Source organism: Heterocephalus glaber, unplaced genomic scaffold, assembly GCF_053883595.1.
Source record: "Heterocephalus glaber isolate CG9 unplaced genomic scaffold, H.glaber_assembly_v1.0 deba00001582, whole genome shotgun sequence".
Taxonomy (NCBI): domain Eukaryota; kingdom Metazoa; phylum Chordata; class Mammalia; order Rodentia; family Bathyergidae; genus Heterocephalus; species Heterocephalus glaber.
Window position 1 is genome coordinate 8,880 of NW_028258362.1, and position 144,179 is coordinate 153,058.

Genomic DNA, 144,179 nt, shown 5'->3' on the forward strand with positions numbered 1-144,179 from the left:
TACCTGTAGGCACCTGAGGTTCACATTCTATGAATGATTCCCAATAAACAGATATTAAAATACTGCAGACCTATTGCTTTTACAGTAGTGATATATGTTTATGTCCTCCAGATAAAGAGTTCCTATAATATGTGCATTTTGGAAAAATGGTTTAAAATTTTTCAAATATCTATGATTACCTTTTTATCAGAGGATTTTTTACATGCAGATGTGACTCTGGGTGGAGCTCATGAGATTTATAGCCTGCTTCCAAGTCCTTAAATTCTTTTCCAAGCCTGGGGTTGGAGATGGGGAAGGGGGGGGGGGGGCGGGAAACAAAATTATTGAAATGATCATATATGTTTATTTCACTTATACTTACATAAAGTTTTCCATAAACATGTAATTCTCACCCAATTAAAAAACAAAAAATGAATTCTTCAAGATTTAACTGAAAATAATACCACTTTTTTGAACCCAACTCATTTTGCAAGATTAATGGTTCTCAGTTTATCTCACTCGAGGCTGTCAGAACAGTGCTACTAACCCTACTGGGTCACACAAAACTATGTAAACATTTCCCCATAGTTAGGGAGGAATTTATCTGATTAACTAAAAACAGTCAGACAGACACTTTAGTGAGAGTGTTATGATAGGAAAATCCTGCATTTGAAAATAGATGGCTTGGGTGAAGTTTGGATTTACTACTTATGAGCTGGTAACTTTAAGCAAGGCCCTTAACTACTCCCAATCTGTTCCCTCATTTATGTAATGGGGTAGTCCATTTTGCTTACCTTACAGCAATGTGGAGAACATCAATTAAATTAAAATGAATGAGCATGTATCATGACAGCATGGAAGAAATACAACTATTATTTAGCTACCATTTATTACTGCTTACTCGAGTTGTAAATAGTCAATAAAATATTTCAACCATATAAAGAAATTATCATCTTCATTTTACAGATGAGGAATTAAGAGGCTTAGAAAGGTTAAACAAGTTATTCAAGATTATATAATTAGCAAATGCAGAACTAGACCTGCAAAATTCAAAGGTCAGTGCTCTTCTGTTTTTATTTGTACATGTTTGAAGTACATGGTGTTTACATTCATCTTAGGGAGTAGGTACATGTATTGAACATATCTTCATTCTTTTTATTCCCCTTTTTAACCTCACCCACCTTCCTGCCTCCATCTCCAGATCCCCTTTCCCCATTTTCATTATTATTATTAGTTCATGTTTAGAACATACAATGGTTACATTCACTGAGAGTGGTTGGTACATATATATGATGCATCTTAAATCTTTTTATGTTTTTTTTTTCTCCCTCCCCTACCTTGACACTGTTCCCTTCCCATTTGCAAAAGGTCGACCTGTTTCTTATCAGTTTTTATTTTGCTCTTTATTTGTACTTTGGATTAAATGTCTTGAATTCTTCCTTCTTTATAGCTGACTAATATTCTATTATATATAGATAAAACATTTTCTTTATCCATTTGTCTGTTGATGGACATGCAGGCTGTTTCCAGGATTTAGCTACTATAAATTGTGCTGTTATAAACATTGGTATACATATATCTCTATAATGATATCTTTAGCTCTTTCAGGAAGATACCTAGAGGTGAAATAGCTGGATCAAATGGAATTTCTAGCTTTAGTATTTTGAGGAGTCTTCATATGGGTTTCCGTAACGGTTTTACTAGTTTACATTCCAATTAACAATGTAGAAGAGTTACTTTTTTTCAACTCAGCCATGTCAGCATTTATTATTTGATTTCCTGAAGATTGTCTTTTTTCATTTAGTGTAAAATGAAATCTAAGTATTATTCTAATTTGCATTTCTCTAATGATCAGGGATAGTGAACATTTTTTTCATATGTTTATCAGCTATTTGTAATACTTCTTCTGAGAAGTGTCTGTTCATTTCACTTGCCTATTTCTTGATTTGCTCTTTTATTTTAGGAGGTGTCTAATTTTTTTTTTAGTTTTTTGTATATTTTAGCTATTAGTCCTCTATCTGAGGAATAGCTGGCAATGCTTTTTTCCCCCTCCATTCTGTGGCTTGTCTCTTCACTCTGTTGGTTATTTTCTTTGCTATGTAGAAGCTTTTTAATTTGACGTGATCCCATTTGTTGATTCTTTGTTATTTCTTGTGCAAATGGGGTTCCATTCAGAAAGTCCTTGCCGACCTCAATGACTTCGAGTTTTATCTATTTTTATCTTCCAGGAGGTTCAGTGTTTTTGCTTTAATATTTAGATCTTTGATCCATTATTTTAATTTATATGGTGAGGATATGGGTCCAGCTTCAACCTTCTATAGATAGCCAGTTTTCCCAGCACAATTTGCCAAAGAGGCTATCTTTCCTTCAGCATATTTTTGTGACTCCTTTATCAAAGATGTAATAGTTAAATATGTATGGGATTGTTTCTGCATCCTCTGTTCATTCCATTGATTCACGTCTGTTTTTGTGCTAATACTGTTTTTGTTACGGTAGCTTTGTAGTGTAACTTGAAGTCAGATATTCTGAGGCCTCCTGCTCTACTCGTGTTGCCCAGAACTGCTTTTGCTATTCAGGGTCTCTTCTGGTTCCATATGAATTTTAGGGTTTTCTCTAGTTCTGTGAAGAACACCATGGGTGTTTTGATTGGAATTGAAACAAATCTACACACCAATTTTGGAAGAATAGCTATTTTGATATTAGTTCTCCTGGTTAGGAACAGGGGATAGTTTTCTACATCCTGATGTCTCTTTGAGCTCCTTTTTCAAAGTACCATAGTTTTCTTTGTAGAGTTCTTCACTTCCTTGGTTAATTCTTAGGTATTTAATTTTTTTATGCTATTGTGAATGGTAGTGTTTCTTAATTTCTTTTTCAGTGAATACATTATTGGTGTACAGGAACACTATGGATTTTTGTGTGATGATTTTGTAACCTGATACATTGCTGAATTTGCTTACTGACAGGACATTTATTTATTGGTCTTGTAAGTGGAGAATCATACCATCTGCAAATAATGATAATCTGACATATATATCCTTTTTATTTTTTTCTATTACCTGGTTACTCTGGCTAATGTTTTGAGGACTATGTTGAACTAAAGTGGTGGCAATGAGCATTTTTGTCTCGTTCCTGATTTCAGAGGGAAAGCTTTCAGTTTCTCCCCTTTTAATATTATGTTTGTAGGTTTGTCATAAATGGCTTTTATCAGACTCGGGTAAAGTCCTTCTACATCTGTTGGGTTATCATGAACAGGTGTTGAACTCTGTCAAATGCTTTTTTCTGCATCTATTGGTATAACCATGTTGTTTTTTATCCGTACTTTTGTTTATGTGGTGTATTACATTTATTGATTTTCATATGTTAAAATATTCTTGCAACCCCAAGACAAAACCTACATGGTCAGGATGTATGATCCTTTTGATGATTTGTTGCATTATTTGCCAGTACCTTATTAAGGATTTTTGGATTATTAGGGTATTAAGGATTTTTTTATTAAGGATTATGTTCATTAAGGAGATTGGTCTGTAGTTTTCATTTTTGGTTGGGTCTTCCTCTGCTTTTGGGATGAGAGTGATACTGACTTCCAGAAATGAGTTTGGAAGCACTCCATCCCTTTCAATTTTATTGACGACTTTGAGGAAGACTAGTATTTTAATGTCTTTTTAAGAATTGAAGAATTCAGCAGGGAATCCATCAGGTCCTAGGCTTTTCTTAATTGGTAGGTTTTTTATTACTGCTTTAATTTCAATGCTTGTTATTTGATTGTTCAGAACTTTTACATCTTCATGATTTAGTTCTGGTAATTTGTATGAGTCTAAGAATCTGCTCATTTCTTCAAAATTTACCAACTTGTTGGCATACAACATCTCCTAGTAGCTATCTTCTGAGTTTCACAATGGTGTCCATTGTGATTTTGCCTTTTTTTATTTCCAATTGCATTAATATGAGTCATTTCCCTTGCTAAGTTTGGCTAATGGTTTATCTATTTCCCCTCTTTTTTCCTTGAACTAAAAACCTAACTCAATCTCAAGAGTTCTCCCCTCCACTCAGCAGGTAGAATCTGACACTGTCCCTGCGCTTGGCTTAAGAGACTCTTACCCTTTCAGGGTGTAATGGTGGAATCACTGGCAATGTTTGCTTGCGGGCAGGGGTCTGTGGAAGTTGATGAGCGCCTTGGGTTTCGCTGGGAGTCCACAGGATGGGCAAGCTTGTTTACAAGCTGGGGTCCCTGTAGTGGGCGGGTGTTGTTGTGCCCCTGGAGATGTCTGTGAGTCGGTGGATGTATGGGTGTATTTATTAGTAGATGGGTGTTCAGAGTCCGTCGGAGTCCAGGGTCCGCCAGAGTCCAGAGGTGTGGTGCCCATCAGCTGAGATCTCAGAGTTTGTTTGCTGGTTCATCCTCTCTCTGCTCAGAGGGGGGCGTCTTTCCTTGCCTGAGATGATCACTGGTGAGAATGCCTCTGGACGGCAGCATTCTCCAGTGTTTGGAGGAGAGGTGATGGGAAGAAGGGGTCAGTATATGAAGAGTCTGTCCCAGAACGAGGCCTCTGCAGAGCTCTTTGTCCTCTCAGACTATTTGGGATGCTCCTGGGAGGGATGGTCAGTCCAGATATTTGGTTTCATGTATATTTGTCAGCTTTCTGATTTGTTTCAGGGTGTCATCCTTCTTCCCCTACAAAGTACCTATAGCTTCAGTGTATCCTCTGAGAGCCCCTCTGACAGGATTCCTCCTCTAATCTGCCATGTTGGATCACACAGGTGCTCATCAGGAAACGATATTACCGCCTTGTAACTGGTACTTAACCCATCCCCCATTCTGACATATAAATAGGCACCAAATAGCTTTTGAATTTAATTTTAATAAAGTCTTACAAAAAATTATACTAATTTACAATCTGATTCTTGTTATTTCCAAGCTTAGTACATTATAAGATTTCAGATTCAAATTAATCACTTCACCACTTTTTCAAACTATGACTAGCTAGGATTAGGGCCTTGATAAAAGATAGCGTATCTGTTATTACCTTCTAAAAAATGATTGAGTTAATTGGAGGGCTTTAAACAATATTAATGTTCAGAGTAAAACACTACCTGCATTTTGATATATCTGTACAAAGTTTTACTTTAAGATAGCTCAAATAAAAATCACTATCACTCTCTAATTATAATATTTTAAAATAAATTCATTAAGGTAAAGATGAAGAAAAGGAAACTAAGATGTTTGGATTTTTACATTTTTCCTAAGAACACCTAGTTTTAGATATTCCCTTATGGGAGAGAAATGTTTTGTATCTAAGAACCTGAAAATCCAAGGGAGCTGAGGTTATAGTACACTGATCAGAAAAATCACAGGCACCAAGGTATAAACAAAGTCACAGAAGTAAATGTGGAGTAACAAATTACTTTGTAAACACTGTATCACCCACTTATCCTAGAAATTAAAACTAGAAAAATATGTAGAGCTATTTTTGTCATTCTTCATAATATTATATTTAGTGTTATGTTATTCTAGTTTAGCAGTTCTCAAGCTGTGGCCATTGACTCCTAGAAGTCTCCAAGCTTCTTTCTGGGTCAATGAAGTCAAACTATCTTCCTAATTCTAAATATTATCTGCCTTTTTGAGTGTGTTGATATTTATTCCAATGGATCAAAAATTATGATAGATTTTTTTGCTAGCATAAATCAAACCAGTGAAACCAAACTCTACTACTAGTAACTGTATTCTTCATTGTTATACATCTGTGGTTCCAAAAAAGCCAGTTTCTTAAGAATGTTTAATGCAGTAAAAATAATCGACTTCATTAATTTAGTTTATGCAATTTTTTATTATATTGGTGTGAGCAAATGGAAAGTGTATGTAAAATACTCGCACTGAATATCCAAGTATGATATAGTATTTATGGGATTGTTTGAATTGTGAGCTCACTACAGCAGGTTTTGGTCATGGAACACCATGTTTACCGGGTGACAGACAAATTGTGGGTATTCATTCTTAGATATTGGCAGAAACTCTGAGAATAAAAAGAGTAAGCCAGTCACTTCAAGAAAAAAAACTGGAAATATGTATTGCCAATGATACAATCAAACCTTTAAGTCAATGTAAGAACGGGGTGGGGCAGAGGATAAAAACAGGAATTAAGATGTGATATGTTCATGTACCAACTCCACAAAAGGACTCTGTGAACTCTGCATACTGCAAACATGTACTAATAAGGAAAATGAACTTACTTTAAACAAAAAAGGAATTCTGGAAAATTTGTACCCAACAACAGGAGTTTTGCGACTTCCCAATACTTAAAAAGACCTGTTGATATCTGTGATGATATTGACAAATGTTTTAAAAGACATTATATAATGAAATGTATTAACATTTGGACATGTTACTTTTCAAATAACTATGCATGGATGTTACAAAATAATGCATGGGTAAAATGTCCACCCAAAATGTAAGAGAGATCAATTTAATGTAATGAAATATGAAAAGCTACCTACGGTGGTTTTAGATTTCACACTGCTTTAACCTTAAAAACTATCACTTCTTGGAGTTAATGTTGAAGACAAGAACGTTGGTAGTTTTTAGGAAAGCCTACAAAATAGTCTTCCATTTTCCAACTGCATATCTGTATTGAGGACAGATTTTCTTCATACATGAAGAAAACATTATCACTACAGTTGGAATACAACACTAGGTATAAGAAAGCAGCCATCTACTAAACCAGGCATTAGAGGACTTAAAAGTGTAAATCAACACCATTCATCTAATTGTTTTTTATTGTTGTTGTTTTGGAAATAGTTATTTTTCATTAAAATATCTTTATGCTATCACATAATAGGCATACTATTCTCTACATGAACACACACACATATAGTGGGGGGGAGGGTAAGTCAGTGGCGATTGTATCCAGACCCCAGAAACTTGCACATGCTAGGCAAGTGCTCTAACGCTGGAAGACATTTTCACTTAAAAAAAATTTTTTTTTAAATCCTGATACAAGATCTACCTATGCTGCCCAGTCTGGTGTCAAACTTGCCATCCTTCTGCCTCAGCTTCCAGACTAGCTGAGATTACAAGCATGCATAAGAATTTAAAATTTTTCAGTTTCAATAACTCATAATGGCAAATAAGACAGTTATTATCCATAGAAATAAAAGCTCTGAACTCTTCCATTCTCTTACAAGCATATAAAGATATCCTGAGGCCAAATTTGCATTGTAGTTGACTGATAATCATTATTTCTTTTAAGCCTCAGTTAAAACTCTTCCATGAAACAATTTCTGTTTTTACACTTGAGGAAATTGAGGCTCAGAGGAATTAAATGACCCAACCAGTGCTACATAGCTAGTAAGCAGCTGCACACAAATGAATCCAAGGCTAACTGCATAGCTAGTGTTTCTGCCACTAGGTGCAAGCTCTTTCCATATCCCATTAATATACAAAGTCATTATACTGCATCTAATTCTGAAGAAAACTAGACTATTGTTAACATCAAATAACATATTCTTTAACAAGGCTACACCCACAGAGGACACTGAAATGTATAGCATTAGCATGAATTGATAATCTACATTTCTGTACATTTTTAGTTAATTTTTCTGTATTCTCCCATACTTTCAGTTGACCTTTTTATCATGCTCACTTATCTGTTTCCTTTTTTCTCTTGCTTTTAATGTACTATACAGCAAATCTATGAATCGAAGACTACAAAGAAAACAAAATGAAAACTAAGATTTTTAAAGCAGTGACTTATTTTTTAAATGGTAAGAGAGAATTTTATCTTAGATGCTCTTCTAATCCCTAAACTGAAATTTTTGGTACATTAAAAACATGGTTACTCAAACTTAAACTGGAATCTATAGTTTATTAAAATATGTATAATTTTATGAAAAAAATCAATATTTGATTACCATCAGGCTGTGTTTTGCAAGGAATTACAAAAAGGTAAGGAATTTTTAAAAAGTAAATTACTAAATTAAGAAATTTACAAGAAGTAAATTACTAAATTAAGTTTTAGAAGGAATTTACAGAAAGGAAAGAATTTAATTATATTGGTTTAATATTCCACATTGTATTAAAAAATCATACTAGCTCTTTTTACCTAATAAATATACACAACTATAATATGTCAACATATAATAAAATTTTTAAAAGAGAAAGAAAAAAGTTTAATTTAAAAAAAAATACTCTTATTAAAGTATTAACACAATGGACAGCAGGAGGCAGCAGAGGTTTTATAAACATGTTTGAAATCTTAATATTACCATGGCAGGCATTCAACCAAGTGGTTTGACTTCAGAATTCCAATTTAAAAATAGATGTGTTATTTTTCTTTGCTGCTGACATAGACATCCATGTGTTTTCATGGGGAATTTTGGCTCCAGGTTCTTTGCAAATCTAAGATAGCCCAATTTTAACACTTGGCACAGAAGAAACCTCAATGTCATGACAAAAAAGTTTTAATTAATTTTGAAGTTGCATGAAAAAAATTTATAGTAAAATATTCAAGAAATCAAAGTATATGTTTTATCTGAAAAGTTGACCCTAAGTTTAAATCAGACTCATAAAACAATAAAACCCAACTTCAGTGTAGACAATGTAATCTTCACTCTTATGTAAGATTTTGCGATATACTGGTAATTACAATTTTTAATTCCATAATTAAAAATCCTAAGCATTAAAGACCAGTAATTTAGCCACTGACTCAATTGACAAAATAATACACTTTATTAAATTTGATGCTTTAGAAAAATGATGAAACTTTTAACTGGTTAAAAAATCAATATTTCTGGCTAAATTTACCATATAACAAAAAGAGTAGAGAGATAATTTAATGTGTAATAATCTATCTGACACATACAATTTGGAATTTTACAAAATAAAAGGCAGGAATCGTAACTTCTTCCAGTGGGATTATAATTTAAAGGAGAAGCAAATATTGCTATCTTGCTATAAATTAAATTTCAATATTGCAAGTTTATAGTTAAAAGAATACACAGCTACCTGCTGGCACTGGGTTACAGTGACAGAGAAGAAATTATGCATTAATAACTGCCTTTCAATAGTTTATGAAACTCTTACAGAAAAACATTTAAAATGCACCAAAACAAAATCAACTGATCAAGTATCTCTTCCTAATGTATTTATTTTAAATGAAAGTAATCTGTAGTTTACAAAAAACATTTTAGAGAAAATTATCAAACAGGCACATAGGTAAACTCTTCTAAAAAATGTGTTAATTTTAGGATTTAACAACATAAAGATAGTATATTTTATTTAAGAAAGTAGAAGATATAGAATTTTTAAATAAGAAATAAGAAAACTGACAAATTTTTTTCACTGCTTTTATTTTTGTCATTTCCAAGAGGAGGATTCTCAACATGATTTAATCCTGGTTTTTAGCGTCAAGTGTGATTAGGCCAACTATTGTAGACGCTACAAGCAAATGGCAAAGACCTCACAGTTCCTTCGTGATTTGTTATTCATAACCTGTAAATATCCTCATATTTCATCTCAGTAGATAACCTTACCTCATAGTGAAAAAAGAGTCCACTAGGTATGAACTACTTCAACTAAAGCAGCTAATACAAATAACTAACCAAAACCTGCCAGTCTATGTTCTTTGTTTCTTTCCAATACTATTTCAAGGATCTTAATCCATCAATTATTATTCTGTTCTGCTCTTCACATCTCTTCTGTACTTCATCAGTTCTTTGCCTTCTGCAATATAAATGTCCAAGACAGTCCATTTAAGAAAAAATAATAAAATCAAAACTAAGCACATTTTATTTTTCCTTTAGGCACTGCCTCTTTGTTATTCAGAATAATGATTTTTAAAAACTTCACTTTTTCCTTTTTATTTCCTTTAAATTCTACTGTAATCTTTTTTTCCAATTTTGTTTGGAAATAACTGTGCAGAAGTGTACAAAGAATACCTAAACTTCCTTTATCTAGAAGCACCTAATATTTGCATTTTAGCTTTCTTTTTCCTGAACCATTTACAAGTTACAACATTCTAAATTCCGCAATTCTACTTCCATTTTGTTTCTACTTCTAATTTTCTTTCGACACTGCTTTCACTATATCACCAGTGAATCAAACTGGCACTTTTTAATCCTCATTCTGCTTCATGTGTGCTCATACTTCCCCTTATATTCTCCACTTCTGATTTTCCTGGGTAACTTCTTCTCTGGTATTCTTTCATGTCTTTCTGCAGTTACTCCTTCTCTTTAGCTCTGACTCACCTTTCTTCCTTAGCAAAGCCTGTTTTACCTACTTCATCTCTTTTTTTCTCTGTAATCTACAGTTTTTCTGAATGGTCTTGTCCACGTATGTGGCTTTCAATTCCCAGATATGGTGATGGATACCAAATAAACATTTTTCCTGACCCCTAGATTTATGTTCCCACCTGCTTAATAAAATTTATTTACTAAATGGTGAAGTCAACAAATCCTAAAGTAAATATGGCATCCTTCCATCCCCTAAACCTGTCCCTTCTCTCTATATCCATTTTGGTAAGTGGTGTATCTAGTTAGTTTTACAAGACTCAAATATGGCTACTGCAGCTTTCTTTACCTCATTCTGTATGCCTTTCATAAAAGGCAACTCATTCTCCTGCTCATATATGCTTGTCACCACTCAAATAATCTTTCTGGATGTTGGGACTGCCTCATGCCCTTACTTTTTCTTTCTTAGGCTATGATAATAGTCATCTAATTTTTCTTCCTTTGCTCAGACTTTACGCTCTACACTGCTACCAGAGAGTCTTCTAAGATGCAAATTACAATATGCCACTCTCCTTGTCCTTTTGTAGCTCTCCACTTTCTGTAGGATTAAATGTTATCCTTCTTGCCATTCACTACTACATGATTTCTGTTTGCACTCTAGCCTTGGATATGCCAACTCACTTATGTTATACAAATATGTCACACTTTCTTCTGACCACATGCTTTTGAATGTATCATCAGTCATATCCTTTTATCTATCTTCTTATGAATTTAAGGCATTTGACATCCCTTCACTAGAAATTCATTTTAAAAGAGGCACTAAAACATTGCAAATGGCACTGTGGCACTTTTGGCAAATAATAGCTCCCAAATAATAGCTCTATACAGTGTAGGGATAGTTTTTGCAGCAGAACCCAAAATGCCACAAGCAGGAAAGGCTATGTAATACCTCTCTGTGTTAATGAAAACAACAACAAAACAATCACAATGATATTAGTATGGATTCTGGGTCTTTAATATCAATACTTGTACAGATTAATATTAAAAACAGTTAAGTATCAGGCAAAAAATGAAAACAATTCTAAGGCTCCTTAAGTTTTAAAATCTTCCAGCCTCTGATAGAAAATCATTCTACAGGCCAGTAATGTTAGTGTGCTTCAGTTTGTAAATAAGAAAAAGGAGAGAACCAAGAAAATCATACCATGACAAAGAATTAAATTTTTCCTATGGAAGAAAAAAAACCATACATGGCTGGGGATTTAGCGCAGTGGTTCCATCGCCTGCCCCACAAGTGCAAGGACCTGAGTTCAATCCCTGGTAAAAAAAAAAAAAAAAAAAACCACACAGGGAAAATTTTTAGCCACAAACTTATAAAGTACTTCAAAAAATTAGAAAATAAGTGTTGGGAAAGATATGGGGAAATTGGAACCCTTGTGTATTGCTGGTGGGAATGCAACATGGTGCTAAGACTGTGGAAAACATTATAATGATTCCTTAAAACATTAATTATAGAAATACCACTGGATCCAACTGCACTTGTGGGTATCCAAAAAACTTAAACAGGTATTTGCAAACCAACAGTCATAGCAGCACTACTCACAATAGCCAAAACAACTCAAATGTCTATCAACAGATAAACACTGAACAAAATGTAGTATATCATACAATAGATTGTCACTGAGCCTTAAAAGAAATGAAGTTCTGATATGTTAAAAACACAGTTAGTAAGCTGAGTGCAATAGAAGCCAGATACAAAAGGACAAATACCATATAATTCTCACTATATGAGGCATCTAGAGGAGACAAATTCAGGGACAGAAAAAGAATGGTGGTTGTCAGGGGCTGGGGGAAAGGGAAAAATGAAAATGAGTTGTTAATGGGGAGACAGTGCCAGTATGAGAACATAAAGTGTGAGAGGTGGACAGTGGTGACAGGTGCAACAATGTAAAAGTACTTAATGTCCCTCAACTATACCCTTAAAAATAATCAGAATGGCAAATTTTGTTATGTATATTTTACTACAATAAAACAAATTTTAAACTGGTGCTTTATATACATACTCTTTCATATTCATAGGGAAAACCACTGCAGAACTCTTAGAGCAATGCACTCCTGACCACTAAAATCTCAATGACCTTGTGTGTTTTGTAACTATCAGGAAACAAGCATCATTTACTTAACTTGCAGTTATTGTTCTAACTCACTGACTTTTGCTATGATTTCTAGCCAAGCCTTTACTGTTTCCTGTAATATTTGGTTTCTGACTTTTATCAGATTTTTAAAACAGGTGAGGCATTTTAACATGGGAAAGGAAAGTTATTTCCTTAATATAAGTGTTTCCTTCTGATATTATACATTTGATGAAAACAAAATAATTGGATAATTAATCATATTAATAATGTCTAACTTTAAAAATAATCTAAAAACTTTAAAGTTTGTTGTACATGGCTGTTTTTTTCTCAGAAAATTATATCCTTTTCCCTCTGAATTTTAAAACTTGAAAACATTGTCTTTGATTACATCAATAACCTTCTTGCTATTATTTTCCTCTCCCCCAAATTCCTCAGGTATATCTTACCAATAACAATCCTGTATCCTGTATACATTCAAACTTACTCTTTGCTTACAAGACGCTATTGTTGCTAACAAATCACGTATAATAATGCTACGTGATCATATATTTATTATTTCTCAACCGAATTTTTCCAGAATGTTACTAATCAATCTTTCTTTACTGTATTCTTAACCCCTATGGCAATCATCAGAGCTGTACACATCCTTCTATTCACCGACAAGACTGCACTTTTCTACCCTTCTTGAAATTAGGCCTGGTTAAAAGATATGCCTTGGCCAGTAGGTTTTAAGTACAAGTCCACTGTATCATTTCTGGTTTGAAGTGTTAAAGAGTTTACAAATGATTCTGTTTTGTATCCTCCTTCTAACCCATTATTAGTCTAGGGCCCAGTGATGCCTAGAAGATACTCCATGCTGACTTCCACTAGACATGCATCATAAGCAAGAAACAAACTTGGAACAACAAGACAGATCCTGAAGTTACTGCTACTCCGTGACCTAGAACCTAGACCACCTTGGGCCAGTCCCCCTTTGCTCACTGTCTGAAATAGTCATTCCCATCCATGAAAACCCTTCAAGGACAAACTCTACTACTACTTTCCTTCTTTCTCTGTTACTCATAAACTTATCAACAACATGACTATCCTTATCTTCTTTGTTTTTTGGTTTTTTTTCCATACTGGGGATTGAACTCAGGGCCTTGCACTTGCAAGGCAGGTGCAGCACAACTGAGCTATTCCCATTATCTTTATTCTTATCTAAGGGAAAAATGGACCACTCTTTGTGTGCCTATCTCACATGTCTGTTATTTTAAAAATGGAGAGGGGAAATAAAGTAAAAAAGATCAATAGTCTATAAACCTTTTTCTTTGCAAACATAGAAACATGCCACCTCTTAAGTAAAAATAAAATGTTTAAGAAACTGCCAAAGATAGATACTCCTGCCTATTTGAGTCCCAAATCACTGTTGTCAAGATATGTATCAAAAGCAATGTATTGAAAAGTCTCTCCTATGGAAACTTAAAATGCAAGCTGCTACTGTGGTTCAGGGAATTCAAAGATTTCATTATGTAGAAAAAGCAAGCATTCTATGTTTGTTTGGGTTTTTTGGGTACCAGGAATCGAACTCGGGTCCTTGTGCTTGCACGGCAGACGGTGAAACCACTGAGCTAAATCTCCAGCCCAAAAGCAAGCATTCTAATACTTTAATGCTGTAACATTAAAGACATATCTAAAAAGTACATCTGAAGAGGCTATAAACTTCAAAAGCATATTTAACTAATCAACGATGTCAAAACTACAGCATGAATAGAAAATATACACATATAACAGTTTGATTTCTTCCTTTTTATATTTTATTACAATATGATACATATATTGTCTTAATAAAAAATTCATTTTTTGATATTTAAAGTTATTTAAAAATAATTTTATAGCTATATAGTCTTTTAGGTACATCATAACAAGAAAAAATAAATTACTATAATTTATTCTTTACTGCAACTAATACAGTATAGTAAAGTAAAACGTTTACCTTCCAAGTGGTTTTTGTTCTGATGGGAGGTATAGTCCACATGTTCTATATTTACGCTGGCTGTCTTAATTTGGTCACTAGAAAAACAGAACAACACACCAAACACATCAATTATTATGGATTAGTTTGCTTTAAGAAAAAGAAAAGAAAAACCTTTTAAAAATTATATGTCACACAATATCCTATAGGTTTAATGTACCTTATTTAATTTACATCCCACAGCATTTAAAAGTAGTTATAATCCTGTTACAATAGAAGATGAGGCCATGAAAATCAAATTAATTTGCCCAATAATTAAAATGCAAGTCCATTTGGTTACAATGGCCTGTCCTGGCTACTACTTCTGGCTACTTCTTACCAAAAATGACATAAAATTACCCTGCCTGGGAAAAAATGTCCTTAATTTTGTACAGAAACAATTACTTTATTAAAACATGACTAATTTTTAAAATCTAGCTTTTTACTTATGAATGTGGTCAAACACAAGCTAATGTGTTTTAAAAGGATTAAAAGTACAAAAAGTGCTAAGTAATCAGCCACTAACCGAGAAGCATGTTTTAGAAGTTACAAAAAGAAGTTCAAATATACATTACAATAGTAATGAATTTACATATTCAAAATTAATTAACTGAATACAAATGTAGTTATTTGGCTAAATTTATTTAAATATTTGCTAAAGGGAAAATATCTCTTCCAGGGCACTGGATTGTAACAGCAGAAAACAGCTCCAGTTCAGAGTTAAAATGATAGCAATGAGATAATGAGGTTCATACAGATTGAAGAATTAAACAATCAGCTTATTAACAGAGGTGAAGCCAATTTAAGTCTATACTTTAAAAACCTGTAGTAGAAATCAATAATTGACAGTGACAGAAACAATGGCCATGGACTTCTTACTTTCCAAATTTCCTAAAAATAAATAGATGTTATTTTTGAAGTCAGGAAATAACTAAAAACTGTGATAGCTTAGGTTTCTTTAATAATCTTTTCTATGGTTGACCCCAAACTTTGAAAATTCAAATAGAGAGGAATGTGAGGAGAAAATCATTCATTCAATTTGTGTATTACCTGAAAGATACCAGTTCTTTATCACCACAGACATCCGTTACTGTATCATTTCCATCAATAACAGGTGAGTCCAAACTGGCAGATCCATTACTGATGTGATCACTGCTTTCATATCCAGATTCGGTCCTCTGCATCTGCCAGTTTTCACCCTGAACTTTACTCTCTATGACGCCTTTATTTTTCTCTGCTCCTTTTCCATTAGATTCAAGGGAACTTCTGCTTCCTATTTCCTGTTTCATTTCATCTTCATATATGGTTATTAAACCTTTCTGCCTTGGATTCTCTTTTGGCCAGTTACTAAAACTCTGATCCTTCCTTCCTTTAGGTTTGTTACTGCCATTTGACTTATGTCTTGGACTATGTTGCCTTTTTTCACTTTCACTAAAAACACTATCGACATTTAATGTTTCTCTCATAGGTTTCCAACCTCGGTTCCGGCTTTTACTGTTGCTGTTACAGCCACTTCCTTTATCCCTAGAATCTTGGCTACTGTCTGTATCATATCCAGTGCCAATGTCATTCTTAACTTTGCCTGTTATTTTCTCTCCTGGAACAAGAATCTGAGATTTGCCTGAAGTTGTTACTTGTCCAGAAGCTTGACTCTGATGGGAAATTCGGTCATATTTATAGGGTCCTCTTCCTTGACTGTGATATAGATGTGGATTCTCATATTGTCTAAAGCTATTTGGGGCAGGAGGTGATCCAGACTTGAAATGTGGGAGGTTTTCGTCAACTAAATCTAAAGAACAACAACAACGATGATGATGACGACGACGACGATGATGATGAAGATTAAAGACACAAATGAATTAATTATCCCTTAGAGCAATGTTATAATCATAAACTAAACTTGAGAAGCCAGCCATCACAGCTAAATAAAATTAAATTATATTCTACTGCTTTGCGATTTGAAAAGTGCTTTACCAGTTCCTATTTATACTTAATAGGAGACACTATAGAAGAAATGGACTTTTAAAAAAAGGTAGATCATAAGATAAGATTCTAAGGTAGATTCTAAGATAAAAGAAATTTTTAAACTAAGCATTCTTAGTCATAATGAACAATCATCACAAAATATTTTCCATCTCTTCTATTGGTAAATATTTAAAACTTTATAGAACTAATTGCTGCTGAGTGAAGAGATATGCTATCACCATTTGTGGGAGTGCAGACTAGTTTAATCTTTCAGGATGGCAACTAAGTCCTATTGGTCAAAATGAGAACTATATGTTCCCTGACCCAGCAATTCCTCTGAAAGAATTTTACCCTATGGCTATTCACAAAAATATACAAAAGCACAGGTGAAAGGATGCCACCAGCTAATCAAATTAAAGTCTATCAGTATCAATTAAATTATGCTGTGTCAATAAAAAGACTTTTACAATTTTATTATTTGAATGCAACATATGAGTGAATTGCATTTATAAATAAAAGTAAAGTTAAAACATCAAAATACAAACACTACTGTCCAGTTAGAATAAGAGCAAGGAAAAGTTTGCACTTTAAGATCTGGTGTAGGTACATTAAAGAAATCTGAAAAACATATAAAATATACTAAGTATATAATATATAAAATATAAGTAAATATACAGACACTATATTAAAGTATATTAAAGTTATAAAGCTCTTTTTTAAAATAAGCTTTCTAGCAATCACTTTAAAATGAATGCTATAAGCTCTTACCTTTATGTCGGCCTACATCTTTCCTTTGTCCCTTTTCTAAATCTCTTCTTTGTAAAGAAAGTAAGTTTTTCTGTTCAATGGCTTTCAGAGCACATTCTCGGGAAATGTCTTTCATCTTTTCCCTTTGATCATTGTGGCTTAATTTAACTGTAAAAGAAATCATTCTTAAAATCATATAGATCAGTTTTCAAATTTTTCAACAAAAGTAAAAATTAAACTAAAAATGTTAAGATTCTATTTTTTTTTTTTTGAAGTATACAATAAACTCATCTCTATGCTTAACTAAAAATTCAAATGACTTTCCCTGACACTGGAGACACATGCTATCTTTTAAAAAACAAAACACATCAAAACATCTTGTGTAGTCCCTAAAGCAAGTGAGGAGAAAAAAAGAAGCCTGCCATTAAGATAATGAGAGGTCAAACTAACACAGTGGTCACTGGACAGTATGTTAAGTGTCTTACTGATGTAATTCTATAAGGTAGCTACAATTGCTATTTCTACTTCAGGTAAGGAAACTGAGGCCAAGTTCATGTAGTTTGTAGATGTAGAACTGGGAGTATGAACCCAAGCTGTCTTGTCAAAGGGCATACACATTATTTCTAGGCTTAAAGTAGGTTTCTACTGAAAAAAAATAAAATGTTTACTCTAAGAGTATCAACAAAATATAAGAAAAAGATACAGTTTTACTAAGAATTTTTTTTCTTGGCAATGTTAGGGACTGAACTTTGAGCAAGTTAGGCAAGTGCTCCACAACTAAGGCCATACTCCAGCCTTCATTAAAATTTTTTCAGTCTTTATTGTATTTCTTTGTTGATAATTATTATTCTGCCTAATAATACTCTTAACTGAGTTACATTTATAGACATTATTTCATTAACATATTTAAAAGCTGCTAGTAAAATCATCCTGAATACCCAATTAAAAATTTTATGTACTTTTATTTTAAAATTTTTATTTTTTTAAAGAATTATATGTATTTTTAAACCATAACTACACGCAGTACTGTGATGTCACATTTGAGAACCAAGTCATGCAACTTGGCTTGTGAAAATTAAAGTCATGAGAGGATAATAACAAGAGAGTTGAATAAAAATGAGGGTAAGAACAAACTACAGTTAGAGTAACTTTGAACTACAGTTGCATTCACTAAAGATAATTTTAATTTTGGCATGTAACCCACATTATTAACTGATGTTTTTATTTTTCAAGTTGATTATTATCTCCTCGAAGGAAAGGCCACATTATAGCCTTCTTTGGCAATCATTCAGATTACCTCAGGCCTACTGCAGCTCTGAGAGCATGGAGAAACTCAACAGCTTGTCAAGTCAAATTGCTCTCATAAAACTACAGCTCTCAGAGAAATACAGGCATCAAAAGACATAAATCTACTTCTTATTTTCTTTTTGTGGTCAAGGAAAGCTAATTGAGCACCCTCCTTCTGTACAGCTATAAATAGGAATTATAGATTCAGTAACTGAGGAAAAGAAAAAACTTAAACCCTATTGGACAATGTAAAAACGACAATTTAAACATGCACCTGGTCCTCTACCACCGCTTGTCTGAATGTGGCTCCGACTAAATGATGAAATATTAGTGGTCTGAAGTTTGTGATTATCTCTCTGTTTTGCTTGATCACTAAAACCATTTTCTTTAGAATTATCAGAATTATAAATTGCAGGCTTTTCACATCCTTAAAAAGATAAACAAAACTATATTATTCCCTTCCTTCCCTCACCTTAGAAAAGGTGTTTGAATCATCTTTTTAGATATTCTTTTTTTTTTTAATTTCATGAACAAATTTTATTTGGGATAACTTCTGATTTAGAGAGAGGATTTTACTGGTCTCTGCAGCCACTTTTGGTTCCCGAGGCAGAAGCTAAGATTGCTCAAGGGCACCTTAATTTTAATGTATGTCTCCAGCTGATGTCCCAGCCAATTTGATCCATCACTACCTTGGTGATGTATACTGTAAGATCATCTACTCCTCCACTATTATACAGAAGAACTAAAACCCAGGGAAGTCAGGTGATGAGTCAGTGCTATACTCAGTGAAGTTGAAGCACATGTCAATGCAATTACTTTCTTTCCAGTTACTAGTTACTGTACTTGGCAGATTCTATATTTTATTTATTTTTATGTTCCTCTAGTGTGTCTAGGATAGCACAACAAGTACTAAGTAATTGTAATAAAAAAATTCCTTTCTTCTCTATCAGTAAGAAGATATACTAGTAGATTATCACTATTGATTACAATATTAAAGCCAAAAAGAGTACTAAGAACTTTTTCCTGTTACGTTATATCTAAACCATATTTGTGCAGATGTAGGAAAAAATAGATTTCCAAATATTTAACAGAATTATTCAACTTGTTTAGATATTCTTAATAATGTCAACAAAATTACTTAAAACTTAGTGGACTGATATGCCTTAAGGATTTGTAGAAGCTTTATAATATATCAAAAAATGGCCTAGCTGCTTTGGACTGTTCCAGTTTACTGAATCATTTTAAATCTCAATATTTGCTGCTACGAAGAGCTATCAGCCTCTCTCTTGCCTATGTGACCATGACAGTGGGTAACTCCTAAAGGTGCTTCCGAGGCATTGACAGGGATAGGTTCCTCTCAAAAGATTAACAAAGAGCATCAAATTTTCCTGAACCCCACTTTACTGAAACTCAATTTGGAAATTACTCTCAGGATTCACTTTACACTAATGTAAGTATTCCTCGGTGATTTTTATCTAGAAAGACACCAAAAATATTTTTTAAAAGAATTACCCATATTTTCTGCAGCAGGTTTGTAATGTGACCAGTTGACAACCTGCCTGAGTGCACCTTCAGTAGAAACTGCTGTGCCATCTGGGTTTGCGTAGAACAAAAGCAGTGGCTGGAAGTGGCACCGAATGCACTTGGAGACCACATCTTTCCATCGACTACCAACCTTTTTAAAAACCACAATGAATACAAAACTTTAAAATCAATGTGTTGCACAAAAAGGCAGGGAATTTCTATTTTATTTTGTATTTTAAAAATTTTAAAGATATTCAGATGTTGGCAATTTAAACATTATATAATTAATTTGATTTAATAATTAGTCTAAATAAAAATATTTTTAAGATTCTCATTTTAAAAAATGATGAGCAAAAATGATAGACTTTTTCTATTAAGATTTAGTGGAAGGGCAGGGGATGTAGCTTAGTAGCAGAAGTTTGTCTAGCATGTACAATGTCCTGGGGTTCAACACACAGTATTAAACAAAACAAGTTTATATCAAAATATAAAAAGCTTTCCACATACGAATTTGACTGACTTTTCAAAGATTCCAAGGAAATTCAATGGAGAAATATAAAAGAGTCCATTCAACAAATGATGCTGGAAAAACTGGATGCCCATATGAGAAAAAGAACTTTCACCCCATTACCCATAAAACATAAAAAATAACAGAATGGATCAAGTCAAAACTACAAAACTAAAAGAATAATCTTTACAACCTCAGGAAGTCAAAGATTTCTTAAAATAAAAAACTGTAGGAGGAAAAAAATTATAAAATGGTCTCAATCAAAATTAATAACTTTCTTCTTGGAAGGATAAACCATAAGAAATTGAAATAATAAACATCATACATTTAATAAAGGACTAGTGTACAAAATAAAGAATTCCCTTCAAGTTTGATCCCCGGTACCAAAACAAAAACAAAAACAAAAAAACCAAAAAAACAAACAAACAAAAGAATTCCCAAAACATACTAATGGCAATACAATTTGAAAAACTGGCAAAACATTTGAAAAGACTTTACTAAAAAGACCTTAAGTATGGCCAATAAACACTTGAAAAAATGCTCAAAACTATCATTCACAAGGGAAATGCTATTTAATCGATGGTGAGATTAATCCATAGTACACATCCACTAAAATGGCAAAAATTAAAAAGACTACCAAGAGGGAATGCTACTGAGGACTCGGCAATTCTCATGTATTACTAACAGGAATACAAATTGATACAACCACTTTGGAAATCAACTGGGCAGTTTCTAATAAAGTTTAATAAACACTACAAAAAAAAAAAAGCAACCTAGATTATCTATAAGCAATGGGGAAAAATACACTAAAAGACTGCTTATTCTTCAACAAGTGAATAGAAAAACTGTTCTAACAGCCGTTAAATAAAACACAGCAATAAAAATGAAGAACTGATACAAACAACATGAATGAATCTTAAGGACACTATGCTAAGGGAAGGAAGCCAGACTTAGTATATATAGAGTCCACCAAAAACATGTATATATCAGGGGGAAAAAACTTGTATAAATATTTTAATATTAAATTTATTGAGACATCATGAGATTAGTGCAAGTTAATTTTGGCCTCTACAATTACAAGAGGTGCTCAAGAGGTAGGCATTCGCTTCCAGACATTCATTAGTATGGCAAACTGCTGAAGTGTGTGTACAATTTTTGGTGGACTCTGTACAGAAAAGATCCTTTACATGAAATTGCGTAACTGGCAAAAGTAATCTATGGTGAGAACAGTGATTTTCTGGGCCTGACATGAGGTGGGGGTATTGACAGCGAAGATTCATGACAGATTTTATGAAAATGGTCTGTGTGAGACCAGCCGCCTGTGGAGCCACGCGGACGCCTACAACAACAGTGCCAGCCAGCCCCCCCACCCCACCCCGGCCCCGCCTCTGGCCTCTTGGCTGTGCGGCTACTTGGTTCCACACTACAGAGGCACAGGGGGACATAAAGGCCATTGTCCTGAACTGCAGAAGTGAACAAGAGAGAGAGGGCCTCTCTCAGGCTCCCTGATGATAACTGAAGCCCACTGGAAAAATGAAGAGAATCTCTGCAGTACAGGCACACCAGACCACCGTACTTGGTAAGTTAGAAGGATCATCACCTCCCATCGGGACCTGGACTATCTCCAGGGGAAAGGCAGCTGGAACCTGCAATAGAACCTTGCAGAGTTCAACCCTACAGGAGGACAGGGAGCTCACCTTGGGACTTGCAGCCAGAAATCTGCCTGAATCTCACAGGTCTGTGACTGGCTGAGACTCATTGACTTATAACTGCACACTTCTGCCCAAGTTGTCTATTGTGACAGAAGAGACATACCCTGAAGGAGTCCCTTCATTTTTATCTTTTATTTGTTATTTTCAAAATTACCACTATTTTTTTTTTGCTGTTATTTTTAACTTTTTTCCTTTCTTAGCTACTCTTTTAAATTTTATTTTTCTCTTTTTTCTTTCTTTTTTCTTCTCTCTCTCTCCCCTCCCTCTCCCTCTCCCTCTCTCTCTCCCTCCCTCCCTCACTCCCTTGCTGTCCCACAGTGTTCTTCATCTCACTTCATGTTCCTACTCTGGCCCTAATTCATATTTCTTCTTTATTCTTCTTTTTTTCTCTTTCCTTCTCTCACCTGTGTCCTCTGGCCTCACTGCTAACCTTCCCCTATCCTTATACCTACCTATCCCTCCGTCCCCAACTCCTTCTAACTCCCCATTCTGAAGGGTAAAGTTGCCATATTGAAGGGTTTATTCACTATAAACATAAGTTGGGTTGGTCCTTGATTTTGATTTAATTCTCACAGTCAAAGGTGATAGATTAATAACTACCACAAATTGTCATTTTCTAAGAGGTACTTGATGCTATTGTGTTGCTAATTGTATCACTTGGGCTAAGGTATTGCGATGGATCTAATCAGTTGTCCTTCCTGGTACAATGAAAATGAGACAGCCTCAGTGCCATCAGAGACTCAAAACCTAAAGACCAGCTATATCTGGAAGACACCTCTGAGAAGCAATCATTCCACAAGGGATCTAAATACATCAACAAAGATACTTACAATAAGAAACTTCAAAGTATTAACCCAGGAACTAAACCAAGGATAGTACCATAAACAAAAATGAGAAGACATTTAAGTAAGGCAACTTCCACCACACAAAAGGCAAATTGAGGTGGAAAAGTCCGATAATCAACTACGTGGAAACCCTGAACTGATAGCACAGGAGGTAACAAAACAGATGAATGAAGCTCTAGAAAAATTCAAAACAGAAATAATCTCCCAGGTAACTACAGAGATGGTGAGCAGAGTGAAAGACATGATTAGAGGCTCTAGAACAGAAACAGATAAAAAAAAAATAGATGAGCTCAGAAATATGCTGGAAGCCATGAATGCCCAGCATAAGAAAGAAATGGAAACCATGATCGCCCAACATAAGAAAGAAGTGGAATCCATGAAACAGATTCAAACAGATATTCAGGAAATTAAAAACTCCACTGAAAACATACAGAACAGATTAAGGGAATCTGAAGATAGAATATCAGATATACAAGACAGGATTGCAGTGAAGGACCATGAAAACAGAGTTTTCTTCAACATAGCAAGGGACCATCAGAAATCAATCCAGCAGCTGCTAGATGATGCAAAGAAGAACAACGTAAGACTGATAGGAGTCCACGAAAAAACAGGAGAAAGTACAACTGACATAAAAAAACTGTTCACAGAAGTAATAATAGAAAACTTCCCAAACAGAGGTGGAGAAATGGACATACAGATAAGTGAGGCATATAGAACTCCAACTAGCCATGATCAAAAAAAATCTACACCTAGACATATAATAGTCAAGATCCCAGAAACCCAACAGAAGAACAAAATCCTACACGCAGTTAGAGAAAAGAAACAAATCACCTACAAAGGAAAGCCCATTCAGAATCACAGCAGACTTCTTAACACAAACCCTCAAATCAAGGAGAGCCTGGAGTGAAGTATTTCAAGCCCTAAAAAAAAATAACTTCGACCTAGACTGTTGTATCCTGCAAAATTATCGTTCAAAATCAATGGGGAAATTAGATACTTCCATCACAAAGAACACCTGAGAAATTTCATGAACACCAAACCAGCACTACAAACAATTCTAAGCAATATGCTAGAAAAAGACAATAAAGGTTACAACTCCATGAGGCCCAACAGAGAGAAGACGCCATGCAAGGTAAGACACTAAAGGGAAAAGGGGAAAACAAGAAATAAAAGAGCCAACAACAGTAAAACATCATGACAAGGATGAGTCAATATCTATCAATTATAACCATCAATATTAATGGCCTCAATTCACCAATCAAAAGAAATAGAATGGATTAAGAAGCAAAATCCAGCAATATGCTGTATACAAGAAACACACCTAACTCAAAAGGAAATTCATAGACTGAAAGTAAAAGGATGGAAAACAGTTGTCCACACGACAGGAACCCAGACAAAAGCAGGTGTAGCAATCTTATTTGCAGACAAAGTAGATTTCAAACCAAAACTAATTAAGAAAGACAAAGATGGTCACTATATCCTTGTGAAGGGAACAATCCAAGTGGAAGAGATGACAATCCTAAATATATATGCACCAAAAACGAATGCCCTCAACTATACAAAACAAATATTAATGGACATGAAAAACCAAATAAGCACTAATACAATTGTAGTGGGGGACCTCAATACCCCACTATCACAAACAGACAAATCATCTAGACAAAAAATTAACAACGAAATTCTAGAACTGAACCAAGCTATTGAACAAATGGACTTAACAGATGTTTACAGAGTGTTCCACCCCATAAAATCAGAATATACGTTCTTTTCGGCTGCACATGGGTCATTCTCCAGAATAGACCACATGCTAGCTCACAGGACAAGTCTAAGTAAATGTAAAAGAACTGATGTTATCCCCTGTATATGATCAGACCATAGTACAATAAAATTGGAGGTCAATAACATAAGAAACCACAAAACTCCAACAAACACATGGAAATTGAATAACACCCTCCTGAACAACCAATGGGTCACAGAGGAAATTAAAGAAGAAATTAGACAGTTTCTACACGTAAATGATAATGCCAGTACAACAAACAGGAATCTATGAGACACAATGAAAGCAGTTCTATGTGGGAGATTCATAGCAGTGAATGCCCATATTAGGACAACAGAGAGAACTCAATTAAATAGCCTAAAGCAAAACCTTGAACTCCTAGAAAAAGAAGACTATAACAAACCAAAGCTTGTACAAGGAAGGAAATTATAAAGATCCAAGAAGAAATCAATGAAATGGAGACTAAGAGAACAATACAACAAATTAATGAATCAAAGAATTTTTTGAAGGAATAAATAAAATCAATAAAACTTTAGCCAGCCTTATCAAAAAAAGGAAAGAAAAGGCTCAAATCCATGCAATTAAGAACGAAAAAGGTGAAGTCATATCAGACCCAGCAGAAATCCAGAGGATCAATACCTACTTTGAGAACCTGTACTCTAATAAAATGGAAAACACAGAAGAAATGGACAGATTCCTAGATACATACAAATTACCAAAGTTAAATGAAGACGATATAGAAATTCTAAACACCCCAATTAAAATGAGTGAAATTGAAAATGTAATAAAAAATTTACCAACAAAGAAAAGCCCAGGTCCTGATGGCTTAACTGCTGAATTGTACAAGACATTTAAACAAGAACTATCACCATTACTCTTTAAACTCATCAAGGAAATTGAAAGGGAAGCAAGGCTTCCAAATTCATTCTTGGAAGCAAGTGTTACTTTGATTCCAAAACCAGGGAAAGACCCAACACAAAAAGAGAACTACAGACCTATCTCTCTAATGAACACAGATGCAAAACTCCTCAACAAGATACTGGCAAACAGAATACAAAGGGTCATCATGAAGATCATACACCCTGACCAAGTCGGATTTATCCCAGGGATGCAAGGATGGTTCAACATCCATAAATCAATAAATGTAATACATTATATTAACAGAGTCAAGGACAAAAACCATATGATCATCTCAATAGATGCAGAAAAGGCATTTGAAAAAATCCAACACCCATTCATGATAAAAATGCTACAGAAAATTGGAATAGAAGGTCTTTATCTCAACCTGATTAAGGCTATTTATGAAAAACCAACAGCCAACATCATACTAAGTGGTCAAAAACTTAAAACTTTCAAGCTAAAATCAGGAACAAGACTAGGATGCCCACTATCACTACTCCTGTTCAATATAGTTCTGGAAACATTAGCCACAGCAATTAGAAAAGAGAAAGAAATAAAAGGAATAAACATAGGAAAGTAAGAAGTTAAACTGTCATTATTTGCTGATGATATGATACTTTACATAGAAGACCCAAAAAACTCAGTCAAAAGTCTTCTCAGATCTAATTGACAGATTCAGTAGAGTAGCTGGATATAAGGTCAACACTCAAAAAACAATAGCCTTCTTATACACAAATAGCAGACTCATTGAGAGAAATTCGGGAAACAATTCCTTTTACAATAACATCCAAAAAAACGAAATATCTAGGAATCAACCTAACAGAGGAAGCAAGAGACCTCTATACTGAAAACTACAGCCCTCTGAAAAGGGAGATCAAGAAGGATATAAGAAAATGGAAAGACATCCCTTGTTTCTGGGTAGGAAGAACCAATATAGTGCAAATGGCCATACTTCCAACACTATTATATAGATTTAATGCAATGCCAATTGAAATTCCAACAATATATTTCACAGAACTAGAGAAAACAATCCAAAAATTCATTTGGAACCAGAAGAGACCTAGAATAGCAAAAGCAATTCTAGGCAACAGAGACATGGCCCTGGGTATCACAATTCCCAACTTGAAACTATACTACAAAGCTACTGTGATTAAAAACAGCATGTTACTGGCAAAGAAACAGACCCGAGGATCAGTGGAAGAGATCAGAAGATGCAGAAACAACTCCAGAATACTCAGCCACCTCATCTTTGACAAAAGAGCCAACCACCCTCATTGGAGGAAAGATAGCCTATTTAATAAATGGTGCTGGATAAACTGGATTTCAACCTGCCAAAGATTAAAACTAGACCCATACCAGGGCTGGAGATTTAGCTCAGTGGTTCTGTCGCCTTCCTCGCAAGCACAAGGACCCAAGTTCGATCTCCTGTACCAAAAAAAAAACAAAAAAACAAAAAAAACCGAGACCCATACCTATCACCATGCCCTAAACTAAGATTGAAATGGATTAAAGATCTAAATATTATGACAGAAACACTAAACTTGCTGGAAGATAAGTTAGGTAGAACTCTTGAAGACACTGGCATAGGAAAAGACTTTATGACCAAAACCTCAGTAACATGGGAACTAGCACAAAGAATTAACAAGTGGGATCTCATCTTATTAAAAATCTTCTGCACTGCAAGAGAAACCACCAACAGAGCTAAAAGACAACCTACAATGTGGGAAAAAATATTTAGCAGCTGTACCTCAGACAAAGGACTAATATCTAGAATATATAAAGAACCGAAAAAAATCAGATGCCCCAAATTCTAAGACCCAATTCAAAAATGGGCATCTGAACTGAACAGACATTTCTCAGACAAAGAAAAGCAGCAAATAAATAAATGAAAAAATGTTCATCATCACTGGTCATTTGAGAGATGCAGGTGAAAACAACACTGATATTTCACCTCACCCCAGAAAGAATGGCTGCTATCGTGAAATCAACCAATAACAAATGCTGGCGGGGGGTGTGGGGAAAGAGGAACACTGCTCCTCTAAGTGCAGACTGGTGCAACCACTGTGGAAATCAGTATGGAGATACCTCAAAGAACTAGGGTTAGAGGTCCCATTTGACCCAGGTATTCCCCTGCTGGGTATCTTCCCAAAAGAATTACAAGAACCATACAACAGCGATATATGTGCACCCATGTTTATAGCGGCACAGTTTGTAATAGCTAAAGCTTGGAAACAGCCCAAGTGCCCATCAACTGAAAACTGAATAAAGAAGCTGTGGTGTTTTTATAAAATGGAGTACTACTCAGCCATAAAGAAAGAAACGAGAGACATTTATAGCTAAATGGATGCATATTGAGGCCATCCCCTAAAGTGAAATAAATAAGACACACATGTGTAAATACCAAATAGTTTCTCTAGTGTGAGAAACTGAAAGTGTAAATAAGGATTAAAATGAATAATTCATAATTTGAAATAGGAAAAGGTCCAAAGGTGTAGGGGTGGTGGGAGGGGAAGGGGAAAGGGAAGAGGGAAAGGAAAAATTATGAGAAAAGAAAAAAAAACGGAAATGAAATTTATGTAAATAGGGAAGAGTGGAGGGGGGTAAGGGCGCACAGGCAATGGGGAAAAAAAGTAAGAACCAAGTTACATCATGTACAGGTGCAAGCACCCAATGATAAATGTAAACGTATTGTATACCTAAAATGTACCAATAAAAAAAAAAAATGGTCTGTGTCAGTGATGGTGAACCTTTTAGAGGCTGAGTGACCAAACTGCAACCTCAAACCCACTTATTTATCACAAAATCCAAACAATGCAATTAAACCTGAATACTGAGGTTTTAGTTTAGAAAAACCAAGTCATAAGTTAACATCTTTTGTCTTAAAAGAAAAACACAGTAACATGTGTGGATAGGTTTGCCACCACTGTTCTTTACACTGTGGTGGTTACAGAGGTATATACCTCTACTGAAACTCAAACTGCTTAGTTAAAATTGGTGTATTTTAAAGTCTGTAAATTATACTTCTATAATATTGATTTAAAAATTAAAGACAAGAAAACAAAAACAAAAACAAAACAAAACAAGGGATTCTACCATACTGGTTCTTGCAGGGAACAAATCCTCAAGAGCTTTTTCATACTACACATACTAATTGTACACCTCATCTCCTTGTCTGGGACACTAATAAATTTGAAGAGCCAATTTGAAAACAAAACAATGAAAACCCTCACAGGGTGATTCACACACCCAGTTCTTCCTCTAAATCCTGACAATTTAAACTATGTAGATACAAAGTATGACCGCTGAAACACTTCTACAAAAGCACTCAAGATGGAACTTCTTAATAAACTCCTACACAAAAGCACTAGGCAATGTAAAGTGTTGATTTTCTAATATAAACAATTAAATTTTGTCATCAGCTTTACTGAGATATAATTTACAGAAAATAATTGAGTTTAGTGTACAAGCCTTTTTTTTTTGGTACCAGTGATCGAACTTGGGACCTTATGCTTGCGAGGCAGGTGGTGGAACCACTGAGCTAAATCCCTGGCCCCATAGTGTACAAGTCAGTGTGTTTTGAAAAATGTATATGATCACGAAATCTCCACCCCCAAATCTTCCCTTGTACCCTCTCTCTTCGTAGTTCCTGAAACCACTGATCTACTTTCCAACTTTATTTCCTTTTTAAAAATTTCATATAAATGGATTCATAGTAGTCATTTATGATTTGCTTCTTTCAAAATGCTTTTGAAATTTATCCAAATCACTGCATTTATTAGTAGTTCATTTCTTTTTATTATGAGTTATATCCCACTGTATAACTGTTCAATTTGTTTACCCATTCACCTGTTGTTGGACATTTGAGTTTGTTTCTAACTTTTTCTATTATGAAGAAAACTACCATGAACACTAAAGTACAAGTTCTGTGTGAACGTATGAGTGGAATTTCTAGGTTATGTAGTAATTATGTACTTAAATTTATGAGAAACTGACAGACTGTTTTCTCAAGTGACTGTTCAATTTTGCAGTCCCAGCAGCATCAGGTAACAGATCTGTTCCACATCCTTGCCAGTTTATGATATGGTTAGTCACTTTAAGTGACTATAACTGGGTAAATACTGCAATCTCTTTAGTTACTATAACTGGGTAAATACTGCAATCTCATTGTGAATTATTTGCATTTCTCTGGTAGCTAACAATGTGTTGAATATAGTTTCAAGAGTCATGTGTTTTCTTTGATGTGCTGTCAAAAATCTTTTGTCCATTTTTTAAAAATTGAACTGTTTGCTTTTTACTAATGAGTGGTAAGATTTTTAAATATATTCTGGGCACAGTCTTTAATGGATATGTGTTTGACAAATTTTTTTTTCTAGTCTATACTTGTTTCATTCTCCTAACAATATCATACTAAAGAGCAAGTTTTATGTGTCATGTTTTGATAAAGTCCAATTTCTCAGGGATTTTTATGGTTCACACTTAATGAATGCTAAGAAATCTCTCCACATAAATAATTATAGTGCTGACAAATGCTCTTTACTATATGTTAAAATTAAAGTAAATAAAGTTTCATACCATTTGCTTATAATATACCAAGGAACTTCTATTTTTATATCACTTTACTGCTTAATAATAGGGTTGTCAAAGCCAATAAGCCTAAGAATACTTTTACGATCAATAGTTTTCGATTATGTTCAATCTGAATCTCCTGTACAACTTAAAAAATTTTAGTTATTTGCCTCTATATCAATTAATTCAGAATTCAAGATTCCAGACACATTGTGTATATTAAAAAGTTCCACAGGTGCTTTTCCCCCTAAAGAACTATTACTCAGCCTGGTGTGGTGGCAGCATATACTTGTAAATCAAGCTACTAAGGAGGCTATATCAGGATAACATGTTCAGTGCCAGGTTGGGCAACTCAGTAAGTCCCTGCCTCAAAATAAAAGCAATTTTAAAAGCTGGCGATATAGCTCAGTAGTTCAGTGGTAGAGTGCTTGCCTAGCATGCATGAGGTCCTGGATTCAAATCCCCAGTAGCACTAAAATAAATAAATAAGAATTTCACTAATTTTCTTGACAATATTATAATGTTTACATACATAATTTATCAAAAGATATAAATTATAAACAATATATGTATCTAACTCCCCAGTGCATGCAAAATTTGAAAATGTGTCAATAGAAAGGAAGTACATTTTCATTACAAGTTATATACAAAGCAACTATGAATCATCTACACAGAAACACATATAGCAACTATATATCAGGCAACAGAAGCATCACTGACATAAAGATCACTGGTAGTTACATACATGTATATTAACATTTAGTAGTCAAATTTTCATTATTCTAGAAATTGGCTTAAAAGTTGGCTTCAGAATAAGTCAACTTTCAAGAATAAAAGTTTGAGTTTAATGCTAACATTATTATATTCATTCATTACATTACATGGTAAGTGTATCCTCATTTTGTATATTATTATATTATTTATTCCTAAAATGTGGAAAGAAACAATAATTCCAGGAAGTGAAAATCTTACCTCTTTTACATTTGCATCATCAAAAAATACCCACTTGGAGCTCTTGGTATGAAAGGCAAAGGCACAATAATGTCTGCTGGTATAGCAGATCATACCAACAAGGTGAAGTTCACTTTTTTTGGCATTTTCATCAGTAACCCTATTAAAAAGCTGTTTAGCAAATTAATAAGGTACATTTAATATTATATCTTATAAAACAAAGAATATTTGATCAATCATGTATTTCACTTATGAAAAAAATTTGAATACATATTACCCTAATCCAATACAGTATTATGATATTATTACAAAGGCATCACTGATACTACATCATTGAATCACTACTTTTAAGTAGTCCATAGAAGTTTTAAGTGCCATAAAATGATTTCACAAATTAGCTCAGTAACACAGCATTTCCAGTAACACAAGACTGATGCATATACTTAAAATATGAGATAAATTACATATTCTTGATAATTCTTGAGTCACACATTTGAACATCCATAAAAAGGATCTAAATTTTAATTGTCTGAAATCTGAATTATAACGTAAACCAAAATATATTAAGAAAATAATAATAAAGCATATTGAGATCAATGCTATAGGTGAATATTAAATCTTAAATCTCTTTCTAGATTAATATTTATCATATAAATATGATATTATTATCATCATTCCAGATTGACAGTGCCTAAGAGAGTTTAGTTTGTAATCAAAAGCCATTACTTTATGTGAGAAAGGTATTCCCGTTAACTTGATTTGATTAAATTTGTGTTTATCATAGTACATGTGAATATTATTACTGCCTTTAAAAAAGTTTAGGTTTTGAAAACCAAAGTTAAATGTATCATGATATATAAAGATATTTTAGAGGAACTTAAAATAAAAGGAGAAAGAATGAAAACAGTACGATACCCCAGGAAGATAAAGATGTGTTGCAAGATTCCTAACAACATCTTCAGTTAAGTCAGAATGCTCGGAATCCCAGACTAAGCCAATTGTAACAATCTCTGGGCAGTTCATTAAAACACGGCGAATTTTTATTTTTTGGCCACAATTACTCTACAGGAAGACAGAAAAGGTAAGCTTTGAAAGATCAAAACAGACATGGCACAGACAAAATTTATAGTTTGTTATGTAATGATAGTCTTAGCATCTCTGAAATCTTTCAGTTTGTTAAAATTTACTTCTAACTAGCTGTTTGTCTTAATTATTGATTAAACAAGAAGTTTATTTTAAATCAAAGAATCTTGGATATTTCTGTTGATCTGTTAGAATAAGTATTCATCCAAGCAAAACAGAAAGCCCTTGAAGTCATTTACACTAGAAAAGAATTCAGTTTATTGTGTCTATTCAAAGAAAAAAAGAGAAACTTTAAATGATTCATTTTAGAACTTCAAAAATTTTAGTTATCATATGCTACCTTACATCTTTCACATACCCAAGAGATTTTAAAGAAATGTTGCTAAGATAAATAGCTCACATGGCATAAAGCTACCTAAAATAACTTTAAATAATAAATTCTTAAAATTAACTTTATATAGAATATTTACATGATAATTTTTAATACCTAGTCTTAACTTTACAAACAGAAGCATACTGACATTCTCCAAATTATACTTACAGGACATTTCCTATAATCATCTGTTGTATTTGCTGCTTGGAGTAATTCTGCAAACATTTCAGGTTTCAAGCGTTCATGTCTTTCCATCATTCTTTCAACTTCATTGCTACAAAAGAAAGAAGTAGCCTCAAATTCAGTGTCTGAACTTAAAACAGATCTAATAAATTACATATGAAAGATATTAAGTTGTCAATATAGGTGAGAATTACTTCTGTCTAAAAATATGATTTGTCAGAAAAACTGACCGTAAAGTTTCTATAAAGTGAAAAAATACTAAATTTGGCAGATATACAGTAAAAAGAAAATTAGGATAAGTATGGTATAAAATAGCATGAAATTTTATACTTTTGTCTGATACTATATGAATGAAGGCAAGATGCTCTATCTGGAGGTAATTCTAAGGCAATGGTTCCTTTATTTTTTTACTTAGTAAGTATGGACTTTCATTTCAACTCTGTCCTAACGTGAACAACAAAATTATATAAAGCTTCTGTCTCTGGCCCAAGGAAGCAAAGTTATCGATTTCACCTACAACATGGCCTTGTGTTGGCTAAACACAGAAGAAATAGCCAAACTTAAACCAAATATGTGCCTTTGTTCCTAGCATGGTTTCTAGTTATTTTATTAGAGACTATACAGTTCTAATATATGGGATAAGTGTGTCACTCTTTAGTCATCCTCCCTAAGTCATGTTTTCACATATCAAGGTATTAAATACAGTGCCTTCAAGCAACTATTTAAAAATTTTAAAAAGGAAATGTCAAAGCTGTAACATTCCTGCTAATTTCCATTTTGGATGTTCTGGTTCTGTTTAATAGTAAACTTTCCCAGATATAGTTGATAGTTGGCTTAAATAATTTACAAGTACTCAATAACCAAAACTAAGCCCTTCTAAAACTCTTCACAAGTATACTAGAATATAATAAATCTGATAAATTCATTTAAACTGCATATAATGGTTTTATAAAACCCACAATATGATAGTAGCTACCTAGACAAATTCTGAAGACAGATAAATCTGAATTTTAATTGTAATCCATCCACTTAACAGATTAACCTCATTAAACCCATTTCTTCTTCAATAAAAGAGTGTTTTTCTTAAGGTTAAAGCCAACAACTTACCTATAACCTGGAGTATAGTAAGCATTCAATAATTGATATTCAATTAATATTCTGATTGATATTCAATACCAATTACCAGTAAGAGAGTTAAAATTTTATAGTTTTCAATTGGTGGTCTGTCCTTGTTCAAATACCATCCTTCTTTACAACTATTATTTGACAGGAACTTAAGAGAAAATGTTTCTATAAACCAGTATTTCCCAATTTCATTTGTATGTGTAAGAAAAATACTAAACACACTCAAATAACCAGATAAACATTAAGAAACAGTATTATATTCAAGAAATTCAGGATTTAAATAATAGGAAATGGATGAACACGACATTCACTTTATGCACTGACAGAAATATTAATAGCATGTCACCTAAGTTTTGTACTGATACATTCTGATAATTATCAATCTATATTGTATCTTTCATATGAACATTTCTGGTAACATTTACAATCTTCATTTTTTATCATCTATCAAATCTTTATACTCTCAAATACCAGGAAAGTGTTGGAAAATATTCCATCTGTATTACATAACATCCAGGGATCGGTTTTGAATCCTTAACTAGCTAATGTCTCACGAACGGAGAGCTGATAAAGGGAAAGGGAAAGCAGGAAACCATGGCAAATTTTAATTTAAGATAAATGTTGAAGCATCAAATACAATCATGTAAGTGAGGATTATGTTTACATTTTTCTTTTCTTTTTTTTTTTTTCTGCTTACCCTAGCTTTTATCATGAAGGGACTCAATGGAGCTGACAGGAAGCATAGCTACGACAAAGGGAGCCATTTAACAAAAAACAAAGAAATCATTTTGCAGTTCAATTTACCACTGACTGTCATTTTAATCCTTCGCAGTTCAAAAACTTATAAAAATATTTCACTAAATTGTTCATATATAGGTTGAGCATCCTTGATCTGAAAATCAAAAATTTGAAATGAAACTTTTTGAGTGCCACATAACTCCACAAATAGAAAATCACAAACCTGACCTCATTGTGATGCAATGCAATCAAAATAAATGCAGGCAAACTAAACTTAATGCGTAAAGTTACCTTCAGGCCATATGTATAAGATGTACTCATATATGAGATCTAAATGAATTTCATGATTAGACTTTGGTCCCATTCCCAAGATATCTCATTATGTATAGATGCAAATAGTCCACAATCTGAAACCTGAAATAATTCAAATTCCAAGCATTCAGGATAAGGGATACTCAACCTGTATTAAGGCTAAATCACAAATATTATCTGAGATAAACATCTCTTACTATTTCTTAATGTAGCAGACAGGGCAAGGGGTAATTCATAGATGTTACAGTTTCACAGAATAAATGTTTAATGTGCTTAAATGTGTTAACATCTTTGTTAAATATGCTTTAATAGGTCCTTACCATAGGGCTGTTGTAGATATGTACCGCACAAATTCTGTAAAAGGTAGAGGATCTGATGATGCTCCACAGCTACGACACACACACTATAGGTAAAAACATATATTTAATCTATCAATCACAAAACATAAATATAATATCTAATAAAATAAGTAAGCCACTTCACCTGTTCATACAGAGTCATAGCAAACTTCTGGTGAGTGATACAAGACTTAGAGGTGCACAAGTCTGCATCTCTGCTTGGCACTATGTGAAAATGAATCCTCTCCAATATATTTTCCTAATTTAAAAAGAAAATAGAGAAATGAGTTGCTAATGTTTCAAAGAACACTTCAAAATACAACCCTTTCCAACTGAACATTTTCCAAAGTGAAAGTGTAGAAATGGCATACATATTATTAGTCTTTCAGCTTTCTTTAATCAGCACTTCAAATATTGTTCGATTATTCACCTTTAGTAGTGTCAGCTAAAAATAAATGTTTCATGAAACATCATAATACATTACTTAAATATTTAAAAATTCTTTAAAAATCCAACCCACAGTAACTGACATCTAGAATTTAATATTAGAAAATATAGTTTTCTATGTCCTTATATTCTTATGTTAAGAAAAAGCAGGTAACTTTTCCTAGATTTCTGGACATTTTATGAATTATCATTAGCATGTATTCACACATTTCATTTAAGTGAAAGTAAAACTATAAAGCAAATACATTGTGCAAAATATATGTTTTATGCAGTGGATCAATTATAAGTAGAAAAATAAGAAAAGTGTGTTTCATTATTGTGTGCACTGTTATTGGCACATTTTAATCATGCAGCAGTATGCTTGGCACTGAATTAGTCAAGGACTTTTCTATCTACCTAAGTCAGGAAACCATAAAGATGCTCACTAACAGCAAGATAAAAACATATTTATGTCAAATGAATTCTACAATCGTAAATTCTACAGAAACTCATGAAATTTATTGGAGTGGACTCCTCATATCTTACCTGATAAGTATGGCTTAGTTTGATCCTTGACTAAGCGATAGGATAAAATAGTTCTGAGTATGTCAGAAACTTGAACAAGGGCTGTTAAACAGAAATATAACAGACGTCGAGAAACAGAATGGAACTAACTCACTAGGAAAGAAAATTCAGAGAAAGCTGAGAGATAATTTTGAGGTTACCTGAAAAGGGGTTTAAATGTCAGAAGAAAAGCCTAGATCTGAATTAAACAAACATTAATCTGAAGAAATTTATATTAATCTGGCAGTCTTGGAATAAGAAAAAGTGGTGGTAGAGAAATAACATGGATAGAAAACCTTTAAAAGGATCTGTGCAGGAAGAATTTACAGAATTTGCAGAATAGAAAATGGACCAAGAGAAAAGAAATAGTTACATCTTAAATGCAGGTGACATTACCAACACATTTACTAATCAACATACATATTTCAGAAGCTATATAAGGTCTGCCCCTAATCAAAGAAATGCTCTACTTATTAATATTGTGGTAACAGAGCTGTGATTTTAATGTGGCAAATAGGTATCAGAACTATTGTCCCTGATAGCTGCCCAGCAAGATCTCCTTCTGACCCAAGAGAATCATCCCATGCAATGAGAAATATTGCTGCTGGAAATGTGTTGTATATGTAAGCCCCACGGAGGCAGAACACTGACTTAAATGATATAATATATACTTAGCAATGTTTTTTTTAAACAATAAATTTTAATATATTGTTGTAGCCTATCACTCAGTAAAACCTGAAGCAACACAAATAATCATAACCAAAAGTACAGCACAAAGCACAGATGGATTTAAATTGACCTCTGAAGAAGGGGTAAGACATGGATGCACTGACCCAGTCTGATACTTTTGCATTTTTACAAATTTTTGTTTTGTCTCAAAATATATGTATTTAAAGAATGAAAAAAAATGTTTTAGAGACGGATTATCAGAAATACTTACAAAGCACTCTGCAGCATCATCCATAAGGCCGAGCTGAAATCGCTGCTCATCTTTGAAGCTTTCTGCAAGAGCGTGCCTTATGTTATCCGAGGGAAGCGCTTTTTCCCGACTGTGCTGAAACTGTGCAAATATTGTCTGCAAAACAAAAGTATAACAGTAAGTTTAATGCCAAAAACTTTAAGTACACTTTGCAATAATTTCATTATAACACAGAGAGGTTCAAAACACATACTTAGAAACCAATATAGAACAGTCTTTTGCTCTAAAATTCCATATAAAAATCCATTATTTGTGTCAGTAAACGTAGAAATGGTGGTAGTGGCTTCTAACTCAAATGTTAAAGTGCATGTATGTTAGACATGAATGGTTCTTAGAACCACCCTGAGAGATTCTGATCTCTCAGGATGAGGTGTCATCTATTTCTCTCACCCTGAGGTGTCATCTATTTCTAAACTGTTCTGCAGATGATTCTGATAAAAGTTGTTTAAGGAACAAAGTTTAAGATTAAAATCATGCTAACCAAAAATAAAAATACAATCACATAAAATGATAGGAATTCACTCGTCTTTTTAAAAAGAAAGTTAGTTAATCTAAATGGCCTTTTGTTTGTTTCTTCTCCTGGGAACTTATGTAAACTTCAGAAAATAAATTGGTTTAAAAAACAAAAGTTCAGAAAATATTAACAGAATGACAATTTCTCACTATGATTATACTAAAGTTGGTTTTTAAAAAATGTAAATGTACATTTTACAAGGAGAGCTGGGAGAGTTAATAATTATTTTTAATCATTTTGAGAATCCCACCCACCCCAGTTAACTACTTTTCTCATTTAGAGAGTTTTTTAACCTAAGTCAAAGAAACCATGGAAACATCATTTAAGAGCATGAGATTGTAGGTGTTAACTCAAGTTCCATTTTTCTTGCTGAATTTAAACACAAAAGAAATTGAGTTTTCTGTGATGGCACATAACTGTAATCCCAGTTTACCACACTGAGACAGGAGAATCACAAGTTTGAGGCTAGCCTGGGCAACTTCATGAGATCCTGTCTCAAAATAAAATAAAATAAAAGGACTTGGGACATAGCTCAGTGGTGCAGCACTTGCCTCACATGCAAGGGGCTCTGGGCTCAATCCCCAGTACAAAGATAAACAAAGCTTTTTATTAGGTTAGTTTTAGCAACAATCATGGAGAAGAGAATAGGGGAAAAAAGGAAAGATTTTCTACAACATACCACCTAAGAATTGTTCATGTTCTTTAGTCCAAGGGGTTGTATCATCTCAAAAAAAAAAAAAAAAGTTTTTCAAGGCCAACACATAGCGAGCTAGGAAACTATTTCAAGAATCTGTTCCTCTACTGCAAAAATTTTAATTTATAAATAAGAATTAAAAAATAAAATGCCAAGTAAAGCTGGATAGGAATGATAGGAATTCACTATCCTTTTTTTAAAGTTAAGAAAGTATAATTATTTTACCCATTACAATAGTTAAAATGATTATTATGAAAAGGTGAAAATACTACAGATTTCATCTATTTAAGTAATTAGCTTCTGCAGGCAATGTTTAAGATATTGAACCTACCCAAGACTACTCATTCAACACCTATTCCTCACTTGCCTGGTCTATGTCAGGCATTGTTCTACACTAGAAAACAGTGACCTTGCCCATTCTTCTTACATTCTAGTACAGTAATGAGAAGGCAAATAAGTGATTATATAATATGCCAGAATGTGATAAGATAAAGACAGATAAAGAATACAACATAAGAGAAAAATACAGCAGTACAATGGGGTTCTGAATGCTGGGGGAAGGTCAGAGAGACGCAGCAACTTACCTTTTACCTAGTGAGGAAAGGCCTCAGTGACACAAAAAGCAACATTTGAGAAGAAGCATAAAGGTGCTAACCCTGAGGACCTTGGGAGGAAAAGTCCTCTAGACAAAAGGAGTGACAAAGAAAAGCCTTGGAGATGGGAGCCAGTTCTGAGAAACAGAGGCCAGTTTGAAGTACAGTGCACATATGTGTGAGGTGCTGGTGGGAGTAAATGATACAGGGTTATGAAAATGTCAGGCCAAGACTAAGGAATTGAACCATACTGGTTTTTACAACTGGACAAACCACTCAAAATTTACCGTCCACAGTAAATTAAATAAAATGTGATCTTGTAATTTGACCTAGGTTCATTTTTCCGTCCTCTGACAATAACATTATTCTACCATGTTCAGAAAATTTTCCACTTTTGTTAATCCATTCAAACAGCCTTTATAGGAACATAAAGAAATTAAGGTATGTAAATTCTTAAAAATTTTCCTATATATATATGAGTATGTTCATTAACAACATTTCAGAATGTGGAAGAATAAAAACATTTATCTTTTAAATGTGCTAATCAAATCTTAACTTCTCAGGCAAAAGATTTTCAGTGACAAAAATGGGCTGTTAATATATACTACACATCCTGTTTCTGCCCTTGTCTCCCTTAGCTCAGTAACCACAAGGGTCTAGTTCAAACAGATTATATCACTCCTCCAATTTAAAAAAATCCCAGAACTTCCTAAATTACTCAGAGAAAAAGCCAAGATTGTTACGAAGGCCCATAAAGCCGTATACAATCTGAACTCCTATTCTAGTTATTTACTGTCTTGTAATACACTAGCCCAAAACTTAGTTACTAAAAAACACTCTTCACTCTTGAGTATGAATCTGGAGTTTGGACAGGATGGCTCACCTCTGTTTGACCTGAGTCATCTGAGAAGTTGTGAATGCTGGGACCTGGTCTAATAGCTGATGCTAACTACTGAATGGAACCTCTGCACTAGCTATGTCTACAATGCCAATGTGGCCTTTCCACATAGCTTCGTGGCTTTCTCACAGCCTGCTGGCTCCCTTCCAAGAACAAGCACCCCCAAGGGACAGAGCAGGCAGAGAGTTCTATTATCTTTTCTAATCTAACCTGACTTCAGATGTCTTGCAAAATCAGTTCTGTCACATTCTTGTTGATAGGAAATCAGTCACTGAGGCCCATGTTCTAAGGTAGCCCATGTTCAGGGAACTACTTTAGATAGGGAAAAAAATGCAAAATTATATGGGGACACGTTTTCAAGCTATCATGACTCCCATTATCTCTGAGTTCATCTCTTGAATAGTTTTTAGCACTCGTGTTTCTCCAGGGTTCCTTGCGATGTCTCATCTGCTCCCACCTCAAAGCCTCTGAGATTGTTTCTGTCTGCCTGGAAGCTCCCCCACCACACAGCCTTTTACTCACTCCCTCACCTCTTCCAAGTCTTGAGTAAAGTGTCACTTTCCCAGTAAGGCTTCTTTGGCCATCAACATACCCTGGTCTCTTTCTCCGACTTATTTTTCTTCTAACATGTAACATACTCCACATGCTGCTTATTTATTGTTTTCTCCCTACCAGAGTGTAAGTACTATGGAGATTTTTAGTTGTTTTGTTCACTGTAGTACCCTCAGTATCCACAGCAATACTCTGAACATAGTGGTAGCTCAAAAGCACTTGTTAAATAAAGAATTATTTCAAAATAATGAAAAGTGAGATATTCCTAACAGTTTTATACTACTTAGATGATTATTGTATAATTGCTCTAATGAAAAAGAAAAAAATAAAAACACAAGGTGAATAAATCACATATTAAGAATTTATCTACAAAACTATAAATCACTTGACAACGAACTTCAACTATAAAGAAATTAACCAAATATGTCAAGTATCAAAATTACATTTTTGAAGCAATAATAATTCTTGACAACTATGAAAAGTTTACCTTCAACGCACAAAATATGCAGGCTTCTCCCTGACAAACGTGTCCAGTCAGAACCCGCAAGCTTCGTCGGAATATATCCAATTGCCATAAAACCTTAAAAACAGATTTGAAGGAAGAAGGCAATGAGATTTTTCTCACTATAAGACATTTAGATATTTTTAAAATTGCACAAGGTTAATAAGTACTTTCTTTCAATCTCTTATACATAATCAGATATACACAATCACTAGAAACAGTAGCAAGCGTAAAACTACTATATACATGATATGTATATATAAAAGATGGGTCCAGAAGATATTCTTATTGACTCACATTAAAAACCATTACAGGCACAGAGGAAGGAAAAACAAACTCCTCAGTTAAGTATCTAACATGAAGAAGAAATATGGGATACTTGGGATAATGAAGGACTTGGCAGAGACACAAAAGAAGTGATTAGAATACTTGGACAAACTGAAATCTAGGGAGGAAATATAATTAGACTTTAAAGGTAGGCTGTACTAAATAGAGGACAGCATGTTATGGCAAGAAAAAAGGGTGACCAGATGAATGTGTGGTCCCTAGATACTGAATGAGAGTGGGTATCGGTGCAGTAATGAAGGTGCAGCACATGAAGCACCAGTAGGTAAGGAATAATCTGAAAATACACGCTGCAATTAGTCTTTAATCACCTGCTACTAAAAGACAAAGATAAATCAAACAAACAAAAAAAACTATAACTGTTGAAATCAATCAGTCCAGTACCTAAAAATCATTCTGGAAAACATGAACTCTATACAATGAGATAATAATAGTCCTGCCCAATATAATTCTTATAAAGATTAAATAATACATGGTAATATGTAAAGTGTTTAGCGCAGGACTGCCATATAATTAGGCATATAGTGAGTATCAGAGGGTATTGCAACAAACAAGTAAGATCTTTAAGTTTCCCTGTATCTTTTAGTCATTTCCTCAAATACATAACTTAAAAAATTCATTTATGAACTCTCATTTCTGCCAACTGAAAACAAGATTTTAGTGAAAGGTTAGTAAAAATAAATTGATCTTAAGATTTTCTATATTTTCAACTTCTCAATAACCAAAGGGCATTAGAGAATTTCTCTTTTAAAACTGCTTTTTCTTCAAGCATAATAGGATCTATTTATTTAGCATAAATAACTCAGTGCTTAACAAAGCAAATGTTTAGTAACTGCCTCGTACATCATCTCTTATCATACCATAAAAAATACCACACTGAAATTCATTTTTCCAGCAAAGACCAAGGTGAATGACAGCAGGACCTCAGACGCAGCGCAGAAGTGAGGCCAAAGGCGCCCCTCCAGAGGCAGGCTGCCTGGTCTAGTTCGGCTTTACTCTTCACCCATGCTTGCACGACACGGGCAAAGCGTTTCCTCAGACTACATTCTCAGTAAACTGATGATAAATCGCGCCTACTGCTGAGTTGTTGTAGGGTTCAACTAAATCTGATGTGCAATGTTCAGACAGGTGTCTAGCGCATATAACTTTGTTCTAATCCTTAGAATTCAATGCTACATTAATATGTCAAACCTACTTAACTGTACTGCTTTCCAGATACAGGTTAAAAATATTCAGCTAGCAGGCTACCTTTTATAACTTGTTTATGAAGTTAATGAAGTCTTTCAAATATAACTAATGTTTTCTGGGAACAGAAAAATTTTGAAGTTACACTAGAACAAACTACAGGAAAAATATTTTATGTGATTTTTAAAAATTTGTCTGTACATTATTCATCACAATAATGTAGCAAATCCCTATTGTAAAATAATTAATTTTAATTATGGCTAATCATTATCTTATTTCATTTTAAAAGTTTATTACATTCTACCACTTATTTAAATATTAAAATCTATGCTAGCTATTGGATTATTAGTTGATGTATACTACTTAATTTGATTATGCATACTACAAATCACTTGTGCACACATTTAATAAAGAAAAATAAATCTCTTACCACATTCTTCATTTCAAAATAATATAACTTAAAAATTAAGTAATCAAAAAGGCATATAATTTCATTGTTTCTACTTATATTATTTTAAGAAGGTCTGCTTTTACTAATTTCTTACAAGATCTATTACACAATATATTTCTTAGCAGTTTTTTTTAAAATTCATCAAATTGCATATTAACATTTGTATTCTGAATTTTAAAAAATGAAATCAGGCCTTTTCTGACATAAAGTCTATTCGAATCGTACTGTCACTGAGGATTGGCTTTACAAATCAACTTATACAGATATCATAACCCTAGAGCCCAGAAGATGCCCCTAGAGCTACTCTGCAGAAGTACTACACAGAGATAGCACCATGGATCTGCACAGTGCCTCCTTTGAATATTTGAATATTCCAGCAAGCAGCATGAGGAAACCACTGAAGGCCAGGGAAAGAAATGTCCAAAAGGATTTAGAGAAAATAATGCCCAGAGCCTCACACAGGCCTATTTCTAGCAGCAAAAGTGGAAAACTTTAAAATTCACAGAGCATGGCCTAAAAAAAGTCTCAAGAGAAATTAACCACAGAATAAATACAACTTTCTCCTCCCTAATAAACTTTAAGAGTAAAGCAATCAAACTGTTTCCAAATAAATTAACTTTATCCCAAAACAAAGTTCAAGATTGTTATTAGGAATGAAAGATCTCTCTAATGCAACAAGGTAAAATTTGCCTGACATCTAATAAAAAATTACCAGGCATTAAAGAAAAAAGTAAATATTGCAACTTTATTTCATACAATTAAGAGGCTAGAGGTAAGACGGAGACATTAGTATTAAGTAGAGACGTGTGTTAAGACTCACGTCAAAATTCTAGAGATGAAAAAAATTCTAGAGATGAAAACTACAATATCTAAAATGAAGAATACACAATGCAAAGAAAAAGATTAATGAACTTTGAAGACAGAAATAGAAGCAACCTACACAAAATGAAACAAAACAAAAGACTGAAAAAAAAGGAAGAGAGCGTTAGTGAGCAATAGGACATTAAACAGCCAACTATATATGAAACTAAAGTCTTCCAAAGGCGAAGAAAGACAAGTTACTTGGAGAAATAATAGTCAAATAATTTTGAAATTTGATTAAAATTCTAAGCTTGCAGAACCAATATGCTCAACAAACCCAAACAACAGACATGAAGAAAACTATGTCAAGACACATCATAGTTAAATTACTTTAAACCAAATTTTACTTCAGAGATAATCTTAAAAGCAGCCATAGAAAAAGAACACATTATATACAGAAAAACAAAGATCATAATGATAGATTTTTATTAGAAATAATGCCAGCTAAAACACAGAGAAGCAAAATCTTTAAAATACAAAAAAAGACAAATGTCAATTTAGGCTGTTTGAATGTTTGAAAATATCTTTCAAAATCAAAAGTGAGGGCTGGGGATATCATATAGCTCAGCAGTGTAGCAACTGCCTGGCAAGTGTGAGGCCCTGAGTTCAATTCGCGGTACAAAAAAAAAGGTGAAATACAGACTTTTTTTCAGACATACAAAAGCTGAAAGAATTCATCATTGACAGGCCAGTAGAAAGAGGAGAAAAGCAGAAGGAAAGGATGTGTGGTAGAAATGTAGATCTATAAACAGGAGTGCTTAGTATATACAGAACTATGCAGAAAAGTATAGACTTCAGAGTAAAGCTCAATGCAATGTTTATTTAAATAAAAAAGCACTATCATAGGAATATTTCTACTTTCTTTATTATGAAAGTTTCCTTACGGTGAATTTTCTCCTGTCACAATATGCTTTTTGTCTCCCTACATTATGGACAGTATTCTGAGAGCTAAAGAAAATGACAGAAACAGAGGGGAAAATGTAAAAGTGAAAAAGAGTAAGAAAAGAGCTGATACAATAGAAATCCTTTCTTACAGCCTGATTCAATCAAAGGCATTTAATTCCAGGTCTTGTGGTACTTAATATGTCCTTATATCCAGTGCCAGTAAATAAATATATTATTCTTTTTTCCTCATACTTAATAGCAGGGCAATTTTTGAGCTAGGGCAGAACACTCACTGCCATAGGAGTCTCCAAAGTAAATTAGATTCAATGCTTTCCTTATACAGTGGTGCCTCTGTGCTTTTGCGGGAAAGATGGCCACAGTCGTGTTTGTCACCCAATGCAGAGTTTGCAAACAAAAGCAACATTTTGCCATATGTTTCTGTTTGTGGAACAAATTGTTTGCAAACAAAAAATGTTCATGAACAAAGGTACCACTGTACCAATTACTTCTCTTTCCCTGAGTGAATTAAAGAACTTTCAAGTATAGCCCAAGAAGAGACCAACCGAGACATATAAGCATTTGATGTATTCTAGATGTGTTTATTTATAAAATACATTAAGCAATATTTCTCTGTTTCCTCTTGTTTTTAGAAGAAAAATTCTAGAGTTGCCAGATAAAAACCATATTACACATAAGAAAGCTACTTAGCTAAGACAGAAAAATACGTTAAACTACATTTGAAACTAAAAGAAGTTTTGCAAAAATGGAAGCAAATGGATTAACCTTCCATTTAATCAAAAGAGTGGTGCTCTAATGATGATTACAGAGGTGATTTAAGGGCCACAGTGAGAGGTGAAGGGAGTTTGGGCACCATTATTAAAAATAATGAAAAATAAGAATAATTACTATTCTAGATTCTTATTTTAACCAAGGGGCTTGCTTCTTGTTGTTCTATCTACTGAGAACTGCACCACATTTATTTTTATTTTATTCAATTTGGTTTTTGTTTTTCTTAAGGAGAGGGATTACCCAATAAAAGGTTTCCATATTTTAAAAACATTCTTAATTTACTAAATATTTAAGTAAAAAGTTCTCATATCAGAGTAATACATCATCCTGTTGATGAAAACACCATTTCCATTTATTATAAAAACTAAAATGTCCAGCCAAAATGCTTGTTACCATTAAAAGTCATATTAAAAGTCATTCCATTTAATAACTTTGTTCATAATTTAGTAATTAAAGAAGCATTAAACAAGGTATTTCCTGAAAAGTACTTTTTAAAAATGTAGTTAAATAATTATGGTCTCACCTGTATGGCACTATTAAGGAAACAGCTGTTTTGTCCTGGTTCATTCAACAAGCCTTTGGTAGGGGCTAATGATAGCATACTTCCAGGTTGGTAAGCTTTCCCAAGGTTGCCACCAGGTTTCCGTAAGAATTTTACCCAGGCCATCTTCAAACAACTTTGTTTGCATTAAAGCTAAGAACTGAATGTGTATGTTATATTTCTGATGACAAAACAGATGATGTCTTGGATTTGCCACTTAAATTCACAACAGTTTGTTATAAGCATGTAAGCTTTCAAGTCCATATCTTTCCTAATGAAATAAATTTTTGAGGACTTTGACAAGTAAAAATGGGGTAAGTAAACATTGAAGGTCTGAAAGCTAAAAAGAAATTTAAAAGAACCTTTTTTAAAAAAAAACAAGGCCTTAAAGACTTTTATATGTTAAATTTTATGAGTTGTACACATTAAAATGTAAAAGGGTTTTTTTTTTAAGTTGCAAAAAATAGCACTGATAAACAAATTTCTTTCATGTACAAGTCAGTTGTCTTGATGCATTAAAAAATACAAATGGATGATAGAAAAAGATGTAGAGTTGGCATCTGGCATGATTCCTTTAGTCATTTTCTTTATGCTTTTCTAATAAAAAAGAATTCTATTTCTTTCCCAGGTGAAGTTATCAAATGTGACTCCATATGTCATATCAATGTGACTTCAAGGCAAATCTACAAGAAAAGAAAAGAAATGTTTAAAAATAAACATTAGTTTAAAAATAAACCTAGTCAGGAAAATTTCTATTTTACAATTTGAACACAAATATTAACAATAGAACTAAAATTTATCATAAAAAGGATTAGAACTGATAACATTCTAAGATATTAAAATGAGAATATTTCATCACTTAATTCTTTTTGGATGTTAACATTACATTAATCACTTCCTATCACAAATTTCAGTGTTCAAAGGAAGGGTTAATAAGGAAAATATTGCACAAAAAAAGAAACCTAGTATTAAATTAGGTCTCGGGTGGTATCCCATATCTGTCAACCTAAACTGCTTTATTAAACAAATATGCATATGTGTATATATACTATAGACTATGTTATCTACCTTTTACACAGAATCATATTTTTTCCAAGGAAGTCAGTAGATTTCATGTAAATTAACATGTGTAACAACTCCAAAGGAACCTTTAATTGATAAGCAGATCTTAGTGAATTAAAGTAAATTTCCATCTTTTTACAAATGCATGCTCTGCCTTAATGGACTTCAAATGTTAAATTTCTGAATTTAAAATAATCAAATAATACTAACAAAGTTGTATTTTATCAACTGAATTTTGTTCCTACATTCTTTCACTCAACAAACACTTAGTAAGCATTTGCTTACTATACCCACCAGGTATTGTAAGTAACATAATGAAGACAATACCACTTACATCATACCACAATACATTGTAGAGTGTACAAGGAGGTTCTATGTGCTAAGTGCTAACAGAAAAACAATGTAAGGAAGCAGGATGGGAAGTATATACAATGTAGGATGGCCTTCACTTGTCAACAGGTTACTCAGGGAAGGCCTCACTGGGAAGGTTACATCTGCACCAAGATTTGAAGGAGGTAAAGAAACCAAGTGAGGGAAGGAACTCCAGGTAGACTGAGGAGAAACTTAAAAAATACCGAAGTTGGTGGATACATGGCATGCTGGAGGAATAGTAAGAAGCCCAATGTGGCAAGGGAAATTTAATAAGGAGCCAGGTAGATGAAGTGAAAGGACAAGAGAGAGATTACACCGGGTCTTGTAAGCCGCTTGGTTTTAAACTCTTGCTTAAAAGTTACTGAGTTCCATTTTCAAGCACAAAAAGACAAGACACAGAACAGCACAGGTCAGTTCAATATCACTGATCAAATACAAGACAGCAAAGCACTAAAGAACAAAAAAGAAAATCATCAGTCTCTAAAAAATTAAAGTCAAGAGCCTACTCTTTAGCTGCCTTGTTTAAGATATATTCTTGTCATCTCTGATGAGAACTTCTTTACCTTGCAAATGGGGACAACAATAACAACTCTGTTTAATGAAGGTTAAATATTCTGAGAATTATAAAATATTATTGGTTATTTTCTTCTCTCTATTTTAATCACCAATTCATAACTCCTCTCAGAGTGATCTAAATGATCCTGAAACCTTTCACACATATTGTTTTTAATAAATTTAGTCATGTTTTACAACATTAAGTAAACTCTATATTGGCAGTAAATTCCTATTTTTAATGAAATCATCCTCTTCCCAATGAGAAATGTAATTGTGTTGTATACCTACAATGTACCAATAAAAGAATTTAATAAAAAAAAAAATCATCCTCTTAAAATGATGCACTTTCAACACTTACTAGGCATCAAATCTGTACTATGAACCATTCTAAAATATTACAAAACAATTACTATCATTAAAGAATTTAGTTTGGTGAGTGGCATAGACACAAACAGATAACTTAAAAATATCATGGCTCCTATTCCTTTACAAACTAGTATGTGCTCCTGATTGCCTCGATCCAACCCAGTTCTGAAAATTACACAAAGGAAAAGTAGTCTGATGAGAAACCAGGAGTATACTGAGGACACCAAAGTTCACTCGCTTCTAGAGTGGGAGAGAAACAGCAGCCAAGAGATGGAGGGAGCCCAACGTTCAACTGGGAAACCTCTTCCCAGCTGTGAGCTTTTCCACTCCTTACAGAGCTCTGGGCAGAGAATTCCCGCCCTACACAATGCAATGAGACAGAAAAGCACTGCTCCCAGTACCATCTGGAGATCAGTTCTGCAGGAAAACACTAGAGCACAACCAGTTTCAGAAGTGTTGAAAGTACAGGTCATCTGTAGGCTCCTTAGTGTTCTGGCCTCACCTGTTCTACCCAGAGACAGACCTGGAAAAGACAGGAAGGGCTACAGGAAATTCTTTTCTGGAACCAACTTTCAAACCGCATCACCCCAAATCAGGCCCTTACATCCCACTTTCACACCCTGAAGTCAGATGGAGACAGACCACTTAGAGCCTCATCCTTATGTTCCTCCCAGGTAAAATATTCCTAGCTTAGAAGTTGGTTCTCCTGAGGAAAATATAACCAGGACAGTATAAGCACTTTGACAGAAAAAAAGCACTCTGATGAACCCAACAATATAAACCACAGGAAACAGGAGGAATAAAGAGAACACAAATTTAAAATAAACATAAATAGCTGAGAATATGTGTAGATTTTTAAAACACTGTTAATATTAAAAAAGAAATCCAAAGACCAGTAACTAGCAAATTGCATAGAGGGAAAGAAGATGGTACTAGCAAGTAATAAATTTAGGTCAAGAAATCATGCAAAGCACTAAAAAAAAAAGAAAGACAAAACATAAATATGTTTTAGGAGCAAAGAGGCATGGATGAAATCTAAAAGTGTCAATATCTATCTCTCAAGATATCTATAAAGACAAGAAACAAAGTAAACTGAGTAATATACAAACTGAGTAAATATAAAGTAAACTGAGTAAATAAAACTGAGTAAATATATTTACAGTGGCTGAGTGATTTGTCTGCAGCGGGGTGATTCGGCGCCTTCCGTGTGACTCAGGACCTCCGCAGGATGTGGGCAGACCTGCCTGTCTTCCCCGTGACTCAGGACCTCGGTAGGGCGTGCACAGACCTGCCTGTCTGCAGCGGGCTGATTCGGCGTCTTCCTCGTGACTCAGGACCTCGGTAGGGTGTGCACAGACCTGCCTTTTTGCAGCGGGCTGATTCGGCGTCTTCCGCGTGACTCAGGACCTCGGTAGGGCGTGCACAGATCTGCCTGTCTGCAGTGGGCTGATTCGGCGTGTGTTCCGAGCGACTGGGGACCTCGGCAATGTGTGGGCAGACCTGCCTGTCTGCGGCGGGTTGATTCGGCGATTTCCCTGTGACTCAGGACCTCGGCAGGATGTGGGCCGACTTGCCTGTCTTCCGCGTGACTCAGGACCTCGGTAGGGCGTGCACAGACCTGCCTGTCTGCAGCGGGCTGATTCGGCGTCTTCCGCGTGACTCAGGACCTCGGTAGGTCGTGCACAGACCTGCCTGTCTGCAGTGCCCTGATTTGACGTGTGTTCCACGCGACTGGGGACCTCGGCAGGGTGCGGGCAGACCTGCCTGTCTGCACCGGGGTGATTCGGCGCCTTCCGTGTGACTCAGGACCTCCGCAGGATGTGGGCAGACCTGCCTGTCTTCCCCGTGACTCAGGACCTCGGTAGGGCGTGCACAGACCTGCCTGTCTGCAGCGGGCTGATTCGGCGTCTTCCTCGTGACTCAGGACCTCGGTAGGGCGTGCACAGACCTGCCTGTCTGCAGTGGGCTGATTTCGGCGTGTATTCCGCACGACTGGGGACCTCGGCAGGGTGTGGGCAGACCTGCCTGTATGCAGCGGGGTGATTTGGAGTCTTCTGTGTGACTCAGGACCTCGGCAGGATGTGGGCAGCCCTGCCTGTCTTCCGCGTGACTCAGGACCTCGGTAGGGCGTGCACAAACCTGTCTGTCTGCAGCGGGCTGATTCGGCATGTTGCTCAGGACTGGGGACCTTGGCAGGGTGTGGGCAGACCTGCCTGTCTGCAGCGGGGTGATTCGGTGTCTTCGGTAGGGTGTGCACAAACCTGCCTGTCTGCAGCGGGATGATTCGGTGTCTTCCGTGTGACTCAGGACCTTGGCAGGATGTGGGCAGACCAGCCAGTCTTCCGTGTGACTCAGGACCTCGGTAGGGTGTGCACAGACCTGCCTTTTTGCAGTGGGCTGATTCGGCGTCTTCCGCGTGACTCAGGACCTCGGTAGGGCGTGCACAGACCTGCCTGTCTGCAGTGGGCTGATTCGGCGTGTGTTCCGAGCGACTGGGGACCTCGGCAATGTGTGGGCAGACCTGCCTGTCTGCAGCGGTTGATTCGGCGATTTCCCTGTGACTCAGGACCTCGGCAGGATGTGGGCCGACTTGCCTGTCTTCCACGTGACTCAGGACCTCGGTAGGGCGTGCACAGACCTGCATGTCTGCAGCGGGCTGATTCCCCGGGGGCCACGCGGAGGCCTCTTCTGGGCGAGGGACTGGGTCACATCTGTTTCCAGGTCAGAATTCCTTCCCACCTCACCTGGGCAAAGTGTCACTGAGGACAGGGAAGACACTGCCCACAGGCTGCGGAGTGGGAGCAGCAGGGCATCGGGAACTCAGGAGTGCATGGCGTGGGACCTTTCGGGGCCCAGAGACAAGGAGAGTGTCTTGAGGCCGGAAGAGGAGAGGAGCGCAGGATAGAAGATAGATGCAAGAGGGGGGTATGTGGAGGTGAAGACCTGGAGTTGTGGGCAGCACTGACAGGAGCTCCCTAGCCCAGGGACACAGGAGAGGAGGACAGCAGAAGGAGAAAGAGATCCCTGATAGGAAACCCAAAGCCAGCCTCAATCCCAGCCCATGCCTGCGAGCCTAAGCTCGACTCTTTGGCTCCCAGACAGTGGACCCTGCATGCCCAGTGTGCCCAGGCTGGCACTCTTGGCTGCACACCCCCAGGGAGGAACCGCGGGGCGCCTGCCCTATCCCGGTAGACTCCCACGCCCTGACTTCTGTGGCTTGGCGGGGGGGGGGGGGGGCTGCAGGTGCTGAGGGTGGAGGTGCAGGGCGGTGGTAGCTGCCACTGCAGGCCCAGGAGCGGGCAGGGTGGGGTAGAGGGCAGCGTGCAGGACAGCATGGAAGGTGAAGGGCCTGGGGTGGATGGCAGAGGCGGGGATGATGTGGATGGGGTGACCGGCGAGGAAGGTGGCCGGGTGGCCGGGGATGATAGAGTGAGTGAGGTGCGACAGGGAGCTGGGCGTCAGGTAGGGCTGGGGGATGTGGTGCACGTGGGCCGGGGGCTGTGTGTGGGCGTGGGGGTGGATGCCAATGGTGGCGGTGGCGGCCAGGTGGTGCTGCAGGATGGCCGAGGTCGCGGCGAGATGCCGCAGGTGGATGGGCTGCAGGGCAGAGGTGGCCGGGGGCAAGGGCAGCCGAGGCAGAGAAGGCCTTCACTTGCTTGGCCAGCAGCTGTTGTTGGATGTGCTGCGGCGTGGCCTGCTGGAGCTTGCCGGCCTTCTTCATCTCCTCAGGCTTGAAGGTGATGGGCTGGCAATCCAGGGGAGCCAGCAAGGCGTCCTCTGCCCCCTTGGGGACTCCATGCGGGGCTTGGAAAATCTCCCAGCGGGAGGGCCGAGGCCCGAGGCCTGGGGCCCTCAGGCTCCATTACCCGTGCAGCTGGAACACTGGACTGTATGCTTTCCTCCTGGTCAGCTGTGTGAGTAGTGTGAGGCCCATGACTGCACAGGCACCTGCCCCGGAAAGTGGGTGTCGCCATTGGCTGAGAGGGCGCGGCCTGCAGGCAGTGGGCCTGTCAGTTGGAGTCTGGCCTTGATCAGCCCAAGGTCCAGTTACCAGAACTGGATGGGGAGGGTTAGTCAGTGTGGAAGACTACAGGGCCGAGGCCCTGGGACCGAGGGGAACTGAACTGAACCGGGTTTTAGGAGTGGAAGGGCTGCACCTGCAGAGGGCCCGTGGGCCGGGGGTGTGGCCAAGTTACAGGCGACCGGGCTCGGCCCCGCCCCTTCCGCCAAATTGCCCACCCCCCACGTTTCCCTGCTCAGGCACAAGCAGTCAAATGTTTTGCAGGTCCCACCAGATGCGTCCCTCCACGTTCCAGCTATGAAGGTAAGGAGCGGTCTCCAGGCTGAGGCCCTGAGAGATGGTTTTCCAGAGGCTGGGGCCGGAGGCCTGGCTATTTTCACCCTCCTCTGTGCCCCAAGGACCTTGCCGCTGCTCCACTCTCCAACTCCCTTGGTCCGGTGGGGCCTTCCCCTCCCCCGCCCCCTCCAGTGCCCCCCCATCCCCCCCTTCTACCAGTCTTCTCCTGGGTCTCTTCTCTCCTACCCCTCCCTTCGTCTCTTCCTGTCCCCTCTTCGGCCCCCTCTCCCTGTCCTTATATCCCCACCCCGCCCGCTGCCTCTCCATCTAAGATCTCTTCTGCCTGCACAACCTTCTTTCCCTTGGGACCGGTGTTGGGTGGAGGCTGTGTGCGTTTCTGTAGTGTGCAAACCATAATGAAGTGTAATCTTTTTCTCCTGCTAAACCTCGGGAGCATCAGGTTGAAGCCTTGCCTTTGTCCTCAGAGCCAGTCCGTGGGTGGTTTGGGGCCCGAGGACTCACGCACTGCCTTCACCACTCCAGACCACCACCTTCCGGGACGCCAGACACCTAGCTGTGGAGGCCCCTACCTGGGACATCTGGTGCCACGCTGCAGGGTTCGAGCCTGCTGCCTAGCACTGCGCACGTCCACCCAGGATGCCCAGCTGACCATGCCCCTCAAGGCCTTCCTGCAACTTGACCGGCAGAACTAACGGGGCCCAGCAGGTAAGGAGGGTAAGAATGTCATGCTTGGAGTTAGAGTCTTTGTTTTTCTTAATCACATGTATTTCAGTTTTTCTGTCTTTTCATAACTTGGTTTCTGTTTGGTTTGGTTTTGTTTTTTTGGTACCGGGGATGAAACTCGGGTCCTTGCGCTTGGGCGGCAGGTGGCAAAACCACTGAGCTAAATCCCCGGCCCTCTTTTCATAATTTGATAGCTCGTTTGATTTGTTGCTGTGGTGTCGAAATTGACTGGCTAGTATTTTGTTGGCGAATTTTGCATCTGTTCCTCAGAAATACTTGCGTGTACATTTATTTTGTAATGAACTTGTCTGGCTTTGCTATCAGGGTAAGACTGAGCTCCAAAAACAGTTTGGGCATATTGTGACCTCTTCAGTATTTTGGAAGAGCTTGAGAAAGACTGTATTTGTTCTTTAAATATGGGGTGGAACTAGGCTAAAAAGGCATCATGTCCCGGATTTTCTTTGATTAGAGATTTTATTATTGATCCAATCTCCTTGGTTACTGGTCCTTTCAGATATCCCGTTTCTACATGGCTGAGCCTTGATAGATTGTATATGTTCAGGAATTAGCAATTCCTTTCAGGTTGTAAATCAATCTCTCTCTCTCTCTCTCTCTCTCTCTCTCCTCTCTTCCTCTCCTCCTCTCCTCCTCTCTTTCTGTCTTTCTCTCTTTCTTTTTCTTTCTGAAGCAGGCTCTCCCTGTGCAGTTCAGGCTGACCTTGAGTTCGCTGTGTAGCTGAAACTGGCTTTGAACTCGGGACAGTCCTCCTGCCTCGGCCTTCCCAGTGCAGGGATTACAGGTGTGTGCCACCGTGCCTGGCTCATGTTATACAATTTTCAGGCATTTATTGAGCACAGTAGTCTCTTATGATCCTAGGTATTTTGGGGGTATCAGTTGGAATGTGACCTTTCTTTTCTGATGAGATTCCAGAACTGTTTTATTCCTAGTTAGCCCAGCGAATGTTTTGTCAATTTCATCTTTTACAAAATAACTCAGCTTTGTTGATCTTTCCTATTTTTCTATTGTCTGTATCATTTATTTTCTTCTCTGATTCTTTAGTTCCTTCCTCCTCCTAACTTTGGGCTTAGTTTGTTGTTCTCTTCCTATTCTTTTGAGATATTAAATGTAGGTGGTTGGAGGTCTTGTTTCTTATGGTAAGCTTTTATTGATATAAACTTCCTTCTTTTGAGTAGTACATTGTAGTAGTCCATGAGTCTTGGTGTGTTGTGTTTCCATTGTTGTTTGTCCTAAGTTGTTGTGATAAAGAAATAATGCACAACAGGGCAGGCCTTTTTCTGTTGCCCCCCCCCCCCCCGATGGTTTTCCATAGGATGTTGTGTTCAAGCAGTGTAACTGTTTGTACTGCAGGATGCTTATACCTAAGGTTTCCAGAATGTTCTGTTAACTCTGCCCATCTGCCTCAATGAGCATGCTCGCCCAGTAGGTGGGCCCACCCCCTACCCCAGAGATGTCTATGTAAGGTTGCTTGCATTACCGTTCAGGGCTTTAGCCTTCAGAGTATGAACTCTTCTGAGTCCTCCAGCATAATAAAAAATCCCTCCATCTTTCTGAGCACCGCTTGACTTCTTCGCCACCAGAGACCTTCAGGTAACTCAGGTTGGTTGTAACACAGAGCTGTAACACTTGGATATAAGGCTGAGCTGTGGCACTTTGCTGTAACAGTTGTTTTTTTGAATATCTTTGGGATTTCTTTTTTTGGACCCATTTTCTGCTTAGGGAATGGTGTTTACTATCTACATATTTGTGCACATTTTAGTGTTTCTCCTACAACTGATTTCTTGTGTAATACCACGGTAGTCAGGAAATATTCTTACTGTGATTTCAGTCTTCTCCAATTTACTAAGAATTGTTTTGTGACCTAATATGTCCTCCATCCAGAAGAGTGCTTTGTGTGCACTTTTCCTCTTGTACTTTTCAGTGGCATGTTCTGTACATATCTTTTGCAGTATAAATTCAAGTCTTTATTGATTACTATCAGGATGCTCTATCTGTGGTTAAAAGTAGGGGATTCGGGCCAGGGATTTAGCTTAGTGGTTTCGCCACCTGCTGCGCAAGCGCAAGGACCCGAGTTTGATTCCCGGTAGCGAAAAAAGAAAAGTAGGTGATTAAAAGCTAATGTTTTTGTATTGCTGTTTATGTCTCTCTTCAGATCTATTAATATTTTTTCATGTATTTAGGTGCTCCAATCTTGAGTGTATATATGCCTTTGCATTTTTTATGTTTTGTTAATAAATTGACTCATTTACCATTATCCAGTGAATTTGACTCAGAGCAGAAAAAACTTTAAAGTTCCTTTTGCCGGATAGAAGTAGATGAAGTTGCTGACTTACAAACAAGTTCATTCTCAGAGAACGTTTGTAAGTCAGATTCATTCCTAAGTCTGACAAAGTGAGTCTTACACAATACACCTGCGATAGTTTGCGATTTGAATGTTTGTAATTTGGGGACTTACTGTATACCTAGGTCTGCTGTTTTTTGGTTTCTATTTGCATAAAATATCTACTTCCATCCATTGACTTCCCATGTCTGAGTGTCCTTAAAGCTTTCGCAATATATTTTTTTTTTTTTTGGTACCGGGGATCAAACTCGGGTCCTTGTGCTCGTGCAGCAGGCGGCGAAACCACTGTGCTAAATCCCCGGCCCCTTAAAGCTTTTCTATCTTGAAGGTTGCAGCACTTTGTTTTGTTTTGTTTTGTTTTGTTTTGCACCCAGCCTTTGTGTGTCTTAGAATTGAAGGATTTAATAAATTGACATTCCAGTTAATTATGGATATGTGTGGGTTTATTATTGTCATTCTGTTAATCGTGTTATTTATTTATTTTATTTTTTGCTGATTTATAGTTCCTTTGTTTCTGTATTGGTCATTTGCTGTGTTTGTGATTTGTTTGTTTTTGTTTTTAAAGCAATTTTTCTTGGGCCAGCCATGTAGCTCAGTGGTTCCGCCACCTGCCTCGAAAGCGCAAGGTCCTGAGCTTGATCCCCGGTACCAAAAAACAAGTTGATTGGTACAGTTTAGATATTTGTAATGATGACATTCAACATAGGGAATTTGTACCTGTACATGGTATAGCTGTCTTCTTTTTTTCCCATTCTTTTCCCCTCCCTTCCTCCCCTCTTCCCATTTTTTTTTTTTTTTTTTTGTTTTTATGGTAGCAGGGATGAAACTCTGGTTCTTGCAGTTGTGAGGCAGGCGTGGAACCACTGAACTAAATCCCCTGCCCTTCCCCTTCTTATTTACAAAAGCTTTTGTTTCCATTCTTTCTTTCTATTCTTTTTTTCTCGTCCCTTTTTTTCCTTTTCTCCTCCCTGTCCCTTGTTCCTCTTCTCACTTGAACACTTTCTTCCCATTTCCCTATATCTATTACACATTTATGTAGAGTTTTGGTTTCTCATGCCAGAGAAACAATGCAATGTTTAAACACGTGTGTCTGATGGATTTCACTGAAGAGTATGGTTTCAAGATACATCCTTTTATCTAGAAATGTCTCAAGCTCATCCTTCTTTATTGCACAGTATCATCCCATTGTATAAAAAAACCCCACATCTTTTTTTATCCACTCATCAGTTGATGGGCATGTGGGCTGTTCCCAAGATTTAGCTATTACGAAGTGTTCTGCTATAAACGTGTGCATATATCGCTGTGGTATGATGCTTTTAATTCTTTAAGGAAGATACCAGGAAGGGGGCTAGGTGGTTAAATGGAACCTCTAGTTTTCTTTTTTTGAGGGATCTCCACACTGATTTCCATAGTGGTTGTACCAGTCTGCACTCCCACCAACAGTGGATAAGGGTTCCTTTTTCCCCACAGCTCTACCAGCATTTGTTATTGGTTGATTTCTTGATAACAGCCATTTTTTCTGGAGTGAGATGGAATCTCAGTGTTGTTTTAATTTGCATCTCTTGAATGAGCAGTGATGTTGAGCATTTTTCCATATATTTATTTACCATTTCTGCTTGTTCATCTGAGAAGTGTCTATTCATTTTAGATGGTCTTTTTTGGATTGGGTCTTTAATTTAGGGGGGTCTGATTTTTTTAAGTTCTTTATACATTCTAGATATTAGTCCTTTGAGGAACAGCTGGCAAAATTTTTTTTTAATCACAGTGTGGGTTGTCTCTTGATGCTGTTGGTGGTTTCTTTTGCTGTGCCAAAGCTTTTTAATAATATGAGATCTTGGTTGTTGATTCTTTGTCATATTTCCTGTGCAATCAGGGTTTTGGTCATAAAGTTTTTGCCTACACCAATGTCTTCAAGAGTTCTACCTACTCTATCTTCCTGTAGATTTAGTGTTTCTATTTTAATATTAAGATGTTTGATCCAATTAGATTTTAGTTCAGTGATGGTGAAAGGTACAGGTCTAGTTTTAATCTTTGGCATGTGGAAAGGCAGTTTTTCTGCACCATTTATTAAAGAGGTTAGTGTTCTTCCAGTGAAAGTGTATGACTCCTTTGTCAAAGATAGGGTGGCTGAGTGTGTTTGGAGTTGTTTCTGGATCGTCTAATCTGTTCCATTGATCCTTTGGTCTGCTATTTTGGCCAGTACCATGCTGTTTTTAATCACAGTAGCTTTGTAGTATAATTTCAAGTCAGGGATTGTGATGCCCCTGCCTTGCCTTAATTGCCCAGAAATGCTTTTGCTACTCTAGGTATCTTCCGGTTCCAAGCACATTTTAGGATTGTTCCTCTAATTCTTTGAAATGTGCTATTGGTATTTTATTTTACTTTTGGTACTGGGGATCGAACGCAGGACCTTGTGCTTGCAAGACAGGTGCTGTGCCACTGAGCTAAATCCCTGGCCGGCTATTGGTATTTTGATTGGGATTGCATTATATCTGTATAACAATTGTGGAAGTATGGCTGTTTTCACTGTATTGGTTCTTCCTACCCAAAAACAAGGGATATCTTTCCATTTTCTGTTATCCTCTTTGATCTCCTTTTTCAGAGTACTGTAGTTTTCAATATAAAGGTCTTTCACTTCCTTTGTTAGATTGATTCTTATGTATTTCACTTTTCTGGATGTATTGTGAAAGGTGTGATTTCCACAATTTCTCTCTCAGTGAGTTTGTTATTTGTGTAAGGAATGGTATTGATTTTTAAGTGTTGACCTTCTATCCAGCTATGTTACTGTATTTGGTTATTAAATCTAGAAGTCTTTTGGTGGCGTTTTGGGGGTCTTCTATGTAGAGTATCATGTCATGTGCAAACAATGACAGTTTAAGTTCTTCCTTTCCTTTCTTTATTCCTTTTATTTCTCTTCTAATTGCTCTGGCTAATGTTTCCAGAAGTATATTGAATAAGAGTGGTGACATGCCAGGGATTTAGCTCAGTGGCTCTGCTGCCTGCCTTGCAGGCACAAGGACCCGAGTTTGATCCCCAGTACCACAAAAAAGAAAAGAAAAGAAAAGAAAAGAAAAAAGAGTGGTGACAGTGGACATCCTTGTCTTGTTCCTGATTTTAGAGTGAAAGTTTTCAGTTTTTGTCCATTTAGTATGATGTTGGCTGTTGGTTTGTCATAGATGGCTTTTATCAGATTGAGATAAAGACTATCTATTCCAGTTTTCTGTCGGGTGTTGGACTTTGTCAAATGCTTTTTCTGCATCTATTGAGATGATCATATGGTGTTTCTTCTTGGCTGTGTTTTATATGGGGTATTACAGTTACTGATTTGTGCATGTTGAACCATCCCTGCATCTTTGGGATGAATCCTGCTTGGTCATGTTGTCTAATTTTCTTGATGATTTGGAGCATTCTGTTTGCCTGTATCTTATTAAGGATTTTTGTGTCTATGGTCATTAGGGAGATTGGCCGGTAGTTCTCTTTTTTTTGGTTGAATCCTTCTCTGGTTTTGGAATTAAGGTAATGCTTGCTTCCAGGAATGAATTGGAAGCATTGCTTCCTTCTCAATTTCATTGAAGAGTTTCAGAAGTAGCGGCATTAGGTCTTCTCTACATTTCTTGAAGAATTCAGCAGTGACTCTTTCAGGACCTGGACTTTTCTTTGTGGGTAGATTTTAGTATATGTGCTGCCGAAGTGAGCACTGTTGGTAGATTTTAAATTATATCTTCAGTTTCATTGGCTGATATTGGATTATTTAAAATTTTTATATCATCTTGGCAATTCATACAAATCTAGGATTATGTCCATTTTTTCTGAATTTTCCATCTTCTTATTAATGAGTACAGGTTCTCAAAGTAGGTACTGATGATCCTCTGGATTTCTGTGGGATTTGTTGTGATTTCAGCCTTTTCATTTCTAGTTGCATGGATTTGAGTCTTTTTTCCTTTTGTTTTATAAGGTTGGCTAAGGGTTTGTGTATTTTGTTTTATCCTTCAAAGAACCAACTCTTTGATTCATGGATGCTTTGTATTTTTTTAGTCACAATTTCAGTAATTTCTGCTCTGATATTTATAATTTCCTACCTTTGGGCTTGGATTGCTTTTCTCGGACCTTGGGGAGCATCATTAGCTCATTTATTTGAGTTCACTCGGTTTTCCTGATGTGGCAATTCACCTCTATACACTTCCCTCTTCAGACTGCTTTCATTATGTTCCATAGGTTCCAATATGTCATACTATCGTGATTGTTCGATTATAGTAACTACTTTCTTCATTAATTTCATCTGTGACCCTTTGATCACTCAAGATCATTATTTAGTTTCCATATGTGTGCATAATTTCTATTGTTTTTTGCCATTGCTTTCTAGTTTCATTATGATCTGATAATATAGATGGGATAATTTTGATTCTTTTGCATTTATTTCTGCATGCTTTATGGGCTAGCATGTGGGCTGTTTTGGAGAAAGTCCCATGTGCTGCTGAGAAGAATGTGCATTTTGTTGGTTTTGGAAGGAATACCCTGTAGACATCTATTAAGTCTATTTGTTTGAAGGTTTGATTCAACTCTTTGACTTTTTTGTTGATTTTTTTTTGGTCTAGTTGATCTATCCATTTGGGACAGTGGGGTATTGAGGACCCCCATTACAACTACATTGGTGTTTATCTGACTTTTCTTGTCAATTTGTTTGTTTTATGAGGTTGGGTGTGCCAGTGTTTGGTATATATACTGTATGTTTATAATCATTATCTCTTCCTGTTGAATTGTTCCTTTAGCCAATATGTAGAGAAAGTGGATTTCAAACCAAAACTAACAGTAGAGGAGCATTTAGGTACAGAAACAGTCAAGAGTTTGGGTGCAGCTATGTCCTCTGAGAAAAGTGAGAGCTGGACCACTCAGAGAAGCTGAATTGCCTATGGAACCAGCTTCTTATTAACTGGGGCTTTCTATAAAGCCTGTTGACCCAGACCACCTGTAGAGTTACAAAAGCCAGAGAAGCTCCAGGCAGCACCTGAAGAATGGAAACAGGCATCCCGACCCTATGTGTGAGGGAGATGACAGCCCCAGGTGGGCCAGGGTATTTTGAATCAAATGCCTGGGTGCCAACTGGGCGGGCGGGCATGCGGACAGAACCCTGGTCGTGATTGGCTGCTGGTAACCAGGTGTTGCAGGATGCATTCTAGTTGGCAAGGGCTGACCTAGTCATTTGGTCGGAGGTGGCCGAAGGAGAAAGAAGTCTGGCTTGATCTCTGGCAGTGGCTTTGGCTCTTAGCATTTGTGGGATCTCTGGCCCCTTTAAATAAGCCAGATCACTGCCCCTCAGAAGACCAGTCAGCTTGGGGGGCTGGGGGGTGGGGGTGAGGGTAAGGCCAGCCTGCTGGCCAGAGGGTGGGTGGAAGAACCGCAGAAGAGTCTGCTCTGCATTGCTGAGCTGCTCAAGTGGGACTGAGCCAAGGTGCAGTGGTGCCCCATGGGGAACATTCTGAGGTGTTGTGTGCGCTCCAGTGCCAGCCGCGAGCCGGGCCGGCGCAAGGGGCCAGTGGAGCCAGACTGCGAGTCTGAGATTTCCGTGGGAACCAGGCATGGCCACCTCCCATGCCACATCAGTGGCCGGGAGAAGCCCCGAGGTAAGGAGGTGGTGGTGGGGACACTGTTTGGCTTAGGCGAAGCTCTCACTTTCCGAACCCTCAGGGCCCGGGGGCTTCTGGCTCCTCTGCTCCAGGGACTGGCTTTCTCAGGCCTGGTTTTGGGTGACTGTGCCTCACTTTCCCACACTTACTCCTCCCTGTCTGTGAGGCCAGTGTCTTTCCCTGTCTACCCTAACATCCAGTTCGTGGCCCCTTTGGTTCCCAAATCCCATTCTGGACCCTTCATGTTAAGAGCTCTATACCTTGTCCTGTGGGACTTTACAAGACTTGTTTGATATATTCATTCGCTCCCTTTTCTCAGAATTCCAATATGCCAGTATTGGAGCCTCCCTCCCATCTCCCCGTCCTCACCTCAGTTGGTATCTACGTGGCGGAGATAGGTCAGACCTGGTCCTTCCCTTCCTCACACCAGGTAGGGCTACTCTAGTGGTTCAGAGCCAGACACTTGAGGATTTCTTACGTAAATTCAAGTAGAGGCGTTTATGTGGTGTTCTTGTGTTACCTCTATAGGTTTAGTCTTCCCGATGTAATTTTTTTTGGTACCAGGGATTGAATTCAGGACCTTGTGCTTTCGAGGCAGGCGCGGTGCCACTGAGCTAAATCCCTGGCCCCTTCCAAGTGTAGTTTGAGCGTAGAAAGAGAGAAAATTTGGGGAGAGGGCCTTTAAATAGCTGAGAAAGATGTTAAATGTGCAGAAAAATTTCTTTTTTCCCGGAAGGGGTCTACCCCTAGAGTTCTGGTTTCTTCATGTTTCCCACTTTGACAAATATATCTCCTGCCATGCTTCGGTCACTTAAAGGACTTTATTTATCTTGCCTGTTCTAAAGGAGAGGTGAGGTAGCTCATGAGATCGTGGGATTGTTGGTCTAAAGTTTCAAAAGAGAAAATAGGAATTGAGGGTTTAACGAGGAGGTGAAGCTTTGGGAGTTGAGGTGCCAGGCCCCACCAGCCCTGGAGTGTTTGTGGCCAGCCTTCTCCTTTCCTCCCCTCCTGCCGGTAGAGTCCTGCTCAGCTGCTAAGAATGTTAGAGAGAAAGAAAGGAACCTGCTGGAGAGAAGAGACAAAATGTTTGATTCTTACCCCTAGAATTTTGGACAGGAATCAGTGTAGGTAAAGATAATTGTGGGTAACAAGTTGGTTCTTGATAAAGACTTTTTTTTTCTGTCTTTGAAGTGCTGGGGATTGTATACAAGGTCTTTGCACAAAGCTGTAGCCCTAGCCCTTTTTTGGGGGGGAGGGTACCGGGGATCGAACTGTGGACCTTGTGCTTGTGAGGCAGACGCTGGAACAACGGAGCTAAATCCCTGGCCCCTGCCTTAACCCTTTTTAAAAAAATGTATTTTGAAACAAGGTCTCTGCATCACTAAGTTTCCCAGGCTGGGCTTCAACTTGGAGCTGGGTTTACAGGGTAACGCTGAGTCCTGTGTTGAATGCGTGGCATCAGAAGATGTGTGAGTCTTGTCGACCCATTTGTTTCATTTCAGTGGCAGAGTTTGTTTCATTACTACACAGGAAATGTCTTCTAGGTCTTCATTTTAAGTTTAGCTGGGCTCTCAGTTTCTTGGATAGGCTAATTAAGCCTCTTGTCGGACATGGCTTTGTAACTTCTCAGAGTACTGAAAAAATCATTAAAGAATGAATAAGTACATGAATTATACCTTTAAACACAAAGCATGTAAGTACTTGTGAAAACTTACACTTTGCTTGATGGTGTAAAGTAGGCCCCTGATTGATTTTATAAAAAAATTAGTAGAGCTGTCATGTATTGCAAACATGTACTATTAAAGAGTGTTTTGGAAATTCCCTCTCTGATAACAGTAATTACGTTACCCTTCCTGGGGGTGGTTTGTGAGCAGTGAGTATAAAGTTGAAAGGGCACTGCTTGTTACAACAGTCCATCTGAAAAAAAGGCATATTCTGTGCCAGTCTAACAACTTGGATGGGGCTGAAGGTGAATGACCACACAGCATCACAGGGTGCATTGTGTCTGGGCAGGACACACTCAGCGTTCCTCTCCAGAAGCCAGACTGTTTCCGTTCTTCTCTGCCCCGGAGACCCTGTTGCAGCACAGAGAAGGTTCCACTCCCCCCTTCCTGTGTTGGAATGAGCTGACTAGGGTGGGGTCCCCCAGTCTACAGTGGCTCCCCAGTCTAGAAAACCAGTTTCCTGCTCTAGCCTTAGCCAGATCTAAAGTTGTTCAACAAAAGGCTGCTTTCCTTGCCCTTTGCAGCTTTCTGTGCCTACCAGCCAACTCCACTGGAAGTATGCATAGACTTAAGTGTAAGTAATGAATACAAAGGTAACAGCTAGAGAAGCAAATTGTTCATCCAATTAGGAAATAATCTGCCCATTTTTCTATGGGCAAGACCAGAGCTTAACACATTCATGGTGGGTCATAATTCGGATGTCTCTTGGTGCTGGGTGGCTTGAACCACTGGTGGTACATGCATGACTGTTCTAAGCATGACTGTACCACTCCTACCATCAGTGGTACAAGCCACCCAGGGGGATAGTCACACATGTACCACACTGGTGATTCAAGCTAGTGGGAAGATGTTAAGCATCGCCAATCTAGCTTGCTAGACTGGAGTACTCCTCCTCCACCACCAACCCCAGCCCAATCAGGGCAAAGATGAAAGGGCACTGCATGTGGCGTCAGAACTTTCTGCATTCCTCATCTCTTTCACCTCCCACTGGGAGGCAAGGCCAAACTCTTGGTTCACTCTCGGATTCTTACTAATACCTAGCCAAGACATCATTCTTGACCTTATTTTAGACTATGGGAATTAAGGATACTTTATGAAAAAGTAATTTTAAGGCAAACAAAACTTTAGACTTCTAGTGAAACAGTTTAAGGAAACCACAGCTGAGGAGCAAGCAGCCCAGTCCTTAGAGACTGAAGGCTTCCTGATATGTGACTTGGCTTAAATGCTGCCCTTTGGATTATCCAGATGACCAACTTAATTTGCTTTTGTCTGTGTCTCAGTTAGAAGATCAGGAAAGAGGCCTTTTGTGTGTGTTGGAATTCATTACTCCCCAGTAGAGGAAGAGATGAACCTACCTTGGGTTTCATGTTTCAGTCTCTCTCTAAGGCAGAACCAGAACCAAAATGGAACACTGTGCTTACTCACTCTGCTTGAATGGGGATCCTCTTTTACCTTTCAGTGGGTGGCATAGTTAAGCAATTTAAATAGGGGTCCAGGTACTCAGCACCTCCAGTTAGCCACATAGCCTGTCAGGAAATAGCCACCAGCCTGTACCCACTCTCACCTTCCATCTGTGATAAGGGGTGTGTGTCCTGGTGTGCTTTTTCCTGCTGCTGTCAAAGTGTCAGGACACAATGGATGGCCTGTCTGTACTGTTCTGTCACCTGATGCTGTACACAGGGAATGTGTCATTGCTGCTTTTGAATAAGAAAGCATTGCTCAAGTAATAGGATAAAGCATTTTGGAGAGAGTTTGGTTCTGTGTGGATAGAGAAGAGAATCCTTTAAACGTTTGTGATGAAACTGGCCAGGAAGAATGTCTCAAGGCTTCCAGTTAGATTTGAAGTTTTAGCATGAGCTGAGATGGAAAGAGGTTTTCATAGCAGAGTTCAAAATTCTATTTTAAAATTTGAAACAGTAAAGTGCTCTGGATTATGTTGTCACAGTGTCCAGAGTCAAATCCCTTTTAGCTGGGTGACCTAGAGCAAGTCAAGCTACGTGTGTTTGTCCCAATTTTATTCTCTCTAATATGTCAGTAATAATGTTCTTCCCCAAGGGTAGTTGTAAGAATCACATGAAGTAATTGTAAAGCATCTATCACCAAGTGTTAACTGCTGAGAAACGGGTATTAAGATATATGCAGTTTTATAGTGTAGTAATTAACTACCTTTGTTGTTTTGTGAGGGCATAAACTGTATTACAAGAAGGAAGGGTAATTAAGTGAAATATTAGAAATCCCTCAGGACAGGCTCTTCAGACACAAATGGAAGTGAGACCTGATCAAGCCTTTCGTGATACCGGGGAGTTCAGTGTGTGGAGTCTGATAGTCTAAGTTTCTGTCCATTCATTCCTAGTTAAAAGTGACCTTAATTCTTTGAGTACAGTTTATTGATTAGTGATATGAAGTCTATATGTGTTTTGCTGGGTTGCTGCAGAGCCGAGTAGAATGCTAATGTGTATGAAACAATGGACAGGACCTGGTCCATCACAGACAACTCAAGGGGAGAGAGCGCCCATCACTGTTAGCATTGTCATCATCATCCTCATCTCCAAGGTATCCACCTTTTCCCCCCAAATGAATAATGCAGGGTCATTGATATCACTCTCCCATTGGATAATTTTTCTTTACCTTCTCTGTGAGTTGGGACAAGGTTCCCAAACTACAAAAAATTGCAAAGAATAAAAGATAGCTCAGGGCTGGGGATTTAGCTCAGTGGCACCGAACCTGAGTTTGATCCCTGGTACCAAAAAAAAAAAAGACAGCTCATACACCCAGGCACCCTGGGTAAAGTCTGTACTTGTCACCTTCAGACTCTCAAGCTATCTTAGTTACTTTTCTCTCATTGCTGAGACAAAATACCCGACACCCAAAGTTAAAGGGGGAGAGGTTTATTTAGCTCACAGTCCGTAGAGGTTTCAATCCTTAACCGGCTGGCTCCAAGGTAGGATGGCACGTGGCAGAGGGGCAACATTTCATGGCGGACCGAAGGTAGCAAAACAACAAGGGAATTTTAACAGCCTTTCTGTCCCTTTTATCCAGACCACTTAGAGCAGGTAGCACTCACACCCTTCCTTAATCCTAGTACCCTTGAGCCTAGCATTGCACCATGAATCAGTCACACACTCTAGATTCAGCCACCTCTTAAAAAGCCCCATCTAAGACTTCATGAGGTTTTGGGCACAAACTATAATACAGGCCCTCTGTCCATCCCTACCATTGACTGACCTTCTCATTTCCCTGATGCGTGTGCTTCCTACCAAATTAAGCCAGCTCATTGCAGATGCACCCTGCCTGCTTCTGCCATCTGAGCCACACCCCTACAGGATGATTCACTACTTGCTTCTGCAAAAGCTCTTCTGGAAACCTCTCACTCAGTCTCCTTAAAACCAGGACACTCCCCTTGCTGCAGTCATCCCTGGATATTTTAAACTGGTTTATTTACTGATCTTGTGTCTGTCTCCCTTATCTTCAGATAGTAAAGTCCTTAATGCAGAGATTCTTTCCTGCTTACTACTGGGAAAAAATTATAATAGGCCTTCCATTCTCATTGGTAATTGATAAGTATTTATTGGCGTCTGTGGTTTTCAGGTTCCTTTTTATTTAAGAAGAATGTATTAAAAGAAAGATTTTAAGCAAGAATAGCCCATAGCTCCACTACCCTGACATAACTTTTATATGCATAGTCCCTTGTCTTTGTTTAAATGAATGTGTACAACTTTATATTCTGATGTTTTAAATGAAGGTATAATTTATGCATAATGGATTCTTATTCCATCAGTTATGACAAACATATATACTCACATAACCTACACCCTTAGCAAGGAATAGAACATTTCTGTGACCCCAGAAAACTCCCTTGTGCACCTTTTTATCCTTTCTATTGGTTCCTCTTTATCCCCCCCAGAAGCAAATGCTGATCTGATTTTTACTGCCATCGGTTAGTTTTGTCTATTTCAGAATTTCATATAAATTATGTTTGTTTTTGTGTTTGACTTCTTTCACCCAGTGTAGTGTGTGTGTGTGTGTGTGTGTGTGTGTGTGTTGATTTGGTTTTTTGAGACAGGGTCTCGCTATATAGCCCATGCTGACCTGGAACTTGCAGCGATCCCCTGCTTCAGTGCTGGGATTATAAGTGTGTACCACCAGGCCCAGCACAAGCATTCCAGTGTTTTTGAGAGGTGCTTATATTGCTATATGAATCCTCTGATCTTTTAAAAGTGAACAGATCAAGCCCTTTTCCTGTATTGCATCATAGCCTGCATTATGATCATGTTTAATGACTGTGGCCAAGTCCATGTAGTAGAGGTACCACAGATTCACTTAGCTCTCCAATACTTGTAATCCACTGTTTTCCCATCCATTCTCTGTACCATGGCTTCACTCTCTTATCATATAGATCAGTGGTGGCGAACCTATGGCACATGTGTTATTATATTTTTCTTTTAAGACAAAAGGTGTTAATGTAGAGTTGTTTTTTCTAAACTAAAACCTCAGTATTCAGGTTTAATTGCAGTCTTGGCACTTTGTGATAAATAAGTGGGTTTTGGGTTGCAGTTTGGGCACTTGGTCTCTGAAAGGTTTGCGGTCATGGATACAAATGATGAGGACTTCTGGGTGTGTTTTCCTAGTCCTCTCCTTTCTAAGCTGTAGGCACATTCTTCCTCCTACAGGGCTGTCTCCAGGCGAGCCATCTTGTGTGGTCAGACCTTCGTAGCTGCACAGCCCCTTGCTTCCTGAACCTTCTGCAATGTCTTCTCATTCAAACCTATTTCTCAAAATCTATCCTCAGCTTCTGTGGTGACAGTGTTAGTTCACTTACCACCCAAGCTAACAACTGAATCATACCTCTTTCCCTCCATCCTCTACTTGCATGTCAGTCTGTGTTCTGAGTATTACCCAGATCCACCTTCCTCAGCATTCTGGGCACTACTATTCTAATTTAAGCTCCATAGTTTCTCTACCTAGAAGACACTGCAGTGAACACACAACAGGTCACCTTGCCTCCAGGCCCAAATTTCTCTTCACCACATGATCCCAAGACTATACTAATAAATCTGATACATGTCCTCTACTAGACATTTTTAAGATATGTAAATGACTCTGTCTAGCTTTGGGGAAACATCTAGACATACTAAAGCACAACACTGATCAGAATGGCCATGACCTTTCAGCCTGACTTCACCCCATCCTTGTCTTCCCAAGCCCTAAGCATGGGCACATCCCTACCTCTTCCATCTCTTTTGCATGTTATCCTGTCTGCCTGGTGTGCTGTCCCTCTTTCTACTACCCTTCTCTTCTTGCCTCTCAGCTTTTCATTTTTGCTTATTTTTAAGTCTTAGCTAAACTATCTTGTCTTCAGTTGAGCTTTGACCAAATCTTTCAAGCAAATCCATTTTGCCTTTTCTTATGCCCTTCATTGTACTTTATACAAACTTGTCTTTATTGTTATATTTGTTTATAGACCTCCTCTTGCCATCCGGAACTATGAGCTTTTCAAAGGCAAGCTTTGTGTCTCCTTCACTTTTATACCTCTCCCACCTCCTGCCTGGCAGGTACCTGGGGTTTTTTTTGTTGTGTGTGTGGTACCAGGGATTGAACTCGCAACCTTGTGCTTGTGAGGCAGGCGTGATGCCACTGAGCTAAATCCCCAGCCTGGGTCCCTGGTTCTTAAGCTGTAGCCAATGAATAGATTGTCCTACTGAGGATGGAAGCAGGAGAAAGGTGATTTTTCTCCTTGTAATACATAAATACTTAATGGAACATATGTACAAATGTTTCTCTAGAAACTATTTTAATAATAAACATTTCTTTAGGAATGCGTAATAATAAAGATGTGCTAAATTCTCTTGTAACCATATGTTGGACAATCCCGGTTAATCATTAGATCATTTTGAAAGTGTCAGCCTTTGATATAGTTTACAGTCCAATTTAATGATCTACATGCACAGTCAACGTTTTGCCTCTCAGGGAGTAAGTAGGTCATTTTAGTTTAGGGTCTTGTTGAGTAAAAGCTGGTAATATAAGGGGGCATCCTTATGATCTTTGGGGTTACTATTGCTCTTTACTAACTTTAATCCTCGGAATCAGACTTTTCATCTAAATTAAGAAAGATAAAGGTGATTTTCTATTCAAAATTAGTTTTTAGCCATAAGAACTGACAGTTAACTCTCACATTATTTTATGCACTAATCCCGATTGCTTCTATTTTACGAAGAAAATAGTATTTTAACCCTTAATTTCCAAACATTCCTGGAATTCCCATAAAGTATAAAAGACTAGTTGATTTTGCCTGCTGTGCATAAACAGTGAGGTGAATATGGAAGTAACATTTATTGGGTACCTACATGTCCCGGCCCGCGGGTAAGTCAACGAAGACCCTAGAGGGGGAGCGAGGATGAGAAGGGACAGGGGACACGAGAGATGGAGACAAGACAGGTTTCTGATCAAGTCTCGTTTATTGCGGAAGCTGCTACAACATATATACCGTAGGGCTAGAGGGGAGGAGCGAGAGGAGGGTACTGGGGCTACTTCCTTGTTGCCGGGTAGATTTGCAGCAGGCCCGGATATGTCCGTAAAAGGCACTCAAGAGTTCTAGCGGGGGTCAAGGCCCCCCACAGGTCCTCCCTTTAAAATTATAATTATAAGAAAGGCGTCAGGAGAGCCAAGCCTGCGGGGGCTGAGCCTGTCTTGGGTCAGAGCAACATACGTGTCTGCACCGTGCACCTTACCCGTCATCGGTTAACCAGAGAATCAATGCTCTGGCACCTGTCTTAGGCGGCACACAAGGGCCTTTTTACAGCATGGCACGCTTGCTCAGTTGCCCGTCATTGGCTTGCCAGCCCTCTCACCAGGTACTCATCCTGATCAGCCATGGCTAACGGATTATAATGGACCTGTATGGGCGCTGTTTTTATTGCCTTGATTTGGGCTTTTAGGAAGGCCACGATTTTGTTATAAAGTATGGGCCCTAAAGAAATGAGCAAGAGTAGACCCAATAGAGGCCCCAACAAAGGGAGGAGATAGGGGAGAAAACCATTGAGGCCAGTCCAAAGGGGATTTTGAATGAGTTCTTGTCGTCTTCTGTTTAAATCTTCTTGAAGTTCGCGAATTTTTCCCTGAGGATCCCAGATTTGTTGGCATAGAAACAGCAATGTTTAAGGCTATGCAAATCCCTCCTTGTTCTGTTGTGAGGAGGTCCAGACCCCTTCTATTTTGAAGGACCACCTCAGCCAGGGAATCGATCTGATCTTGTATATCTGTAAGAGTGTTGGAGAGAGCTTGAACATCATTAATCAATTGGTTGGATAATTTGGCATAGGAGTGTAACGCCACCCCAACGCCAGCAGAGCCAGTGGCAAGGGCGCCGGACACCCCTAGCCCCACGAGCAAGGGGACCAGTGAGATGGCCCTTTTATGTCGCCCAGCGATATAGTCAAAGCTGGGCAAGGGCACTGGCTCATCTCCAGGAACAAGGGAGATGCCCGGGAGGACAGTCGCCACCACGCACAGCCCAGTCCAATTAGTGGGGAGGGAGATGAATGCCAAGCTCCCTCCACAGACGAGCACGTGACCCGGGGCAGGGCAAATGGCGGCAGGGCCATTAAGCACTACCGAGCAGAGAAAGAAATTTTGGACTCCAACACATATATCGAAGCTATTGTTGTGGCCCGAATTTAGATAACAAACTGAGGCATTGAACTGTACTGGCTGGACCCTGAAGGGCAGAGAAAAACTGCAATTGTAACTAGAACTGTTGGCATAGTCAGTTTGGTCGACAACTGGCAAGGCGAGGGGCAGGGGTGTGTCAAGAGTCAAGCATAGCCAACAATCCGCAGCAAAGGCGGGGTTGGATGTATTGATCAAATGATAAGTGGCCTCTAGGACACTCAGAGTTTGGGCGTCAGGGTCTGGGCCTCGAGGTTTGGGAAGGACCAGTGGATGATAATTTAGGGAGGGATACATCTCTTGGATGATAGTCTCAAGTAGTTTTTGTACTCGCTCTTCCCTGAGCTGATCTGAAGGCCCACCACCATCAGATATATGGATTGGGGCCTGTGGTGGCCAGGAACAGCAACAGACCATGCAACAGATTCAGGGATGTCATCTCTTTAACCTGTAAGCAAAATTTCATCCTGCGATGTAAACAAGGCTGGGCTGTAGATAAGAGAGTTAGGCTAACCTGATTAAGCTTTTGAAGATAACCAATGTGGACATACTACAATAACATATTCAGAACTTAACCAATATAAACATTTTGTAACAACATATTCAGTGCTTAAATATCAAGGACAACCAATACAATCAATTTATAACATATTTAGATAATATTCATTGTGATATGTCTCCCATAAGATTATATAATATAAAATTTACTAGGGGGTCCCTTTAATGAATTAAGACCAGAATAATCATTTTCTGGGTGGCCACTTCTATATTCATCAAAGGGAGTCCCCATCTTAAGTCATTTTGACAAACAAGAGTCTATATCTTCCTATTTTGTAACTGTCAATTGCAAATTGATTATTGCTTGTAATGCACATTACTTTCACAACATAAATTCCAATGGTACTTTGATCCATTAACAACCTGGAAAGGAAGGCATGTCTTTAATTCAGTCATATTTATCTGTAAATCAATTTAACAATAGGCGAATATCCTATGAAAGGGAAGGAACATATTGAGCTCAACTGTACGAACACAAACAACAGACAATAGACAAACATATAAGACAGTGTATAAAATTAGGGTGCACCCAAATATAACTAACCAAATTGAATTATACTATACTCTTGATGATTATTAGATTGTAATTGTAGGCGCCGTTGTTAACTGGTTAAGATTGGACAATGTCAGGTCATCGGCATCATCAGCACGCCTATCGACTTGTTTTACTAGGCATTCTGGGAGCCACCTGGCTGACTTCATTTCCTTGGAGTAAATACACACTGATCCTCGGCCCCAGATAAGTACAGGATCGGGCCCGTGCCATGAGTGGTCCAGGGGGTCTTTCCACATCACCGAGGCAAATTGTCGTTGCGTCTCTGGTTGCCAGAAACGATTGGCTGCAGATAAACCTTTGGCATCCAAATTTAAGAAGTTAAGAATAAATAGTGCATGTGATATCAGGTTTCTAGGTGACCCCTTGATAGGGTACCATTCCCCTCCTTTTATTTTATCTAATGTAAGTTTGAGTGTGAGGTTGGCTCTTTTTATAATGCCTTGTCCCTGTGGATTATATGGGATTCCCGTTATGTGTGTTATGTCTAATTGTTTGCAAAACTTTGAGAAGCCAGAACTGGCATAGCCTGGACCATTGTCTGTCTTAATTTGTTGTGGACATCTAAGTACTGAGAAGGCAACTAGAAGGTGGGCAATTACATGTTTAGTAGCCTCCCCGGATTGTAGGGTGGCAAATACAAATCCACTATATGTATTAATGTTGACATGTATATATTTAAAATTTCCAAATTTAGGGTAATGTGTGACATCCATATAGTGTATAACATACATTTGGGCCCAAGATTTACGTACGGCCTGAATAGCTGAAGCTACAAAGGACTGGCTCAATGGGCTGTACAATACCTGTAGAGTGTTTACCTAGCCCTTTGCCTGGAATGTACCCATTTTTAAACATCTGTGTAGTGACAATTTTATTAGGGCTAGAAATAATCATCTCCATTTGTGATAATAGGTCTCTCCCCCATAGATTAATGGGTAACCCTGAGATGATATAAGGTTGAATGGTGTCCTGATTACCATCTTGGTCTCTCCAGGTCAGATCTTTGGCACTTTGTTTAGGATTTTGACTCTGACCTATACCCCTGAGATGGGTGAGGGTGTCTTTTAATGGCCATGCCTGAGGCCAATTTTTTCCCTTGATGAGAGTTACATCAGCACCAGTGTCTACCAATCCAGAAAATTGTCTCCCATCCAACCACAAGGTCATGAGAGGCTTCTGGGCTGAAAGCATCTCCGACCAGTAGACATCGGATGAGCCGAATCCCTGGCTGCCTCGGGCATTGTTAAGAGCCTTATTAGAGGTAGAGAGAAGGGGAAGGAGTAACAATTGAGCAAATCTTCGGCCTGATTGAATGGTGTTAATGACTTTGGGGGAAGAAACCATAACTCTAATCTCTCCGGAATAATCACTATCAATCACCCCCGGGTAGATCAGCAGCCCATCTATAGTGCTGTTGTTTTTGTCTATTACAAGCCCAAAGGTTTCCTTAGGCAGGGGCCCAAAGACCCCTGTCGGAAGGGCCTGTATCCCCATTTCTGGAGTCAATACTGTGTGGGCAGTGGAACTGAGGTCCAGTCCGGCACTTCTCGTTGTTGCTCTGAAGAGGTCTGGAATGGATTGTTGTTTGCTGGAGCAAAATTGAGCGCCCCGTAAATTTGTTTGGGTGTGGGGGCCCGGGGCTGGCCCCCTTTCCCGTTTCCCTGGTCCGGGTTATGGACAAGCGGGAGGGGCCAGCCTTGAGCGTCAGTCATGGACTTGTATTTATTTGTCCAATGTCTCCCTTTATTGCATCGAGGGCAAGGCCCCGGAGGTGTGGCCCTAGGGGCCGACGTCCTAGGGGCCTGACATTCTTTGGCAAAATGACCCGTTGTCTCGCACCGGAAACATTTGTTACCCGGGCGGTGTGACAAAGCGACAAAAACTGTTTGACCGTGTAACCCTGCATGGCGGCAGCCCTGGCAAGTCCCTGTTGGTAGGCAGTCCCAATTTCTGAGCAAAGGCGAATGTAACCTGAGAGATCAGTTTTCTTTTTATAAGGGCGGATGGCGGCCTGGCAAGCAGCATTAGCATTTTTAAAAGCAAGCTGTTTAACAAAATCTGTCCCGGTTTTTGTGTTCCCAAAAATCTGACCCGCTGTTGTGAGCAGGCGGTGAACAAAATCCGCGAAGGGCTCATCAGGCCCCTGTCGGATATTGGTGAGAGAAGTACTCACATCCCCTTTAGAAGGGAGCTTTCTCTAGGCTCTAGTGGCTGCGGTCTGAATCTGGGCATATAACCCCACATCAAATTGCATCTGTTGATCGTTGGTAGCATAGGCCCCATCCCCTAGAAGCATATCAAGTATCCAACCATTACCCGCCTGAGCATTGTGTCTAGCAGTATCTCGGCAATTTTCAATATATTCAGATTTCCATAATAAATAATCACCTCCTGTAAGGGTGGCACGGGCCAGAGTCTGCCAATCAATTGGGGTGAGCCAATTTTCTGCCACCGATTCTAGAATAGCCATGGTGTAAGGTGCAGTGGCCCCGTATTGAGCTGCGGCCGTTTTAAGTTCTTTAATAACCTTGAAATCAAAACCACTATGGTGTCTCCACGCCTGTCCCTGTGCGTCAGCAGTCTCAGTTACAGGAAAGACTTCCACAGTTTCAAGTTTTAGGGGTACCCTTGATCCAGATGGCACCCTGGGGGTCGCCCCTCTAATGGGGGGTCGTGGCTTAAGGGTGTCTTTTCTACGGACATTTTTATGGGCTTTGCCTGTTCTTAAGCCTTCAAGCTGGGTAATAAGGTCTTGATGTTCCTTTTCTAACCTTATCTGTTTTTTTAGAAATTCTATTTTGTCCCAGAGTTCCTTTTGGGGATCAACAACAGGGCATGTCAAAGCGGGCGCAATGGGAGTGTTGGGTTCTGGAAGATAAGGAGGCGGACATTGAACTACGGGTGGCCAATCAGGATTGCGATATCTGGTTGCCTCCTCCTCAAGATTGGTCCAGTCAGCCTCCCCCGGACCGTTCTGTGGGAAGGGGGGGGTTTCTGAAGTGTCGGAGGGAAGGCTACAAGGCTGGTTCCTCCTTAACAGGCGGGGCGGGGTTAGAGGCAGGGGCTGAAAGAGCGGGGGCGGAAGCTGAGGAGCGCCGAAGCTTTTTTTTTAAAAGGCTTGGAAGAGGCAGAGCCCGCCTGTAAGCCCTCATCAATAACATTTTGTTTTTCCTTGTCTAAGTCATCGTCGCTATCAAAAGACATCAAGTCTTCTCCTTCATCCTTTGAAGGAGTCCCGTCCCGCAGGGGCTCGGGCCTCGGCGCCATCTTGGCGTCCCGCAGGGGCTCGGGCCTCGGCGCCATCTTGGCGTCCCGCAGGGTATTTACAAACTCCTCACTCCGAGGGAGAGTGATCAACCCTTCCTCCGATCGGAGAGCTATCTCCCCGACCTGGATGGCTTGAGCCACCACCGGATCTTTGGTTTTCTGAGAGATAATGTCATTAATAAGATTCCAATAAGAAAATGCAGTGATCGGGACCTTTCCTGGTCCGCAAGTAGCATAATAATCTTTAAGGGCCTCCCCTACTCTTTTCCATCACCTCTCGTCAATGGTACCCTTGGCGGGAAACCAAGGGCAGAGATCTCTAATATAATAAAAAAATTTCAGCAATTGTTTGACTGTAACCTTTACCCCTCGTGCCTGTAATGTCTCCTTGAGACCTTGCACGAACAATTCGTGCTGACTAATGCCCTGTCCCATAATCGCTGCTCAACTTACCGAGGTGCGAAAAAGACGGCAGGTTTACGTCAATTGCAAGCCTCTCCTGTGTCGAGTGTGCTCTTTGTTCCTCAATCTTAATCTTAGGGCCCCTGAGCAGCGTCCTTCACTGGATCCCCCGTTCTCTGGCCGCACGTTGGGCGCCACTTGTCCCGGCCCGCGGGTAAGTCAACGAAGACCCTAGAGGGGGAGCGAGGATGAGAAGGGACAGGGGACACGAGAGATGGAGACAAGACAGGTTTCTGATCAAGTCTCGTTTATTGCGGAAGCTGCTACAACATATATACCGTAGGGCTAGAGGGGAGGAGCGAGAGGAGGGTACTGGGGCTACTTCCTTGTTGCCGGGTAGATTTGCAGCAGGCCCGGATATGTCCGTAAAAGGCACTCAAGAGTTCTAGCGGGGGTCAAGGCCCCCCACACCTACACATTACTAACAAGCAATGTTCAGCTTTCAGTAGTTTGCACTATATAAAAAGAAAGATAGTATACCTATAGTCCCAGCACTCTGGGAGGCTGAGGCAAGAGGATCATAAATTGGAGCCCATCCTGTACAGCTTAGCAACTTAGACCATCTCAAAGTTTACAATTAAAAAATGGGCTGGAGATACAGTGCAGTGCAAAGGCCCTGGTTCAATCCCTAGTACAAAACAGAAAGTAAAGGAAAATTAAGTAACTTTCCTAAGGTTAAAAAAACCTCGAAAACAAAGATCTTGGATACGAACCCAGGATGACCAGGTTTCTCAGCAACTGTCAATGAAAACAGGGAAAGCTTCAGGTAACTTTTCTAAATGTTGGAAATCATTTGAAATATACACTAGTTTGCATTAATAACCTCTTTTGGAATCTTTTTCTTCTAATCAAGAGTTTATGAAGTACAGTATTGTTAAACAAGAATGTTTTATTATCTTCCTAAAAAGTAACTTGTCAAAAGCAGTATATAAGTCATATGATCAAAACTTACCCAGTCCCTTGAGTATCAGACTCCCTCACACCTTAAGGAATGTGTTAATTCTTTCATCAGTCCAGTGTGGGCTATAATTTTGGTTTAACAGGGCTATATATTTAAAGTAACTTTAAAAATTCTTTATACTTGGGCCGGGGATTTAGCTCAGTGGTTTCACTGCCTGCTGCGCAAGCACAAGGACCGGAGTTCAATCCCCGGTACCAAAAAAGGAAAAAAAAAAAAAAAAATCTTTATACTTAAGTCACTTTTGAGTTACAAAATTCCAGAAGTGATTTTCTTGAAGCACCTTTAATAATAATTTTTTTAAAACTATCAATACAACAAAAACAATTATACACCCAAACAGAGCTCTTTATCTTGCTGAGTTATTTGAGATGGGGTTGATAGCTACTTCAGACTTAGTTCACTGTTTTCCAACCATGTCTATCCTAAATTTGGACATTCGCTGGCTCTATTTATAAGTAAAAGGCCATTTCTTTCACCTGCAAGGATGAAAAATATTACCAGTGGTATCTGTTTTTAAAAGCATATTTTAAAAGCGTAATTTTTCTTTGTCTTAACCCCAGACTCTTGACTTTTTGATTTTCCTAACTTAATGTCATTTGTCTAGAGCAGTGGCTTTTAAGCTTTATTGTGTCATGAAATAGACTCAGTTCAAGTGCAGACTTTCAGTTCTCACACCCATCAAAAGGCATGAGAACTGAGCCATTCTGACTCAGCCAGCTCGGGAGGGAGTCCAGACATCTGCACTTTAATAATCAGCCAGGTGACTCTGACACAGGTGCTCCTGGGAGTACACTCTGACACCACACTAGCTGTCTAGAATGTTCTTTCTTTTATGCTAAAAAACATATAAAAACCAAATAAGCATAGTACTAGTAATACCAGGTAGCTCCAGCTATGGGAATTGAGTCCCATTCAGGTAAATCAGGCTTCCAGATTTTATGCATGCCAAGGACTCTTACCAGCTCTTTGGCCTTCATGCTCTAAAAATGGTTCATCAGGGAGAATGAGAGGCAGACTAGTTAGTACCTGACTCAGAACCACGTATTTGTTAACATTAAGCTTACTCTTTTGATTGAAGTGTGATTCTTTAAATTCAAACTCCTTTCTCTTGGGCCAGAATCTTGGAATACACTGTCAGTCACCCAGCCATGCTTTCATCTTTGATCTGCTGTCATTTCTAGATGCTTTCATTTTGTGTGTGTGTGTGTGTGTTTGTTTGTTTTTTTGTACCGGGGATCGAACTCGGAACCTTGCGCTTTCGAGGCAGGCGCCGGAACCACAGAGCTAAATCCCCGGCCCTAGATGGTTTCATTTTTATATGGAATGTTTGTTGTGAAAAGAAGAGCATGTGTTTTGGAGCCAGTCATTGGCCAGTGAGTGAACTGAAAATCAGCAAAGCTCTCTCAGACCTGTCTTCAGGGCTGGACGGGCATTGGCAGGGAGAATCTCACAGCACAGTGGAGGCCCTGCTGGCACCCGTGTCAGAAGACAGAAGATAGGCACACTGGGCCAGATTACCACCCTGTCGGCCAGCACAACTTTGTCAGGACTAATCAGTGTAGGAGAAGAAAAGGGACCATTTTCCACCTGCCTTCAGTAGTGCCTCCACAGGACAGTTAGGACTTGATATCCCCAGAGATCCTCTGTATGTCTGAATTAACTTCTCTCTTTTACCTCTTAAGTTGGGAAAGTAGCCCATCAGATCCTGTTTGGTAGTCTGTGCCATGGAACTGAGGGGCCCTGAGGACTTTTCCCAGGTCAAGATGATGACCTGCCTCTTTGGCAAAATGAGATTTATGATAATACCTACAGATCATATCAAAGCATTATTATATGGAGAAATAAATGCAAGAGCTCTTTGTGAAGTCTGAAGTAAGTTTGAAAGGTAGAGCAATATTTATGAGAGTTGATAGTGCAGGCATTTTATAAAAGTCAATTCCTCATAAGTTATGATTAGTGGAGGACTTTGAAATTGGTTCATGTTGATTCATGAATATAATGCCCAAGAGCAATCAGAAAGCCATTTGCAGCTAACTTTGAAAATTTAGAAAAGAGTCTTGCCTACCTTCTTGGTCATGCGAAAAAGTACCTTTTGAGAAGCAAAAGCTGGAACTCTTATGAGGAGGTGACTGTTCCCTGGTCTGTGAAGGCTTGCTAGACAAAGAATAGTGATAACTCTGTATTTCACTGCATTCTCCCCAAGCTATAAGGTTGGCAGAACAGGTGCTATTTTTCCTACATTGCTAATCAGATCACAGGGGCCCTGCAAGTTGGAAATGCCTAACTTTTCAGATACCCTGGGTCCCACCCTTTTGTTGTTTAATGAACTGCTGCTGCCTTTTCACAAACTACCAGTTTACTTTTCAACTGATAAGAACAAATACTACACTTGATCTTAGCCAAAAGGCTGAGAAGCAATCATCAGTTTACTTTTAAAAATGGTTTATTGGTTATTTTGTTCAATGATATTACTATCTCCATTTAAAACAGATTATACCCTTCTTTAAGAGAATCACTAAGATAGTCCCTTGCCCTGAATTCTTCTTCACATATTATTATGAAACAATTATACTACTATGGTAGAAGGTCATGTCTCCATTTGTGGTTCTGAAGATGGGGTCCAGGAGAAGTAAGATAAAGATGTTAATATTTACCCTGAGAAATGCATTGACTGTGTGTTAGTAAAGAAGAGTGTGCAGGAGCCCACAACTCAGTGCAGGTGGCCAGCTCCCCAGGTGACCAGAGAGGGACTGAATCCGGCAAGCAGAGTTGGACACAGGCATCTCATTTCCCTCATAGTGCAGAGAAGGGGTGCCCGCTGAATAAAGGTTGCTGCCCACAGCAGGCTTGCCAGAAGCATTAAGGGAAGTGTGTATATGTGTATACAGTTGGAAAGTGGAGTTGTCATCTTTTTCTGTTTGTTCCTTCTTTCTGCCACAATGTCTGTATGGCATCATGAAAACTTGCCTGACCTTCCTTGAAATCCTGACTCCTTTGCTTTATTTTCTCTTTTCTTTCTTTTATTTTAGGAATGATTTAGGAAAAAAAGTAAAACTCAAGAGGATTCAGTTGTGTATAATGTCAATAATAACAGTAACCATAGGTGAAGATTGAGGTAGATGTATACTCACTGTAACGTCCTACCATCTGTGTGTGTGCATGTATAATTAATTTTTCTAAGTACTAGACCAGAAATGGTTCTTTTTAACTGTTTTCTTGTGTGTGTGTGTGGTTTTCTCTATTGTTATTTGGGGGGGAATGTTTGCTTATTTGTTGTTTGGTGGTAGTGGAGCTGGAGACTGCATCCAGTAATTGTTATCTTCTCTTATGGAATCCCAAGCATGTCTCTGAGAAATCTTCACATCTGATTTGAATTGGTTAGTAATAAAAGCAGTAGCATTTATTTTACACTTACTCTGATCAGGCACAGAGCCAGGTGCTTTATAGGTCTTACCTTATTTAATCCCATAGGCAAGCCACTGGTATTATCTCCATTTAAAAATGAGGAAATGTAGACTTAGAAAGCTTAAGTAATCTGCTCAAGTCACAGAGCAGATAAATACCATGGCTGAGATTTGAACCTAAGTATTCTGACTCTACTAAGATACTTATTTATGTTCTTGAGCATTAGAATATTTTTGTTGTCGCATATGAAGCATGCTATTGTAATATAGCATATATTGTATATTATATACATATATACACATATATTATGTATATTATATACATATATTATAGCATAATATAGCATATATTATAATAAAATTCAGAAAGCTCTGTGTCATTTCAAAAGAATATTAATGTCAGGCCATGGCTGTGTAATGTTTTTCATGGTAAACAGAACATTTATCCATCAACAAAGGGAAACGTCGCTATGAGATGGAAATAATAAGTCTAACCATTCCCTCCAACGAAAGTCCATGAGGACTAATTGAGCAATGGCTACTTTTCCACTCTGCAGGGGCAGCTACTGATGGACCTGTGGAGAACCTGGTTCTGTTTTCCTGAGGTTAGATTTGGCTATGGCGTGGCACTTTTCTATGTCCTCCAAACAGTTGTTTAAAAAGCAAAACTTAAAGCACTCATCCACTTCTTATGGAATATTTTTTTCCTTGCTTAGATAGCCATGATTAACTATCAGGATGCGTCTTGCATTTTTCCTTTTCTTTCGTTGGCCTGGAATTCTCAGGGCTGGCCTGTCGCAAGGCGTAAGTATCAACTTGTGCTCTTTAGTTTTAGAGATGATTTTTTGAATGAGCTGGTAGATTGTGTTGTTTTGTTAACCCTGAAAACTGCATTTTCCACTTTAAGGTAGCTAGCTTCTGTATTTCACAACTGCGTACAAAAGTTATAATCAAACAGATCTTCTACAGGCAGTGGTCTCTTGGTGTGTTTAATCATAATGTCCTTTTAAAGACTGACTAAAGGAATGGTTAAAGCAAGGGCAAAAGGACTCCTCTGACTTTAGCAGATGGGTTGTGTATTGGTGTAGCAACTTCTTTAAACCTTGCTCCTATCACTGTGGGAAAACTCTGTGCTTACGTATTCCAGAGTCTTGATGGTTTTATATTTGGTTTTGGTATTTGATGAACTGAAGGTAAGTAGAACTCTGGAGAGTAAGCAAGAAAAGGGTGGACCGAGGGCAGGAATGGGAGCCCACACAGGTGCACTGTAAATCTCGCCTGTGCTGCGTTAAGTGCAAGGGAAAGTCCACGGCCTGAAATTGGGTGACGACCTCCCTACACACACAGTATCGCAGCAGACGAGGAGCACGCTGAGAAGCTTTAATACAGTGTTTACATGTGCATCCTTTTAAAAATAGTTCAGGACTTCTTATGCCAAATAAATGTTTCTTTAGGAAATCAAGCCAGTTTATTGAAATGAAAGCCATTTGTGCCAGTGGTAATTGCAGCCCAGCTGTTGTGTATACTGTACAGCCCAGCCCAGCAAACAGAGTAGAGGTCTCTGCACAGCTTCAGGGTGATGTCACTGTCTGGGGCTGGGTCTGCTGCTGCGGATTGTTGGAATAACAAGTGAGCCAGCCACTCTCCCACCCGACCCACTTTCTTCTCTCCCACTCCTTCCATCTGTCCTCCCATCATATTGTGCATGGTAGCCAACAAAAGTGCACACTATTTGGGGCTTTTAAACAGGAAACAGCCCTATCTGGTGGCTAATGTGAAAGAATTTCTGTATATCCTATTTGATCTTAAATAGTAAACACAGTAACGTTAGCTTCAGCCAGCTGACTTTGCAGTGTACACAGATAAAACAGTGGGACTGTAAGTATGGGATCCTTTCTCTGAAGGTTCTTTGTGTGCACCCTGTATTAGACATTGAAAGCAGGTGATGAAAAAATACTTGTAACCAATCAATGAAGGCATAGATAGCTTTTCACTCAATTCCTTGAGAATTTCAGATATCAGTTCTATAAAGGAGAAAAAAAGTTGCAAGCCTGACTGAAAGTTCATATCATAGATGTTATAGATAGCAATAGTCTAGTCTCCCACGATTGCTCCTGTTGGAGTACAATTCCACTGTTGACACCAGAATGTTATTTATATCACATGGCTCATTTAACAGTCTGTGAGCCTAAGCCAAACCACCTCACATGCATTAGGATGACTGTTAGATATATTTGGAAAAAAAAGCATGCTTTGATGAGGCTATGGAGAAACTTGTACCCACGCCTATTATTATATGGTGCAACCACGATGCAAGAGAGTATGGTGGTCCCTCAAATAAAATTAGAATTACTGTATGATCCAGGAATTCTACTACTGGATATACACACACACACACACACAGAAGAATTGGAAGGAGGGATTCAACATATATTTGTGCTGCCAGAGTCGTAGCAGCATTATTCTCAATGGCCAAATGGTGGAAGCAAACTAAACATCTATCAACAGATAAATATATTTTACAATGTGATATATTAGTACAATGAAATTATTCAGGCTTAAAAAGATGGAAATCCTGACAGATGGATGAACCTTGAAGACATTGTGCTAAATTAAATAAGCCAGGCAAAAAAAGGACAAGTACTGTGTGATTCCATTTATATGAGCTTCCCAGGAAAGTCAAACTCACAGAGGATGAAAATAAAGTAATGGTTGCTAGAGGCTGGGGAACTTGGTGGTAAAAGCTCTGGAAATGGATGGTAAAGTGATGGTTGCACAACAGTGTAAATGTACTTAATGCCACTGAATTGTACAATCAAAATTATTAAGACCAATAAATTTTAGGTAAATCAATTTTACAAAAAAATTTATTTTTAAATTAAAGATCTGGCCGGGGATTTAGCTTAGCGGTGCCGACGCCTGCCTTGCAAGCACAAGGACTGGAGTTCCATCCCCGGTACCAAAAAAAAAAAAAAAAAAAATTAAAAATCAAACCTTCTGTTCTACCCTGAGTGCCCCTCTGTGGGCCCAGTACTGCTGGTTCTCCTGTGTCTGTGTCTGCTCAGTTAGACAATGCGTCTCCAAGTGAGAGGCCCCTCATGTGCCTCATCAGCCTTGATACAAGAGGCAGCTTGGTGGGGTGCCAGGGATCCAGGCCACACACCAAGAACATTGCTTACCAAAATCCAGTCCCCTGCTGTTTACTAGCTTGGTGCCTGTGGGCAAATTGTTTACCCTCTCTCAGTGGGACCAGTGGAACAGATTAGAAGATCCAGAAACAACTCCAGACACACTCAGCCACCTCATCTTTGACAAAGGAGCCAAACACCCTCACTGGAGGAAAGATAGCCTCTTTAATACATGGTGCTGGAAAAACTGGCTTTCCACATGCTGAAGATTAAAACTAGACCCGTATCGTTCACCATGCACTAAATTCAAATCAAAATCAATAAAAAATCTAAATATTGAAACAGAAACACTAAATCTGCTGGAAGATAGAATACATAGAACTCTTGAAGACACTGGTGTAGGCAAAGACTTTATCAACAAAACCCCAATTGCACAGCAATTATCACAAAGAATCAACAACTGGGATCTCATCTTATTAAAAAACTTTTGCACAGCAAAAGAAACCACCAACAGAGTGAAGACACAACCCACAGAGTGAAGACACAACCCACAGAGTAGGAAAAAAAGTTTACCAGCTGTTCCTCAGACAAATGAATAGTATCTAGAATATATAAAGAACTGAAAAAAATTAGATCCCTCAAATTTAAAGCCCTAATCCAAAAATGGGCACCTGAAATGGACACTTCTCAAATGAATGAGTAGAAATGGCAAAGAAATATATGAAAAAATGTTCAGCATCACTGGTCATTCAAGAGATGCAAAATAACGCGGAGATTCCATCTCCAGAAAGAATAGCTGTTATCAAGAAATCAACCAGTAACAAATAATGGCAGGCCAGTGGGGAAAAAGGAATCCTTCTCCACTGTTGGTGGGAGTGTAGACTGGTGCAACCACTGTGGAAAGCAGTGTGGAGATTCCTCAAAAAGCTAAAACTAGAGATTCCATTTGACCCAACTATTCCACGTCTTGGTATTTTCCTGAAAGAATTAAAAGCGTCATACCACATTGGTATATGCACACTCATGTTTATAGCAGCACAGTTTGTAATAGCTAAATTTTGGAAACAGCCCAAATGCCCATCAACTGATGAATGGATAAAGAAGATGTGTTTTTTTAAAAACATACAATGGAGTACTACTCTGGCATGAAGAAGGATAAACTTGAGACATTTATAGCTAAATGGATGCACCTTGAGACCATGCTCTTAAGTGAAATCGAACACATGTTTAAATACCACATTGTTCCTCTGGTGTGAGAAACTGAAAGTGTAAATAAGGACCAAAAAGTATAATAGATATTGGAAAATGGGAAGAAAATGTTCAAATGGGAAGTGAAACGAGGGAAGAGGGGGAAAGGAAGGAAGGGCCAAGAAAAAAAAAGAAGGAAAAAATGGAAACAAAGCTTTTGTAAATATGGAAGGGAAGAGGGGTTGAAGGGAGGGGAGAGGAATGGGGGAAAAACCCAATATATCATGTACAGGTGTAGATTCCCCATGATGAATGTCATTATGTACATCTAAAATGTACCAATAAAATTAAATACACACATATACATACATACATTTAGGAATCCAATTTTCTCAGGCCCTCTGGAGGGCTAGGCAAGATAATGGGACTCTATTCTGTGCAAGGCATGGGGTAGTTTCATTTGTTTGCTTTATTTATTTGTTTGCTTGTTTGTTTTTCTTAAGTTCCTTTCTTGGTACATTTTAGGTATACAATTCGTTTACATTTATCATTGGGTGTTTGTACCTGTACATGATGTACCTTGGTTCTTATTTTTTCCCCATTCCCTGTGCGCCCTTCACCCCCTCCGCCCTTCCCTATTTACATAGACATCATTTCCTTTTTTAAAAAATTTTCTCATAGTTTTTCCTTTCCCTCCTTTCCTTTCCCCTTCCCCTAGCTTCACCCCTTCGTCTTTGGACCTTTTTTCCTATTTCAAGTTATCAATTATTCGTTTTAATGATGTTAACCCCTGTTTACACTATCAGTCTCTCACACTAGAGAAACTATTCGGTATTTACACATGTGTCCTATTTATTTCACTTAAGAGTATGGCCTCCATATGCATCCATTTAGCTATAAATGACTAGTTTTTTGTTCTTTATGGCTGAGTAGTACTCCATTTTATTAAAAAACCCCACATCTTCTTTATCCAGTTTCCAGTTGATGGGCACTTGGGCTGCTTCCAAGCTTTAGCTATTACAAACTGTGCCGCTATGAACATGGGTGCACATATGTCACTGTGGTAGGATTCTTTTAATTCTTTCCCAGCAGGGAAATAGCTGGGTCAAATGGGACCTGTAGTCCTAGTTCTTTGAGGTATCTCCATACTGATTTCCACAGTGGTTGCACCGGTCTACACTCCCACTAGCAGTGGAGAAGGGTTCCTTTCTCCCCACAGCCCCGCCAGCATTTGTTATTGGTTGATTTCTTGATAGCAGCCATTCTTTCTGGGATGAGGTGGAATCTCAGTGTTGTTTTCATCTGCATGTCTTGAATGACCAGTGATGTTGAACATTTTTTCATATATTTGCTGCTTTTGCTTCTTTGTCTGAGAAATGTCTGTTCATTTCAGATGTCCATTATTGAATTGGGTCTTTGAATTTCGGGGGTCTGATTTTTTTTCAGTTCTTTATGTATTCTAGATAGTAGTCCTTTGAGGTACAGCTGCTAAAAAATTTTTCTCATATTGTAGGTTGTCTCTTAGCTCTGTTGGTGGTTTCTCTTGCAGTGCAAAAGCTTTTTAATAAGTGATATCGCAGGTGTTGGTTCTTTGTGCTAGTTCCCATGCTACTGAGGTTTTGTTCATGAAGTCTTTTCCTATGCCGATGTCTTCAAGAGTTCTACCTAACTTGTCTTCAAGGGTTCTACCTAACTTATCTTCCAGCAAGTTTAGTGTTTCTGTTTTAATATTTAGATCTTTAATCCACTTTGATCTTAGTTTAGTACATGGTGATAGGTATGGGTCTAGTTTTAATCTTTGGCAGGTTGAAATCCAGTTTTTCCAACACCATTTATTAAATAGGCTATCTTTCTTCCAATGAGGGTGGTTGGCTCCTTTGTCAAAGATGAGGTGGCTGAGTATGTCTGGAGTTGTTTCTGCATCTTCTAATCTATTCCACTGATCCTTGGGTCTGTTCTTTTGCCAGTACCATGCTGTTTTTATCACAGTGTTTGCTTGTTTGTTTGATGTTAGTTCCTTTCCCTCTGAGTTAGTCAACTTTCCATTACTTTAACTAACACTCGAGGTAATTAACCTATACACAAAAAAAGGTTTACTTTGGCTCATGTGTTTAGGGGCTTTAGTCTGTGATTGGTTGCTCCCTTTACTTGAGTGAGGCAGCACTTCATGACAGGACCGCAGGGCCAAGCAAAACCCTGCTCATAGTTGGGAAGAGAATGAGAGAGAAGAGGAGCTTGGGGTCCCACAGTCCCCTTTGAGGGCACAGCCCCAGTAATCTAAAGACTTTCTGACTAGACCCCACCTCTTGAGGGCACCCCCGCCTCCCAGTGGTGCCATGCTGGGGAGCAAGGCTTTACCATCCAAACTATTGATTGCATCCCTTCATTATTTATGGATGTATCTTATTTTTAAGGCCTCTCTTTCTAGGCGTTAATCTTGTCATTATTTTAATATATCTTCATTTATAGCTGAAGGAATAATCATTTGTGACAATGTGTATTGGTTACTTCTATTGCCACTTGCCATGTTCCCAAAGAAACATAAAGCATGAGAGGAAACTCATTCCAGGAACCAACCAATTTTATATTCCTTAGAATAATTAGTGACCTGAACTGTACCTCTTAAAGGTCCTACCACTTCCCAGTAGCACTGTGGGCTGAGGATCAAGCCTTAAACACGGGGTTTGGGGAACATTTACAATCCAAATGATAACTCTGGTCCCCAAGAGCTGAGACGCTACTGTGTTTTGTTGACAGACTATTATGTGATAACTCTAAAGTTATCACAGCTATGTATTTATATTGTGAATTTAGGACATTGAACAAATTAAATGGCATTTTCCCTTTTCTTTTTCATCTCTTTTTAGTTGCTGCTTCAACCACCTGTGAGAAATTAGAAAAAGCCGGGAATGAGTTGCAAGCAGCATATGAAGCATTTGTCCAGAAGCTAAACCAGCAGCACCAGGCTGATCGAACAGAGCTAGAAAATTGGCTTAAGGAATTTTACACTGGGGAATGTGAAAAGCTTCAGAACATTTACATTGAAGAAGCCGAGAAGTATAAAGCTCAGTTGCAAGAGCAGGTCTGTGCCTTAGGAACAGGAGCGTGTTCTCAGTCATGGCTGCTTGCTTGAATTCTGATTGCTGTTCACATGTTTGTATGAGTTTTTCTTAGTCCTTTAGTAGATGGAAAAAGTTTTAGTTGAATTTTTTCTTGTGGTCAAAATGGTGTACATATGTTGAATTGAAGAGAAGAGAAAAAGAAAAGATAAAATTTAAGACAGCCCTGTCTAGAAATAATGCCTTTGGAACTATGCTGGTATTATGCTACTAAATCATTGATTTGCATTTCTTCTTCTTCTTTTTTTTTTTTTTTTTAAAAAAAGCACCTTTAAAATAACGCTTTCCTCCCACTAACTAGTATGCTGCAGACTTTTAAATTTTCTTGCTTAGTTTTTAATATAGTGGAAATTTACAGAGTGCCTGCTAGTTTGATACAGTGACATCACGCGGTGCTACATGTGATGGGGCTGAGGATATAGTGGACAGTGTGACAGGCACTGTGAAACATATCCTACTCATTATGATGAGCTCCTCCGTTGCCATTAATGAACTCTGCAGAGCGTGAGCTCTGTGTCCCCCAGGAGGACAGCGTAGAGAGTCAGCAGTGGCCACTCTACATTGGGCTGTGGTTTAGATGTGTTAGGTACCCCATAAACTCAAACATGCTTGTATATAAAGTCTCCTAATGTTGCTGCTTGTTCAACTCAGGACTTTTTGTTTCCCTGGTAAATTTTCGTGTTGCTTGTTTCTTACAGTTTGACAACTTAAATGCTGCCCATGAAACCTCTAAGTTGGAAGTTGAAGCTAGCCACTCGGAGAAAATAGACTTGCTAAAGGAAGCCTATGAAACTTCCCTTTCAGGCAAGCATCCTTTCATGCTATTTAAACATGATATAATGGAAAAGCTTGGTATTTTTTAAAGATGGAAATGATTTATAACTTTTCCCCTCAGAGAATGCCCTGTGGTATTTGTTTGGCGTGTTTTGGTTTCTTTTTGCATTGTTAATTGTTAATGGATGCCCTTTGCCACCAAGCAGTCAAATAATAGTTTGTCATAAACGCAAGATTTTAGGAAGAAAAGATTTGGAAGGCCTCTTTGGTGGTGGTGGTGAGTGGTGGTTGCTACTTCAGGTTTCTGGGAAGTTGAAGACGCTAGTGTAAATCCTGGCCGCATGGAGAATCCACACTGGGCACGCTTGCACACCAGCACTGCTGGGAAAGGCAAATGGCACTTATCGGAAGAAGAGCAAACCTTTTGTTATTATCTCACCTCTCATTACCAGAAAGGCTGAGTGGAGGGGAAAAAAACAAGAAGCCAGTCTGCCAGAACTTAGTTGCAGTGCAGCTGTAGCCTACAGTAAACCAGCTGCATCCTACACAGCAGCACATGGGCGTGTATTAGCTGGCTGTCTGACCTTTAGCAGGACTTATCAGAAAAACAGAAGCATGTGATGTCACAGGTGATGAGATATAAAAGTGACTGGTTCAAGGTAGACATTTAGTAAACATGGTTTTTTCTTCTTCCTGTTAGGAATGTGATTACATTCAGACTTCTGTTTGGAGTCTGAAGCCAGTGTCTTGAAACCCTGACCTTCACTCTGTTATCTAAGGTCTCTTGGCCTCAGCATGCCCAGTTGTAAGATGGGAACCTCTACCCTACCCACCTCATAAGCCTATTCTGAGAAGAGATTGCTCAGTTTCAATAACAGCATCAGACAGATGTAAAGGAACACAGTCATAACTTCATAATCAGCTCCTACATTATATCCTTCAGTAATTGTGGAGCACAGTGATCTCATTGAATAGTATTGCTTTAAAAAAAATCCCTTCTGGGGCTGGGGGATTTAGCTCAGTGGTTCCACCACCTGCCTCGCAAGCGGAAGGACCCGAGTTCGATCCCCGGTAGCAAAAAAAAAAAAAAAATCCCTTCTTTCCAGAAATCAAGAAAAGCCATGAAATGGAAAAGAAATCACTTGAGAATTTACTTTATGAGAAGCAGGAATCATTGGAGGTGGGTAAATCTGAATCTCCCCCCATCACCTTTCTTGATGTCTATGTGGCTTGCTTGGGTGTATGTTTCTGTGTCTCTTTATCCTGTTTCTGGCATCTTCTTATTAACTAACGTTCTACATGTCATTGTGTTTTAGAAACAAATCAGTGATCTGAAGAGTGAAAATGATGCTTTGAATGAAAAGCTGAAATCAGAAGAACAAAAAAGAGTATCAAAAGAGAAGGCAAATTTAGTGAGTTTTGTGTTAATCTGTCATTTCTCATTTTTCCTTCTGCTCAGTTGCCTTTTAGGGTCAATTATATGTTCTGCAGCCAGAGAAGTAATACAGGTTTGGAGTTTGCAGGTTTTTGTGTGTGTGTGTGTGTGTGTATGTGTGTGTGTATATGTGTTTAACTGGTTAAAACAACTTCTTTGATCACTGGTGTCTCTTTTTCATCCTAAGAATTGACTTACAGATGAAATCCAATATATTTTGATTGGTCTAAGTGAATACCTGTAGGAAAATAAGAAAACTATCAATCTTTTATGTAAAGACCTTATTTTTGTTAGTAACCACTAAACTGTGATATAATTTACATACCACAGAGTTCACCATTTTAAAATATACAATTCAAGCCAGGTGTGGTGGTACACACCTGTAATACCAGCACTCAGGTAACTAAGGCAGGAGAATTGTTATGAGTTCAAGAGTGGCCTGGACTACATTGTAAGACCCTGTCTCAAAAAAACAAACACAGTGGACTCTTGACTTACAGACTCATTTCATTCACTAGGGCTGGTTGTAACTCAAGTTGGTCAACTGAAGTCTCAGGCTCCTCTACACAATCTTCAAAGTCTCTCTCCTGTGTATAGGCAGATCTCAGTGTCCTTAGAGAGATATTGGCCCAGGATTTCACAATGAACCCCATACAGGAGAGGATGTTGTAATCTTCCTTCCAGAACTCTTTATAGGTTAAATCTTTATCTGAGACCATCTGGAAGCACAAGCACCCACCATTCAGGTCATAACTCAAGGCTTTGGCTGTAAGTTAAAACAAAATCTGATAGTAACCCAAGTTGTTCATATGTCAAGCCTGTCATAACTCGATGGTCCATTGCATGTACAATTCATTGGGTTTTAGTATATTCATAAAGTTGTACATTGGTCACCAGTACCTAATTCTAGAACATTTTTATCATCCAAAAAAGAAAACTCAATTCATTAGCATTCACTTCCCACTCTTAGTACCCCAGCAGTGAGTAGCCACCTGTCTACACTCCACCTCTGTGGATTTGCTTGTTCTGGACATTTCATGAAAATAATCACATCATGTAAGCCTTTTGTGATTGTCTCCTTCACTTGAGGCTCCGGGTTCTCAGGGTTCATCCGTGTGGTAGCACGCATTAGCACATCATTCTTCTTTATGGATAAATACTGTGTCATCTTATGGATAATTGTCTCTTTGGCAAAGTACTGATTGGTCTTGTAAACCCGGCTTTCTCTTACGACTTGTGTCCTTACTCTCACCCTTATTTATTGGGCGGGGGATATTTTTTCCTGCTTATGTCTTTAGTACCACTGTTTGCATTCTATACATTTATGCTCTGGAACTGCAGAAGCAAAGCATTTTTGACACTTAAAATCTGTTGCCAGCTTTCCAAGTACATTTGTAGAACTCTCAGTGAGATCCTCTTCCGACGATCAGCTTGGACAATCCCCTAGACATTTGATAAAATTAACTGAGATCATGTTCAAGAAAATTTCAAAATTCTTTATTCTGGAAGAATCTTAGCCAAAGTCAGTGTGTGACAGCACACGCCTGTAATCCCAACACTCGGGAGGCTGAGGCAGGAGGATGGCCTCCACAGTGAGTTCAAGGTCAGCCTGAACTACATAGTGACACCCTGTCTTTACACACAAAGTGTAGACCTCACTAATGTTTCAGGGAATAGGTTTTAAAGAGCTTCCTGGAACACAAAGAGGGTTCTTCTACTGCAGCCAGTTTTGAAAAGCAGAGGAAGAAACAGGTCTAGGGGAGCAGTAATAACCAGAACCCTGCCCACCTCAGCATCAGAGGTTGTAGAAAAAGAGCACAAAAGAGTGAGATCAGAAAGAGACAGGCTGACAGAGAAGAAGTGATACAGAAGGTACTGGCTGTAAATGCTCTTATTTAAAAATAACAGAAGAAATTATGCTGTTCCCACCAGCAAAAAGTAAGGTTTGTTATTTTCTGAAAAATCATATGTAAAAATATTACATGAAAGGTTTGTGAAGCTTGGAAATGAAGATCTGGATGTTTGCCCTGTCCTGACCCTTTCTGGCTCTGGTACCTTTCCTGACCTTTTCTGAGTAATCCGTTAACCTCCAGGACAGTTTTCATCTTTCTTTAAAGGAAGGCGTTTGGATTCTCCCAAAGAATTGGTCCAAAATGGAATCAACTGCCCCAAAGGGTGGTTTTGATATGCACAACACTGAATCTTATCTAAGAAATGCCCTCGTTAAACAGCTTACCAGTAGATCTTGTACTATTAATTTGTATCAAAATTTTGGATGGTTCAGTTTAATTTCCATTAAGCAAGGCATAAGGTAGATATCTCTCCTCACAAGAGTTCACTTTGGGAAGAATCATAGTAGAGTATGTGCTATATGCCACATAATACTATGGTTTTATATTGGGATGTCACAATATAAAATGATAGTGTTATGACTGCCCTAGTAATATGACAGGTCACATGGCACCATCATGAAAAAACTCAGACTCAAGACCTGATTACTATTTTGCTTACTTTCAAGTGAGCTCTATAAATGTAGTATTGTTCCCTTTCTGATCAGGTACTGGCTTTGCTTAGAGAGAACTATTGTTCCCTTTTGTCCCTCCAAACACCTTGTGGCTAATCTCTAGTCAGACCTCTCTTCTTGTATTGCAAACAGTGGTTTCCTTATTGTTTCTAGTAACATGTTTGATGCAACAAATATTTTTTCGATATTACTAATAAGTGATATTTTTTGTTTTCACTATTATAACCAAATTATTTGAGATTAAAATATTAGCTATTCTTTCTCACCTCTTTCTTTGAAATTACTGTTAAGAGGAAGGAAGTTCTTTGCTGCTTCTTCATCTAACATCTAAATCCAGTCAAAGATTCTTTATGGTAAGAACTTGAACTATGTGATTTTGTGAAATAAGTCAGAGCAACGTCTTCCTGTAGTCTTTCCAGAAAAACCCTGAGATCACGTATCTGGAGCAAGAAGTAGAAAGCCTGAAAGCTGTGTTAGAGATCAAGAATGAGAAACTGCATCAGCAGGATGTCAAGTTGATGAAAATGGAAAAACTGGTATGTCTCCTTCAGAACAGTGGATTGAGGATCTTACCAAATGGGGTAATACTTGTGAAATAGGAATTGAGCTTGGAGATTTAGGATTGTGGACTTGAGTTAGCTGCTACTTAAAGATATTTGAAATCATACAAAAGGTAAAAGTTCCATTTTCTTTTCCAAGCTTATTCAAGGCTGATTTATTGTGGCCTTCTCAAACATTTATTTTTCAAGGCCCATGTTAAAATAGCATTCAGTTCTTGGACAAACTATAACAAACAGATGAGCTCATGTTCAGTGGTGTGTGAATCTTTACCTGCATAAGAAAAGATTTTAAATAATATAAAATCAATATTTTAACATACCCAAACCATTGGGGCAATGTAATCTGTCTAAATCCTCATCTTTTTTTCAGTAAATTAAAATATAAAATAATTATGCTTTAATAAGATTAATCCATTTGGACAAATAGCAAGCATTGTGAAAAATATGAATAAATTTAATTCACAGCATGCAGGACAGAGAACAGAAATGTGTGCGTGCCGAGTCTACCCAGCACCATGTGTTTGAGGAGCTTGCCGAGTGTTCATTGTCAGTCTTGGCTTGGCCTTGACACAGCTGCTGCTAGCCAGCACTCTAACCAAGTTGGCAGGGCTGGCAAAGCAGCTTAAGTGATCCCAGGTGTTGCTGTGCTTTGCCCCTGACTGTGCCCATCACCTAGCACTACTTGCCTTGCTCCCCCTAGTTATGGGTGACTCATAGTTGAATAAGTTTCTCTTTCAAACCCAGAGCAGCCCTGAACAATAGGGAGCCTGGAAGTCACCCTTGTCTGTTTTTTGTTCATTTGGAGTTTGAAGATTTGATTTAGTTTGGTCTAGAGACTATGACTTGTCTGTGTGTACATATGTATATAAACTTCATATCATCAAGAAATCTTGTTTTTTGTTTTTGTTTTTGTTTTAAGAACTGAAAGGAACTCGCGGTTAATAGGCCCAACCTAGCAGGCATACCGGTTGCTGCCAAAGGTCACGCTGTTAGACCGGGTGTGTTAGCTGTGCTAATCAGGCAGGCAGTGATGACTCAGATTATCCTGTTGTTAATGTGTTGCCCATATGCCATGTATGCATCAGAACTTTCTAGATGATCATGTGCAATAAAAAACAGACCCTGTTGTAGAAGTAATAACATGCTTTAATTTTTTGTTGATCCATAGTATTTGTTTCTTGTCACACCCAAGAGGTATCCTGTTACTATCAGTTGGTGTCCAATTGTTATATGTTTGTACACAAGCATGTGTTGTTATGATGACAGCTACAGCCTGAGGTTGACTAAGGAAGAAAACTTGATATGAATGTGAAAACTAGCTCTGCCAATAATTAGCTCTGACATTTTCAGGACTAGTTTCCTTTTCTTTCTTTCTTTTTTTTTTTTTTTAAATGAAGGATTGGACCAGATAGGTTGTTTTGTTTTGCTTTGTTTTATTTTGGTACTGGGGATCAAACTCAGGTCCTTGCACTTGCGCTTGCGAGGCAGGCGGCGGAACCACTGAGCTAAATCCCTGGCCTGGACCAGATAGTATTTTAAGATCAATCACCACCCAGTCTGTAATTCCAGATTTTCCCACCTTATGTTTTTATTTTGAATTTCCATAGTTACCAAGCATTTCATAGTCCCTTTTTATTTTATTGTAGACTTGTTTTCTAGGAAGTTGTTTCACCTGAATGGCTTGCCCTGAGCATTTTCTTGATACTGGAATGTCTTCAGAATAGAGATCCAAACTAGGCACTTTAGTCAAAGTAGAGTAATCATAATGCTGCAATGACAGTACCTTAAAATTAACTCTGACCAAGCTGTGTTGTTGCCTATTAAGTAATGAAATCGTGGCTTTAGAAAGTGAGCTGGGATGGAAACAGCTCCCCATCATGTTAAGTGATTAAATGTCTTTAATCCTCTCAGCTGATCAGCTCGCTCCCCTTGAAAGTTCAGCATAGGCAGGAGAACAGGTGTATTTTGCATTGAGCCGAGGAGAGAAACCTTCTGTAGTGTTACTTCTTTCATTTGGATGCTCTACGAACTTTGCTGCATTGTACTTTTGTGTGGCCACTCAGAGATAAGTGCTGAAGAGTAACTGTAAATTTGAAATGTATTTAAGGCCTTACTAAAAGCAGCCAAGAACTATGAACTGTTGGCATACAAGTTTTCACGTGAGTTGTTTTTTGGGTTTTTTCACCCAAAACTCATGACAGGAGTAGCTGTGACAAACACAGGCTGCTCAGCTGCAGCATTTGCTATACCACCTTAAAAGAGAACAGGCCCAGTGCCCAGGTTCCCCGGGGCAGGGCACCAGCTCTCAGAGGAGATTCTAAAAATGTGACCTGGGCGTGTCAGTTTTTAAGTGGCCTGGCATATTTTTTTTAAATACATAGTATCTACATGCTCTATTTTGTTGCTTTAGAGTCTCTTTGTCGTGGGTCAGGGTATAAATACCTCAATGTGCTTTTAAATTTATCTAATTAAATCTCTCCAAAGTATATGAGCGTGTCAGGAATATATCTTAAGAAACAAAGGAATTGTATTTCTCACTACTGTATAATAGAAGTTGGAATTCTTCTTTATGCCAAGGTGGACAACAACACAACTCTGATTGACAAATTGAAGCGATCCCAGCAGGAGAACGAAGAATTAAAAGCTCGGATGGACAAGCACATGGCAATTTCAAGGTAAAAATAAACCAGTCCCATTTTTTCCTGATCGCCTTCCATCCTTGAACATGTTAGTTCATTCCACACTCCTCCATGTCCCCCCGGAAATGTATTTGAAGCAGGTGGTTACAAAAGTACTAGTTTCCAAAATATGAAAAATTAGATTGATCTGTTCATGCTTTTACCAAAATGGCCTGGACTAAACAGAGACCTGAGTGGGGAACTCTTCTCCCAGAGTCCCTGCCTTACTGACTGAGACCACATTCAGGCCTGTGGGTGTGGCTTGTCCAGAGCACTTGCCTAGCACCCACAGGGCCTTGGCTTTTTAACCCTAACCCAGCACCAACAGATAAGTAAGTCTTTTAAAAAAAGAAAACAGCTCCAAATATAAGATAGTCATAAAACATGTTGCATACCTGTGTCACGTAGCCTACTACAGACTGCCCCAAAGGTGCAGCCCTTTTTTTGTTTTTTAATCTCTTTTGCTCAGGCTTATGTTTCAGGTATTTGGGTTTAATATCTGGCTGGGTTTGGCCAGCTTTAATACCCATGACCTTCTGCAGGTTTCTATTTTCTCTCAATGCTGTAGGTTTTTGGACTTTCAAAGTTAAAATGCTGAAGTTTTTCAAGTTGGTTTTTAACTTAAATTCACATGGTTTCTGGCTCTTTTTTGTGTTCAAGGCAACTTTCCACTGAACAGGCCGTGCTGCAGGAGTCGCTGGAGAAGGAGTCAAAAGTCAACAAGCGACTCTCCATGGAGAATGAGGAACTGCTGTGGAAGCTGCACAATGGGGACCTGTGCAGGCCCAAGAGGTCCCCCACGTCCTCAGCCATCCCCTTTCAGTCACCCAGGAATTAGGGCTCCTTCCCCAGCCTTAGCGTTTCAGACTCTGAGGGCAGTTGGATGCAGGTCTGCAGGACCGGCCCTAATAACCATCATGGGAGCAAGAGCTATATTAGCTCGCATGGAATTTCTGCAGGATAACTGGAAAGCAGCTACCACCAAAATTGGCTACATAGGAGACTGGAACTCTGGAGGAAGACTTTTGACTCTGTCCAAAGATTCCTCTAAAAAAGATTTCAGCACTGACATGGAACTTGTTGCACAAAGCACTTAAGGAATGAGAGAACCTTGTTCATTGCCTTTTTCACCTAAGCTTAAGAGGAAAAACTCAGGGCCCTATCAAGATAAAGATTTATAACCTTTGTAATGTTCTTCCCCACCGACACCTTCTTGTGATTTTTATTTCGTTCTGACTGTGGGTGGGGTATATGAATGGAATGGATGTGAGAGTGTCATGTGTCTGGTGCAGCCTTCTTTACTGTGTGACAAAAGTCAAAAGCTCAATATAGTTGGGTATGTACTAAATCAGGTCGTAGTGTACACATTTCAACAAAAGCCATAGAAGACAAAGCAGTAGTTGCTTGAGTTATAATTACCTACCACCAACTGTACTCAAGCCTGTGACATAGCAGAGAGGGTATGATAAAAGCTCTGACTTGTCAGTGTCTGTGTAGTCTCCATATCTTTTTAGAGTAACTTGAGAGTTTTTCAATGTTCATCCTCATCAGTAAACTATTAGACGTTTCTGTAGGTTACATAATCCTAACACTCTACTATGATCGATTTTCTCAGGCTATGTGCAAATATAGAAGCGTAATTTTTTTAAAAATCTAAAGAAAAAATGCAGTACCAATGGATTGTTGTTCCTTATTTTTACCTTTGAGCTAAGCTATCCTTACAGATTTAAACTCTTATCTTCTCTCCCATTATCCTTATCTCTCCCTTTCCTTTTTCTACCATCCACAGCCACAAAAGCAAACCCTATACCTCCTACTTAGGCCTTTCCAGAGCCAGCTCATTTCCCATATAAACTAAGACCTGGATCTGATACACAGTTTTGGAAACTCATATAGAATGATGAGAAAGAGGCAGTTATTGCTAGAAGTAAGAAGGCTAGGATTCAGCACTCACTGGTAAGTAAAAGCACCTTGATTAAGGCAATAACACTGTGTTTAATGGAACAGAATAGCCTGGGAAGATGGTGCTAGTTTAAGGGTAACCTCGGAGCACGCCTTTCTTTAGAAAGGTAGCAGCATAGCCAGCTGACAAGTGGAAAATGTGGCTTGACAACTCTCCAAGTTACATTTGAACTTTTTAGAACTTCCCTTATCCACCCCCAGCTCAAAACTTTGTGGAAGGTGGTAGGACAACTGTGGCTTTTCCTCCCATCCCTCCCTGCATGTCAATCTTGTGATGTGTCAGTATTTACTAATCTGCATTGGATGGCTGTGCAAATAGCCCCTATAGTAAGAACAGATTAGGAAACTAGAGGTGGGTATTTGAGTCATCAGCTACATGTACAATACAATACATGGCCAATTGATATTCATCATGCATGTTTATTTTAAATAGTGATTGTGTTTGATGTCTTTAACCTCCACGAGTTTATGTATGTAACTTCCACGTTTGCTTCCGATAAGTGGGTCATAGATTCACTGCCCGCTCCTGGAATATCTCTGCTCCCACTTCTATGTTGTTCTCAATGACATTAGCCAAAGTTGGGTTTGCCATTCATCCCCTATGCATTGTAATCTCATGCTATTCCCTGCTATCCTCCATATTGTTTAGGTGTCTCGGAAATCTTACAGCAATTAACAAAAATGTTCTCAGAGGATGGGAGACAACAGGAGAGAAGATAGGAAATAAAATAGAGAATTTTTGAGATTTGTTTAAACCAAATGTTTCACACAGGATGCAAAATGTTGGCACGTCATCAAAATAGATGTGTAAACAGTGGTAGCTGTGCTGTTTGTAGGGATGGAAAATTTTTTATTTTGATCAAATAAATAATGCTGGAATATCCAATATAAGAATTGCAGCCTCTGGTCTATTTTACTTTTCAAAATGTCACTCACTGTACTTCTTATAACCAAGATTATGTCTCCTAAGCCATTTCACAGAAATTTCTAGTCCAAACCATGGAATTTGTCATGGACTAAAATTGGCTCACGGAGCTAGAGTTAGGGCTGAACTTTTTTAAATTCAAAGACATGTATTTGAGAAATTTTGCCTGGTTTTAATACACTGCAGTCTAAATACTTTTAAAGATAGGTCTAGACAAGGTTAAATATTTCTTGTCTAGCATGACTCTTCACAGTAACCCTTCTAGACCAGGGTGTACTTTTATTTTTGCTCTTTTTCTCCTTTCATTCGCTTGGCTCAAGTGTGCTCTGCAGAGCCAGTTTTTCCCTTACCCCTTCACCTTTCACTTTTCAAATAAACTTTTGACACCATTCAAAAAATTAAATATTTCTTAATCTGTGTTATCTATGTTGAAAGTTAAACCTCTAAAAACACATGTTCTAGTTCTTATTGAATAATCTAAAATTAGGACTTTAGAGTTCATCCATTTACAAAGAAGCAAGTTATGCTTGATTTTTTTGATACCTTTGTAAAATCACATTAGCTTTAAAATTGCTACTGAGGAAAAGTGGTATGTCTAAGCATTTGAAAGTTAAGTTGCTGCTTGTAGATAAGTAGCTGAACTATGTATGAGTACATTTAAAAAATCTGATGTAGTAGGATTGTTACATCAAAGAGAACCCTATATATTGACTGAAGTATTACTGTCAACAAATCTTTCTTAGTATCCTTTAAGCCAACTTAAAAAACAAGCACTTAACCCACTTTTAAATTTTTTATAAAAACTTGCTCATTTACTAGAAATGATTATATAAGGTTGTTGGTGTATATGCTTTTTTAGTATAAAAAACATGGACATAGGTAAGCAATCAAAATACATGCTTTCTGTCAGAAATACATGCTTTCTGTTAATAGATGGATGACTTCCTTTTATTTGGGATGTCTGGGTCTGACTCACAGGCAGGGATTGCCACTTGCTATTGATATCAGCCTCTGGCAAAGCACTAATAAAAAGCCCAAGATTGATTGTGTACACAAATGGGCTTTCCATCAGTTCACGATACTTCACTTTCCAAGTCAGGAAAACTCAACAGTGGTGGCTACTGTAGTCTGTCCTCGGGGATTCTGAGCAGTGCAGATGTAATAGCCTGCATCGATGGTCTCAAAGTCTTCAACTGTGAGGATACTCTGGGAGATTCTTGTGGTGTGCCCGAGTCCTCTGTGGATCAGCCTCCAAGTATCTTGAATTGTTACAGGCCTTTCATCCTGTTCAATGACACCAACACAGACTGAAGCAAGAGCGACAAGCTGCTCTAAACAGCTCCCATCCACCCAACACACTGTTCCTTTCGAAGTGCAAAACTCACACTTCTGTGTGAGCTTTTTGTATTTGGTATGCAGTGCCCATGGGTTCTGGGAGCTTTTCCACTGTGTAATCAGTCAAGACTGCATTTTTTCCAAGTGGAGTCTTAAATTTTGGGATGCTGTTTGGTGATTTCTTTCTGCCCTCTTCTTCAGTAAGCTTATACTTAATAAAACGCATATTCTTTTGGAACTCTAAATGGAACTGGTATTGAGCATAAAAATATGGACCAAATTTTTCACTGCTTCCATCTTTATATTGCTCTCTTACATCTCCCCAAGTGGTTCTTATTCACAATTTAAAATCAGAAGCCCAAAGCACTCATTGTAAATGAAGAAGAACTCCTAGTTCGGCCTTGGGAGAGAAGAGGTACGATTAGGCATAAGAGCCATGGGACTTCAGAGGGAGGAAAGTTGTACTCTGAATGGATAAAATGATGCCCTAGATTATATGACATCCCTTTCTAGACGGAAATGGTCACTTTTGAGATGTTTCAGCCAAATTTAGTGATTAAAATGTAGTGTTTTCTGAATCAATTTAATACTAATGTTACTAAGTTAATATTTTCTGCTCATAAAATAGAAATTAACAATGTAAAAAATATCAGCCCTCTGTTGGGAATCATTATTAACATCGTCCCAGTGTGGCAACATTTTTTAATAACAAGTACCTGGTACTAGGATGCTGGAAAATATTACTCTTCAGGGATAGTTATTTCCCAGTCATGACAGCTTTTAGGTCAGAAGTATATTGGCCACTGAGAAGTGAAATCTCTTCTGGCAATAAAGGGATTATTCCATGTTGGTAGCAAAGCTATTTATTTCAGTGAGCAGAACATGCACAAAGGCTAAATATGCTGTAGTTGCTTTTATGGAAAGTCTATCTTTAAATGATCTCTGGCTTCACAGCACCTTTATGACAGGCCTATATTTATATTCCCACTTGGGTGTCTGCTCAGAGCTCCCATCACAGGGCACGGCTTGGATGGAGAATATTATGACAACACCGGAAGGAGGTAAGATTAATGTTTAGTAGACCCAGCAGATCAGGCTTTTAAAGACTGAGGTCCCTCCTTCCTCTTTGAGGCCACTGTTCACTAGAGGGGTGACCCGGAAAGGTGTATTCTCCTCTTTGGCTTCCCCCTTGACTCTACTTTCTGACTGCCAAGACATGGGCAGCTTCCTCCACAGAACCCTTCCAGCACGTTCTTCCTGGCTTGGAGCCAACCGACTACGAACTGAATCCTCTAAAACCTGTGAGCCAAAATAACTGTCTCCTCCTTTAAATCGTGGGTGTGGAGTATTATATCCCAGCTACAGGAAAATATCCAGCATGCAGCCCACCTCTGGTGGACCTTCGGCTTTTCCTATGGTCTCACCCTATTATTTCTGTTTTTATTTTCTCTCTTGTATTTTTATTTTGTCCTGTGGCAAATATGTTTGCAAGACACTTCAATTCCTTTTCGAGTTGAAGAAAGACATGTTGCCCAGTAAACACTAGTATTGGCCAATTGTAATTAATTGTATAATAGCATGACAGGAATCCAGATTTATCATCCTCACAATGGATGCTCTCCCGTGGCTGACTCTCAGCTTTTGGGGATCCAAAATAAATGGCTCTAGCCAGAGGATCATCTCAAATGTCCAAATGCTTCACTTCTCTGAGCTCCACATACTTTTTGGATGTAGTCAAGATTCTCCTGTTTTATGTTACATCAATATCCACATGTTCACCACTGGAAATTTAACACACCCAAAATGTCCAGTTGGTGGCTCCTAAACAGAGCCCTGCCTGATTCACTGCTGAATAGCTTGTTGTGGTCACCAGTGCTGCCAAGAGGTGTCTCTGTACTCCCGCTCCATCAACTGCCTCCTTTACACTGGAAGGAAATCTCTCCTCCCTCACGAAGCTTCTAATTACAATAGACTGTCAGGAATCTCCCCCACTTTCTCCTCGTGAAGTAATTTGCTCCCTTGTTCTCTATCCCTGGATACCTCCGGCTTCCTGTTATTACACTAGATCGTAATAAGGGAAGGGACTGAGCCCTATTTGGTTTATATTCCCTAAGTGACAAATCTGTATAGAGTACATGTAAGGATTCCCTAAACAAGAGTGATTTGAAATTGGATTGAACCAGACAGTTGAAAATGGCAAGAACCTTGAAAAGCAGGCATCCAGCTCTCCATTGTGTAGATGCTGTAGTTTGGGTCGCTCAAAGGCTCCTGTGCTGCAGGCTTGAACCCAGCCCATGGCACCTTTAGGAAGCGGTGGAACCTTTAGAAGGGGGTGGGGGAGGTCTTCTAGTCATTGTGGGCGTAGGGGAGAGTAAGACCCTCTCTGTCTCTTCCTTTTCCTCTTTTTCTGCTCTCCACCCATGAGGAGAGGGGTTTTGTTCCACCACAAACCCCCACCATGATGTGCTAACACTGGCCCAAATCCACAAGGCCAATAAATCACAGCCTGGAACCTCCAAAGTTGTAAGTCAAAATAAACCTTTCTTCTGTATCTCACAGTAACAGGAAGGTGAGACCAGAGATGGAAAAGCTGAGTCTCAGTCACAGAAGTGACATCCTGAGACCTACAGCTGCTGACCAATTGAGCAAGTCTTCCTAAGTCACTTGAGTACATGCTGAATACCCATTCATTAGATAAGAAATGGCCTATAAACCACTTCATGCAATGTCAAGTTCAGTGTATTACCCTAATTATTTCTAATTACACATAATTAAGTAGTGATTATTGTGGATACTACCGTACTATAGCAATGACAAACAACACACTCAGCATTGGAGAGAGAACATAGCAAATAAAAACACTGAAACTTAAGGAAACCACAATCTGGCTAAGGAGTTAAAACTAATATACATGGAAATATCTGAGAATAATTAAAGGAACCCTCACATAAGAATGGAAGAAATCCTGAAAGGGATTGCACCTGTGGGCTGAAGAGACTGAAGGTAGTTTGAAGAGGAGGTGAGACGAGGTAGACATATAAAGGTAGGGGGAGGCAGAGGGGGACTGCAGGACACCAGCAGGCAGCAACCACAGCGTACTTGCTCAGGAAACTATGAGCCATGCTGGGGTTGCGGGGATCTGGTCTGCAGTGTTCACTGTTGTGGCCCTGCTATGCAGTGTGTGGAAGCAGCCTAACAGTGACTGGCGACTTCATCCATTAATTCCAGAATAAGACAGAAGCAGAGGTTGGAAGTCACAGACGTATTGTTCAGAAGAGTGAGAGGGGTGCATGGTTCACTTACCAAGCAGCCAAGGAAGGAGCACTGGGGTCTGGGCTGGGTGTAGGAGGTGGCTGGGTGTGGTTGTGGTCTCACACACACATGTATACACACACACACGCACGCACACACATTTCATTTGGCGGAATGAAAGTCTTGGGCAACTGGAAAAAGTCAATTTCCGTTTTAAGGATGGAGCTAGATTTCAGGAGATAAAAAGTGGCAAAAAGAAAGTGAAGGTGGAGGTCTCCCCTGTGGATCATGGTGCCTAGCCACATTGCTGCAGAGCTCAGAACGAGGGTACAAAGCCAGCAGTTAACGAATGAATTCACTGAGCACCTTCTCTGGCCCCGGCACTTGTTCACATTGCAGTGACAGAATGTACAAGACGCCATTCCCACTGGGAAAGTAAGTGGGGCACATAAAAGTCTAACACCTGGGAATAACCCTAGCACCATCGTGAAGTCAGCTTGCTGTACCTTTAGCAGGATTGGGGGCGGAAGGAAGGAAATGCGCTGGAAAACGTTCTGCATATTTCCACCCCCTCTTCTACGCAGACCATATAAAACAGGAAATAAATTATTTAGCAGGATTAAAGTTTAATGCCTGGATTTAAAGTGTCCATTTCTGCTAATGGTCTTCCACAGTCCAAGCAGCAAGCAGCCCAAGTGGTGGAAGACAGACTACAGTCTTGGGGGGAAGGGCTAAAACTGTCATGAAATAGAGAAAAAATTTATTTAAACTTACAGAGCCACTGTTTGTAAAGAAATGCTTCATCCAACGACTGCGCTTTCACTTGTAACCAATGAACACCTCCAAAGAGGAAAGAAATGGAGGATGTGAAATGTGAATGGAGCAATAAAAGGTGCTGTGAAAAAAGTGAAATAAAATCAGTAGAACTTACATCAACTGGAGCAGCTCTGAATATCCCAACACATCAGCTCACCTCAGGCCATTTTCTTCCAAACTAGCCTTCCAGCTCTGACCCATGGAGAGCTCAGTGATGGACAAGGCCAGGATTCAAAGAGCATTTGTTCAAAATTTCAGATTTTGCATTTGCACGTGTGCATGTGTATGCACATACATGTGAGTGTGTGTGTGTGTGTGTGTGAATGTGTCTCCAGTTGGCTCCCGTGGCCTTTATAGGTATGGAATTCTATTCCCATCAGTGGAGCTCTGAAGCTTCCTGCATTCAGCCCAGGATACTCTCTTGTGAAGGTGGTTCAGAAGTCCTAGGATAGCACAAAGGAGGAAGCTGACACCTTCCATAGTCAGGGGCCATTATGCCTCTCAACCAGGACAATGACCAGGTAACAATGATGGAGTCCTCCTCCCAGACTCAGCCAGCCCAGGGCAGGAAGCAAGCTCCTGGTTATAAGATAATTATTCATTAGCTCCATAAACACTTCACGAGTGCAAATTAAAGTGGAAGGCACTGAAGTGGAGAGGAGGAATGCAGCGATGTCTAGAGCCTTCTCTGCTCTCAAGTTCCTCTAGAGCAAATCCTGCAGCAATTCTCAGTAGGATACCCAGGAAAAGCTCCAACATCCAAAGGGTCCTGAAGGATTTCAACATGTATAAAGTGAGAACGTGCTTTCCAGGGGAAGGATATCTCCTGAGAGGAGACAGAAGGAGGTGCACAATGGAGGTGCACTGCACAACACAAGCTGGCTGGACTGCTGTGAGAGGTGGCGATACAGACTATTTCTTTCCTATGACACCAGAGGAGGCATGGTTTGGCCAACAGCTGCCACACCCTGCCTCTCATTCCCCTTCACTCCCCAATGATTGCTGGAGGGTAGATTAGGACAACTTGCCCCAATGTCCTCCTGCTGCCCTTCAGGTCACTTTGTGGCCTCTCTCCAGGCCACTCTGACAGAGGGCAGCAGAGGTGTCCCTCCCCCACTCCAGCAGCTCTAGATGCTGCTGGCTTTTAAAAAAGCTGTAAGGGAAACCACCTCTAAATTAACATGACAACCCCATGTTTATAGCAGCACAGTTTGTAATAGCTAAAACTTGGAAACAGCCCAAATGCCCATCAACTGGAGACTGGATAAAGAAGATGTGGTTTTTCTATAAAATGGAGTACTATTCAGCCATAAATAATGAGAAACTAGAGACATTTATATCTAAATGGATGCACATTGAGGCCATACTCTTAAGTGAAATAAATAGGACACACATGTGTAAATAACAAATAGTTTCTCTGGTGTGAAATACTGAAAGTGTAAATAAGCTTCAAATCATATAATTGATACTAATTGATAATGTGAAATAGGAAGAAAAGGTCTAAAGGAGTTGGGGAAGTGAGAAGGGTAGGGGAAAGGAAAGAAGGGAAAAGAAAAAAATATGAGAAATGGAAAAAAAGTCTCTGTAAATAGGGAGAGGTGGAGGGCATGAAGTGAGGGCAGGGAAATGGGGAAAAAAATAAGAATTAAGATACATCATCTAGGGCTGGGGATTTAGCTCAGTGGTCCCAGTGCCTGCCTTGCAAGTGCAAGGTCTCGAGTTTGATCCCCGGTACCAAAAAAAAAAACCATACATCGTCTAAAGGTACAAGATCCCAATGATGAGTGTAACTGTATTTTATACCTAAAATGAACCGATAAACTTAATGAAAAAAAATTAACATGGCAAAAGCCAGGGAAGGATTTGGGCCCATTATTAATATCCCCAACCTCCCCAACTCCTCATAAGCTGTGATGAACACATCCACCCTTCCGAAGATTCCCTGGTTTTAGATCCATAATTTTCAGGGAGTCACAACAGCTGTCAATCAAACAGTCACATCTCCCTATCACCAAACTGACACCATGACAGCTGTGGCTGTTTTGGACACTCCATGCTGGCTTAAGGAGAACTTTGTCCTGACCATAGTAGCTATGAATTTGGACCAAGCAGTAAAATTGAATTTGGACCAATCGGTAGACTCAGACTGGAAGGCTTGCATTTAGACCAGTTCAGGCCAATCAACAGGCCCAAATTTGGACCAATCACAGCCTGCCATGGCTATGTAAGCACCAGTCTTCTTGCACTCCTCAAACTGGTCTAGGAGAACTCCCTCTTGTGCACCGATTCCCCTTATGCTGCAGCACAGGTCCTGTTCAAGTAAAGCCTTGCTCTGGTAGTCCTATCCATCTGCTCATGATTTGTTTCTTGGGTAGTGTGGACTCAGATGGGCCTATAAATCTACTTGGGAATTATCCTGAGTAGTGTGGACTGAATGGTCACTTTGTAAAAAAGAGTTATAAGCACTAGGGGCTGTTAGAGCTGAAGGCATCTAGTGACCAACAACCAAGGAAGATCAGCAACAGAGAGCAGCAGCTGCCAGAGTCGACTGGTGCCAACTGGCACAGCTGGCATCAACTGGTGGTGGCTGGCAGCAGCAGAGACCAGCAAGAGGCAGAGCTGAGTGATGGAATCCAGCTGTTGATCAGCAGCATCAGGGCCCAGAGCTGCAACACTAAGAGCTGAGGGCCATCGGTGCCCAAAGCCATGAGGAGAGCTGCACTTTATGGGTTCAAAGCAAGAGGACTCTCCACTGATTGGTGACATTTGCTTGCCCAGATGGGACACATCTTTTGTGAAGGTCACCAAGAAAAGGACAGACAATGCTAACAATCAGCATAGACCTACTTCATGGATGACAAGTGGCCAACTGCTAAGGTCCTGCCCTGGCTGTCCCAAGCTGTGTGGCCTTTTCCAACTGAGCAGCACAAACGCCCTCTGCCTTCTGTTCTATAGCCAGCTTCTATTTCTGTCTCTGCTTTCTTTTTCTCTGTCTCGTGTTTTCTGGTTTAAAATTCTGGTACTTAAAAAGGCTCTCTTTATCAGCTGCCCAAGTGGGAAAAACTGGTTCCATAATTATGCATTCTGATGTATGCTAGACACCCACAGTAGGATGGGTTGAGGCCATAAGCCTGGTGTGTGTGTCAAAATATTGGCTGGGAGGGCAGAGTGAGACAATGAACAGATAGACACCAACAGTAGGGTGGTTGGGGCCATGATGAACTTGGCATGATCACCCAGAGTTAATCAAGTGCTAGGCAGGTTGCACCTCTTTAGTCCTTGAAGAAGTAGTTCTGTGGCTTGGTTTGGTGCACATTTATCAGAGTATTGGGCTTTATTGGTTTGTTGGTTCAAGGGATGATTCATTCTTTTCCTGCTGGAAATGGATTTTCTGCATAGGGGTTCCGAGTTCCTCAGAGTTTCTTGTATTTAATTTATGCTGTCTGCTCCGTATTGCTATTGTGCCTGTGTAAGTGATTTGTGGCTGAAACAATCTTCGGATTGTGTACTTGTCTGGGAAAGTACTGAGCCTGCGGTTTATTTGGTTTATTTTGCTGACTGTTGCTGAAGTCTAGTCTGTTACCATCTTCTCTTGTGATTCTGTTTGTTGTTGCTATGTTTCCTAGAGGTATTAAGGATATGGTGCATGAAGGAACTTTTCCTTTTGGTAGTTGGTTGCTGTAGCTCTCTCATCCTAGATAGTGGCCAAATAGGCAGCAAGTCTAGGTTTCTTGACACTCAATCTGGTAAAGGTCCTACCAAACATGGGACTTGTCACTAGGATACCTTTTAACTAATTGGTGTAAATTTAAAGCGGATGGCTTAAAGAAAAGGGGCTGACCAGTTTGGTTCAATATAAACTGGGAGATCAGGAAGACCAAGAACACTGGCCAAAGAATGGGTGTCTGAATTGTACTACCGTTTTCAGCCAGATTTGTTCTGTAAAAGGGAAAGAAGGGCAAGAAATCCCTTATATCCAGGTTACTATGAAGTTATTTGTGGGGCTGCAGTTTCTAAATCCCTCCAGACACAGACATCCTACCAGACCCACTTCCAACTGGCACCTTGCTGGGAAATGTCTGTACCTCTCTCTTACTCAGTGTGGGGCCCTACAGCATCAGATGTGAGGCCACCCTTTCTGACTCTTGAGCCAACTGATAGCTCCCTTTCCTCTATTACCACCTCTCACCAACATCTACCCTGCCAATCATATCTTTGATAGGTCTGAGATCAGGAAGCAAAGTAGTACCCCACTTTACTCAGGGGAACCTGCTCCCATTACAGGAAGTGTCAGGAGGGAATGGGGAAGTCTTCGTAGTCCATGTCCCCTTTTCAGTGATAGACAAATCTCAGTGTAAACAGAGGTTAGGCATTCTTTTTGGAGAATCTTGATGAATTTATAAATGCATTTATTAAGTTGAGAATAACTTGTTCTGGCTTGGGGGTTATTAAGTGTTAACCATTGCTGCACTTCTAATGAAAAAGAAGGTAATTGTAAAAAACTGCTAAAGTACCTGATGGGTTGACAGTAATACTTCAGACCACAATGTCAAGAGGTCTGGAGGTACACAGTTTCCATACAGTCTTCATACAGATACTAAATGGGACTCTGAAAAGCTTATTCATAGGGACAGATTGAAGCATTTTGTAACTTGCTCCTGAAGGAATAGAAAAGTAATACCTGGATAAAGCCTATCAATTATGACAGGGTTAAAGAGGTAACAAAAGAGGAGAATCCTGCTGTATTTTTCAGTCATTTCCCAGGAGCCTTCTGAAAGCATACTAATACCAGACCAGAGTTGGGAGAAGCTCTAATAGCCAGGCATTTCCTGATGCAGTCTGTTCCCAATATTAGAAGTCTCAAAAATTTGAGGCACAACCCCAAACCCCACTGTCAATTTTAGTGAAAGAGGCCCTCAAAGTTTATAATAACTGGGCCAGCCAGAAGAGGCAAAGAAAGATAAAAAAAAAATTAGAGGAAAAAGACACTGCTTTTGGTTGTTTTTATTCAACTACTGCCTAAGGGTAACTCACAAGACCCTCAAAACTAAACTCAGCGAAGATTAAGGAGAAACAAGTGTGTGTAGTGTTGGGAGAAGGGTCACTGTAAAGGATCAATCGAGAAATGGTCATACAATAACTCACTTCAAGTCCAAGATTGGACGTACTCCCCTGAAAGAGAGAACCTACCCCTGGACTGAGGAGGTCCAAGGATTTCCCAGGCTCTACCAATTATTAGAAGGCATCGCCATTACTCTAGAGGAGACTTAGGTAACCACTGGTATGGCAAGTAAAGAAAAACATATTAATTTTCTTTTGAACACTAGGGTCTTTGTTACAAAAACTCTGCCTAGGAATGTTTTGTTTAGCTTATGTAAAATGTGGGTCACTAAGTTCTATGGCTCTTACTTTGAGCCCCATTACCTGAGTTCTAGCAATCCTATCGTTAAAGGAGTTCATGAGGCACTTCAATGCCTTTCTGGGAATGGTTGTCTTCAACCACATAGGGATGCCTGGGTTTATCTGACAGGGGGATGTCTTATTGTCACCCTTTGTTACTCTGATGCACAGAGGCTAACAATAAGAGTCCTTACTGAAAGACTAGGAGATGTCCTATGGCTGGTACCCTACTGCTGTAAGTACTTACACATGGTGGCACTGCAGTTACCTGTTTGTCTAGAAGTAGTAGCTACAACTGCCTTCCTGGTGGGAACATCTACTAAGTCATCCCACAGCCAATCTTTGGGAATACAGACACCCTCACCAGGGCCAAGCTATCTTAAGGGCAAAAGGATATCAGTGGATGACCAGAGACCTTGTGAGCTAGGTGCTATCAGTATTTTTATGTTCTTGATAACAAACTGAGGCCAGAGAGGTTAGGAAACTTTCCAGAGGTTATATAGGAAGTCCCAGAGCCACAGGGGACTTGGAAGCTCAGTTTAAATAACTTTCCCAGGGCCACTCAACTAGACCCAGATTTTCTGCCTTGAACACTCTGTGTTGATCCATTAGCATAACATACAAAAAAGTAAGAGGTAAAGTAAAATAAAGTGTAATTAAATATCCTTACATATCCTTACTCAACATTGATTTCAAGAGTTAGTTGGTTGGCTTCCACCACATGCAAGGAACTGTGCCAAGAATTAAGGGAGATAAAGGCTCATGAGTATTTGCTTTTGCATTTTCAACTGTTGCTAAAGGGCCTGTGTTTACTTCAAGTCTTGATTTAAGAATGTGCCAGAAAGGAATCGCTCCACAATATTCGGGGAATGGAGCCATATGAACAGAGAACAAATTCTGGGAAACAGACATATTGAAGTTGTCACCATTTACATTTTTTAAAAGAAAGGAAAAAGACATATGCATAAGAACTCATAGAGAACCAAATATGTGAACTAAAGAACTTCAAAGTAAATATAGATCCAATATTAGAAATTAGGCTGGTATCTGTCTATCACGTATCATCTATCTGTTTATCATCTACTATCTATCAATCTATAAAGTGTGATAAAAATAGCGTATTTAAGTTAGAAAATGTATTAATCTCCCTCAGAAAACTTCCCCTCACTTAAAATACACTTATCCCATCATTCTTGCCACTTTCTGAAGCAAATCTGGAAGTCTTCTTTCATGAGTGTCTTTACTTGTTATGATAAAAAAATAGGGTAAATGCTGCTGCCTAGTGCCATGCAATGGAAAAGCAGTTTTGTACCAATATTTTTTGAAGGAATTCAGGACACTGAGGCACCTCAACAGTGAGATTAAAGACATTCATGAAAGAGGACTTCCAGAACTGCTTCAGGAAGTGGCAAGAATGATGAAAAAAGTTTGAAATGATCAGGGGTATTCTGAGGGAGATTAATAGCAATGTGTCTTTTACTGTAATACTTTTAAAATTTAAACATTCATTGTATCCTTCAATTACATCTCTTATCTATGATCTATTTAACCGTCATCTATTTATTGATCTATTATCTGTCTCTACATTTGAGTACTAGCCAAGAAACTAGTTCAAACTCTTATAATATACAATATTCCAACAACCAGTTATGCTAATGTGTGTGAAATGTGCCTCAGGTCTTTCTACTACAATGACTTATGCTGAGTCTTCTGTATTATTGAGAAAGAAGTAAGACCAGGCACTTTCACTCTCTCACATTTGTGATGTCCCTCTGGCCCAGCTAGCTTCTCTCTCATTTTTCCAGCTCCTTGGCACTGACCAGACTCTGAGCATCAGGCTAGGATATTCCCCTTCCTCCTCCTTCTACCTTTTCAGCCTGCTGACATCATTATTTTTTGCCTCTCTGTCCAGCACACCTGGCTTCTTTATCAAAGGAAATCTCTTCCTTCTCAGAGATATCTTATATTCTGAAAACATGAGGCATGGATATCCCTTTGATATCCCAAACCAAAACCAGGCCTACATACCAGAGATCGGTCTAACAGAAAGTTGATCAGGACACCTAGAATAATGTCTGAAAATGCACAGAGCTTAGGGTGCAACCCATAGGAACTGATCATTGTTACCTTGAGAGGTGTATAATGACAGTGATGGCAGAAAATGGAACAGAATCCAAGAGGACAAGAGATCCAAGACATTTAGTTAAGCCTACTATGGTATAAAAGACATAATGCAGAAAAGTATTTATGACATATAAGAGGAAATTAATCAGAATTGTCTATATATTTTGGTGCAATTTTTCCACATAAAGATAGACTCAGAAGCCGAGCACAGTGGCATACTGGTAGGGTGAGGCAGGAGGATTACATGTTTGAGCCCAACCTGGGCAATTTAAGAATTTAGAAGAACCCTGTCCCAAAAAATAAAAAAGAGCTGCTCAGGTGTTGCTTGGTGTAAAAGCCCTGGGTTCAATGTTCAGTACTACATTAAATTCTTTAAAGATCTCAAAGATTTTACACCATAGAGTTGACAGTGTATCCTGGAATTCTCAGTGGCCAGGTTTTTCTTTTTGCTTTATCTATAAAGTTTCTAAAATAAATGAGCCTGTGTTATTTTTAATAAGAAAAACTATCATAAAAGCAAAAGAAGTTTAACCACATACACAACTGCAGAACAGATGGTCTGTAAATGTGTTGTTATGGCTGGCTCATGTGTCTTTTAAATATGTGGAGGTGACTTACATCACATCACCTTTTTAGAATGTGAATTTCCAATAGGAAGGGCCAGCAGGAATTCCTTTGGAGGCTTAAAAAATCCAGGCTATCATTTTATGATGGTTCATCAAAATCATGCCCATTTGAATGTAAAAATAATTAGGAATGCAGGCTGACTTTGTTCTTGAACAGATTGCTTACATGTGTGGACCTCCCTAGGCCTTGCCATCCCTCTGCAGCTTAGCCTTGGCCTCCCGAGCGCCCAGACCCTAGTGAGCCTTGCTTCTTACTTACTGGCCATTCTACTCTTACCCTGTAAGATTAGTGCTAAGGGCATCAGTGCTACTCTGTGGGTAACATCATATAAAGATCTCCACCATGCTTAGCTGAATACTTATGGTCATGTATTCTAGGAAGAAAAGGATCAGAGGAAGAGGGAGGGACAGAATACAATGGAGCAAGCCTCTGCCACTCTTGCAAGGAGAATAAGCTGTGGATTACTAAGGAGCAAGCCAATAGCCACAGTGAGCACATTTATGGCCAAGATAGACTAGTGAATGCAGAGACTGTCTGGCCGGGGCCCATTCATGCAGGCCACTGTAGGGTGGCTGTGGAGAAAAGTCCACCAAACCTCCCTCTTACCAGCGTTTTTATGGGACCTGCTCATACTACTGGCAGTTTGTGGGCAAATCTGAACAAACATCCGAAACCTAAAGAAACAGACTGCTTTCTTGACAAGGGGGTTGGGAATTTAGCTCAAGTCTAGCTTACTTTATTAAAAGTTGTAAATTAAGGCTGCCCTGGTGGAGCATACCTGTAATTCCAGCACTCTGGGAGGCTGAGAGAGGAAGATTTCGAGTTTGAGTTTAGCCTGAGCAACTTAAGTGACTTAGCGAAGACTCTGTCTCAAAATAAAACACGACAAAAGGCCAGGGATGGAGCTCAATGCAAAGGTCTGGGTCAAGTTTCAAGTACTACAATAATAATAACAACAATAGCAAATGAAAGCTGTAAAATTAAGACAGCCTCTTACCCTCTGTGACTCTAACCTGATCATTTGTACAATGTAGAGTCCAACCCAGATGAGTGGTTCCCCAAGCTGACACAGCCCCTTCTTTTTGCCCCTACTTTCCACCTCCTCCATCTTAGCATCTGCAACTGAGGAGACGTCTATGGAAAGGATGATTAGCGTTTCTGGCTAGTTAATCTAGAAGGTTCTATACTGGGGTCTAGAATGACAGCAGTAAAAAAATCATCTAAGATGTACATGTAAAACTCCCCATCATAAATGTATTCATTATGTATTGCAAATATGTACTAATAAAAAAATTCAAAAGAACCGAGGAAATCAATCACTCAGCATTAGTCTGCCTCCAACCCTGCACACAGCTGTCTTCTTTCTTCCTTGTTAGTCTTCACGAAGTCACACCTGACCCAAGCTGTCTTATGAGGCTCTGCAATTGCATCTGGTATGGTTTTTTTTCTCACTAGTTCATAAGCTGGTTGAGGTTAGAAGCATTTCTGGCTCTCTTCTCGTATGCCTGTCTGATGTCATGAACTGTTTTTATATATAAAGTAGGCAGAAAACATGTTTGGCATGCACTCCACTCAGCTGAACAGCTCTTAATCGCAAGCTGTGACATCCTTACTGCGGTCAGCCCTCCTGCTCGTGTATGTTTAACTGCTATCATCTGCCTCTTTTCCCAAGCTGCGCACCGGCACGTGCAATGTATTGTGCCCTTCCATGAGCAACCAAGGAAAGTACAGCCATGCAGGCACATTCTCTCACATTAGTTTTGGTTGCTGCGCAGGGTCCTATGCCCCCTGCCTTGTCTCAGCTACCAATTCAAGTTCATACACAAGAATAGTATTGTCACACTTCCTGACCTCCAGGAGGCAAATGAGACACCAAATCTCATTTGGTTTAAAGGGTAGGCTGGGTGAGAAAGGCTTTGGGCAGTAAGACTGATCCAGAAGACAGAGTAGGGGGAAGTCAGGATGGAGCCCAAAAGTCAATGCAGCCAAGAGTTTGAGCAGTAAGTCACCAAGCAAGTCCAGTGACAGCATCCTAAGTCCCCAGGACAGAGTAGAGAAGTTGGGAATGCAGGGTGCAAGGGGAAATGGGAGGCTCTGGGCAGACTCCTCAGGGAAGCGACTTAGCAACTGTGCACCTGCAGCTGCTGGGTGACAGGACTGGAGGTCTCAAGGGAGCCCAGTGCAGAGCCTGGAAGAAAAACTGATTTCTTGGACTGCTGTTTTTTTTTTAATTCTCTGTCATTGTACACAGTTCTATACCAGCAGACTTAAAACTTACCAGTTTATATTTTATCCTTTATTCTATTTTCTTTTGCTCCCTCTTCTGATGTATCTTTAAAAATGGTTTTATTTAAATTTTACATATTGAAATACTTGGTAAAATTGATCATGCTAGCTGGGCACGAGGGTACATGGCTCTAATCCTAGCACTTGGGAGGCTGAGGCAGGAGGATAGAAAGTTCAAGGCCAGCTTGGGTGATACAGTGATACCCTGTCTCAAAAAGAATAAAAGAAGAAGCACATACTATGATAACACTAGTTTTCAGTTTTTCACATTAACCTCCACATCTCAACCACATATACACATATTTGTTAAAGCAGGATTTCATTAATAAAACACATGCAGTCACTCAAAGTTACACCGTAAACAACGTTCCACTGTGCAACAGTCTCGAAAATTATCATCAAAAGTAGTTTTGTGGTATTCCTATTGTGTTTTGGTTACATGCATTAAGTTGACTGTATTATATATGTTTCTTCAATGTCTGAATGCTGTACAATATATCTGGGATAATCAAACCTAGACTTACCAGAATGCTCAAAAATGAACTGTTTTACTTATTTAACATGCTCTTAAAATAAGAGTTAGCAGAAGACATTTTTTCCCTTTTAGTGACTTGACTGGGGGGGGGGCGGGGGCGGTGCTGGATCTTAGCATACCTGAGGACCATTGGGGTGAATACACAGTTACAGACTACCAGTCAGCTTTCCACCACTGTGACAAAATACCTGACATAATCAACTTTCAAGGTGGAAAGGTTTCTTTTGGCTCATAGTTCCGGAGGTTTCAGCCTATGATTGCTTAGCTCATTGCCTTTGGGCCTGTAGTGAGGCGGAACATCATGGTGGAAACACATGGCAGAGGAAGGTGCTCAACTCTCGGCAGCTGGGGAGCAAAGAGAGAGAAAGGAAAGGGCTAGTCCCCAATATCCTCTTTGAGGCATGCGCCCAATGACCTACCTGCCAGGCCTCCACCTCCTAAAGGTTCCATCACCTCCCAAAAGTGATCAAACTTTGGACACATGGGACTTCGGGAGACATTCTAGATGCAAATTATAGCATGGACAACATAGAGTTTGTAGGAAATGGAGCTATGAGTCTAAAACATTTTCTTGAAGCAAATTTTCAAAACAACTGCCTGTGTCCTTGTGATTTACCTCTTTAGGATCCAGTAGTGTGAATAAAACTAACTCATCATTATTGAGACAGCCAAGCACTTTACGTGCATGATCTCATATTCTTGACAGCACAATGAGACTGATTCATTATTACTCTCCCCCACCCACATCCTAAACAGAGCAAAGCTGTGTTTTTATACAACCTGAACACTGTCAGAACATTTTGTACACCGGGAGAAGCCTTGTCTCCTGCCACGCCCATCAGTCCATCTCTGGGGATACATGCAAGGGCCTGGTGCTGGTGCCATGAAGTCTGGGAAGAGAGAACTCCATCTTCAGGTCTGGATGGGTTACTTGTTTTTAATTTCTGGAATAAAAATCCACTTGTAGGTAAGTATCTGCGTTTGGCTACAGCATACGTGTTCTATTTGCCACTGCCACTGGAGCCCAGCTGCTGCTCTAGGTGAGGATGAAGGGCAGAGAAAGCCTCACAGTCTTCATTTGTTTTGCCCAGAAAATAAGGAAAAGCCAGCTTTGAGGGAAAGTGAGTTTGCAGTTGAAAGACAATTGCCTAACACTGCTATCTAGAATATATAAAGAACTTAAAAAGATCAGACGCCCCAAATTTAAAGACCCAGTTAAAAAATGGGCACCTGAAATGAACAGACATTTCTCAGACAAAGAAATAAAAGCAACAGATAAACATATGAAAAAATGTTCAACGTCACTGGTCATTCAAGAGATGCAGATGAAAACAATGCTGAGATTCCACCTCACCCCAGAAAGAATGGCTGCTATTATGAAATCAACCAATAACAAATGCTGGAGGGGTTGTGGGGAGAAAGGAACCCTTCTCCATTGTTGGTGGGAGTGCAGACTGGTGCAACCACTATGGAAATCAATATGGAAATACCTCAAAAAACTAGGATTAGAGGTCCCATCTGACCCAGCTATTCCCCTGCTGGGTATCTTCCCAAAAGAATTAAAAGCTTCATACCACAGTGATATATGTACACCCATGTTTATAGCAACAGAGTTTGTAATCGCTAAAACTTGGAAACAGCCCAATTGCCCATCAACTGGTGACTGGATAAAGAAGATATAAATTTTTTATAAAATGGAGTACTACTCAGCCACGAAGAACAAGAAATTAGAGCCATTTATAACTAAGTGGATGCACACTGAGGCCATAATCTTAAGTGAAATAAATAGGACACACATGTGAAAATAACAAACAGTTTCTCTGGTGTGAGAAATTGAAAGTGTAAATAAGGATCAAATTGTCTAATTGATAATTTGAAATAGGAAGAAAAGGTCTAAAGGGGAAGGGGAAGTGGGAGGGATAGGGGTGAGGAAAGGAAAGAAGAAAAAGGAAAAAATATGAGAAGGTAAAAATGGAAAAGGTCTCTGTAAATAGGGAGAAGTGGAGGGGTTGAAGGGAGGGCAGGGGAATGGGGAAAAACTAAGAACCAAGATATGTCATGTAAAGGTGCAAGTTCTCAATGATGAATGTAACTGTTTTTGTATACTAAAATGTACCAATAAACTTAATGGCAAAAAGACCCCAAAAACTTGCCTAACAATGTACATGCACTTAAATGTACTGAATCACATACATAAAAATGACTACGATGGTAATTTTCTATTATGTCTACTTTATCAAAATGAATTTGATTGAGGGGAAAAAGATACCTTCCTCTCAATTTACCACTGTGGCGTTGTCCGCAATATTTACCAAAGTCTGTACAGGCTTTCTCTAAGTAGCGGTAATCTGTTTCCAAACTCTTCTTCACATCTTTTTCTTTTAAAGCATCCTCCAGACCACTCCTTGCCCAGGCTGCAGGAGGAGACTGGAGGGGGCCATTGTCTGCTTCCCAGGCCCACCCTCCTTTATTGGTACATTTTAGGTATACACTATAATGACATTCATCATTGAAAATTTGCACCTTTACATAATCTCTCTTGGTTCTTATTTTTCCCCCTTCGCCTGCCATCCCTTCAACCCCTCCATCCTTCCCTATTTACAAAGACTTTGTTTCCATTTTTTTCATTTTCTCATATTCCATTCCCTTCTTTCCTTTCCCCTACCCCTCCAACTTCCCCTTCCCCTTTGCCCCTTTTCTTCCTATTTCACATCATCTATTATACCTTTTAGTCCTTATTTACACTTTCAGCTTCTCATACTGGAGAAACTATTTGGTATTTACACATGTGTGTCTTATTTATTTCATTTAAGAGTATTGCCTCAATGTGCATTCATTTAGCTATAAATGTCTCTAATTTCTCATTTTTTATGGCTAGTAGTACTTCATTTTATAAAACAACAACAACAACAACAAAAAACCACTTTCTTTATCCACTCTCCAGTTGATGGGCAATCGGGCTGCTTCCAAGTTTTAGCTATTACAAATTGTGCTGCTATGAACATGGGTGCACACATATCACTGTGGTAGGATTCTTTTAATTCTTTGGGAAAGATACCCAGCACGGGAACAGCTGGGTCAAATGGGACTTCCAGTCCTAGTTCTTTGAGGCATCTTCATACTGATTTCCATAGTGGTTGCACCAGTCTACACTCCCACCAGCAGTAGAGAAGGGTTCCTCTTTCCCCATAGCCCCACCAGCATTTGTTATTGGTTGATTTCATGATAGCAGCCATTCTTTCTGGAGTGAGGTGGAAACTCAGCATTGTTTTCTTTTGCATCTCTCGAATGACCAGTAATGTTGAACATTTTTTCATATGTTTATTTGCCATTTCTACTTCTAAACAAAATTGACAAACCTTGAGCCAACCTTATCAGAAAAAGGAAAGAAAATGCCCAAATCCATGCAATTAGGAATGAAAAGGGTGAAATTACAACGGACCCAGAAGAAATCCAGAGGATCATCAATACCTACTTCCAGAACCTATACGCCAATAAGATGGAAAACACAGAATAAATGGCCAGATTCCTAGATAAGTATGAATTACCAAAGTTGAACGAAGAAGACTTAAAAATTCTAAACAACCCAATATGGACCAATGAAATTGAAAACACAATTAAAAACTTAACAACTAAAAAAAACCCTAGTCCTGATGGCTTCACTGCTGAATTCTTCAAGACCTTCAGAGAGGAACTACTGCCACTACTGTTTCAACTCTTCAATGAAATTGAAAGGGAAGCAATACTCCCAAATTCATTTCTGGAAGCAAGCATCACCGTGATCTCCAAAGCAGAGAAAGACCCAACCGAAAAGAAAACTATAGGCCAATCTCACTAATGAACATAGATGCAAAAATCCTTAATAAGATACTGGCAAATGGAATGCAGAAGATCAGCAAGAAGGTCATATACCCTGACCAAGTGGGATTCATCTCAGGGATGCAGGGATGGTTCACAATATGCAAATCAATAAATGTAATACACTATATCAATAGAGCCAAGGACAAAAACCATATGATCATCTCAATTGATGCAGAAAAAGCCTTCGACAAAATCCAGCATGCATTTATGTTTACTCTTTACTTATTCTTTAACTCATTACAAACTAAGGTTTGAAATGCTTAAAGCAATGAACTCCAACAAGTTAACACAAATTGAAAAAAAGTAATTGACCACATTGGGAAAAACAATAAAGTAGATCTGGTAAACAAAAGGCCAACATAAGGCCAATTCAAAATATGCTTACCTTTAAATATGTACTTTAAAGTTACAAGACATATTTGCCACAAATTGTATCTGAGTGTCTAGAACCTAGAACAGTTTGAAACACTCCTGTTCTCCAGGCTCTTGCTGTGTTTTTCGGGTGAAAGGCCTTCACAGTAATCCCAGCCCACCACTTACAACATTCAAAACTGGGACTCACAGAATGGAGAATATGTGTGTTGGTTTTACTGTGGCAATTTTTCAGAAACCTTGATTTCAAATTATTGTAGACAACTAAGTTAATTGATATCGTGTAGACAATTAGAGGAAGTCAATATAAAAGACAATCAAGACACATTCACTGAAGGTCAGTATTATAAAAAAGGAAAAAGTGCTACACTTACATACTTCCCCTAGAGATGAAAAAGTGATAGATTTTTCTAAATAGGTATCAATTACCTTGGACTGGGACCAAAACCTTCCTAGGCCATCCCTTCCAGGGAAGCCCTTGTTCCTTCCACCAAGTTTGCTACTTGACTAGTTTCCCCATTTGATCCTCATTTAATAAATATTACCTAAGTGACTATACTTGTTATAATCTTATTGGTTGATCACAGTTTTGTCCCACCTCATGATTTCCCATTGGATTTATATTACCTAAGGGGTGATACTTGTAATCTTATTAGTTGATTGTATTTTTGTCCCATCTTCTACCCACCTCATCTAGTGGCTTTGCTTAATAAAACACCTTTGAGAGGTGGGGTGGGTGAGCAACCTACTTTCCAGCTCCTCTTCTGTCTCTCTTAGACTGAATCTTGCTCTCAATAAATTCTTCCTACTCTTAACCTCTGTTGTTCCTAGAATTCATTCTTCAATTTTAGAGAACACAAACTGGGCATTTCAGATATCTAGCGAGTTGGGAGTTATAATATTTCCCTTGTTTGGATTATTTGGTGCCCTGTATCATGACCATTTCATCCTTTCTGGTGAGAAGAGAAAATAGACATTTGACCATTGCCCATTATCTTTGCCCATTGTGCTGCTCTTACAAAATGCCATACACTGAGTGATTTATAAACAATAGAAATTTATTTCTCATAGATTTGGATGCTGGGAAGTCCAAGATCAAGGTGGTAAAAGACTTGATGTCTGGGGGATTAAGTTTCAACATGAACTATGGAGGGGGCACAAACATTTAAATCATCACACCTGTCTATTTAACCAGGGCAGCTAACGGAAACAACAACTAAGCCAAAAATCCACTTTAAATGAATTGATCTCCTGTTAGGAGCAATGGATTTCCATAAGAAAGCAAACAGTAATAAGGAGAAAGTCTCTATCTCCTGAGCATTGTATTCATTATTACAGTAATAAATTAGGAATTACATCTCATTTAAAAGTTTTTCATGCCTTACTTCACACTCTACTTCTCCACTTGCTTTACATTGGTTGTGATCACTTGCATACACCTTTAAAGTTTCAGAGAAACCAAAGTTACAAAAGGACGATTATTCAGTTCAGGAAAATAAGCGATTGGAACGTTCCCATATCATCAGTTTAATTATGTGTTTCTATGTACTGAGTAATGTCTTGCCAAGTGTATCTTGAGGGGAGTTTGTTAAAAGTATGTCAGCTAAATTACTTTTGGTATATCACTTCTAATGGTGTCATTCACGCGTTGTGCAACATACAACTCCAGATTTAATTCTTTCCAAAGAAATAGGTCATTGCAGAATGCCATATTAAAATTGCAAATTCGTGACAGGAAGACTGGGATGAGGACAAAGGAAAAGAAGAAACCAATTCTCTCTTTTTCTCTCTCAGCATGATAGGGACAAACAATATAGGGTAGGAAGTCTGAGCCCCTTTTAATGGATACTTTGGGGCATGTTAATTCCAGTTAAATAAAAATGATGAATTAATTGAGAATCGGGCTAAATGGTCGCTCTCCACTGTACCCCGGTAGCGCTGGTGCTCTCAAATTGACTTAGTTGTGCAGCAGCGAGCAATGCGCTTGATTTCTAACAGCATACGCAAAACAACCATGATTGCTTGACTTTTTCTCTTTCTGTTAAAGATGTCTGAACCAAAGAAGAACGGCACTTAACTACAATTATTGTTGCCAACGCTAACAATAAGCACGGGTGTGGATGTGTCGGAAGTTGCACACCTACACTTGTAAATCTGTCTTGGTGGCACAGACTTCAATTCCCTGACCTCCTAGGGAACCTCTCCGCACCCCCCGCCTGCAGCCACCGCTAGGGCTGAGCTCCGAGGGAAGTCGGTCTCCGTCCTCCGGGATCTGGGGTCGAACTGGGGAAGAGCGAGGTGGCGCCCTCGAGGTGCTTCCAGGCAGAGGAAAAGCGCCCACGGGGCACCGTCTCTCTCACTTTCGGGCGAAACTTTCCCTCCCGGCCGCCTTCTGGATTTGGGATGCGTGCCCCACCTTGTGACCTTTCGCTTCCTAGAGTGGGACACTGCGAACACACCCACTGTCACCTTTGCGCGCTCCCCAGCCCCCGCCTCAGCACACAGCGCGCCTCAGCACACAGCGCACCCCAGCGGCCGCCTGGCTCCCTGTCCTCGCGGCCACTGGGCTTCCGGAGAGCTCGCCAGTCGCCCCTGCGGTCGCTTCGGGGCCAGGGCACTCCGGAGGCTGCGAGAGCCGGCCTCTGCCAAACCCCAGGAAGGCGCGGGACTGCTGCGCGGCCCCGCCCGCCACACCTGGGAGCCGAGGAGCGCGCGGGGCGGCGCGGGGCGGCGCGGGGCGGGGCGGGGCGGGCGAGAGTTGGCCCTGCGCCGGCCTTTTTGGGCTACAGCCTGCCCCACTGCAGTGGGCGAAGAGAGAGGGTCTCGGGGCCGCGTCCCGCTCCGCCTAGGGAGGGAGCCTAGCTGGGTTGGAAACCAGCCGCAGCAAGCCGCAGAGACGCGCACGGCGACCATGGACCCGGCCGGCCCCAGCCCCAGGCGGACGCAGCGGGACCAGGACTCGGTCGAAGCGTGGCTGGACGATCACTGGGACTTTACCTTCTCTTACTTTGTTAGAAAGGCCACCAGGTAAGAAGAGGACCCATGGAAGACCCGGCCGGGGCATGGAGAGTGACCTGGGGCTGATCTCCCTCCCCTATTGAATTCCCCCTTCGCTCACCATTAAACAACCCCTGTCCCCCCGATTCCTGGCTTTTGAAGTAAGTCCTGGGTCCTGTTACGGGCTAGAGCGCGTCCCCGATTTTAATCGTGCGGTCAAAAACCTCAAGCGCCGGATTCGAGCCAACTTGGCTTATAAAGTTCAAATACAAAACTGAGTGCGCCCCCCCCCCGCCCCGGTCCCCGCGTCCCTGCTGTTCCTCAGGAGCAAGATCCGCGCCCTCGGGCCTCCCTCCGGCCCCCTGTCCCCTCCGGGTCCTCCTAAACCCTCTTAGCAAAACCAAAACAGTTTCGAGCCCCTTCGCCGCCGCTCCCGAAGCACCGTGGCCAACTCGGTCCCAGTGGCTCCGCTCCTCCCCCGTCCCCCCTAGCCCTGGCCCTGGCGGGGCGGGGAAGCGGGGTAGGGAGGAGACCGCGAGGGAACCCCAAGCTGCAACATGCCGGAGTCTTCCCCAAGTGAGTGCGGTCGCCTCTGCCCCCTGCCAGTCTCCGGGTCGTCCGGCGCGCTCCCTTTCTCCCGCTTTCTCGCCCGAGGCTGCGCCTCCCCATAGAGGACTCAGAGTCGGGGTTCGCCGCGCACACACAAAGGGCGCGAGGGAGGTGCCGTGGCTGGCGGATCCCGGGGGGGCTGGCGGGTCGAGCGCGGCCGCCGAGACCCCAGAGGCCGCTCCTCCTGGTCGGAAGCCAAGCTCCGGGCGGTGGCTGCGAGGGCGGGGAGGGGGGAGCCTGGCCTTTAGGAGGCGGCTGCACAGTGCAGCCCGGGCGCGCGTGGGAAACGCTCGCACAGAATTGGAGGGGAAACAGACTGGAGCGGGGAGACCAGGAGGGTGGCGCAGAGTGTGCGAGGCGCGCGGGCTCCCCGAAGCTGGAGGAGTTGGTGCGAAGCCGCGCTCTTCGGAGTAAGGGGCCCGGGCCCCGGCGCCGCCAACTTGGGGCAGCGGTTGTCGGGCAGCTGGTGCTGGCCGCCTGGGCCGGGCGGGCGACGCTTGCCGGGCGGGGATGGTGGAGACGCCGACCCGGGCTCTGCCGGGCGCACCCCGCCAGGGGGCGACGCAGCGCGGAGCCAGGGGGAGGCCGGCAGTGGCTGCGTGGCCGCGGGGGCCCTAGGGGAGCCGGCTCCCAGCCCGGGCTTCACCTGGGCGCGTGGTCGCCCCCACGGAGCCTCCTGGAGTCCAGGATCGCAGGAGTTGGGAAGCGAACTTCCCACGGTTGCTATGTTGCCCTTTGGAGACAAAACGAGGTACTTTATTCAGCACTTCCCTCTCCAATTTCCCTCGTGGCGCGCGCGAGAGGACCCGGTGCTGGGTGGTAGCACTGGAGTTGCACTGGCCGGGAGATGCCTCATTGACTGTGTGACTTTCTGTCTTTCTTTACTGTCCCGCAGATGCATTCCTTGGAGTCTTAGATTGGGCCTTTTAAATTTGGGTTTGTAATGAACATTTCAGAATTGGTGAGGATTTAATCCCTTTGAGTTTTTTCTTTCTTTCTTTCTTTTTTCTTTTTTGACTGAGGCCACGGCTCCGAGACAAATCTTACATTCTTTTGTTTAAAGACCTGGCTTTCCTTTGAAAATCCCTTTTCCCAATCTTCTCCAAAATCCTAGATCTGGAGAGTCAGAGGATAATCCTGAAAGGAACGTGGTTTCTTTTAAACAGCACTTTTTGCGAGTTTGGAGTGAGGTACTAGGGCCCTATGGGTCTAGAATTATTGATTGCTGCTGCGAGTCAACAATTTTCAGGGTCACCTGCTACTCCAGGCAATAGGTACCTAGAGCTTTCACTTCTGCGCACTCCCCCGTCTTTGCCCCATTGAATTAGAGCTCTGAGAAAGGGGACGGGCAGGAGAATTAGGCTGGTTTTTTAGTGTGTGTTGGAGGTGTTCCTTAGGTAGATTATTAACAAGTAAAGGAATAAAGTTAGTCTAGTTAACATAAACGTCCCTTTCTTTGTTTTCCCTCTTTAAAAACTTAAGTTTGAGATGGTTTGGTGGTAGTTTAAAACTAGTCATCCATAAGAACACTTCACTGTCTGAGCCTACCAAACCTTTGAAAAGTATAGCAGCATATTATTGGAAAATAAAGCCGAAGAGTTGTTACATTTCTTTTTCCATTACAGTTTCTCTCAAGTAGCACAGGATTAAAATCGCAGTTTTTGAAATTGCAATGTTCACTGTAAAATTTAGGAGCATGAGACTCCAAAATATTTTTTACTTAAGGTTTTTATAGTAGAGTTGATGTTGGCTATGGGCTGAACACTTTGTGCCTTTGTGTGTGTGAGAAGTAGTTGATGTGGAGTATAAGTTGGAAAACGAAAGTATAAGATACATAAAGATAGCGCAGGCCCTCAATTTTAAGAATTATAAAATGCTGAGAGTTGACAGTGTAAAGAATATAGTCTTGATTTCTTTTTTTTTTTTTTGTAAAGAATATAGTCTTAAGAATTTTTGTGCAGCGAGAGGTTTTTCATGAAATGCAATTCCAGTTTGGCTTTATAGTTGGAAGCATGAACTGGAGACTTTTAAAATAAGAATAAGAAGTTGACACCAGTTGACTGTAAAAATGCCAAATTGTTAAGCCCAGTGTGGTTCATATTATCCTGGTAAAAATTTATTGCATATATTTTAACTTTACAACTAAGCTTTTTAAATTTTTAATTAGAAGCTCATCATCACTTTCTTATGCTTTTTAAGTGTAAAATGAATACTGCATGTGATTTAGGAAATCCACGAAATAGAATAGTTTTACGGAGCATATGGAACGTTTTAAGATTTAAAATAAATTTAGATTCATTCAGTTTTTCCATCTGCATCAGCAGTCAGACTGCTGATGGAACTATTTCCACATCCTTTAATTGTTGTCATTTGACATTCACACATGCCTCTCTGTCCCAGACCAAATGGTTTACTTTTAATGGTAATCTTTGAACGAAATAAAGGTTCCAGCATTCCTACTCAAACACCTGTAAATTTCAATTGAACTTGAAAACAGCTATGAAGTTTTGTTTCCTATATTTATCTTCAAATACAAGCTAAGCACCTCATTAAAAACTATTGCTTACAGTATATAAATAGGTGCTTTTTAGTAATCACAACCTGTTTGTGTGAATTTGAGGGTGTCATTTGAACAATTCAAACACAAACTATTGGCATGGAAGTTAATTTGAATAGAGTAAAATACATGGGGGGGGGTCTCGCATCTTCACTGTTCTAGACAACTTGTAGTCTTGCAGGCCTGAGATACTGTGTTAATTGGGGGCTGTAATATGCATGCATTTCCAGTTGAAGCCTTCCTGGTGCTAATGCCACTTAACAGCTGTTGTTATTCTAGACAGCATATTAGAATAATGTTACCTTTCATTAGTTCCTAATCAGCTCTGCGATTTGTGGGTGATGTTTCAGATCATTTAGTATTGAAGAGGTGACATATTTGACTTTCTATTGCCTTGTTTTCTACCATGCAAAAAATAATGAAAATGGGAGATATTAAATAAGCTCAAGTTTTATGACAGGTTGGATCAAAGTTCAGAAACAGAAGTTTTACACAGTCTTATGTAGCTTTCTATGATAGATTTTCTATTTGACACTGCAAAGCTGTGCCAAATGAGTTATTTCCAGTTCCTGTGTTTGGGATTCTTTCTTTTTCCGTTGTCATTCTTTTCCCCTTTCCAAAAGCAGTAGCCATTATAGTTGGAAGGTATTTACATTAATTCAGATGATGGACATAAAATAAATGTTGTGCTCCATTCTTAGAAAGTATTAGTTCTATAATTATATGAAAATATAAACTTTTTCACAATGTTCAAACAAATGATGTTTTAAGCATATTTTGTTAAGCAGTGGCTGATATTGAAGATAATAAAACTGAGACCTTGGCCCAGCCTGACTTTTGTTTTATTTATAATATTTTATGGTGGTAATATTGGTGCAATAATGGCCCTTTTTCCTTGTATTGTTTATAACTAGATTCCTTATAGCCAGTCCTAAGTTGGCTTTTAGTGTCCTTGAAGAATGCTTGTGGGTTGAATACTTTCTGCCTAGAAGATTCCATAGAAGCCCTTAAATGTTTGTTCTCATTGCTCTTCTAACTCTGATGTTTTTAGAGTTCTAAATTCAGACTCATTTTAGGGCCTGAATTACATGATCCTGATTCCTAATACTGTGGTGGATTGAATGAATAGCAATTAGTGAAATGAATATCTTGAAGTAAATTGATTTGCTTAGTGCAACACAAACTTTTTACTAAGCTTCTTGTAAAATTAAATAGCTCTTTTTTCAGTTTGTGATCTGAAGACCTACTTGCCTATATTTTCATGAGATTACATCCATAGCACTTCGAGATTAGGCATTGTTTCAGTATCTTAATTATACTAAGCAAAAATTCTATCTAAATAGATTACTTGACTCTGATCTCTAATATCATTTCTTTTAGAATATTTGAAACATTTTCCACATCGTATAGTTGTACTTTAACTCCTTATCTACTTTCAGAGAATGCATCTTACCAAGATGTACCTGTTTCTCTAGATTTGAAAACACAAATTAGTTTACGGCTTTGCTCAAACTGCCTAGTGCCTTTTAATCATGCTCAGAAATGATTTCTTTTGAAATTGGAACAGCTGAAGAGAACTGTGTAGTATTTATTAGTTTATACCCCAAACACTTTTCAACCTAATAATTTATTAATCCTATAGGTGGTGATATATATATATATTGTTCTCAAAAGTGGTCGTGAGATAAGAACCTCTTTCTAGGATGAAAATTCTTTAATTAGAACTCCAGGACAATTAAATAAAATCAATGACTTGATTGATAGTGGAGGGTTGGAAAATGGCTAATTCCTGAATATAGGATGCAGACCAGCCAACTGACTTTGCAGGACTTCCTGTGAAATTAGTTTAGCTGCACACATGCGGATTCTGTTGACTGGCGTTATAGCTGATAGATGTGGTTTGGAACTCTCTGTCATATCAGGTTCTCAGGGAAAAGTGCTCCATACCTAGAAATAAAAATTGAAGAAAGTCTTTTGATGTGAATCATTCATTTGCTAGTAAACTCTCTAGTCTTATTTACTAACTTGATATTCTCATCTTATTTTGAATTATGTATGTATTTTACAATGTAAGTGCTTTATTCGTTTTCTCTGAATGGTAGAAATTTATATTTATTGCAATCTAATGTTTAAGGCAGGTAAAAATAAAAGACTGAGTCATAAGTTCCTAAGAATCATTTTGATATTCTTAAAAGCTTTTTAAAATCCTCTTATAAAGATGTATATTTCCACATACTTGTGTGCTGGAAAAATTTCTTCTTGATAAGCTTATATGAGTTTTAAATTTCTGATATTAGAGAAGTACCTTCTTATTCACATCAGTCCTCCCCAAATACTTTGGCCTTGCTTGTGTCATCTGCCTACTCTGAACCAGTCACTGAATCCAGGAAGGTAGGATTGTCTACTTTGTTCAGGCAGGTCGCCCCTAGAGTGATCTATCCTTTGGGATGTGTGTTTGTTTGTAGAGGGGAGCTGATCCCCAAGAGAAAATGATGTGAGAGGACCCAGAAGTTCCAGATACTGCTGTATCTAGCGTTGACTTTCTTTTATTTAATCGTAGTTGAATGTAGAATTCTTAAAAGAAGAGTAAATAAAAGTGGACATGATTTCATCATCATTACAGCATTTATGCAACTGTAATAACAAATTTTTGCTTAGAAAAAAATGATAAAACTACAGCCAGATGCAAATTTGCAGCATTCATTAAATCATCCCTGCACAGTAAATATGGCCCTACTTCTCCAATGAACAGTGAAGTGGGGTCAGGCAGCCTTTGCTACAGTTGCCCTAGGATGACTCACTTCTCTCATGGGCTCCCTGAACAATCGTTCCTATAGCATACCAAATCAGCTTTGGGCTTTGACTTAGTGTGGAAGCATATTTGCCCATTAAATTTACCTCCTTTATTTTCTCATTAACACAAATGTAAACCTGCACACTAAAATTGCAGGGCATTACTTCATACGTACTTGTTTTGAAGGGATTTTGGATTGAGAAAGCCTAATCTAGTCCGGTCTCCTGTACCTAAACTGCAAAGCAAATCAATTTATATGTTTATCACACAGATTTCAGTAATTATGTTTTCTTTCAGATGTAGTAGGTTTTCTTTCCTTCAAGCCACATCTTTCTTACCATTGGGTTGTGAATGCAAGAAAAATGACAAAACATTATGTCCCTTCCAACTCTCAAATTATGAATATAAAACCATATGAAGTGATTTTGCATTTTATTTATATTTGATCCCAGTAAATGTCTGAGATGTTTTTATAGCTGGAGAAAAGTTGGAAATACTACATAACGTTAGGCAGAGCATTGATTTCCTTACCATGCCAGACCCAAGTGAATTACTGGGAGTAGAGATTATTGGAGGTATCATGGCAGTGCCCCAGATCTCTCATTCTGTTGACTATTAGAGTCAGTTAATCTTTTATTCATCTAAACCATGGTTCTAAAAGAAGATATGGGCATTTGATGGTGACAGTTTTGTGGAGAGAAACTGTCTGGTGCATTTCAGGCCATTCAAAATCCCTGGACCTCAAACACTAAATGCCAGGAGTGCCTCCAGTATTGTGAAAGCATATCTGTTCCCACACATTTCCAAATAGCCCTCCAGGGTTTGCTGTATTATTTGGTTGGGAACCACTGTTATGAAACCTTTAAACTTTATTTTTATTTATGCTACTTAAGAGTCTTAGATAGGACAGACTTAGTTTTCAACTCTAGAACTACCCAGGAGGATGACTTTAGTTACATTACCTACTTTGAGTAAAATGGAGATGATGCCAAGATACATCATGTACAGGTACAAGCACCCAATGACAGATGTAAACATATTGTATACCTAAAATGTACCAATAAAAAAAAATTTAAGGAAATGGAGATGATGATATTTACCTCATAGTATTCTTAAGAGAATTATAAGACATAATGCATATTTGCTTATCTTGCTTTAGTAGTGATATTTTTAGTAGTTTACCGTTTTTACACTGAGAATGTTAGCACCTAAATTATAATCACAAATTTTGATAGTCATTCCCTATTCCAGTAATTTTAAATTAGAATCACAGAATAGGAATTTATGGACCTTAAGTGTGTTGTTTTTAGATGACTTTGTATGGATAGTTTGAAAATAGTCTGGTTTGGACTTGTGTAAGATACTGGAAAGGAAATTGAAATGGGAACTCGATTCTAAGATTTTGTTCTTAGCTTAGCTGCTAATGAACTTTGTGATTGGCTCAAGTCAATAAGCTGTATCGTTAAGGTGAGAGTTGAGATGGTAAAGAATTAAGACAGAGAGCTTCATAAATGAGCTTAAAAATCTCCCTCAGCGCTAACAGTTCTTGATTCTCACTAACACAGCAAAGTATCAACTTCTCAGATTGAATAGTTTCATTCTTGTATTTTTCCAAATTTGAGTAGAGGATCTAGGTCAAATTATGCAAACAGCATAAATAAAACTGTATAAAGTAAGGATCCAAGAATAGGAAAGTATCTCCAATATTATGTTTTATGTGAGTTATTTTTATTTTTTTTTTCTACAGATAATTTTAGCAGATTTTCATACAACCATTCTTTCCAGGCAGAATATTTAGTTCATTCTTTGTAATTCAGGCACTAGTGATTAAGTGAGAAGACTGATGAAAAAAGCATTGAAAAGAAAGTAAAAAGGGATAACATTTTAGTAGTAGACTTATTGACATGAAAATGCTTGTGTTTTAGGGGTTATTCGGGCCTGCAACTTTTTCTTCTGTTTTGTTTGAGGCACCGTGGAAATCTCTCCTAAAAGTTACTGCTCATGCGATTGTGCATTGGCCATCCTTGAGCCCAGAGGTGGTGTTACCTTCCTTTTAGAATTTTCCCAAATAAGCCCTTTTGGGTAAGAACTAACCAGGCCAACTCTAGTCTTCAAATGGCCTCTGGCAGAGGGTTAAGCATTGTTATATCAAATATTAAAAGTAGGCTACAGTTTAGAATTATTGCTAAGTTATTATTATAAAATGTTGCTGTGACCTTTTGTCATAGATAATTATTTTATATATTCTTATATTTGTTGTTAGTTGCATCTTTGATATTTGGGGGATCTCCAAATGAATTTCTTGAAAAGAATTAATTTCTAAGTAGTACTGAAAAAATTTTACATTCTTACATTGATTTTTCTAAGCTAAATGTTCATTTCCTAATATTTATGTAAAATCAGAAAATTATGTCATACACAAGTATAGCTATTAATGTGGAAAGTCCATTTCTTTTTCAGTTTTAATTTGAAAAAAATTGAACCAATTTTTTTTTATATACAGGGTTTCTGTAATTTTTTAAAAATTAGACCTTAAAAGGAAGTGTGGCTAATATCTAGTTATTCTGTTTAGCCCATTGAAAAGGTTGTCTTTATTTAAAAAACTAATCAACTTTAAAAAAATATACTATATTCCATGTTCAACTGAGACTAGCTGTCATGTATTAAACACTGTATGTGAGTCTTCATGTTATCAGTTAATGTGCATCATTTTCTTTAATCTTCTTAAGAACGCTATGAGATAAATGTCATTATCTCCATTTTTCAGAGAGAATAAATAATATACTTAATGTCCTATTCTTAGAGAGAAGTGGTCTCGGGTTGAAATCTAAGTCTGTCCCACCAAAGCCCTTATGAGGCGCCACACTATACTGAAGTTCAGAGTCGGTCTTAATGAAAGCAAAGTAAAAACTCATAGAGTTAATGCCACAAGGAATGTAACTCAGAAGAGGTTAGTTTCTCTTCTGGCCTCTTGATGTGCTCACACATTACTTAATGATGTGTTTGGAGACTTTGCCCAAGTGAGTATAGTTTCCATATATAATTTTAGAGTATAAAAAGTGGGAAATCGCAAATGACATTTTAAAATAGAGTAGCTTGAAAATTTAGGGACCAAGCTATTACAATTATATTTTTAGTATTAGAAAAAAATATCCTAAGTACAGTATATTTTCAAAGAATTTTTATCCTTTGATATATTATTTTAGGCAAAAGTACAAGACACATTAAACTAGTTGCTCCACAAGAAGGTTTTATCTAATTATATTTTTAACTCATTAAGGTTATTAGGTTTATATCAGAATTTTAATTAATTTTCTTACAAAACATCTGGTATATTGAATATGTATTTTGAGACACTTCTGTCTTTCGACTTGTTGTATAATATGAATGAGTAGTTTGACTTTGATAAAACATAAAGTTCTTGCCACATGGTCCCTTAAGGACACAGAGGTGTGTGTTGTGTGTGTGAGTGTGTGTACATGTATATATTCCTTTTGCTAGCAAATCATATTTGAAATGCTGTGGGAGAACTTTCTTCCCTGTATTCTATCAGTGAGGTTTGCATTTAGTGTTTCCATCTAATACTTTCAGATAGTTGTCATTTGGAAGGAGCTATGAGCAATCTAGTGAGAAGTTTCTAAAACAGAAACTGTAGATTGTAGTCTTCTTTCCTGTGATGCAATTATAATAATCCAGTGAATATGAGAAATTGGAAAGTGGAAGTTTGGATTATTCACACAGTATGTGTGACCTTTCATTGTTTTCAAAAAATATTAAAACCCAAATTATAAAATGTTTAGAGAATATGAGATGAAGCATACTCGGTCTGCATACTTATACCTACCTAAAAATCCATTAAAAAGTGTTACTAGCTTGGCACTGTTTAATTTAATCACTAACTTGATTGATTGTGTCATTTTATTTTTTTCGGTACCAAGGATCAAACTCAGGACCTTGTACTTCCAAGGCACGTGTGTTGCCACTGAGCTAAATCTCCAGCCCAGATTCTGTCATTTTAAAAATGCTATCACTTTTCATATACTTTAAAAATGGAACAAATAGTATATGTGGAATGAAGTATGTAGCATTTTATTTTTGCCACATATGTAACTTTGCTAAAGTAAAGTTGTTCCTAAAAACTGTTGTGAACAACTCATCTTCTAAGCTTCCTCTCCCCTAGAATTCCTTTGCTCTTTTTCTTGATTAGTCACGAGTGAATTGATTCACCCCTCCACATGTTGAAGACCCAGAATCATTGACACGAACACATAGCAGCTGTAGGAGCCAGACTTCTGCATGAACTCCTGAGTTTTCCCCTCTTCTCTGTCCACATTGCACCGTTATCTTTAAGGGTACCGCTTGTTGGTGCTGTAGCAGCTTCTTGAAATCAAAATGCATTAAACATCATCTCAGTGAAGCTGATTTTTATATTGTCATTATTCTATGAGCGATTTGAGCTACAAGAGTCTTCCCTAAAGTAGAATATTAGGATAATATATTTCTGATTGGATTCATTGTTTTAAAAAGTTGAGGATTTAAAATTTAAATCACTTTTATGACAAGAACTTGTGGCCCATTTTTGACAGCTTCCATTTGGCTTTACTTCCTGTCATCTAACTAATACAGATTATGCTTGGGGTGCTCGGGGTGGTAAAGAGTTCCTTAACTTAGAACATCATCGTTGGGATACACAAGTGTGCACCATAAGTGATATCCACATTAGTGCTACCAGAATCACTCCTGACACTGATTCGGGTATCCTTCGTGGTTTCTCCAATAATTTTAAAACATTGTAAAAGTTGAAAAACAAAACAAATTTAGTTTTACCATTTAAAACAGATGTATAATAGAATTTGTTTATGAGGTAAGAATTTTTTGGTGTCATAAAATAAGGTAGGAAGTAGGTGACTAGAGGATAGTAAAACAGATTTTGGTGAGGAAAGGGAAAGATGTGGATGAGATGTTCAACATCAGGATCTTGTCACTGATTATAGATTCTTGGCATCCGTTTTCATTGCCTTTCCCTTGGCCCAGACTTTCTTTCAAGCACCTAGGATCTGTTGTCTTTCATTAACAACCTTGTAAAAGTTAAATCAACTGAAAGACTTGAAACAGTTTGCAGAGCATTTAGCAAAGACGCAGTTATACGTGAAAGTTAAACACTAAATTATTAGTGCTTGTAGCAAAAAATGAAAACACCTCAGTGGTTCTTGTTTTTGTTTCATTCTTTTTGCTTAGTTGGCTATGGTGTAATTTAAACTCTTAAAAAAGAACTTAGCGGATTTGGCAAAAAATGACATCCTGAACTATCTACTTCAGCTAAGCACCTTGAGTGTTTATGAGGCATGTAGGTAAAGTTACCTATACCCAGAAACCTTGGAGTCCCCATCCGCCCATGGGGTTGCACCACTGGGAACATGACGAAGAAATGAATGATGTTTTCTCCTTACCCAGGCCCTCCTGGTATCTCCATTGAAATGAGTACTAAGTGTTAGGAGATCTCTCATATACTGGTCTTACTCACTTTATGCCTCCACTTCTTGAATTTGATTTCAGTTTCTAAGGAGATTTTGAAATGCTTCCACATATATTTTGTAATTTGTCTTCTACATCAGCCCTGTTCTGGGAGAAAAAGAGTCAGGAGATTTTCCCGCTGCTTGACAAAGAGGAAGTTGAGGGGCAGAAAGAGGGCATGTGAGTTGTCTGACCCAAGAGTCACCTCCTCCTTGGCCTGTTGATAATATAAACTGTTGTGGGGTCTTAATGGCCTGTTGATACTCCAGCCCACTGTTACTGTGGAAGAACTTGATCTTCACAGAAAATAAGCCCCAGGGAAGTTATGATTGGTTCAACATCCCATCTGTGTAGTGTTGTAGCTGGAACTACAGTTATCCTGTGTTTGCTAGTTTGGTATTGAATTTATACCTTGCTGAAGACAGCGACTTACACTTAATAAAGAGGTCAGAACTAACGGTATTTTGCCTTTTTATTGAGGATGAAATTGCAACTCAAAGGAAGAAACTTGCTTGCCACTAGTCACACATTTCATTAATAACAAATGCTGAAATTAGAACCCAGAACTCACAGCTAAAAACAGCCCCTCAGAGCTTTACAATCCCAAGAATCATTAGCAATTAATGACTATACAATTAAAGGATAAAGACTTGCAACCCCTACCACCCCCATTGGAATATATTATATGGTATGGTTTTGAAAGTGAAGTAAAAGAGCTTGATTTAAGGAGGAATTTTACACTCTAGTTTTATCATAAACTGTTAATCCAAGAACTTTCAAAAAGTCCAGTTATCATATGCAGGACCATAATGTGGTTGTCCTTTGAACTCTTACCGTGATGAAATTAGTAATCTGAGGGTCTGTAACTCATTGGTGTTCTGCACAGAACTTTGTTGTCTATTTACCAACAATTTCAGTTTGAGAAAAAACAATGTAGAATGACAGGAGCTGCCAGACAAAACAGAGGATACCCAGTTACATTTGAATTCCAGATTTTATTTTTAATAAAAATTATTCATTGTTTACCTGAAACTCGATTTCAGCCAATGTCTTGTATTTTTATTTGCTAAATCTGTCAACCCTTAGAATGTCTCTTCTATCAAACACATTCATTATACATTCCTTTCAGGGGATTGCTTTCAATATATAAAACATGACCTGTTTCTAAAGAAACAGACATAATGGGATGCAGTTCATTTTTTTTTAAGGATACTATTCTCAAAAATCTTTGTTCTCTGAATCCTTTGGAACAGTGTTTTTACCTCAGTGTAATAGTGTGCCATTCTTCATGATCTGATACAAAGGATAAAATTAAAGACTGTGTTACTGTGCGTGATCTTATTCACCTTTATGCCTTCTCTGCTTGAATTTGATTTTCATTTTCAAATTCAACTAGATTTGTGGAGTGCCTTCTTCATGACAACCATCAATCCTCTGAGAACTTTTGTACTCTTTGTAGGCCATAGTATCTGGAATAGGAAACCTGAATTTGATTTCTGGTTTTGCCATTGAATAGTAGAATGGGTTTGAGTCAGCCATTTCAGTTAGCTTCATAGTGTTAATGTTTGCCTCAACAAGTTTAGACAAAATGATGCTTTTTGTTTAGTATATACTTTTAAGAATACCAAGTGTCAAGGAAGAGAATGGAAAGTAGAGATCCTACCCTAGACCATAGAAGTGATTGTTCAGAACTACCAGCCAGATTTCTTGAATCCCATCTTCTACATTTTACCTTTATATCATACATGTTCACATTAACCCAGGGATTTGTGCATACTAAGCACATACAACTACCACTAAGCTACACATCAGCCCCTTGGAGGTTATTTATACCAGTACATATAATCACTGTTTAGTATCAGCCTGATATTCCATTATATAAATGTGCTATGATGTTAGTCAGTTTTCTATGGGTGGCATTAGGTTGCTGCTTGTCTTTGTTATAGAAAACAGTTTCAGAGTATCCTTGTACCCTCTTTGCCACATGTATACACTTTCTGGAACAAAGGACAGATGCATTTTAAAATTTGTTAGATAATGCCTGCTTGACACCCAAAGAGGCAGTATCAATTTTATCCTATAGCTGAGAATTTAAGAAGAGTGACTATGACCCTACACCGAAGACGTTTAGTGGCTTTCAGGGGTCCTAGCCTTCCTCTTCAAATACCTAATTGTCTGCCTGTTCTGTTCTGTAGAGAAATGGTCAATGCATGGTTTTCTGAAAGAGTTCACACCATCCCTGTGTGCAAGGAAGGCACCCGAAGCCACGCTGAGTCTTGCTCCTGCCCCTCACAGCAGAGTCCTCGGGCAGACACCAGTGCCCCTGCAACACCAACCAGGAAAATTTCTGCCTCAGAATTCGACCGCCCTCTCAGACCCATCATTGTCAAAGATTCTGAGGGAACTGTGAGCTTCCTTTCTGACTCAGAGAAGAAGGAACAGATGCCTCTAACCCCCCCGAGGCTCGATAATGATGAAGGGGACCAGTGCTCAAGACTCTTGGAATTAGTGAAAGATATTTCTAGTCATTTGGATGTCACAGCCTTATGCCACAAAATTTTCTTACATATCCATGGACTCATTGCCGCTGACCGTTATTCCCTATTCCTTGTCTGTGAGGACAGCTCCAATGACAAGTTTCTTATCAGCCGCCTCTTTGATGTTGCTGAAGGTTCAACACTGGAAGAAGCTTCAAATAACTGTATCCGTTTGGAGTGGAACAAAGGCATTGTGGGACATGTGGCAGCATTTGGTGAGCCCTTGAACATCAAAGATGCATATGAGGTAAGTAGGAACTTCAGGCAGGCAGTAGGGAAGAGAATGCCTGGAAAATTGGACCACGATTGTGAATGGAGGGAATGTTTGAAGTGCGATGTAATAATTTTTATATGCATTTTGAAATTAAATGTATAGTAAGAACTTTATCATCTTTTAAATTCCAATTTCTTCTCTGGCGGTTCAATCAAGGATATGAGTCTGAGGGAAATCTTACCATGTTCATTTACTTAATCACAATGGAAGATAATTTTACTGAGATTCTGAAATGATAGGCTCCAAAACTGTCAAAAAACCGCAAACAACCCCATAATCTTTTTTATTCATTCCTTCACTCCATCATCTTCATTCAGTAAATCAAATTCATTCATCCCCATGGGTACGAAAGTCTGATTTTCTTTCAACCCATCTTCTATTTCCTTTGAGTTTTAAACAAATAAACTTGAAGGTGTCTTTTTTTTAAATGGAAGATTTTGCACTGAAATATTTCAGTGGAAAGATGATGCTTCTACTTTTTAGTATATGTGCTGCCTGAGCAAGCACGATACTTTTGCTACAGCTATGCACAGGACTTTAATTATGATTTAAAGATTACGTTGTTAAACTTCTTCAAATTCCCATTTAAAATAATCCCTTTTATAATTAGAATTGTAACTGCTAAACAAAGCATCTTAATGAAATGATACTTTGTATGTTTGTGAAGTAGTTTCTAGTGCCTTGACTGAAGAGATGTGCTAGCTCCCTACTTCACAGTGCCCTGTGAAGAGTCATTGTTAATTCTGGTTTGCTTTATGTAAGTTGAAGAGGCTTAATTGCTGTGTTCTGTATTCCTGGGGCCTGTTAAAGTGCCCAGCAGAGAAGTCTTAATAAATATGGGTTGGATAAAAATAAGAGTTGATGCCATAGATAAATAGAATTTCTAGCAGATATTTCAACTTTCTGGCAGATTATCGTAAGTGCCAAGGAAACTGTGGTCCAGTTCAGAGAAGCAGAATATGCCGCCCAGTCCAGGAGCTTGAGAAAGGTATCTTCCAGGACACAAGGCATGACACAGATCCTGGGAAGCATACGGGGTTTGAATGTTAGAGCTGGAAGTTTGAAGAAGAGACAGGGAAGATGGACCATGCAAATGTAAGTGTAAGAGTCAGAACAGACCGGAAGGAGCTATGGGTGCATGGCCAGGAATGTACTGGGGCCTCAGATGGCAGGCTGAGCCAGCCGTGACTCAGCCAAGAGGAATAATTGAAGATGTTTTGAAAGGGGGACCAGTATAATTAAAACTGTGCCTTAGAAGGATGAGTTTTCATCTTTCTGATCATAAAATGAATTAGAAAGAAAAATACTAGAAGCTGGGAGGATAGAAGATTCTTTTAACAATCTAAGTATGAAGAACTGAGAACCCAAACTGCACTGTGGCCTGAGAGATAAAAGAATGGGTTTCAGTTGAATTGGAATCTGCTGAAGTTGGGAGCTAATAGGAGGTAGAAGAAAGGGGAAAAGAGAAATCAAAGATGACTCAGGTGTTAAAATGGATGACTGAATAGTGATGGTGGTACAGAATACTGAGGGACTGGGATTCAAGATATGATCATTCAGGTAGGCTAAATCCTGAGCTACTTTTTCAGAATCTGTTCAAGATTGGCAATTTTTTCAGTTCTGATTTTCTGTGAAAAATGTATCAGTCTTCATGGAGCTGTCTCCGTGACCTCTTTGAGCTCTGTAGTAACGTCACACCATAGCTGACTCCAAGAGGGGTATTAAGGACACAGCTGAAGGATTGCTGCCAAATTTGCAGAATTCCCTTCCTGTCTTAGGTGACAGCTGGGTTTCCACTTTTCAATGGCACTACAGTCCCAAGTACAGTAGGACCATAAATATTCTTCAGCTTTGCTGAGAAAGCGTTCATTTGTTTGCGTGGTCCTGCCTGTCTCCAGGCCTGACAGTTATGCAATGTCACAGATATTATTTAATCTACTTAGCATTTTTAAAGTTTTGACAATGTATTTTTTGTTTTGCAGTTAATAATGTTTAATTCTTGTACCAGCACCTAAACAACCAAGGTCCTTGATTTGCACTGCTACCAGAGTGAAGCCTTAGCCTTTGAATTCCTCACATTGCCACTTTACCCATGGTCCCCTGACCTGTATTTATAGTGGTCTTACAAATAAATTCATTCATCTCTAAGAATTTCGTTATAAGTTCTGGGAGTTGATCTGCAATCTGACTTACATTATGATGTCATTTGCATTGTATTAGCAGAAGAAGTCTGTTGTCTAATGGATAATTTAGTCTCACTCACAATTTTAATCATCAAAATACTGTCTCGTCATGTTTTACGAAAGTAGTCATTTTGTGAAAATACCTTCTAATGTCTTCTGGGCCCTATTTAAACTTTCATCTGTAGAAATGCTACACCATTTATTTCTTAAAATTATTTGACCACAGAATGTTTTAAAGGTAGTAGAGGAAAACCAAGAGTTGGGTATGAAATATTATAATGCTCAGATTGAAGCAGAAAATTGAAAAAATATAATAATAGAAATAACTTAATTGTAAGAATTACTAATATTTGATTCATTTTTTAAAACTTTGCTACAGAAAATAATATAGAATGACACAAAGTTGAAAGTACAATTATTTTATTTCTGATAATAATATTTATAACATTTAAATTATAAGGCAACACCCACAACTTCGAGCAGTGGTTCTGTTGGACCACAAATATCATTAAAAGGATTAGTTGGTAAATGCTGCCTGTATATTGATGCATCACATGTCACCTGCATCTGCTGATTGTACAACTTCTTAACTGTGGCAGGGCCCTTATTAATAACAATAAGACACCAAAACTCTTCCTAATAAGAAAATATTAATATATAAGAAGATGTTAACTTAATAATTTGTTGTTTTTCTCCTATGAGAAACTAGTTATTACCCAATACCAATAAAGCATTGCTTTGAAGACCTTGTTTCTGTGTCCTAAGGAGGAAGTCTTAAGCCTCCCCAAGAATCCCTGTCTTAAGGATTTATGTTGTTCAAACATCCCTCTTAACTGGGACGCAAATCTCAGACTCTGTTGTTTCTCCAGGTAGACCCTCCTTGGCGCCTGGAGTTCTGGAGAGAACACAGAAGTTCTCAGGGAATGCTCACATTTCCTCCTGCCTGGCCTTCAGCATGTAGCCTGTGCCTCTTCCCTTCCCTTCATCATTTCTCCAGAGAAACAAATCTTCACCTTCTCTCACCCTGCAGGTTTCCTTTTCTACTTCAAGGTTGTTTTTTTTGTTTTATCAAGATACTTTTCCAAAGTAATATGAACTCTCTCAAGCAAATTACTCTTGAATAAAATTATTCCCAAAATAAATTTTGTAAGAAGAAAGCAAGCTAGCAACTGTTTTAACTTAGGTAAATCTACTAAACTCTATGGTGTTTAATTGTGCCCTAAGGAACACATTTTGGAAGCGGCTGTATCTGTGCTTGTTCAGTGTTCAAATTACTTGTTGACATCATAAAAGTACCATTTTGTGGGAGAAAATGAACCTTCAGATTTGCAAGTCCTTCATGTTATTTCCTTCTTTTTCCTTTTTTCTTTTTTTTTTTGCTGTTCCTTGAAATTCACAGAAAATTTACAAGGCTTGCAAGTATAAGAAATTTTCATATACCTTTCAGATTCTCTACTTGTTTTTTGACCCATTTGCTTTATCATTTCCTTTCTCACACTTTGTAATGAGTATAAGTAATATACACTTATTTTTTGAACAACATAATAAGAAATATGTTTCATTATTTTATTGTATTAGTTTTTGGTACCAGGGATTGAACTCAGGACCTTACATTTGTGAGGCAGGCGGCAGCACCACTGTGCTAAATCCCTGCCCTATTTCTTAATAATAATATTCTCTAACACGCCTCATGATAGTTAATCAAAATTAGGAAATTCTGTGCTCTTCATTGATATAATGCTATTCTCTAATTTGATACAATACCTTTACTAGTCCAGAGCAAAAATTTTGTCAATTATCCCATTAATAAATAACATATATGTATTATTTTTCCTTATGATCTGGGATCTAATCCAGGATTACATATTGCACATTCTTGTCATATCTCTTCAGTTTCTTTTCAAATTGGAACAGTATCTTAGCATTTCTTCATCTTTTTTGACTTTGGACATTTTTGGAGCAAATAGGCTAGTTATTTGTAGAATGTCCTTCATAAATAAATTTAAACTAGACTCTTTTAGGAACATTGTCATAGATGTTAACGTTCATGTTGTTTGTTTTTTCAAACAACAACAAATTCTCCAGCACCAGCTAGGTGTCCCATAATCCAATTCAGTTCTGATCTGGGACCCTACAGCACAGACCCTACAGGTTAAGTTCTCAGTCCCACAAGACTGCCCTGTCTTCAGACACCAACTCCACATGGGATCCCCAGGGTACCCACAGGAATTCCCAGCTCCCACACTCCTTACAGGAACCCCCAGATGACTCTTCCTCCAGGTTGACTGCAGGTTCGGTGTGTCCATGACAATCCTCAAATTCAGTAGTTTGATAAAAAGACTCTCAGAACCCAGGAAGGCCCTATCTTTGCAGTTTCAATCTTATTATACCGTTACAAACAGCCCAATGGAAGAGTTGCACAGGACAAGGTGTGTGGACCTGGGGCACAGAGCTTCCTGGCTCTCTCCAGAACGCCTGGCCCTCATAGGTTTAGCAAGCCAGAAGCTCTCTCAACCTCATTTTCTGAGTTTTTAATTGAGGTTTCATTAAGTAGGCAGGATTGATTAAATTATTGGTCATTGGTGGCTGGATTCAATCTGCAGCCTCTTTAGCTTCCCAAATATTGGTGGTGGGACTGACAGTTCTAACCCTTTACTCACCTGCCCAGCCCATCCTAGAGCTTCCTAAGCCTGTACACCCTCCACTCCTAGATAAGCCATCTCATCATCATGAACACAGCCATATTTGGGGGGATCTTTTTATGGATATCAAAATTCTCTCCTGTCACTCAGAAATTCTCTAAATTTTAGGAGGTCTGTGCCAGAAATTTGTGACAAGGAACAAATGCGTTTTTCATTATGATCTTGGTGTATCTCATCAAGACACACATGTGATAAGTTTACCCTAGTATTCGTGGTGTTAAATTTGATTATTACAGTGGTATCAGTTTGATCATCCACTGGTTTCCTAACTCCCATTATATCTTCTGTATTTATTACCTGGCATTTTAGGATAAGGAAGAATTTTGGCTTCTCCAGTATCAGTATGGGCTCATGGTTTTCTATTTAATGAATTATGATCTATTATCTTTTTCTGATGTTCAGATGATATCAGATTTGCTGACTCCTGTGTGTTTGGAATACATCCTCATGACTTTTTAAGTGTTTTGTCAGTTTCTGCCTTATCAAAATATTTGAGGCATGTCTTGTAGTTTTCCTGCCCCAGCCCTGGAATCATTCATTTTTTTTTTTAACTTCTTTTATTGGTACATTGTAGGTATACAACACAATTACATTTCTCATTGGAAATTGTACCCTTACATAATGCATCTTGGTTCTTATTTTTTTTCCCATTCCTAGCCCTCCGTTCACACCCTCCACCCTTCCCTATTTACAAAGACTTTATTTCCATTTTTTCCATTTCTCAGCATTTTTCGTTTCCCTTCTTTCCTTTCCCCTGCCCCTCCCACTACCCCTACCCCTTTGGACCTTTTCTCCTATTTTACATCATCAATTATTCATTCTAATCATTGGTACATTTTAGGTATACAATATAATGACATTCATCATTGGAAATTTGCACCTTTACATAGTCTCTCTTGGTTCTTATTTTTCACCCTTGCCCAGCCTTCCCTTCAACCCCTCCATTCCTCCCTATTTACAAAGATTTTGTTCCTATTTTTCCATTTTCTCATTTTAAACCCATTCCCTTCTATCCTTTACACGAGCCCTCCAAATTCCTTCCCCTTTGCCCCTTTTCTTCCTATTTCACATTACCTATTATACATTTAGTCCTTATTTACACTTTCAGTTTCTCACACCAGAGAAACTATTTGGTATTTATTGATGTGTGTCCTATTTATTTCACTTAAGAGTATCGCCTCAATATGCATCCACTTAACTATAAATGTCTCTAATTTCTCATTTTTGATGGCTGAGTAGTACTCCATTTTATAAAAAACCCACATTTTCTTTATCCAGTCTCCAGTTGATGGGCATTTGGGCTGTTCCCAAGTTTTAGCTATTATAAACTGTGCTGCTATGAACATGGGCACACATATATCACTGTGCTAGGATTCTTTTAATTCTTTGGGGAAGATCCCCAGCAGTGGAATAGCAGGGTCAAATGGGACTTCCAGTCCTAGTTCTTTGAGGTATCTCCATACTGATTTCCATAGTGGTTGCACCAGTCTACACTCCCGCCAGCAGTGGAGCAAGGGTTCCTCTTTCCCCACATCCCCACCAGCATTTGTTATTGGTGGATTTCATCATAGCAGCCATTCTTTCTGGAGTGAAGTGGAATCTCAGCATTGTTTTCATTTGCATCTCTCAAATGACCAGTGATGTTGAACATTTTTTCATGTATTTATTTGCTATTTCTACTGCTTTGTCTGAGAAATATCTGTTCATTGCAGATGCCCGTTTTTGGATTGGGTCTTTAAATTTGGGAGGTCTGATCTTTTTAAGTTCTGTATAGATTCGAGATAGTAGACCTTTGTCTGAGGAAGAGCAGGTGAAGATTTTTTCCCACATTGTGGGTTGTCTCTTCACACTGCTGGTGGTTTCTCTTGCTGTGCAGAAGCCTTTTAATAAGAAGAGATCCCACTTGTTGATTGTTTGTGCTAGTTCACGGGCAACTGAGGTTTTGTTCATAAAATCTTTTCCTACACCGATGTCTTCAAGGGTTCTACCTAACCTCTGTCCCAACTGGTTCAGAGTTTCTATTTTAATATTGAGATCTTTAATCCATTTTGATTTTAGTTTAGTGCATGGTGAGAGATATAGGTCTAGTTTTAATCTTTGGCAAATTGAAGCCCAATTTTTCCAGCACCATTTATTAAAGAGGCTATCTTTCCTCCAGTGAGGGTGTTTGGCTCCTTTGTCAAAGATGAGATGGCTGAGTGTGTCTGGCATTGTTTCTGCATCTTCTAACTGTTCCACTGGTCCTCAAGTCTGTTTCTTTTCCAGTACCATGCTGTTTTTATCACAGTAGCTTTGTAGTAGAGCTGCAGGTTGTGGATTGTGATACCCCCTGCCATGTCTCTGTTTCCTAGAATTGCTTTTGCTATTCTGGGTCTCTTCTTGCTCCAAATGAATTTTTGGATTGTTTTCTCGAGGTTGATGAAGTATGCTGCTGGGATCTCAATTGGAATTGCATTAAATCTCTATAGCAGTTTTGGAAGTATGGCCATTTTCACTCTATTAATCCTTCCTACCCAGGAGCAGGGGATGTCTGTCCATTTTCTGATATCCTCTTCAACCTCTCTTTTTCAGAGTGCCATAGTTTTCAGAGAAGATGTCTTTGATTTCTTTCGTTAGGATGATTCCTAGGTATTTCAGGTTTTGGATGCTATTGTGAAAGGAATTATTTGCCCTATTTCTCTCTCAGTGAGTCTGTCATTGGTGTAGAGGAAAGCTATTGATTTTTGTGTGTTGACCTTGTAACCAGCTACTTCACTGAATTTGGTTAAGTCTAGAAGACTTTGGTGGAGTTCTTGGGGTCTTCTATATAGAGTATCATGTCAGCTGCAAATAATGACAATTTGATTTCTTCATTACCTATCTTTATTCCTTTTATTTCTTTCTCTTGTCTAATTGCCGTGGCTAATGTTTCCAGAACTATATTGAACAAGAGTGGTGATAGTGGACATCCTTGTCTTGTTCCTGATTTGAGTGTGAAGGATTTCAGTTTGTGACCATTTAGTATGATATTGGCTGTTGGTTTTTCATAGATGGCTTCTATCCGTTTGAGGTAGAGACCATCTATTCCAATTTTTTGTAGGGTTTTTATCATAAATGC

At 39.0% G+C, this 144,179-nt stretch overlaps 4 protein-coding genes, 1 long non-coding RNA gene and 1 pseudogene across 9 annotated transcripts in view; 2 read left to right on the top strand and 4 right to left on the bottom strand.

Annotated features, from left to right (window-relative positions):
• Nucleotides 1-820, bottom strand: part of LOC147823441 (ubiquitin carboxyl-terminal hydrolase 53-like) — a 5,915-nt gene extending 5,095 nt beyond the window's left edge. The window contains exons 1-2 of the mRNA XM_087193232.1: nucleotides 774-820; nucleotides 180-275 (exon numbers count right to left, since the gene is read on the bottom strand). Coding sequence (XP_087049358.1) covers nucleotides 180-275; nucleotides 774-820 — 143 coding nt within the window. The remainder of the gene's footprint in view (nucleotides 1-179; nucleotides 276-773) is intronic.
• Nucleotides 821-8,028: 7,208 nt separating this feature from the next.
• On the bottom strand, nucleotides 8,029-46,426 carry LOC101711459 (ubiquitin carboxyl-terminal hydrolase 53). 3 transcript variants are annotated; one of them, XM_087193226.1, is made up of 14 exons: nucleotides 46,021-46,425; nucleotides 40,967-41,059; nucleotides 37,190-37,324; nucleotides 35,405-35,518; nucleotides 35,242-35,324; nucleotides 32,732-32,837; nucleotides 32,023-32,169; nucleotides 31,129-31,278; nucleotides 19,837-19,999; nucleotides 18,599-18,751; nucleotides 17,059-17,205; nucleotides 15,376-16,114; nucleotides 14,308-14,384; nucleotides 8,037-9,694 (listed from the first exon to the last, which is right to left on the bottom strand). In XM_087193226.1, the coding sequence occupies exons 1-14, from the start codon at nucleotides 46,162-46,164 to the stop codon at nucleotides 9,642-9,644; spliced, it is 2,304 nt and encodes a 767-aa protein (XP_087049352.1). In that variant the 5' UTR covers nucleotides 46,165-46,425; the 3' UTR covers nucleotides 8,037-9,641. The 3 variants fall into 3 exon arrangements, with proteins under 3 accessions (XP_087049353.1, XP_087049352.1, XP_087049354.1); XM_087193227.1 differs by lacking the exon at nucleotides 32,023-32,169 and having other exon boundaries at nucleotides 8,029-9,694; nucleotides 46,021-46,426; XM_087193228.1 differs by lacking the exon at nucleotides 18,599-18,751 and having other exon boundaries at nucleotides 8,040-9,694.
• Nucleotides 46,427-51,644: 5,218 nt separating this feature from the next.
• Nucleotides 51,645-98,279, top strand: LOC147823442 (microtubule-associated tumor suppressor 1 homolog). 3 transcript variants are annotated; one of them, XM_087193231.1, is made up of 9 exons: nucleotides 51,645-52,717; nucleotides 53,176-53,416; nucleotides 87,198-87,412; nucleotides 88,148-88,253; nucleotides 89,330-89,403; nucleotides 89,540-89,635; nucleotides 92,602-92,718; nucleotides 95,320-95,417; nucleotides 96,081-98,279. In XM_087193231.1, the coding sequence occupies exons 5-9, from the start codon at nucleotides 89,350-89,352 to the stop codon at nucleotides 96,256-96,258; spliced, it is 543 nt and encodes a 180-aa protein (XP_087049357.1). In that variant the 5' UTR covers nucleotides 51,645-52,717; nucleotides 53,176-53,416; nucleotides 87,198-87,412; nucleotides 88,148-88,253; nucleotides 89,330-89,349; the 3' UTR covers nucleotides 96,259-98,279. The 3 variants fall into 3 exon arrangements, with proteins under 3 accessions (XP_087049357.1, XP_087049355.1, XP_087049356.1); XM_087193229.1 differs by having other exon boundaries at nucleotides 51,649-52,717; nucleotides 92,593-92,718; XM_087193230.1 differs by lacking the exon at nucleotides 51,645-52,717 and having other exon boundaries at nucleotides 52,745-53,416; nucleotides 92,593-92,718.
• Nucleotides 69,578-76,366, bottom strand: LOC147823443 (uncharacterized). The gene is made up of 2 exons (XR_015443875.1): nucleotides 75,641-76,366; nucleotides 69,578-70,397 (listed from the first exon to the last, which is right to left on the bottom strand). It is a non-coding gene; the product is annotated as an uncharacterized LOC147823443 (long non-coding RNA).
• Nucleotides 78,921-79,029, bottom strand: LOC147823444 (U2 spliceosomal RNA; annotated as a pseudogene).
• A 7,455-nt stretch (nucleotides 98,280-105,734) lies between the features above and the next one.
• Nucleotides 105,735-139,697, top strand: LOC147823445 (uncharacterized). Its single transcript, XM_087193234.1, has 5 exons — nucleotides 105,735-105,845; nucleotides 121,110-121,942; nucleotides 135,582-136,170; nucleotides 137,108-137,292; nucleotides 139,250-139,697. The coding sequence occupies exons 1-5, from the start codon at nucleotides 105,735-105,737 to the stop codon at nucleotides 139,251-139,253; spliced, it is 1,722 nt and encodes a 573-aa protein (XP_087049360.1). The 3' UTR covers nucleotides 139,254-139,697.
• Nucleotides 139,698-144,179: the final 4,482 nt, after the last annotated feature.

What these genes read in the sequence shown, in the direction of transcription:
- LOC147823442 (XM_087193229.1), top strand. Translation starts at nt 89,350, where the DNA reads ATGGAAAAGAAATCACTTGAGAATTTACTTTATGAGAAGCAGGAATCA. An exon ending in AGAAGCAGGAATCATTGGAG is followed by an intron (nt 89,404 to 89,539) that starts GTGGGTAAATCT and finishes ATTGTGTTTTAG; the next exon opens with AAACAAATCAGTGATCTGAA. An exon ending in TGATGAAAATGGAAAAACTG is followed by an intron (nt 92,719 to 95,319) that starts GTATGTCTCCTT and finishes CTTTATGCCAAG; the next exon opens with GTGGACAACAACACAACTCT.
- LOC147823445 (XM_087193234.1), top strand. Translation starts at nt 105,735, where the DNA reads ATGACAGCTGTGGCTGTTTTGGACACTCCATGCTGGCTTAAGGAGAAC. An exon ending in TTTGTTAGAAAGGCCACCAG is followed by an intron (nt 121,943 to 135,581) that starts GTAAGAAGAGGA and finishes TCTGTTCTGTAG; the next exon opens with AGAAATGGTCAATGCATGGT. An exon ending in ACATCAAAGATGCATATGAG is followed by an intron (nt 136,171 to 137,107) that starts GTAAGTAGGAAC and finishes ACTTTCTGGCAG; the next exon opens with ATTATCGTAAGTGCCAAGGA.
- LOC101711459 (XM_087193226.1), bottom strand. Translation starts at nt 46,164, where the DNA reads ATGGCCTGGGTAAAATTCTTACGGAAACCTGGTGGCAACCTTGGGAAA. An exon ending in CACATCTTTATCTTCCTGGG is followed by an intron (nt 31,279 to 32,022) that starts GTATCGTACTGT and finishes TTTGCTAAACAG; the next exon opens with CTTTTTAATAGGGTTACTGA. An exon ending in ATGATGCAAATGTAAAAGAG is followed by an intron (nt 20,000 to 31,128) that starts GTAAGATTTTCA and finishes GTTTTTAAAAAG; the next exon opens with GTTGGTAGTCGATGGAAAGA.